The sequence below is a fragment of the Coregonus clupeaformis genome, unplaced genomic scaffold (assembly GCF_020615455.1).
Source record: "Coregonus clupeaformis isolate EN_2021a unplaced genomic scaffold, ASM2061545v1 scaf0137, whole genome shotgun sequence".
NCBI classification, from domain to species: domain Eukaryota; kingdom Metazoa; phylum Chordata; class Actinopteri; order Salmoniformes; family Salmonidae; genus Coregonus; species Coregonus clupeaformis.
Window position 1 is genome coordinate 586,791 of NW_025533592.1, and position 101,785 is coordinate 688,575.

The 101,785-nt window shown below is 43.3% G+C and overlaps 1 pseudogene; it reads left to right on the forward strand.

Moving 5' to 3' along the window:
• The first annotated feature begins 404 nt into the window (after positions 1-404).
• Positions 405-97,479, forward strand: LOC121539401 (annotated as a pseudogene).
• The last annotated feature ends 4,306 nt before the right edge of the window (positions 97,480-101,785 follow it).

Here is a 101,785-nt window from a genome sequence, read left to right on the forward strand (position 1 = left end):
TAAGAGCGTCGACTAAAATGTAAATGTGCTTTCAAGACAACCGTGAACTCCGAAAAGAACGAGGTCAAATCATGACAGTGATCTTCAGGTTGGATGATTGCTCAAAACATTTTTTTTCCCCCATGTTGTCATGAACGCACTAAAGTCGGAGATGTCAGAGTTCCGAGTTTTTCTGAACGCGGCATTTCTCTTCTCCAAATGGAATGCCACATATGTGCATGGGAGGAGTCCACGTGAGACACAGTCGACTTCAAATTTGATTCGTTTGAGAAAATGTACGTCATCGTTTCTGTGCCATCCACATACATATGATTGGTCACTTGAAATCACTTTCTCCATACGATAGGCCGAGAGATTTCATGGGGGGGGCTCGGAATATATCCCTCTGCCCACACTGTCTTTGTTGTGGTTGGTGCTGGCTGATAGGTACTGTAGATTTTGGTGGCGCTGTGACACGGATGACAAGCATCTAGCCTGGTAGCCCGTCGCAGCAGCAAATCAACGGAGGAGAGTGAATCTGCGACGGCGACGAGGAGTAAGGATTCACGGACTCAATCATGGCTACAGAAACGACATCGTCCTGCACTGGCTCCAATTTACTGCAGCCGATTAGCGAGATAATCAATCTTCCCCTAGACCAGGTAAAGATGGTGTATTTGAATGTATTATCTCCTTGGCTTTAGCTTGCTACTGTAGGGACACTGGTTTCATTAGTGATGCAGAGATTGTAGCGTGCAGGCTAAAATTACCTGATTGAATGCCATCTTAATCAGAAAGTCAGAGACGTCATTCACTAGATTGTTGCATTATTGTAAAACATTTCTTAGGCCTAGTATCTTACTAATATTTTTTTTACAATTTCGAAACGGTTGGAGAATTGTTTAACTTCACCTCGTGCATTACTGAATGGTTTGGATTGTCAACTGTAGAATGTATTAGGCCTAACGCTTGCTTATTGAAAGTTTCATTCATTCAACACTATTTCCACCTAGGCTGCGCCACTGTTGCAAAACTTATAGGCCTATATACCACCAATCCACCACTCGTTTTTTTTTCTCACGCAGACAAAGCGGTCTACAATGACATCTTCTCAAGCGAGTAATTCGTCATCCCTTTAATCAATTAAATTGATACCAGTGTCTCTCCTAGCTAATCGCTTATTTAATGCGATTAGACTAGTTTACCACCATCAGTGTCCTACTGTGCTGTGTGTGACGTAGCCCACCAGTTGTGTAACAAGGTGTGGTCCATTGATAACTATTGAATATAGTGAGGGGTTGTTTTGACGTTAGACTACTAATGATTTTATTCCAACCACATTTACTTTTTATCACACACACAAACAGCGGGCCTTGTTGATCCTCTGCTGTGTCACTGTGATGTCTCTTTTAATGGAGCCTGCTCATCACAGTGCACATTGAGGACGAGTCCCCTCTGCAATCATATCAAACTGTATCTTCCATAGATCCCCTGGGGTTGTTTACAGCAGCATCTGAAAAAAACACAGTTGGACCCTCCAAATATGGGATGGGGACAGTAACCAATACTGTTTCAAAGCTCAATATGGACACTCAACCTCGTGTCCTATTGCTATCACTGAATTGTCCCCTACAACATAGTAGGGCTGGGCGGTATACCGTATTTTACTATATACCAGTATTGGTGCATGGATTGGATTGGGTTTTTACTTGACCTTTTATAATGGTATTTCAATGTTTTGTTTCTTAAATGGGATACGCAACTCCGGCGCGTGTAATTACCGTTTTTATAGTTCACTCGTTTGCTACTTGAGTCGTCTTTCTCCCAACTGATGCCTCTTCCCTCACCAGGCCTGTCACTCAAGGAGATGGCAGTTGCTAGACCACGGAGTCACGAACACTTTCTTGCGGTTCACTGTGCTGTCTGCACGGTCAGATAGATACAGTACGGTGTTGGTGACAGCGATGCTGCTTTCAACAAGGGTTCTATAAATACTATTAGTTTGTGTATCATGCTGTCTGCAAACTTGCCTTTCTTAGCAAGTTGTGGCTAAAATAAATATTGTTAGCCGCTAATGCTAATCGCTAGCTAGCTTGCTAAATGTACCAAGAGTCGGAGCAAAAGTAGATGGCTGATGCAGCCTGGTACCAGTGCTGGTGTAGGCCTAGAAAAGCATGTTTGTGCAATGGTAGGCTATCTTAAATCATCGAGGAATAGGTGAAACATGACTATGTTACTACTTCGTTGAGGTTTAACGTTGGTTGGTAGCCAATAAATGTTGCATTTCTGCCACTTACTAGACTGGAGTATAACTCCCTTATACTTAGATTAAAAAATAACCCATCTATCCCTAGACTAACTAAAAACCCACCACCCTACTCCACTATTTAAATCTATCTAGTCCTACCTCAGGCCAACAGCCTGAAAGGACGGGACACAACCACTCAACACACCATGTAACTCTTCTGATGTCATGTCTCATACTCCCAAATACCTCTCTGCAGCTGCCACCACAACCTGACCAAGGCCCTTCTCCCCCGATTGCTCAGTTTGGCCGGGCGGCCAGCTCTAGGAAGAGTCTTGGTGGTTCCAAGCTTCTTCCATTTAAGAATGATGGAAGCCACTGTTTTTCCTCCCTCGTAAACTGGAGCAAATCTTTTCGCTTCTGTTTCATCCATATTGACACTGCTTGTTTGCGTTCTCCTTTTATACCACCAGACCTCTGATGGAAAGACCGATGGACGACGTATTTGCAACCACCTGCAATTCATGCCTGTCTTTTCTTAACGTCTCCTTGTTTTACATTTTAGTCATTTAGCAGACACTCTTATCCAGAGCGATTTACAGGAGCAATTAGGGTTAAGTGCATTGCTCAAGGGCACATCAACCAGCTTTTTCACCTAGTTGGCTCTGGGATTCGAACCAGCGACCTTTCGGTTACTGACCCAACGCTCTTAACTGCTAAGATACATGCCGCCCCCTCTTATCTCTCTGAGATTGCATATTTACAAAATGGGGAAGAGTATTCTACTCAACACCACTTTAATCTCAGTCCCACTCAGCAGAGAGAAAAAGGCTACCTGAGTGTGTCATTTTAACCTTCCCTATGGAACTACAGGGAGCTTTGTCCTGGCCTACTTAAAATCCTTCAGGTCGTGGGAGTTTACCTGTAAATAGCATGGGCAGGGATCTGCCATCAGATTGTCAACATCAGGTGAAGTGTTTGGCCATTGCGGTTTAAACCAAAACGCAAGACATCATGAAATTGAATACATGTAGCAACATAGTGTCCAGCTCTACAGTTGGCCACTCTTTCCATAACCAATGGCTGGTGGTCTATGTTACCTCAGCTGTCTGTGGCCCAAGTAGCCTTCATCTCTAAACTAAATTAAATGCAGTCACCTCCAAATGTATTGGCACCATTGATAAAGATGAGCAAAAAAGCCATATTGAGCAATATTGTATGCTCCCCAAAAATGCAAATTATATTATTTTATAGTGATACAATTACTCAGAGAAAGACATTGGGGTCATTGTCTTGCTGGAAGATCCACTTGTAGCCAAGTTTCAGCCTCCTGGCAGAGGGAACCAGGTTCTTGGCTAAAATGTCATGGTACTTAGTAGAGTTCATGATGCCGTTGTCCTTAACAAGAGCCCTAGCAAAACAACCCCATAATATCAAATATCCACCACCATATTTTACAGTCGGTATGAGGTAATTTTCTGTACATGTATCCATCTGGAGTGTGTGGCCAAAGACAACTATTTTCTTCTCATATCGCCATAGCACCTGGTTCCAATCCAAGTGCAAATGCCGTTTAGCAAACTCCAGGTGTTTACATATGTTGGTTACTCTCAAAGTTATTTTTTCTTGCTACCCCTCCCAAGAGCCCATTTAGTATGGAGGGGGCGTCTAATTGTAGATTGAGAAGACTTGGTGATCCAAAGTTCTGTGGCCCTTGGACTTCACTTTGCCTCCAGAACCATCTTCCTCGCTGTGCGTTGGGACAAGATACACATGCGTCCTCTACCAGGCAAGTTTACCACTGTTTCAGTGGTTTTAAACTTCTTAATTATTTCCCTAATAGTGGTAAGTGGTATATTTTGTTTTTAGCTATTGCTTTGTGCCCATTGGCTGATTTTGTGAAGGTCAACAACCATTTGTCTCTCTTCATTTGAGTTATTTGCTGTTACCCATGGTAATGCATAACAAATGGATTTTACACGCTTTACCTCATTCTTATACCCCAGTGGCACAGGAAGCCATGAAAGACCACAAAACGGTTTCTTAAACTGAGATTAATTTAAGTAGAATGTTAATGAGAATCTTTAGGGGAGACAATCGTTTTGACACCTATCTTTTTGAGAGAAAATAAATGTTAAACAAAACCTATTTCTCTGAGATTGTATTAGTATAAAATAATAATTTCCTACATTTTTGGAGCATACAATATAGCTCAGTATTTATTTTGTACAGTTTTCACTTTCTCATTATGTATTGTGTGTAGATGGGTGAGGAACACATATATCTAGGCTAATCCATTTTGATTTCAGGCTGTAACAACAATGTGGAATAAGTCAAGGGGTATGAATACTTTCTGAAGGCACAATGTGGAATAAGTCAAGGGGTATGAATACTTTCTGAAGGCACAATGTGGAATAAGTCAAGGGGTATGAATACTTTCTGAAGGCACAATGTGGAATAAGTCAAGGGGTATGAAGTTTCTGCCGTTTATTGATGGCATGTTTCAGAATGCCCTATACAGCAAACACAGGAAGTACAGGAAATGAGAATTACGTGGGTTGCGCTTTACCCTTTTATTTGTGCATGATAATATGGAGGGGCCAGTCGTTTGAAGTTTACGAGTGCCTTTTGCTTCGCCAACTGAACTTCATCGCTCAATAAACGGGATGGTAAAATGTTTTCATTGTAAACTTAAACGACTAAAACCAGATATAAAGTATGTAGAAAAGTTTAATGGAGCAATATGTTTTTAAATAAGATCATCTTTGAGAACTGACAATCACCTAAATAAAAACTAGACAGTCAGGGAGAATCAAAAATTCAAAAATTGTCATTGCATGGGGGCCCCCATTGATTTTGTTATGTTTGAGTCACTCCGATGTGTATCATTGTAGGAAATTGACTTGAAACCTGTAAAATGTTCTCTGTCCCATGGCAAAATTAGTAGAATTGCAGGAAACTAGCTTTAAAACAGTAAAATGTTGTCTCTGCGGCTAAGATGCCTTGTCATTGGCCACGCCCACTACCCCCCCTCCCTCCCCCTCTTTGCCACCAATGTGTTAGTTTTATAATGGGAGCAGTGTAATCTGAGCAGGCCCTAGCCAGCTCCCCGCCTTGCTTTCTTGGTGTAGACCTACAGTGCTTTGGCCCCTTCTATACTTCCATACCACACCCCTTTTACCCACATTGAGGCAAGCTTGTGTGGGTGGGATTGTTATAGCATGCGTGCAGGTTGACACACTCTTGGGAATGTTATCACCTGTCTGGCTTTAAAGGAAGTCTTTGGTCTAGCTTGTCATGCTGAAAAGTTCTCATTAGGATAAATTGTTCAACATAATTAGCCTAGTTTTATGGTTAGTCACACTAATAGCCTAGGGGATTCTCGTAGGCCCATTGGCATTAGTATCATTAGTCACTGCACAAGTGTTCATCCTGTGTAACATAGCATTGACCATTGCCTGGGGGCCAGGAGTGGCCCATGAGTGTCAATGGAATTCCAGATTTGCAACCAGGAATTGCTGCTATATAATGACATGTTCTGGCAACACTGTCATTTGACCACATGCCTAATCCCGTGCTGTGACTTAAATAGCGTTTATAATCCAAACCCTGCATTCCTTAATAGGGTCATTATAGTTGTGGTTTCAGGTTTTTCCATATTAGCCCATCTGCAGTAATAACTGGTGCAAATAGCATTAGTGTGGAATTGGTTTTTAAAATGAAAGCTGTGTCTTATTGGTCGTGAATGCACTGTCTTTAGAATGTTGTGTCTGCAGTGTATGTTAAATTAAAGTACACTTCATGGCTTGGCTGAGTCGGGCCTCTCGCTCCTTCATCTTTGTCAAACATCAGCATGACTACGTTCCAATTAGAGAGGGAGAGAAGGAAACACTCCCAGTGAATATTTTGTTTTTTGTTTGAAAATCAGTGGTGTCATGACACATTCAGTTCAGCTGTTGCTTAGAAAAGTGCCTGTTGAATGTCATACAGCAAAGTACATTGATCTGCCATATTTGGTAACTCGACAGCATTTCTTATAATAAATTCTAGTAATAGTAAATTACAAAATTATACTTATCCTCTTCTTCATTAACTCTTCCATGTCCCTCCCTGAGAAAGTGTAGTTTTAACATGATAGGGGAAAGTAGTGGACACAGGTCCTTAACCACACTACAAGGCCAGACTTAAAGGCTTTTGCCAACTCTCAAATTACGCTGCCCAGCCTGTTGTTGTTACAATAAAGTCCTAAGCCTCAGCAGAAGGCCAAGGCTCTAAGGCAGTGGTTTACTCTGAGCGCTTCATAACATCTCACTGCTCAGCCTGAATTTGTTGCAGCGATGGTACTTTTCCTCTGGAGAAAAGCACACGATGTACCAATGACGCTTCACATGTTATGTTCACATAGCATTCACTGATGAATAACTGCTCTGCGATTTATTGGAATACAGTTTGTTAGTGAGCACAGTTACATGCACATAATAATGTAATAATGAGATTATTGTGGATAGTCAGGTTAATATAATAGTTCGTTTAAAACGTTTACATGCTTTGCAAGAAGTACGATTTCCCTAATAATCCTGTTTACATGGACATTTGATTTGATAAATGCAGAAATTTGCCAATCAAAATAAACATTCTACCACGGTGACCATGTTATTTCTGCGAATACTTTTTGATTCTGAGTTCGGACATATAACGTTTGTATGTGAAAACTTTCAAATGCGTACTTACATTTTTCCCGAACTCACTTCACTTGCGCAAAAGAGGGAGGCTTGCGCTACCCGAACCTGGCACATGGCAGGTCATAATACCTATTAAGCTGTTTACATGTCCTAATAATTGGAAAGATTGCTCAGAAAACCATGTTTTAATTGGTGTATGCTTACTTCAATTATGACTTCGATTTTAAGATCAGCAGAGCAAGGTGTTGACATGACTAATGCCATACTTGGCCTTCTGCCATAATCAGTTTAATATCAAATTATTAGTGTGCATGTAAAAGTACTCAGTATGTGGTTTTATTTCTTCACTTCTGTAAGACAATCCCTCTCTTGTTGCTGCTGCGCTTGTCATGGGCCTGCTGTGTTGTCACCTCCCTCTGTGGTTTATAATAGCTGAAGGCTGGTTGCTAGTCCCTAGCCCCCTAGTGATGTGCTCAGTAATAGAGGAAGGCTGGTTGCTAGCCCCCTAGTGATAGCTCAGTAATGGATGAAGGCTTGTTGTGTTTGCTAGTCGCTAGATCCGTAGTAATAGCTCCGGGACTAAAAGCCTAAACCCTGATTTCTCAGCGGAGGCTCATTCCCTTCTCTGCTCTCTCTGATTGGTGCACCTCAGGGGAGTGTATTTGTTCCAATATATTTTTTTGCTGCTTGCTTATGTGTAGTGCTGCAGACTGATGAACAATGATGAGCCAGTATGATTTCTCCAGGGATATGGGTAGTGCTGGTCATAATAGAAGAGCATTACAGAGTCCTAAGGAGCTTGACAAGCAAACTAATAGCCCAAACCTTAACATGGTGTAACTATTGCCCTAGGACCTGCATTCATTTGGCTACAGTTCTCATATTGAATTAGTACTCACCAGAACACTATCAACTGTTCAATTGATTTATTGAATTCTCAATATGTTGATGCAAACTTTGTAAAACTACAAAAAGGACCAGGCACCCCCCTCTTAGTATTTCAGGTCATTACTCCAAACCCTATCTACCTTTGAAAGGTCAGCCTGACCACAAAACGTAACTGCCTGTTCTCTAGCTAACCTTTAAAAACCTTTGCATTCAGGCTGAGGTTTAGAATGTAGCCTAGGCTTAGAAAGTGCCTTCTTAGTCATGACTCATCAGCAAAGAAAATGGAATTCAATATGCCTGACATATGCTGTGACATGTTTATAATCCAAACCCTGCATTCCTTAATAGGGTCATTATAGCGCAGTTCAGCTCTCCAGGAATCGCTTGACTGCTTCACTTACGGCGAGCAGATAGTGGCTAAATTTAGCTTAGCATAGTTTTAGCGTTCTAGTCGAAGACTGTGCAATTGAACCCCTCCCCAACCCACTCTCATGGGATTGTACAGCGCATTCGGAAAGTATTCAGAACCCTTAACTTTTTCCACATTTTGTAACGTTACAGCCTTATTCAAAATGGATTATTGTTTTTATTTTTTTTCATCAAACTACACACAATACCCCATAATGACTAAGAAAAAACAGGTTTTTAGACATTTTTGTAAATGTATAAAAAAAAAAAAGAAACTAAAATATTACATTTACATAAGTATTCAGACCCTTTACTCAGTACTTTGTTAAAGCACTTATGGCAGCGATTACAGCCTCAGGTCTTCTTGGGCATGACGATATAAGCTTGGCACACCTGTATTTGGGGAATTTCTCCCATTCTTCTCTGCAGATCCTCTCAAGCTCTGTCAGGTTGGATGGGGAGCGTCGCTGCACAGCTATTTTCAGGTCTCTCCAGATGTTCGATCGGGTTCAAGTCCGGGCTCTGGCTGGGCCACTCAAGGACATTCAGAGACTTGTCCCAAAGCAACTCCTGCATTGTCTTGGCTGTGTGCTTAGGGTCGTTGTCCTGTTGGAAGGTGAACCTTGCCCCAGTCTGAGGTCCTGAGCACTTTGGAGCAGGTTTTCATCAAGGATCTCTCTGTACCGTTTATCTTTCCCTCGATCCTGACTAGTCTCCCAGACCCTGCCGCTGAAAAACATCCCCACAGCATGATGCTGACACCACCGTCCTTTACCGTAGGGATGGTGCCAGGTTTCCTCCAGACGTGACGCTTGGCATTCAGGCCAAAGAGTTCAATCTAGGTTTCATCAGACCAGATAATCTTGTTTCTCATAGTCTGAGAGTCCTTTAGGTGCCTTTTGGAAAACTCCAAGCAGGCTGTCGTGCCTTTTTTACTGAGGAGTGGCTTCCGTCTGACCACTCTACCATAAAGGCCTGATTGGTGGAGGGCTGCAGAGAGGGTTGTCCTTCTGGAAGGTTCTCCCATCTCCACAGAGGAACTCTGGATCTCTGTCAGAGTGTCCCTCGGGTTCTTGGTCACCACCCTGACCAAGGCCCTTCTCCCTTGATTGCTCAGTTTGGCCGGGCTGCCAGCTCCAGGAAGAGTCGTGGTGGTTACAAACTTCTTCCATTTAAGAATGATGGAGGCCGCTGTGTTCTTGGGGACCTTCAATGCTGCAGAAATGTTTTGGTAGCCTTCTCCAGATCTGTGCCTCGACATAATCCTGTCTCGGAGCTCTTCGGACAATTCCTTTGACCTCATGGCTTGGGTTTTGCTCTGACATGCACTGTCAACTGTGGGACCTTACATAGACCGGTGCGTGCCTTTCCAAATCATGTCCAATCAATTGAATTTACCACAGGTGGACTCCAATCAAGTTGTAGAAACATCTCAAGGATGATAAATGGAAACAGGATGCACCTGAGCTCAATTTCGAGTCTTATAGCAAAGGGTCTGAATACTTATGTAAATGAGGTATTTCTGTGTTTATTTTTTAATACATTTTCAAAAATGTCTGAACCTGTTTTCGCTTTGTCATTATGGGGTATTGTGTGTAGATTGATGACATGTTTTTATTTAATCCAATTTAGAATACGTTTGTAAAGTAACAAAATGCGGAAGAAGTGAAGGGGTCTGAATACTTTCCGAATGCACTGTATTGCAATCCACTGTTAGATTCTCTAATAGAGACAGTTGATATGGAAAACATTATATTCCATCTCAACTTCTGTGATTTATTTATTTGTTGAGAAACACCTGCCACAATTTTGTCATTTTAAGGAACTCCAAACTATGCTAAATCCATATTAATATTCATGGTGCTGTGACTGTGTTGTCATCCAAAACACAATTCCATCGGGGTAAATAGGCGACAACTATGGTTTAAGATTTAGCAGACAGGCACGGCGAGGGTTTCTGCCATCTCTTCCAGGCTTTGGGTTTCCCTCTATGCACCAATAAAAAGTCAATCTTTGTATTGATGCAGCATGGCCTCAAAACCTTAAGAAGTAGCCTACAACTTGCATTGTCATCAAAATACTTAGATTTTTGCATGCTGTGTAGAATCAATATGAGGTGCTTGTACTGCTGTAGTGTCTATTGATTCCATTCAACTTGATCACCGCTGTAGTAAAGGGGAACATTTTCGTTCCTTAAGGCGATAGAGAAATAAAATGCCAGAGCTAAATGTTATGGCCCAGGAGAAGACATGGGGGACTCTGAGGTGATGGCAGATCTTTGGATAAACCATAAAGCACTAACTCTAGAGCAAATGTCAGTTACTTAACAGGCTTATGTAACATTAGCATATCCTTTAATACTATTAGCCCTATATTAGACCTAGTTTTTATGTTCTAGTATACCATTTCTAGCAATTATCAAAGATGGTAATTTAAACACTATTGTTAACCAGTTCAAATTATGGATATTAATGTGAATACACTGTAGCCTTGAAAGGAACTAGCCTGCTTCTCGATGAGTGGTGTTGTGTGGACCTCTCAGATATGAATGGTTTAATGTTTGTTCTCAACAGCCCCTGGCCCTGTGATGAGGGCTAGTGCTGAACGTTTCTGTCCCATTTCTATACCCTTCAGCCAGGGGTATCCTAGCAACCGGCTGTATTCTTTTCTGGATTAGGAGTGTTACCCGGGCGACCAAGGTTGTGCAGTTTTAGAATGTTTATTCCTCTAATTATATTTCCATTTTTTGCAGGAAACCTGAGAGTTGGGTTATGTATGTTAACTCTATTGTGGTGTTGAAACCATCGGACCCCTGACCTGTCGACCTGCACGCTACGAAATACAAAAGCTCTGCTTACTGGTCCAGAGTGAGCTAATTGGGCTACACTAGTACTTAGAGGGAATCCAGTGAAACACTCACAAATTGGTTGAATTTAAGTGACCTGTATGCTTTACAGTAAAATATCCTCCCATGCATGACTTGCTTCCCTAGCATAATTTTGCAACTTTCAGCCCAACTATAAAAAAGCCCAAATCTTCTCATGACTAACGGTAGTCATCAGACCACTGTGACTCATGAATGTTGCAACTGTGGAAACTAAAAGCAAATGTTGCCAAGAGGTCGAATCTATGGAGTTACAGTAGCCTATTTTAGCCCACTAGTTTGAGTGTTAAAAGCAATATGGGTTAACTGTGGCAATGAAGTCATATTGCTTGCACAGCATTCTGGGAACCTTTCCCCTCAAACATGCCATTAACACTAGAACCACCAACGGCCACTGATGTTTGATTTTGTAAATAAATAAAAATGTCCTGCACCTTCCCTGACTTTTCCTAAATGTTTGTATTTTACACTGCTCATTTGTCAGAATTTTGAAATCACAAAGTATTTAGAGCCTTTTTACCTGTTTTTCACACCTATTCCTAACTTAACCTGCCAAGGCAATGTGCTGTAGGACGTTGGTACCCAGCCAGGCGCTAATGCGTCTCTCTCTCCTCACTGAATGAATGACAAATGGATGAATGGGTGATACTTGCGCACCTTACTTCACAATTGAATTGAAATTAGGCCTAACTGAATGATAAGGAGGGTGAAGAGGGTGATTTAATTTAGAAAGACAATTAGTGTAATGATGAGTTTGTAATGCCTATTTATCAGGATAAAATAATTTGACGCACGCCTTGGGGGTTGATCCCATTCTCTTATGTTTTACTTTGTAAAAATAAGCTGTTATTGGACGGTTTTATTTACTGTAACTCTATTACTAATCAAATGTATTGTAAGGGAAACAAAAACATGCCACATGTTGCAGTAGGCCTGTAGAATAATGCATAACATATCCTTGACTCTATCCAGCAAAGCAAACGATGCTAGCCTACTGAATGAATGACAAATGGAATAGGTGATAATAATGCACCTTCACAATTGAATTGAAATTAGGCCTAACTGAATGATAAGGAGGGTGAAGAGGGTGATTTAATTTAGAAAGACAATAGTGTAATGATGAGTTTGTTATGCCTATTTATCAGCAACAAATCATTTGACTGCGCCTTGGGGGTTGATCCCATTCTCTTATGTTTTACTTTACGAAAATAAGCTGTTACAGGACTCTTTTATTTGCAGTAACTATTACTAATCAAATTAATTGTAAGGGCAAACGAAAACATGCCACGTGTTGCAGTAGGCCTGTAGAATAATGCATAACATATCCTTCACTCTATCCAACTTGATGATCGGGAAACAAACGATGTCAGTCAGCCTGCACAGCTGGGCCATCGAAACTATACCGAAACTAATTTCACACATAATAAGAGTTAGCCTATAGACAAGATTAAATTGACAATATTTGGCCTATCAGTTGTCAAATTGTACATGAAGAGATGGGCGCATCTTGTAATTTACAGATCCAGGGGAAGGATCATCACTTTATCAAATCCTCCTTCAGTCACATGCAGGTAAAATATTTTGATTTCTATATAGTATCAGAAAGAGCATATTCTGCCATTTCTATTACACTTACCGTACCTTTGTCAAATAACTCTCATAAGTCAAGAGGTGCAGCTCTATTTCCAAATATAACTTTTTCCAACAATATCCGTGCTGTCCATGCATTCAGCACATTACCACTCGCGCGGCAGCATTGCTCTGGCTAAAAAGAACTAGTAACATAATAAACTTAAAATTAAAGTATACTATTTGTTTATGCAATTCATCCTTTACAATTGTTCATGTACTGGTGCTTTTGTTTAGGAATACAGCAAATCCTTTCACTTGTGCACCTGGCTGGTTATGTTATCTTTTTAGTTTCTACTTTGTCAAAAGAAGCCGTAACTGGACTTTATTAATTGTTATAACACTATTACTAATCGAATCTACAAATAAAGTTGATCAAATGGATTACACTAATGTTTTTATTGTAAGGGAAAATAAAATAGGCTATAGGCCTCTGTTTTTTTTCTAGGACTTTGTAGAATTATACAAAACATTATCCTTGACTATCTAAACAAATAACTATAGTTTTTTTGGTTATTTTTCCACTAATATTTCTTCATGCAATTAATCCTTTATAATAGTTTCTGCACTATTTATCAAGTGTTGGTGCTTAGGTTTGCTGCACCTTGGGGGTTGATATGGATCTGATGTGTATGATAAAGAGGACGCCCGGCTACGTATAAGCTGAAAGGACAGGCAGTTCTACTATTAAACAGCCACTCAGTGGAATTGCGCTCTCCTCCATTGATGAACAAGACAACACTTAAACAATCACTGCCGTTTCTCCTGAGGTTTAATTTTACGCACTGAAGGGTTTAATTTGTCAGCTGACTGGGGATAGACTCCCTGTCTGTGGAATAACCTTCAGCAAACATCAATAGTTGCCCAGCGCTTAGCAGTCAAGGCCTACACCTTGTTTATGATGTCAGTGGTTTCTCTGCAGTGCTTCCTATGACGAAGGTAGCCAACTTTGGTGCAAAACACTCTTCTGGAGGAGTGTCAATGTTTCTCAATGGGCTTTTCCTGGTTAAATTAAAATAAATAAAATCACTGCATTAGGTTAATCATAGCATATCTCTTTCTTTGTAAAGGATGACTGTAATGCGTGTTTGTTTGGCTTGCTTGTGTACCTGTTCCATTTCGGCTATAATTGTGTTGCATTGGAGACAAGTCATCTGAAGGCTAGCGTGACGTGGATGCTATTGACTGGGTTTACCACTAGTGATGTTGCCGATTTTCCCAACCTCACATTCTCACTCTAATTGAGGGAACAGCTGACATAGGGGTGCTGCTGTGTCCACATTAGAGGTCTTCACAGGTCCAGAAGGTTGGACCCGTTCCGAAAAGGACCTGGGGCTTTCCCACCCGGACCCGATATGCATAAATAAAAAATTTTAATATAGAGACCCATTCCCAACGGACCCGATGACATCTAGACCCGTTCCATATAGACCTGGTTGGATCCAGACCCGGTCCGAACCAAGTGAGGGAAGCAGCAGAAAATAATTGTTCTATAGCTACTTTATTAACCAAAGCTGATAAAGCGCGAGAGGAGGGAGAGGAGGTACAAGTCAGTTAAAATGACACATACCTGACAATCATATGAGAGCTGACCCAGACTCGTGACATTATTTAGAATTATGCATCCGTACCCACTCGGATCCCGGATCGGTTTCGGGTACAGTTGCATCCATGAAGACCTCTAGTCCATACACTATCCCAATGGACAGATAGACAAGGCGTTCACTCTGGCCAGTAACATCAAGGCTTCTTTGGAGGTGGTCCAGGGTAATTGATCCCAGTGTGTGGCCGAGGCTAATAGCTGTTAATTTGGGATGCTTAAAATGTCAGTCATGGTGCTCGTTTGTTGTTACCACAAACCGAAATTAAACCCCTGCAGAGACAATGCACACCGATTTTATAGGGTCATTTATCCTAGGAGAGGTAGGAAAAACAAGTGGCTCGCTGCTTAGAAAAGCCCTCTTCTAGACGGAGTCCTTTCAACCCAACAAAGTCACCCTATGGAAATTCCCCGACCTATGTCCCTTCACAGACGGGGTTTTCAAATCCCCACACCGCTTTAGACAAGGGATATTTGCATACCCTGATACAAGCAAATAGTTTCAAAGGTACAAACGGAATATCTATCATCATGACGATAGCCAAAAGCAGGCTAGTGGTCTGAATTGGTTGCCTGCAAGGTCACAGAACGAGTAAAAGAAAGCTGTTAACTAGAAGCACCAAGGAGCATGAATTAAAGAAGAGAGGAAGGACTTTGGTTTCTGTATCTTAAGAGAACATGAGGAAGAAAGGTGGTAGGTTCTTTTTTAGGGCGTAAACGTTGCACTAGACCATCAGTGGTGACTGATTTCAAAGCCATTTTACAGGTCTCCTGCTGAGCTAGTGTTGCGAAACGCACACCTTTACTGTAGGCAGTGACTTGGGTTCAAACCCAGGCATTGATGGTGGCTGTCACCCAGGCACAGCTGAGGTGAGTCAGACTCCAGGGTCTCTCCGAATGCCAGAGGGGTGGATTCTAGACTATTCCTGGACAAACTTGTCCTCACCCAGGATAAATTGAGCTCTCAGGGAAACATATATTTTAAGTGTGTAAACAGTCCTGGAAAGACCCAACCAGTCACTCCACTAGAAGCACACCACTCAAAATGGGATGTAGAGTTACATGTAGCCTACTGTACCTAGCCTGTAGGACATTTCCAGAGGCCATTTACCACTGCACTTCAGTTAAAACCGCACTTCAACTTCTCCCTGACCTCTGGCTATGAGAGCTTCCATTGCCAATTTACATGACATGTAAATTAAACCTTTGTTTACATTGTCATTACAATGTACACAATGACATCATTGTACTGGCACAACAGTTGTAAGTAGTATTATGTAACGATATGTACTCACTCACACTGTAGTTAGAGGTTTCTGAACTGCTTGGGTTGGGACTGCTGCAGCACACTCCAATATTAAACTATTGGCTATTTGGACTGATGCCAGAGCCATCCATGATCCTATTAGGCGGAGTCACAGGCCTCCTAACAGAATATAACACCTCAGTCTCACTCCTGCGTTACCTGACAGCCAGTGAGAGAGGACTGCTGTTACTTGACAGCCAGTGAGAGAGGACTGCTGTTACTTGACAGCCAGTGAGAGAGGACTGCTGTTACTTGACAGCCAGGGGGGAGGACTGCTGTTACTTGACATCCAGTGAGAGAGGACCGCTCGTAGCTCACAGCCAGTGCGAGGACAGCTCGTAGCTGACCGCCAGTGAGAGGACTGCTGTTAGCTGACAGCCAGTGAGAGGACTGCTGACAGCCATTGAGAGAGGACTGCATCGATGTCAACATGTCATATTAGCTACATAAGTAAGCCAGCGGAGCTGAGAATTAGGCTCATAACTTTGGAGGCGTCAAACAATGCCCCTCGAGAAAGGAAAATGGTATGGAGGGCACAGAGAGGAGAAAAACAAAGGGACATTCACTGAGGACATAAAAACACTACAGCTGTGGCTTTAGACGATGCTTATCAATGTACAGTGAGCCTACACAAACACACACACACACATTGTCCATTTGTGGAACAACCCACACAGGCGTTCTCTCCCTGTCTCTCTCCTGCCTTTCTCTTTCTGTCAGATGCTATGCTTACTCTCCGTTGACATGGTTACATAGCTACTGCATGGAAACGCTTGTGACTTCAAGTCACACATTTATCGGTCCAAAATGGATGACATGGTTAAACCACCGTTACCTGCCCTAGCAGCCTTACTTAACCCTCACCTTTTCCGCATTCCAGACCTCCACACAAAAACTCTGTGTAAGGCACATATGACGTGTCAGAAACCAAAATAAGTCCCTATACTGTTTTGTCTGAGTTAATGTGTTAGCCTGTATTTGGGTAGCTCGCCACACAAATTATGACAGTTTAGTGGGAACAGATTGTTTTGAATGTGGTCGCTTTCAGTATAGAACGCTGCCTTTTGGTAAGAGGAAGGATATGGTGAGAGATTTTATGGGCGATTGCAGGTGAATTTTTATTAGGCCTCAGGCCATTTCAATACCCAAAATTCCAGGTACACACACACTGGCTATGAACTGGCACATCTTTGTGTACTTGCATGGGCTTGTATGTGTGTAGTTGACTGTGCAGGGCAGGGTGGATGGCAGGACGTACACTAAGGTAGTATTTCCGGTGTGGCTGTGTGCTGGCCTCCCTGTGGGGAATGCCTGATGATCCTCCGGCTATTAATAGCCTGGTCCGGCCACGGAGCCTGCCCGTGATCAGTAGATCAGGACAGAGATGAGAGCGCCGCTGGCAGCGTGTGTGTGTCCCAGTGGTCCTTGCTTTGTACTGGAGAGAGCTCACTTTAAAAGAAAGGATTTGAGCTCTGTGCTACATGGCATATTTCTCATCTCCATTCAGCTTTACACTACCTCCAGCTATCACTTTCTTCAGGAGTACATGCATGGCAAACTGTGAATGAATCCAAATGAAGGCTGTTCACCTGACATTTGCTTTACATTTTGCCAGTCCTTTTCTACATCTATCTGGTCAGTGCCTCAGCAAGCTTTTTAGCATTTAAACTGAAAAATGATTTATATTGGATAGGATTACATTGTACCCAGGGTTGAGTGTGCATATTTACTGTCTTTATCATTGGGCCAGTGCCACTTGTTTGTTTTTGGACAATAATGTCCTCCTCCAGGTTAGATGGACGTCATGTTGTATTTGTGTCTCCCCTGTTTGCAGGCCGATTTATATGGATCAGACAACGTCGTTTTTATTGATCTGTTTGTCAGCAGAGTAGGCTACCCTCACATTTTTGTCGTATTAAAAAGGATTCTGATAATGTCTCCAGTCATATAAAGTGTGGTAGAATTGCATATCTGCTCTCTGATATAGCCTAGTTCTACTCTACACCACTACAAGCCGCATTGAACAGCCTTTTCTGCTAACAGTCATTTGAGTTATATTATTAGCCTAAATTATGGCTATCCAATCTAGTGTTGCACTGTATACCGGTACCACGATAATATCACGGTACCAAAACGTCATGCTACTTAGGATACCAACATTTTAGAATACAGTAGTACCGTTTTGTATGATACTACCGACTTATTCTGCCCTACCGATCTAAAGAACCTGCTGGCGCCTGTTATAAAATGTTTATAAAGTCAGTTTTGTTTATAAATTCAGTTGAATTTAAGCATCAGCCGCTAGTCTCTTGTATGAGCAGGTCCAGTAATATTCACTTCACTTTCATGTGCACATCACATGGCAGCTGTAATCAACCAGCCACATCCCCTACCATTTACATTTTAGTAATTTAGCAGACGCTCTTATCCAGAGCGGCTTACAGTTACAGTGAGTGCATACATTTTCATACTGGCCCCCCGTGGGAAACGAACCCACAACCCTGGCGTTGCAAGCGCCATGCTCTACCAACTGAGATACAGGGGACTACAGCCCTCACTACCAGCCCTCACTCACCTACTTCTCTCCGTCCGCTCTTCATGCGTCAGTTTTTATATATAATTTAGCCGTTTTGGCTAGCGGGATCCAGACCCTGATGAGTCTTCTGTTGTTAGATTTGTACATTTGTTACATTGTATCATTTCATTGCCTGTTATAACTGAGAGCACATACCAGTCTGAGTACACTTTGCAAGTTCAGTGTCATGCAGCCTCTGAGTATCAGAGAGGGAAAATGGAGCACCGCTTTATGACAGGCATGCTTGCAGCTTTACAGCTAAGTAAACGGCTTGTCTCTAGCCTAAACGGTAAAAAAACCATGACCCATATTACCAGAGGTGCCGTTTTTTCTTTCTATCTGGATTTGCATGCATTTTACAGACCGGGCAGTCAAAGTGTTTGCCCCCTGTCTTATTTTCTCTAGTTTTGCATATTTCTTTATACTGAATGTTATCAGATCTTCAACCAAAACCTAATATTAGATAAAGGGAACCTGAGTTTACAAATAACAAAAAAATATATACTTATTTTATTTATTTAACAAAGTTATGCAACACCCAATACCCCTGTGTGAAAAAGAATTGCCCCCTTACTCTCAATAACTGGTTGTGCCACCTTTTAGCTGCATGACTGCAACCAAATGCTTCCTGTAGTTGTTGATCAGTCTCTCAAATCGCTGTGGAGGAATTTTGGCACACTTTTGCATGCAGAACTGCTTTAACTCAGCAACATTTGTGGGTTTTCAAGCATGAACTGCTAATTTCAAGTCCTGCCACAATATCTCAATTGGGATTAGATCTGGACTTGATTGTGTGTTTTGGATCATTGTCTTGCTGCATGACCCAGCTATCACCACCATGCTTGACCGTTGGTATGAGGCTCAGACTGTGAAAGGCAGTGTTTGGTTTTAGGCAGGCATAATGGGACCCATGTCGTCTGCAAATGCGAGGATGCATGTAATGCTTTATTATAAAGGTGTATTTTTATGCTGAAAATTTCCTTCCCCAAATTTAAATTAATCTACTATCCCCCGTAAGTAGAAAAGTTGACCTGTTCTGTTGGTCAGATTGTTGTTCTGTGTGAGAAAGAAAGCCTATTCCAAACAGACTCTGGGTCAGTTGTGGGATAGATTCATACAACCAGTAGGTCTAGGCTACATCCCCCAAAAATGAAAATAAAGCAATGAGGGTCATGCAACAGATTTTTATTTTATTTTTTTTATTTCACCTTTATTTAACCAGGTAAGCCAGTTGAGAACAGGTTCTCATTTACAACTGCGACCTGGCCAAGATAAAGCAAAGTAGTGCAATAAAAACAACACAGAGTTACATATGGGGTAAAGAAAAAAAACATAAAGTCAGAAAATACAACAGAAAATATATATACAGTGTGTGCAAATGTAGCAAGTTATGGAGGTAAGGCGTTTAACATCAAATGTTGATAAACTATTTATTGACATTTTAAGCGCAGCAGTTGGAGGTAGGCTACGCACGAATGTTCATTCCATAATGCAATTAGCAGGAATACACCATTGTGAGCGGTTTCATGTGACAGAGATGAAAACATACATTAGAAATGTAGAAAGAGGGGAGATCTAAATATGCAACATCTAGCATGGGCTGCTAATATGACTAGGATTGTGCCTTTGGCTACTGGACAATGAAAGAAAGTTGAATTGAAAAGCATTAAAACATGAGAGAAAAAGGCTACTGGTTTCAATGGCAAATATATGCTTGCACGTTTGGTTGGATTTTGGCTAGGCTACTTTGAAGCAAGGTAAGACATGCCTCATATGTAGTAAAACTTCCAGGTTTCAAACAATTAAATATATGTTTTCAAAATGCGTACTGCCTCCAGCTCATTGCAAAGTGGTATGTGACGTACTGAAGCCTGCCTAGTTCCCTATGCACTTGAATGGGAAGCACGCTTCAATTACCAATTGGGAAATACAAATATGAGCTATTTTTAATCGTGGCAATGATTGGGCTTATTAAAGCAGTTTGAGCTGTATCAGCAGCTCTCTGGCTATATCGACTGGTATTTTAATCAATAAATAGGCTAAAATGCATTATTTCGCAATGGGATTTTTTTGTTGTTGGGACAATTGGCAGCTGGCAATTCTATAGTATTTTTTTAAATGTATTTTTGCCAGAAGCCTGCTATTACTGGCTAACGGAAACCCTGATTGTACCCTCACAGAAAATACATTTGTGTTGCATTGACAGACTGGGGCTGTACCTATCTCATTGCTGATGAAATCCTGATTGTCAGGGGCTGTCTTGAGGAGGCAGACTGATGAAATCCTCAAAGACGCAACAGACTTTGGTTCTCTCTGCTCTTACCCAGACTCAAAGCAGAGCAATGGCATAGGCCAAGCCCCTGTCTCGCTGCAGAGCTGTGTGTGCACGGTATGCTGTTTGATGTTTAACCGGAGCAGACATGCCACCCCCGCCTCCCCTCTCTTTTCTGTGTCGGTCTCTCTTTTCCCGCTGCTTTGGGGGGGGGGGGAGAAGAGTAGAAGTGTGGATGGGGAGATTAAAGTTGAAGGCATGCTGTCTTGCAGTGGGGGGGGCAGGGGTGTTGGCCTTGAATGAGGCTGTTATAAGATTTGAGAGTTGGATTGCTTAGTTTCTAATACATTTGAATGGGCAATAGAATGTGGAAAGGAGTGGCCTATCCTTGTCTTCTGACACTAAAATAAGAATTCAGGGCTTTCAGCTTCGTCACAGCACCAGTCCCTCATCTTGTAGGCCTAATGTACAGTACTACTGTGGCTCCTGCTGATTCCAACACGGCCTTGTTGGCTTCGTCCAAAGACTATAGTAAAAGAGATATTTATGCATTGTATTTTGGTAGATTTTTCTCCCTCAATAAGCACGTTTCCATCCACAGTTTTAATGCGAGTAAAGTCATACCGTATAAAAAAGAATCACGACAGCTGTGATGGAAACAGGAAGTTTCGGTAAAATTTTGTAAATGCCAAAATATGTTAGTTCTGAACTTCACAGGGTGGTGAAAGTGCACGGTGATGAGCTAGGTTCGCCTCTTCAATAAATATCGAGTGTCTAAAAATATTCTTGCTCTTATCCATAATCTCATCATTTCGACTAGCCTACCTGCACAGTTGGCCAGAGTAGGCACATTTGCTATTTAACGCAACAGTTTTTGTGACAAAACTATCGGTAGAGTTGAAAATGCGATGGAAACACATTTAACCTTTTTTTTTTAGAGTTTTATTCGGTACATGAAAACTTAAGTGAAAAAGTACATTTTGGTGCACTACGTCATCACACTGGTTTTTATCCACAGCAAGTCAGTTTGGTGGAAACACCACTGGTGGGAAAATGTGCATATTTTCTTAATGTGGATTTTTGAATATTCACATGAAAATCTGTCGCCAATTGGATGGAAACCTAGCGACTGGCTCTTACAGGGCGATTTCCATAATGTCATTTTATAATGTGCTTTGTTTTCAATTAAATGTTTACACTGTCAAGGTTGGTTCTGCTTCAGTGATTAGGTAGCCTATGTCCTTGGCCTCAGTGTTACAATTAAACAGGTCTCCTGTTCATGTCAGTGACTTTAATATAGGCATCCCATACTACATTGTGACAAAATATCTTTGTTATTTTTTTTAATGCTGATGCTCAAGGAGATGTATGAAGATTAGTATTCAAACCTGTCCTCTCCTCTCAACTCACCTCCTTTATTCCTCCCTCTCCATCTCATAACCTTAATTTATTCACTCTCCCATTCATCAGCTGTTGTCCTTCTAGATTTGGATCTATGGACCAGCCAACTTTGCTTTTTTCGCAGCCGTTCGCCAATGTACAGGACTCATCCTGTACCAGAGCAGATGCAAATAAGATGACAGTGGGGAATATGGTGTAACGATATTCCACGGAAAAATAGCAAAATGCTAATGAGTGATGAGGCTATACTTATCATCCCCCGACTCTTGCTGAAGGGAGTTAGGCCTGAATAAAAGTAGTGCTCCTTCAAATAGATTATTGCTGGGCCGGGGGATTTCTAATCTTGGATTGTGTGTGAAGGCAGCACTATTTAAGGTTTGATTTAACATTAATTTAACATAAGAGTGTGTTTCTAAAAATATACTACGGGAAGTGATGTCATGGTTAGGTTTAATTTAACCACATAGGAGTGTGTTTCTAAAGATAGACTGCAGGAAGAGTGGCAGGTAGCCTTGCAGTTAGAGCGTTGGGCCAGTAACCGAAAGGTCGCTGGTTCGAATAGCCAAGCCGAGAAGGTGGCGTAATACTATGGCTGACCCTTTAAAAAAAAAAAAAACATTTCACTGCACCTATCCGGTGTGTGACAATAAATGATTATATATTTTTGGTGATGTCATAATTAGGTGAGGAGAATGCAGGCATTCAGTCAGATGGTTCAGATGGTAAGTGGTTCAGTACTAGACTTTTTGTTACGTTCGGTACTTCTGTCAAATGTGTCTCACGTGATTGAGAGGATCAAGTCTGTCTGTTAGCGCAGACCCTTTTTATAGCGCGAAGAGCAAAGTGCGTGCCCGCTCCACTTCGTCATTCATTTCTAGAGCTGTGTGGGCTACATTGTTAGCTCCCCACTCATGCTTGAATAATGCCACAATGCATGTTGAAATGTTGAAACTCTTCATTACTGTTCGCAAAACAATGTCCTTACAACACTTTTACAATGCAAGACGATACTGGTAGCTTCTATAGCCGCGGGAAGATGTTTTTAGTAGGGGCTACAGAGTATAAAATCACCTTTATTATAAAGTATTTGCAGGCTAACAATAAAATACAATTCCTAATGTGATGAGTAGCCTGAGCATAGGACAAGATTCGGTAACAGGAGTCAGCCTAAAGTAAATGTAAAATACATTTGTCAAAATTATATAATTACTCCTGTCTATACAGAAATACATTTAATTATTCAAAGTACTTCACCAGAAAGCATTGCTTAGCCACAAAGGATCATTAGGTTATTTTTAAACAATAGCTGTAGATTGTTTCAAATCTCAAGTGTATAGGCCAATGCCTAGTTGGGAAGCACGCAGTTTGGGCAGAGCATGTGGCAACCGGCCTAGCTGATTATTGAGATGCGGCTGTCAGTGAAAAGCAATGCATCTCAAATATGTGTGAAGATAATGTCTTGATTATTATTTGAAATGTTCAGACAAGAAGGGGGAGGGGTTTGCGGCGAATATATTGTCTGTCTCCAGAATGCGCTAAGCTGTGTCCCCCCAATTCTTGCGCATTACACGCATTATACACGTGTTTAGCAGATGTTATTCCGGGTGTAGCGAAATGCTTTTGCTTCTAGCTCCGACAGTGCAGTAATATCTAACAATTTCACAACATATACCCAATACACACAAATCTAGTAAGGAATGGAATTTAAGAATATATACATATATGGACAAGCAATGACAGAGCAGCATGGACTAAGATACATTTACATTTTAGTCATTTAGCAGACGCTCTTATCCAGAGCGACTTACAGTTAGTGAGTGCATACATTATGATTATTTAAAAATTCATACTGGCCCCCCGTGGGAATCGAACCCACAACCCTGGCGTTGCAAACGCCATGCTCTACCAACTGAGCTATATCCCTGCCGGCCATTCCCTCCCATAACCTGGACGACGCTGGGCCAATTGTGCGCCGCCCCATGGGTCTCCCAGTCGCGGCCGGCTACTACAGAGCCTGGATTCGAACCAGGATCTCTAGTGGCACAGCTAGCACCGTGAGGCAGTGCCTTAGACCACTGCGCCACTCGGGAGACCTGTAGTAGATACAGTAGAATATTATAGAATACTGTATATACATATGAGATGAGTAGTGCAAGATATGTAAACATTATTAAAGTGACTAGTGTTCCATTTCTTAAAGTGGCCAGTGATTTCAATAGGCAGCAGCAGCCTATAATGTGCTAGTGATGGCTATTTAACAGTCTGATGGCCTTGAGATAGAAGCTGTTTTTTTTCTCTCGGTCCCAGCTTTGATGCACCTGTAGTGACCTCGCCTTCTGGATGATAGTGGGATGAACAGGCAGTGGCTCGGGTGGTTGATGTCCTTGATTATCTTTTTGGCCTTCCTGTGACATCGGGTGCTGTATGTGTCTTGGAGGGCTGGTAGTTTGCCCCTGGTAATGCGTTCGGCAGTCCGCACCACCCTCTGGAGAGCTCTGCGGTTGCGGGCGGTGCAGTTGCCGTACCAGGCGGTGATACAGCCCGACAGGATTCTCTCAATTGTGCATCTGTAAAAGTTTGAGGGTTTTAGGTGCCAAGCCACATTTCTTCAGCCTCCTGAGGTTGAAGAGGCTCTGTTGCACCTTCTTCACCACACTGTCTGCGTGGGTGGACCATTTCAGTTTGTCAGTGATGTGTACGCCAAGGAACTTGAAGCTTTCCACCTTCTCCACTGCGGTCCCGTCGATGTGGATAGGGGGGTGCACCTGCTGCTGTTTCCTGAAGTCCACGATCATCTCCTTTGTTTTGTTGATGTTGAGTGAGAGGTTATTTTCCTGGCACCACACTCCCAGAGCCCTCACCTCCTCCCTGTAGGCGGTCTCTTCATTGTTGGTAATCAAGCCTACTACTGTTGTGTCGTCTGCAAACTTGATTGAGTTGGAGGCGTGCTTGGCCACGCAGTCATGGGTGAACAGGGAGTACAGGAGGGGGCTGAGCACGCACACTTGTGGGGCCCCAGTGTTGAGGATCAGCGAAGTGGAGATGTTGTTTCCTACCTTCACCACCTGGGGGCGGCCCGTCAGGAAGTCCAGGACCCAGTTGCACAGGGCGGGGTTCAGACCCAGTGCCTCGCGCTTAATGATGAGCTTGGAGGGTACTATGGTGTTGAATGCTGAGCTATAGTCAATGAACAGCATTATTACATAGGTATTCCTCTTGTCCAGATGGGATACGGCAGTGTGATGGCGATTGCATCGTCTGTGGATCTATTGGGGCGGTAAGCAAATTGAAGTGGTTCTAGGGTAACAGGTATGGTAGAGGTGATATGATCATTGACTAGTCTCTCAAAGCACTTCATGATGACAGGTGAGTGCTACGGGGCAATAGTCATTTAGTTCAGTTACCTTTGCTTTCTTGGGTACAGGAACAATGGTGGCCATCTTGAAGCATGTGGGAACAGCAGACTGGGAAAGGGAGAGATTGAATATGTCCGTAAACACACCAGCCAGCTGGTCTGCGCATGCTCTGAGGACGCAGCTAGGGATGCCGTCTGGGCGGGCAGCCTTGCGGGGATTAACATGCTTAAATGTCTTACTCACGTCGGCCACGGAGAAGGAAAGGCCACAGTCCTTGGTAGTGGGCCTCGTTGGTGGTACTGTGTTATCCTCAAAGCAAGCGAAGAAGGTCTTTAGCTTGTCTGGAAGCGAGACGTCGGTGTCGGCGATGTGGCTGGATTTCCTTTTGTAGTCCGTGATAGTCTGTAGACCCTGCCACATACGTCTCGTGTCTGAGCTGTTGAATTGCGACTCCATTTTGTCTCTATACTGATGTTTTGCCAGTTTAATTGCCTTGCGGAGTGAGTAGCTACACTGTTTGTATTCTGCCATATTCCCAGTCACCTTGCCATGGTTAAATGCGGTGGTTCGCGCTTTCAGTTTTGCCTGAATGCTGCCATCTATCCACGGTTTCTGGTTATGGTAGGTTTTAATAGTCACAGTTGGCACAACATCACCTATAAACTTCCTGATAAACTCAGTCACCGTTTCAGTGTATCCATCTAAATTATTTTCGCAAGCTACCCGGAACATATCCCAGTCCGCGTGATCAAAACATTCTTGAAGTGTGGATTCCGATTGGTCAGACCAGTGTTGAATAGTCCTTAGCACGGGTACTTCCTGTTTGAGTTTCTGCCTATAGGAAGGGAGGAGCGAAATGGAGTCGTGGTCAGATTTGCCGAAAGGAGGGCGGAGGAGGGCCTTATAACCATCCCGGAAGTTTGAGTAGCAATGGTCGAGGATTTTAGCAGCGCGAGTACAACAGTCGATATGTTGATAGAACTTCGGCAGCCTAGTCCTCAAATTTGCTTTGTTAAAATCCCCGGCTACAATAAATGCAGCCTCAGGATATGTGGTTTCCAGTTTGCATAAAGTCCAGTGAAGTTCTTTGAGGGCCGTCTTGGTATCGGCTTGAGGGGGGATATACACGGCCGTGAGTATAACCTAAGAAAATTATCTTGGGAGATAATAACGTTTGGCATTTGATTGTGAGAAATTCTAGGTCGGGTGAACAGAAGGACTTGAGTTCCTGTATGTTACTACAATTACACCATGAGTCGTTAATCATGAAACACACACCTCCGCCCTTCTGCTTCCCGGAGAGATATTTATTCCTGTCTGCGCGATGAACTGAGAACCCATCTGGCTGGACCGATTTCGCCAGAATATCCCCAGAGAGCCACGTTTCCGTGAAACAAAGTATGTTACAGGCCTTGATGTCTCTCTGGAAAGAAATCCTTGCACGGAGCTCGTCAAACTTTATTTTGCTGGTCGGAACAGTTGAACAAAACAAATATTATTATTTTTCTGTTCAAAACTAAACGATTGAAAAAAATAAAAAGTTGGTTCCAAGGGAGCACTCAGCACTCCTCTCTTGTCACCACCATATTGCGCTGTCAGCTCTTTCTTAGTGTGTCTGCTTCTTTCCCTGCTGGTTGATTAGATGCAAGTTGCCATGAGAGCTCCTCCCTTGCACAATTAAAATCCACATAGGCCTACACTGAGCGGTGGGCAAAGAAAGCTTGGATTGTTTGCTATTCCTAACAAGAAGGGAAGCTGCTGCCAAGTCATAAAAGCATGCCCTAGAAGGCATCGGTGGAGGCATGGACCACCGAATGACTTACGAATGCAGAATGTGGGTGAAGCTGTGTGGCGGCCATTGTTTGCTATTATACTTTCTGGCATTTCGACAGCGCCAGGTCTTTCCTGGACCTTTCTGTTTATGGGGCTAATTACGATGGAAGTCTTTATAACAAAGACAAAACAGATTTGTAGAAGACTGTTTTGATGATAGTATATTTCTGGTTCCAGAATAAGTTATTTACTTTGACCCTGCTTGGCTGAAAATGACTGTTTTCCAGGGTTGCAGGCCTCAGTGTCTGTTTTTGATCAGGTTTGACTGGCAGCCTGTCAGGCTCACCCTGCATAGTACACATTGTTTCCTCATAGAGAAGAATTCTGTCTTGCTGACTGTAATGCGATCGGGGAGATGTGTTCTTCTCACTATTGTTCAAGGTTCAGTGAACAGAGAGATTTCGTAATAGCAGAGGATGCAAAGTTAAACGCTTCAGTCCCCCCTGTATAAATCCTTTGTACACCAAGCTTTGTCATTCATCACAATGAACTATTTAATCTGTTGCCAAAGCTTTTCTTTGATGGAATTCACCTGACATCGAGATAGTGTTGTGAATGTGCTTCCACTTGACACTTGTTTGCAGTAAAGTGAAAGTACTGACACATAAATGCATAGAAACAGAGATGGGATATGTCTGTCAAGTAGTGAATTGACAGTGAACTCCAAGTGATCGAAGACTCTGCTTGGCACCTTGCTTGTTGTGCCCAAAAACTAGAGCTTCTGAGAACCTTACATAAGAACCTTATAGTGAGACCTCTGACTATCCTCGCCATCTTTCTTCTCTACTGCCCAGACCAGCTAGATCTATCCTAACTGGTCATTCGTCACTCTAATCTGCATTCCTTCCTGGCATGCTGGTTAATTGAGAAATAGCCTTGAATAGGCTAATTATCTTGGTTCCAAAGGTTATCTTTAGCATGACAACCGTGAAATGACTTTGTCTTAATGCGCTGTGATTGCCAAGATGACAGTTAAGCCTACAACATATCAGATAAAAAGGCCATACAGGAGATCCAGATGAGGTTGACGTGAATAAACACTGCCATAGTTATCTTTGGCTTTTTTTCAGGCTTAAATCATTCTGCCTCTTGTTTAGCCGCATGCGTAGGATGTTAGCACGTGGCTAGTTGTGGGGAAAGGCCTTATGTGTCCCACCCCCGACATGACAAGCTTCTCTAAGTGCAGCTTGACCTTGTAGTGCTTAGTAGGACACCGCTTAGCATAACGTGTGCTTTGAAAAAAACAACTTCAATCGCTATAAGTCATAGTTTCAGCACCATTAACTTAATATCCTATTATGTTTTGTCAAATTCATCTAGGCTATGTTTTGCGGAAGTTTGAAGCAGCCAGAGCTTTGTACTGTACGTAGTAGTTACAGACGCCTTTTCAGGCAGAGTAACCAGGGCTATTGACATTCATGGCAAATCTAAATGTCTCTGCAGAAGGACAGACCGGTTGTATTTGCTTAGCAGACTGTCCATCCCGTGTCCCAAAATAAACTTAACAATATTCAAAGAAGCATTCCATAAGATTATCTAAGCCTTCCTTCAAAGAGCTCTTCTCCATTCATGAGATGCATGGAAATTATTCTCTCAGCACAACATTTCAAATCTGTTGTCCTTTCGGTGGTGTTGTAATTATACCTGTTGATTACAGGGTAATTCTCAATCATGGCTGCCCAGAAAGTAAGAATGGCAAGTGATTAATGGAATGTGACATATATGAACACCAGTAATTGAGGCAGTTCTCACCTGTTCCTGAGAACCAAAAATAGCTGTGTAAAAGAAATATACACACACACACACGACTTCTATAGGCATCTTTCACTACCTCTGTAAATGCGTCACTTGAACAAATCAAATTTTATTTGCCACATGCGCCGAAAACAACAGGTGTAGGCCATACAGTGAAATGCTTACTTACAAGCCCTTAACCAACAATGCAGTTTTAAGAAAAAAAGTGTTAAGTAAAAAATAACATAATTAAAGAGCAGCAGTAAAATAAATAAAATAACAGTAGGGAGGCTATATACAGGGAGTACCGTTACAAAGTCAATGTGCGGGGGCACCGGTTAGTCGAGGTAATTGAGGGAATATGTATATGTAGGAGTTAAAGTGACTATGCATAGATAATTAACAGAGAAGCAACAGTGTAAAGGAGGGGGTGGGGGGACAATGCAAATAGTCTGGGTAGCCATGATTTAGCTGTTCAGGAGTCTTATGGCTTGGGGGTAGAAGCTGTTAAGAAGCCTTTTGGACGTAGACTCGGCGCTCCGGTACCGCTTGCCGTGCGGTAGCAGAGAGAACAGTCTATGACTAGGGTGGCTGGAGTCTTTGACAATTTTTAGGGCCTTTCTCTGACACTGCCTAGTATAGAGGCGGCAGTACTGCAGATGATTGCTTTGGTATAAGTGACAAGTCATTGGATTTATTACAGCCTGGATGCTATGTTCAAGTGGCCACCAGAAGGCCACTTGAGAAGTTTGCGTTGATAGCAACACCCTTGTGCCTGCCTTCCCTAGCTCAGCAGTCACCCAGAGGTTGTTTGGTAATTGTTCCTGTACGTGGTTAGCATTAGCAAACATGCAGCGGAAGCTCTCTTCAGCCACCACAGTGGCCCACATGTACTTCGTTTAAATGCCCTAAAAGAGAGGATGCAGGTTTTAAGAGAAGCGATAATAATAATAATATGCCATTTAGCAGACGCTTTTATCCAAAGCAACTTAGTCATGTGTGCATACATTTTTACGTATGGGTGGTCCCGGGGATCGAACCCACTACCCTGGCGTTACAAGCGCCATGCTCTACCAATTGAGCTACAGAGGACCACATGATAATGTCTTCAGTGTTAACGATGCTCCCTTTGCGCAGACACCCTCTCACCTACAGGACAAAGAGTTTTCCTTTAATCTATACTGAACAAAAATATTAATGCAACATGTAAAGTGAGCTGAAATAAAAGATTCCAGAAATGTGTTTACATCCCTGTTATTGAGCATTTCTCCTTTGCCAAGATAATCCATCCACCTGACAGGTATGGCATATCAAGAAGTTTATTAAACAGCATGATCATTACACAGGTGCACCTTGTGCTGGGGACAACAAAAGGCCACTCTAAAATGTGCACAACACAATGCCACAGATGTTTTAAGGAAGTGTGCAATTGGCATGCTGACTACAGGAATGTCTACCAGAGCTGTTGCATTTATATTTTTGTTCACTATAGTTTCAATTGACTGATTTCCTTATATGAGTCAGTAAAATGTTTGAAATTGTTGCATTTGTATTTTTGTTCAGTGTAGTTGAAAGCATTTGTAGAGGTTGTGTTTTATCTCAGTCTAGTCTGGATGGGGAAAACTCAATAAGCCATAAGTTTGGAGGACTGTGCTCTGTATGTCAATGTTGGCACTGTCCATACTTGGTGGTATAATTAGGCTTACAATACATGACCAAAGGTATGTGGACACCTTCTCGTCGAACATCTCATTCCAAAATCATGGGCATTAATATGAAGTTGGTCCCCCCTTTGCTGCGTTTCCACTGCTCCAGAGTCCACTCCAGCCGATGCTTGGCATTGCGCATGGTGATCTTAGGCTTGTGTTCGGCTGCTCGGCCATGGAGCGCTACACGCTTCAGCACTTGGCAGTCCCGTTCTGTGAGCTTGTGTGGCCTACCACTTCGCGGCTGAGCCGTTGTTGCTCCTAGACGTTTCCACTTCACAATAACAGCACTTACAGTTGACCGTGGCAGCTTTAGCAGGGCAGAAATTTGACAAACTGTCTTGTTGGAAAGGTGGCATCTTATGGCAGTGCCACGTTGAAAGTCACTGAGCTCTTCAGTAAGGCCATTCTACTGCCAATGTTTGTCTATGGCGATTGCATGGCTTTGTGCTCGATTTTATACACCTGTCAGCAACGGATGTGGCTGATATAGCCAAATCCACTAATTTGAAGGGGTGTCCACATACTGCTGTGTATGTGTTTTTGTATAGACCTATAAGTGTCAGTTTGTATGTGCTCTTGCAAGTCTTGGCATGCTAGCAAATGGTTGGGAGGCTGTGCATTTTTGCGACATTCTAAAGGAGCCGACACCATTCCTTGCCCTCTACTCTCTCTCTCCAAGGCCTGGGTTCAGCCTGATCCACCCAGACTGGGGATTGACTCCATTCACCCTCCTCTCACTTTAGGTGTCTGTTAGAAAAGGCTCCATCAGGGCCCTAGCTAACCCTTCTCAGTGGAAACAGACGGAGGCTATGGAATACAGATGTTGGCCTACAGTAGGAAGCGGTAGTTAGCGATTAGCACTGACTGGCGTTAAGCTGAGGAACTCCTGTGTCATTCTGTTTTTCCTGGAGTAGTGCGAAGCTTTAAAAAGCCACCGAGGAGGAGCTGAGTGAGGAGAGAGTCTGGATGGAGTGGAAGGCTCAGATAAGCAGCCTTCCTGAAACTCATTATGGAAACCACAGGAGAGGAGACACTGTCAGTCAGTTCAGTCTCTCTGCCAACCGCTTAGGGCTAGAACTAATGTACATGTTCCACTGTCACTCCATTTTTACATCATTTAAAAAATATAAACAATTATCGCTACCCAGCAAACTTTTTATTTCTGGGAAGTTGTGTTTCACTTCATGACTCTGCATCCTCGGTGCTTTTCCAGTCTACCTTTCATCAACACTTTAGCTTTTTTCCAACCCGCTTGTTTCTGCCTCCCTGTATTGTACTCACTCTTATCTCACACTTCCTTGTCTATTTTATTTCTCTGTCTTTCTTCGCTTCCCTCTTTCACAGCAGTTATCGGTCTCTCTCTTCCTACTTTCTCTTTACTCTCCTCCCTTTTCTCTCAGGTTTAATTTCGCTATTCAGCTGGAGTTGTCGTGTAGGAGAGAAGGGAGCCAGATGGCTCTGGGTGGCGGAGGGATGGGTGGAGGGCTGGCAGCGGGAAGAGAGCAGAGAGCAGTCATCTCTCCTCTGGACACATGGCTCTCCTCCTTTCTCTCACTTCTATCTCTCCATTAGCTCTAAACCAAGCATCATGTCAGGACACTATAAATAATAAACCTTCATGTCCAGCAGCTACAAGCCGGTCCTCATTTGTATGCAGTCGTTGCTCAGCAGCTTTGCATTGGTATGATTTTATTGGTTTTATTATGATTAGAGGGTAGTGTAATCTAATATAGGTCACTTAAATCCTCTACTGCCTTTGGAGAGCAGTCTGTGCACCTTTGACCCGTAGTGAGAGGAATCGATGCAGAGGAGTCATGTATTTATGCTAGCTTTAGACGTGTGGTTTCCATTTGCAATATGGTGTTGTGGTGTGGTACACAGTGATGTAGTGGTAAAATAGGTGGGTGAACTCTGATCGCCGGTCGCTGTGAAAAAAGTAAATCATACTTTTTTTGTCACACCAAAAAAAAGGGGGGGGGGGGTTAAACTGCATTTACTTGCATTTACCCTCCACTACACCACTGATTGTACAGCGTAAATGTTTATTGGTAATGACTTGAAGATGTGGCTGTTTCTTGGCGTGATGGAGCGCTAGATCACTGTTCCTATGACAACACACACACACACACGTGTCAGTAGTGACGTGTAGTCTGTTCCATTCAGCAGGTACCACTTGTAAAAGGACACCATTCAATCCACCGATCAATAACTACTTTCTGCTTAATGATGAAACAGGGCTCCATAGCAACAAGCTGCTCAATAGAGGAAGGAAATAGAGGCAAACATGGATTGCGAAAGATCAGGGGAACACATAGGCCAACACTGTGTCCTCAACACTATAACCACAACTTAGATCATTTTTGAGGCAAAAATGTGATGTTTTCTGACAACACCAGTGTGTGCGGTCAAACAAGCATTGGATGTCACCAAAATGTGAAGTGTAGGCTAACATTCAACATATCAGGGATTCTTTTGAATAAGTGTCTTAATTTAGGCTATCCCATGTAAGTTTAGATAGGATGACATTTGTATTGCTTATTCTCTGTTGAGTGGTCATTTGTGTGTTCTCCAACTCTGCAATTTTCTGGACCGTGCAGCTTGCTGGGTTGCTATTTTTGCCACTGAGGGGCCAAGATTAGTCAATGATAAATGTAAGCATGTTGTGTCGCCGGCCAGCCAGCATTAGCCACTCCACTAAGAGAACAGCTTATAGTAATCAAAGCGTGAAACGACATCTAAAGCCATAAGTCATGTAAACACTATTTGAAGTTGGCTGGCATGGGAAGCCATTTATTCTCTATTTACTTTTGATTCATTGTTACGTATGAGCAAGCATTGAGTGGGGATTGAGGACAGCCTTGCCTCGAGTATTGGTTTCATTTTCTGAAATCGTTAATTAGCTGACACTCGTCTTCTCCAGAGAATGACTTGTAATAAATGTAGCCCATATATAAAGCCGAACGGTTGTTTTTACATTTTTTTATTTTATTTATTTTTATTTCACCTTTATTTAACCAGGTAAACCAGTTGAGAACAAGTTCTCATTTACAACTGCGACCTGGCCAAGATAAAGCAAAGCAGTGCGATAAAAAACAACAACACAGAGTTACATATGGGGTAAAACAAAACAAAGTCAAAAATACAACAGAAATACATATAATATACAGTGTGCAAATTTAGCAAGTTATGGAGGTAAGGCAATAAAATAGGCTATAGTGCAAAATAATTACAATTTAGTATTAACACTGGAATGATGTGCAAGAGATGATGTGCAAATAGAGATACTGGGGTACAAATGAGCAAAATAAATAACAATATAGGGATGAGGTAGTTGGGCGGGCTAATTTCAGATGGGCTGTGTACAGGTGCAGTGATCGGTAAGGTGCTCTGACAACTGATGCTTGAAGTTAGTGAGGGAGATAAGTGTCTCCAGCTTCAGAGATTTTTGCAATTTGTTCCAGTCATTGGCAGCAGAGAACTGGAAGGAATTGCGGCCAAAGGAGGTGTTGGCTTTGGGGATGACCAGTGAGATATACCCGCTGGAGCGCAGACTACGGGTGGGTGTTGCTATGGTGACCAATGAGCTAAGATAAGGCGGGGATTTGCCTAGCAGTGATTTATAGATGGCCTGGAGCCAGTGGGTTTGGCGACGAATATGTAGTGAGGACCAGCCAACAAGAGCGTACAGGTCACAGTGGTGGGTATTATATGGGGCTTTGGAGACAAAACGGATGGCACTGTGATAGACAACATCCAATTTGCTGAGTAGAGTGTTGGAGGCTATTTTGTAAATGACATCGCCGAAGTCAAGGATCGGTAGGATAGTCAGTTTTACGAGGGCATGTTTGGCAGCATGAGTGAAGGAGGCTTTGTTGCGAAATAGGAAACCGATTCTAGATTTAACTTTGGATTGGAGATTCTTAATGTGAGTCTGGAAGGAGAGTTTACAGTCTAACCAGACACCTAGATATTTGTAGTTGTCCACATACTCTAGGTCAGACCCGTCTAGAGTAGTGATTCTAGTCGGGTGGGCGGGTGCAAGCAGCGTTCGGTTGAAGAGCATGCATTTAGTTTTACTAGTGTTTAAGAGCAGTTGGAGGCTACTGAAGGAGTGTTGTATGGAATTGAAGCTCGTTTGGAGGTTTGTTAACACAGTGTCCAATGAAGGGCCAGATGTATACAAAATGGTGTCGTCTGCGTAGAGGTGGATCTGAGAGTCACCAGCAGCAAGAGCGACGTCATTGATATACACAGAGAAAAGAGTTGGCCCAAGAATTGAACCCTGTGGCACCCCATAGAGACTGCCATAGGTCCAGACAACAGGCCCTCCGATTTGACACATTGAACTCTATCTGAGAAGTAGTTGGTGAACCAGGCGAGGCAGTCATTTGAGAAACCAAGGCTATTTAGTCTGCCAATAAGAATGCGGTGGTTGACAGAGTCGAAAGCCTTGGCCAGGTCAATGAAAACGGCTGCACAGTACTGTCTATTATCGATCGCGGTTATAATATCGTTTAGGACCTTGAGCGTGGCTGAAGTGCACCCATGACCAGCTCGGAAACCGGATTGCATAGCGGAGAAGGTACGGTGGGATTCGAAATGGTCGGTGATCTGTTTGTTGACTTGGCTTTCAAAAACTTTTGAAAGGCAGGGCAGGATGGATATGGGTCTGTAACAGTTTGGGTCTAGAGTGTCACCCCCTTTGAAGAGGGGGATGACCGCGGCAGCTTTCCAGTCTCTGGGGATCTCAGACGTTACGAAAGAGAGGTTGAACAGGCTAGTAATAGGGGTTGCGACAATTTCGGCGGCTAGTTTTAGAAAGAAAGGGTCCAGATTGTCTAGCCCAGATGATTTGTAGGGGGTCCAGATTTTGCAGCTCTTTTAGAACATCAGCTGTCTGGATTTGTGTGAAGGAGAAGCGGGGGGGCATGGGCAAGTTGCAGTGGAGGGTGCAGAGCTGGTGGCCGGGGTAGTGGTAGCCAGGTGGAAAGCATGGCCAGCCGTAGCAAAATGCTTGTTGAAATTCTCGATTATTGTAGATTTATCGGTGGTGATAGTGTTTCCTAGCCTCAGTGCAGTGGGCAGCTGGGAGGAAGTGCTCTTATTTTCCATGGACTTTACAGTGTCCCAAAACTTTTTGGAGTTAGTGCTACAGGATGCAAATTTCTGTTTGAAAAAGTTAGCCTTTGCTTTCCTAACTGCTTGTGTGTATTGGTTCCTAACTTCCCTGAAAAGTTGCATATCGCGGGGGCTATTTGATGCTAATGCAGTACGCCACAGGATGTTTTTGTGCTGGTCAAGGGCAGTCAAGTCTGAGGAGAACCAGGGGCTATATCTGTTCTTAGTTCTGTATTTTTTGAATGGGGCATGTCTATTTAAGATTGAGAGGAAATTACTTTTAAAGAACAACCAGGCATCCTCTACTGACGGAATGAGATCTATATCCATCCAGGATACCTGGGCCAGGTCAATTAGGAAGGCCTGCTCGCTGAAGTGTTTTTGGGAGCGTTTGACAGTGATGAGGGGTGGTCGTTTGACCGCGGACCCGTTACGGACGCAGGCAATAAGGCAGTGATCGCTGAGATCCTGGTTGAAGACAGCGGAGGTGTATTTAGAGGGTAAGTTAGTCAGGATGATATCTATGAGGGTACCCATGTTTACGGATTTAGGGTTGTACCTGGTAGGTTCGTTGATAATTTGTGTGAGATTGAGGGCATCTAGTTTAGATTGTAGGATGGCCGGGGTGTTAAGCATATCCCAATTTAGGTCACCAAGCAGTACGAACTCTGAGGATAGATGGGGGCAATCAATTCACATATGGTGTCCAGGGCACAGCTGGGGGCTGAGGGGGGTCTGTAGCAAGCGGCAACAGTGAGAGATTTATTTCTGGAAAGGTGGATTTTTAGAAGTAGAAGCTCAAACTGTTTGGGCACAGACCTGGATAGTATGATGGAGCTCTGCCGGCTATCTCTACAGTAGATTGCAACTCCACCCCCTTTGGCAGTTCTATCTAGACGGAAAATGTTATAGTTGGGGATGGAAATTTCAGAATTTTTGGTGGCCTTCCTAAGCCAGGATTCAGACACTGCTAGAACATCAGGGTTGGCGGAGTGTGCTAACGCAGTGAATAACTCAAACTTAGGAAGGAGGCTTCTGATATTTATGTGCAGAAAACCAAGACTTTTACGGTTACAGAAGTCAACAAATTATAGCTCCTGGGGAGTAGGAGTGATACTGGGGGCTGCAGGGCCTGGGTTAGCCTCTACATCACCAGAGGAACAGAGGAGGACTAGAATAAGGATACGACTAAAGGCTTTAAGAACTGGTCTTCTAGTGCGTTGGGTACATAGAATAAAGGGGGCAGTTCTCCGGGCGTTGTAGAAAAGATTCAGGGCATTATGTACAGAAAAGGATATGGAAGGATATGAGTACAGTTCAGGTAACCCTAAGCGTTGGGTAACAATGAAAGAGATAGCGTCATTGGAGGCATCGATGGAGCCGGTCTCGGCGTGTATGGGGGGAGGAACAAAGGAACTATATGAGGCAGTTTGAGAGGGACTAGGGGTTCTACATTGAAATTGTATAATAAGAACTAACCCAAACAGCAATAGGCAAGGCATAATTGACATGGGAGAGAGGCATAAAGCAGTCACGTGTTATTAGAGAGAGCTAAGACACAACTGGAAATAGCGATAACGTTTGGGCTAAGACTAAACAGAATAAACAGGACAGGGTACCGTGTAAAGGAACAGTCCAGCAGGCATCAGCTGTGCAGCTGAGTGATCATAAGGTCCAGTGAACAGCAATATGTGAGTCCGAGAGCAGTTCAAATTGGTGCTTCAGCACAGCTAGCAGGGTGCTAGCGGGCCGGGGGAGGCAGATGGATCTTCGTGGTCGTCGCAACGGGAAGCCTGTTGAAACCACATCAGACTATTACGTCGGCAAACCAATCGTGTTGGATCGGCGGGGCTCAGTGTCAACACTAGGAGGTCCCGTCCGGTTGACAGAGAGGTAGATAGCCGGGAGATGGGCCTGAGGCTAGCTCAAGGCTAACTGGTGCTTGCTATAGGGTAATGGTAATCAGCCAACAACAGGTTGCAGCTAGCTAGCTGGTTGTGATGATCCGGCGCTAGGGTCCAGTGATTCCGGCAGAAAGTCCAATAAGCTCTGGGTCGATAGCACGCTGGGTCGATAGCACGCTGTGCAGACTGGCCGACCAATTGTCCAGGCTAGAGCTAGAGCTGGCTGGTGGATAGTGTAGGCCACGGACAATGGTGACGACGCTAACGGTGACTAATAACAGGTAGCCACTATTTTCAGCTTACGGTTCTTGATGAAAGTTATAAAGAAATAATAGAATCCTTTCCACGTTGGGTGAGGCGGGTTGCAGGAAAGTATATTTTGTTAAAGAATGAAAGTAAAAAATTGAGAAATATAGACAAAAAAACAAGAAACGGGATATTTACACAGGACGAAAAATATAAGCGACCGCACTGCTACGCCATCTTGGAATAAGATGCATTCGGAAATACATTGCATTCGGAAAGTATTCAGACCCCTTGACCTTTATCACATTTTGTTACGTTACAGTCTTATTCTAAAAAGGATTAAATAGTTTTCCCCCCCTCATCAGTCTACACACAATACCCCGTAATGACATAGCAAAAACAGGTTTTTAGAAATTTTAGCAAATGTATTAAAAATAAAAAACTATTACATTTACATAAGTATTCAGACCCTTTACTGAGTATTGTGGCCTCCCGAGTGGCGCAGTGGTCTAAGGCACTGCATCGCAGTGCTAGCTGTGCCACTAGAGATCCTGGTTCGAATCCAGGCTCTGTCGTAGCCGGCCGCGACTGGGAGACCCATGGGGCGGCGCACAATTGGCCCAGCATCGTCCATGGTAGGGGAGGGAATGGCCGGCAGGGATGTAGCTCAGTTGGTAGAGCATGGCGTTTGCAACGCCAGGGTTGTGGGTTCGATTCCCACGGGGGGCCGGTATGAAAAATAAAAAATAATGTATGCACTAACTGTAAGTCGCTCTGGATAAGAGCGTCTGCTAAATGACTAAAATGTAAATGTAAATGTACTTTGTTGAAGCACCTTTGACAGCGATTACAGCCTCGAGTCTTCTTGGGTATGACGCTACAAGCTTGGCACACCTGTATTTGGGGAGTTTCTCCCATTCTTCTCTGCAGATCCTCTCAAGCTCTATCAGTTTGGATAGGGAACGTTGCTGCACAGCTATTTTCAGTTCTCTCCAGAGATGTCCGATCGGGTTCAAGTCCGGGCTCTGGCTGGGTCACTCAAGGACATTCAGAGACTTGTCCCGAAGCCACTCCTGCGTTGTCTTGGCTGTGTGCTTAGGGTCGTTGTCCTGTTGGAAGGTGAACCTTCACCCCTGTCTGAGGTCCTGAGCGCTCTGGAGCAGGTTTTCGTAAAGGATCTGTCAATCAATCATTCAATCAAATTTTATTTATAAAGCCCTTTTTACATCAGCAGATGTCACAAAGTGCTATACAGAAACCCAGCCTAAAACCCCAAACAGCAAGCAATGCAGATGTAGAAGCACAGTGGCTAGGAAAAACTCTGAGGGGTGGCCAGTCCCCTTCTGGCTGTGCCGGGTGGAGATTATAACAGTACATGGCTATTAAGGCCATATTTTTCTCCAAGATGTTCAAACGTTCATAGATGACCAGCAGGGTCAAATAATAATCACAGTGGTTGTAGAGGTTGCAACAGGTCAGTACATCAGGAGTAAATGTCACTTGGCTTTTCATAGCCGGGCATTTCGAGGTTGTGGTCATGTATCTTATTTATCCAACACAACTATCCCACGCCACTTTAGTCTCTCAGGTGGGCCGGTAATACACGCTCTCTCACACATCACAGACAAACTCTTCCCTGGCTTTTTCATTCGTGGTCATGTCAAACAACACTTTATTCAAAGTGCCCACTATTATATTCTAACTATAGAATTAGAATAATCATTCTATTTCCATGATTCCAACAGTTCACCCAAGTGTTTTGATCGAAATCACAAGTCAAATCGCAACTGCAATATTTGGTTAAAAATAAGGCCTCGATTTTTTTTGGGCCATATTGCCCAGCCCTACATCCACCCTATCCATACATCCCTCCCCTCCACCCTATCCATATATCCCTCCCCTCCACCCTATCCATACATCCCTCCCCTCCACCCTATCCATATATCCCTCCCCTCCACCCTATCCATATATCCCTCCCCTCCACCCTATCCATACATCCCTCCCCTCCACCCTATCCATACATCCCTCCCCTCCACCCTATCCATACATCCCTCATTTTGCGTTATAAGCTTACGCTCACTGTATCGCAAATTAATTCATTATCGTCTCGTTAGCCCCTGGGAGCATTCGTTCCCTAAACAATGACATTGATGACAATAGAAGTGGGAGGAACACGAGGTCAGCGCCACCATTTTGTTTCTCTTCTTCCTACTGTTTGTGCGTGAAGAGAAACAAAAGGACCTCTGTGTAAAACCTCCTGATATGATACACAGGCTTATGCTAAGAGTGATTAGCGCCAGTAGCCGCCAACTGTCGCTACATCTGTAAGCCAGACAGAAGCTGACTCTAGGTTTGGTCGGTATCCAGATGTTCATACTGTCATACCGTTTCTGTACCATACCGGGGTATATGGTATTACCGGAAGTGCACACAAGGGACGCTATTTTAAAAAATATATATACATTGAGTGTACAAAACATTAGGAACACCTTCCTGATATTGAGTTGCACCCCGTTTTGCCATTTGCCCTCAGAACCGCCTCAATTCGACGGAGCATGGACTCTACAAGGGGTCGAAAGCGCTCCACAGGGATGCTGGCCCATGTTGACTCCAATGCGTCCCACAATTGTGTCAAGTTGGCTGGATATCCTTGGGGTGGTGGTCCATTCTTGATACACATGGGAAACTGTTGAGCGTGAAACCCAGCAGCGTTGCAGTTCTCACATACCCTGGTCAAAGGCACTTAAATATTTTGGCACACATACACAATCCATGTCTCAAGGCTTGAAAATCATTTTTTAACCTGTCTCCTCCCCTTCATCTGCCAGATGGGTCCCAAATGAGGGCCCTGATTAAGGAACACACTTTGTCTGTGATGTGTGAGAGAGCGTATAGTACCGGCCGACCTGAGAGACTAAAGTGGCAGAGAGCGACTTGTTTTAGCGAACCGTGTTGTGTTCTCTCAGATCAGGGACCTCACTTTCTTTGCTGAGAGGTCAGCTGTTGTCATGACTGCCTGAGCATGAGTAGAAGTACCTGGCCTGCTGAGGGGCAGCAGGAGAAATCCCGCTCAAAATAGGTTCTGTGTGCGTGGGATAGTTGTGTTGGATAAATAACATACATGACCACTAAAGAAAATACACACACGCCAATTTAATTCCACTAAATTATGCAAATTAACCTATAGACTGATAAGCATTATGGTTCAATATATTTCCATCAATGAATAAAAAGCATTAGTTTGCTATGGGATTTTTCTCCTGGTCATTTTGGCCAACAACAGTTTTATTTATCGGCTTTTCTATTTTTTTTTATTGGTAACGGAAACCCTGAGAGACACACACACACACACACACACACACACACACAGTGTAGCAGGTGGATAGGCATGTGGATGAATGCCATTGTTATTGGAAAACATACGTACATTTTATATAAATATGTTCTCCATAGTGGTTTTCTATCAAATCTACCGTATGTTGTTCATCGTGGTGCGTTATGGCAATGTGATGATACAACACTCATATCATTTTCACTGAAACAGTCACATGATTAGTCTCACGCTACTCTGAAAGTGTCTGAGGGGTCTAGTGACTGGCCATGGGGTCTAGTGACTGGCCATGGGGTCTAGTGACTGGCCATGGGGTCTAGTGACTGGCCATGGGGTCTAGTGACTGGCCATGGGGTTTAGTGACTGGCCATGGGGTCTAGTGACTGGCCATGGGGTCTAGTGACTGGCCATGGGGTCTAGTGACTGGCCATGGGGTCTAGTGACTGGCCATGGGGTCTAGTGACTGGCCATGGGGGTCTAGTGACTGGCCATGGGGTCTAGTGACTGGCCATGGGGTCTAGTGACTGGCCATGGGGTCTAGTGACTGGCCATGGGGTCTAGTGACTGGCCATGGGGTCTAGTGACTGGCCATGGGGTCTAGTGACTGGCCATGGGGTCTAGTGACTGGCCATGGGGTCTAGTGACTGGCCATGGGGTCTAGTGACTGGCCATGGGGTCTAGTGACTGGCCATGGGGTCTAGTGACTGGCCATGGGGTCTAGTGACTGGCCATGGGGGTCTAGTGACTGGCCATGGGGTCTAGTGACTGGCCATGGGGGTCTAGTGACTGGCCATGGGGTCTAGTGACTGGCCATGGAGTCTAGTGACTGGCCATGGGGTCTAGTGACTGGCCATGGGGTCTAGTGACTGGCCATGGGGTCTAGTGACTGGCCATGGGGTCTAGTGACTGGCCATGGGGTCTAGTGACTGGCCATGGGGTCTAGTGACTGGCCATGGGGTCTAGTGACTGGCCATGGGGTCTAGTGACTGGCCATGGGGTCTAGTGACTGGCCATGGAGTCTAGTGACTGGACTACAGTAGTACTAGTAAAAGAGATGGGTAGGAGATGCTCTGCTCTCTAGATTCCAGTCTATTTCCTCTCCGTCTTGCTTCAGAATCCCCCCCTGAGCTCTGTGCACACAGCGAAGCACCGTACTTAGAGGGGGGAACAAACAATCAAACGTAGAGGCTCAGGCTCCTGGGAGCAGGTGGTGATGGGAAAGTGCAGACCTTAGCTGAAGTCAATCTGAAAAGCGTTCCAAATGTAATTCGGGCCTTGCCTTCCAAATGGAGGCGCGTGTTAATCTGCTCCCGTAATGAATGAGATTCACTATGGCACCACTGTGGAGGATGAGAGGAACCAATGGATGAGGCAAAGAAACACACATGCATTCACACACGCACACACACTCCCCACCCACCACATTAGCTTAAATAGCTTAGTGAGAGTCCTAGTGGGGTTTTCTCTGAGTGATTGTGCTCCACTATAGCAGCCCTTTGGTATACTCTGCTGTATGTGGGAGGGAGGGAGAATGGTACAGTGAAATACCTTTGGGAATAGAAAGGGTGTGGTACTCACAATACAACTAGTATTTGTCATTGTAGATTGGATGTGTGACTAGGGCAGTTATGGTGACCGTATTACCGCCACACCGTCAGTCAGGAGTCATGATGGCAGTCAAGTTCCATGTGACCGTTTAGTCACGGTAATTAGGCTCTGATGCTGCTGATGGTCATTAGTAGCCTACCAAACTTACTAACTGCCTGGTACTCAGAACTCTATTGTCCCTCTAATCACTCTGACGTCAATGCAAATGTAATTGAAAATCTAATCAAACACTTCATGAGAGCCCACGATGTCATGTTGCGCAACATTTCTATAGGCTATGCAATTGTGTGAGAAAGCGTAGTGATGGCCTCTATTAAAAGAGGAGGATCCCATCAGCTTTCAATAGGCTTACTATATTTATTTATCAACTTTCCTAATACAACTTTCCTTTACAACAGGAGTATAGCCTACCTGGCTGGCATGAAAATGAACCACAGGAAAAGCATCCTCCTATTTAAGTGCGTAGATTACATGTATTTTTCCCCCCTCCCCCTGTTTCGAGACAGGTGCTTGATAATGGTCCATTCTGAATCAAAACAAATTTCACACATATTATTTAGTATACAGTGCCTTGCAAAAGTATTCATCCCCCTTGGCATTTTTTTCCTATTTTGTTGCATTTCAACCTGTAATTTAAATGGATTTTTATTTGGATTTCATGTGATGGACATACACAAAATAGTCCAAATTGGTGAAGTGAAATTAAAAAAATTACTTATTTCAAAAAATTCAAAAAAATAAATAACGGAAAAGTGGTGCGTGCATATGTATTCACCCCCTTTGCTATGAAGCCCCTAAATAAGATCTGGTGCAACCAATTACCTTCAGAAGTCACATAATTAGTTAAATAAAGTCCACCTGTGTGCAATCTAAGTGTCACATGATCTGTCACATGATCTCAGTGTGTATATATATACACTGCTCAAAAAAATAAAGGGAACACTTAAACAACACATCCTAGATCTGAATGAATGAAATAATCTTATTAAATACTTTTTTCTTTACATAGTTGAATGTGCTGACAACACAATTACACAAAAATTTTCAATGGAAATCAAATGTATCAACCCATGGAGATCTGGATTTGGAGTCACCCTCAAAATTAAAGTGGAAAACCACACTACAGGCTGATCCAACATTGATGTAATGTCCTTAAAACAAGTCAAAATGAGTCTCAGTAGTGTGTGTGTGGCCTCCACGTGCCTGTATGACCTCCCTACAACGCCTGGGCATGCTCCTGATGAGGTGGCGGATGGTCTCCTGAGGGATCTCCTCCCAGACCTGGACTAAAGCATCCGCCAACTCCTGGACAGTCTGTGGTGCAACGAGGCTTGGTGGATGGAGCGAGACATGATGTCCCAGATGTGCTCAATTGGATTCAGGTCTGGGGAACGGGCGGGCCAGTCCATAGCATCAATGCCTTCCTCTTGCAGGAACTGCTGACACACTCCAGCCACATGAGGTCTAGCATTGTCTTGCATTAGGAGGAACCCAGGGCCAACCGCACCAGCATATGGTCTCACAAGGGGTCTGAGGATCTCATCTCGGTACCTAATGGCAGTCAGGCTACCTCTGGCGAGCACATGGAGGGCTGTGCGGCCCCCCAAAGAAATGCCACCCCACACCATGACTGACCCACCGCCAAACCGGTCATGCTGGAGGATGTTGCAGGCAGCAGAACGTTCTCCACGGCGTCTCCAGACTCTGTCACGTGCTCAGTGTGAACCTGCTTTCATCTGTGAAGAGCACAGGGCGCCAGTGGCGAATTTGCCAATCTTGGTGTTCTCTGGCAAATGCCAAATGTCCTGCACGGTGTTGGGCTGTAAGCACAACCCCCACCTGTGGACGTTGGGCCCTCATACCACCCTCATGGAGTCTGTTTCTGACCGTTTGAGCAGACACATGCACATTTGTGGCCTGCTGGAGGTCATTTTGCAGGGCTCTGGCAGTGCTCCTCCTGCTCCTCCTTGCACAAAGGCGGAGGTAGCGGTCCTGCTGCTGGGTTGTTGCCCTCCTACGGCCTCCTCCACGTCTCTTGATGTATTGGCCTGTCTCCTGGTAGCGCCTCCATGCACTGGACACTATGCTGACAGACACAGCAAACCTTCTTGCCACAGCTCGCATTGATGTGCCATCCTGGATGAGCTGCACTACCTGAGCCACTTGTGTGGGTTGTAGACTCCGTCTCATGCTACCACTAGAGTGAAAGCACCGCCAGCATTCAAAAGTGACCAAAACATCAGTCAGGATGCATAGGAACTGAGAAGTGGTCTGTGGTCACCATCTGCAGAACCACTTCTTTATTGGGGGTGTCTTGCTAATTGCCTATAATTTCCACCTGTTGTCTATTCCATTTGCACAACAGCATGTGACATTTATTGTCAATCAGTGTTGCTTCCTAAGTGGACAGTTTGATTTCATATAAGTGTGATTGACTTGGAGTGACATTGTGTTGTTTAAGTGTTCCCTTTATTTTTTTGAGCAGTGTATATATATATATATATATACACCTGTTCTGAAAGACCCCAGAGTCTGCAACTCCACTAAGCAAGGGGCACCAACAAGCAAGCGGCACCATGAAGACCAAGGAGCTCTCCAAACAGGTCAGGGACAAAGTTGTGGAGAAGTACAGATCAGGGTTGGGTTATAAAAAAATATCAGAAACTTTGAACATCCCACGGAGCACCATTAAATCCATTATTAAAAAATTCAAAGAATATGGCACCACAACAAACCTGCCAAGAGAGGACCGCCCACCAAAACTCACGGACCAGGCAAGGAGGGTATTAATCAGAGAGACCAAAGATAACCCTAAAGGAGCTGCAAAGCTCCACATCGGAGATTGGAGTATCTGTCCATAGGACCACTTTAAGCCATACACTCCACAGAGCTGGGCTTTACAGAAGAGTGGCCAGAAAAAAGCCATTGCTTAAAGAAAAAATTAAGCAAACATGTTTGGTGTTCGCCAAAAGGCATGTGGGACACTCCCCAAACATATGGAAGAAGGTACTCTGGTCAGATGAGACTAAAATTGAGCTTTTTGGCCATCAAGGTATACGCTATGTCTGGCGCAAACCCAACACCGCTCATCACCCTGACAACACCATCCCCAAAGTGAAGCATGGTGCTGGCAGCATCATACTGTGGGGATGTTTTTCATCGGCAGGGACTGGGAAACAGGTCAGAATTGAAGGAATGATGGATGGCGCTAAATACAGGGAAATTCTAGAGGGGAAACCTGTTTCAGTCTTCCAGAGATTTGAGACTAGGACGGAGGTTCACCTTCCAGCAGGACAATGAGCCTAAGCATACTGCTAAAGCAACACTCAAGTGGTTTAAGGGGAAACATTTAAATGTCTTGGAATGGCCTATTCAAAGCCCAGACCTCAATCCAATTGAGAATCTGTGGTATGACTTAAAGATTGCTGTACACCAGCGGAACCCATCCAATTTGAAGGCGCTGGAGCAGTTTTGCCTTGAAGAATGGGCAAAAATCCCAGTGGCTAGATGTGCCAAGCTTATAGAGACATACCCCAAGAGACTTGCAGCTGTAATTGCTGCAAAAGGTGGCTCTACAAAGTCAATACTTTGGGGGGTGAATAGTTATGCACGCTCAAGTTTTCTGTTTTTTTTCTCTTATTACTTGTTTGTTCACAGTAAAAAATATTTTGCGTCTTCAAAGTGGTGGCATGTTGTGTAAATCAAATGATACAACCTGGATTAAAATGGATTTGTGGGGGGTTTGTAAGGCAAAAAAATAGAAAAAATGCCAAGGGGGGTGTGAATACTTTCGCAAGCCACTGTATGTAAAGACAAGAGAAATCAAGAATAGTCTGATGGGTGACAATATTAGCCTATCACTTGTGAATTATACATTGTCACTTGTGAATGATGCCCAGCTTTTGTGCAGTAAGACAAGAAACACATGCTTTTTTTGCGAGTTTTTCAAATCATAGTCTCACACCTCATGTAGCCTAGCCCATAGGCCTATATGTTTTGATAAGGTTTGTATTACAACTAAAATGGCCAAATAAATTCTTTAAATGAAGTACATTAATCCGCTTTACAACGAGTGTAGAGCCTAACTGGCATACATACACAGCACGTGAGTTTAAAGTTTGGGGAAGATAATTTTCACAATAAAAATGCGCCTTTATAATAAAAGCATTACATGCAGAATAGAATAGGTCAACTTTTGTACTATGGGGGATAGTAGATCGACATAGGCTAGTGCATTTGCTGTTCATTAGGCCTACTCATCTTATTGGCTGACGAAAAGTAAATGTGGAAAGTTCTTCCAATATCTTCAATATGCACCTCGGAATTGGATAAGGACGTGCACAGTTGCGTCCCCGACGTGTCTGTCTTCACTTGTAGCCTGTGAGAAAGACCCGATCATGTGATGGAAAGCCATTTGAGTGAGAGGTGCTTCGGATCAAGCAGCCGGGAGAAGGGAATTATAATTATTATATTCAGCCCAAGGGCACAACGGCCACTGGCCGCAAAAGGCATAGCTTTTTTTAGGGGGCATTACGGTCGCACAAAGGGGATGCCACCGGGAAATTCGAGGCATTATCAAGTGCTTTTCAAATTGTGAATGAGAGACTGATTAAGTGTGTACAGCCTGCGCAAAAAACAAAGCAGAGCTCATGCCTTTCATGCTATTTTTTTCAAATCGTCATTAAGTTGCATCTTGCAGCCTTAGAATGTATTAAAAATCAAAATATATAGCCCAACGTTTGTATCACAACTGAAATTACATAAATAACTCTAAATTAAGCATATAGGAGTACATGTTTCTTTGTTAACCACTCAACACAGAATAGCCGCATGTACGCACTCCCTTGAATGTTTGGAGAAAATATCCTTTCTATTTTATTCAGCTATGTTCAATTGTGGTCTTCATACTATACAATAATGCCATGGAATTCTAAGGAAATCTTGTCTGCTAAATGAACTAGTGTAGCCCACAGCCATATGGCATAGCCAGATCAGGGCCTAACATAAGGACAACTCAGAGTATGCTATTCTGAAATAGACTACGTTTTCTTCATATCACGTTTCTTTAGACCTGTCTACAAATGGATTTATTGTGATGGTGTAGGCTATATTACATGGATTTATTAAACTTTTTTAAATGTAGATGTTCCAAAGGTCTGCATCAGTGACTTGTAGGCTATGCGTGGAAGCCAGGAGATGCTAAATGTGTTTATGTTAAGGTCAATTACCGTGAGACCGGCAGTTATTTGCTTGACAATCACCGGCTGACAAAATGTGACCGCCACAGCCCTATGTGTGACCACAGTTACTGTGCACACTGTTATTGTCTCTGTGCTTTTGCAACTCCAGGGTGCCATGAATCACGGAAAGGCAAAGGTGAAAGGAGACTAGGTGTAACCGATAGTTGCTGTCCTATTGTTGACTTTAGCAGCACGCCGGCTTCTGAAATAATCGTGCCTACTACAGTTGATAAGATGGGATATACTGTGTGTGACAAGTCTTGAGTTGAATTGATCATTGACATCGGTAGCTTTTATACAGGAGGAAAGCAAACAGTTTCCACAAAGAACAAAAAAGGTGTCCTCTATGCCTGCTTTATCCAGTTATCATGCAAACAGCCTTATCAAAGAGCTTGTGTTCTATCAACAAAGTGTATTCTCCTGTGTAGTAGTGCCAGCTGTCATGGTGCTCTAATAGTGTGTCTCTCTGTCGCTTCTGGAAAAAGGCACTGCTCTGTTCCAGTTAAAATATGATTTATTGGTCGCGTACACAGTTTAGCAGATGTTATTGCAGGTGCAGTGAAATGCTTATGTTACTAGCTCCTAACAATGCATTAAAAAAGTCAAAATAAAAACAAGGAATCAAGAATGTCGGGACGAATCCGAATAACAACCCAAATAGCACTTTTAACAGTAATCAAAATGCAATCTATACATATATACACCGGAATAATTTACACAAGATCTACTCAGTGCAGGCATGCAATATTTTTATTTTTTTGCTGTGCGACCAGTATTTTCATTTTGGGAGCACCGTGCAACAAAACAATTATCCAACAAACTCAATGCGTAACAATATTTAGCTGCAACACACTTCTCTTCACTGCTCAAACAACACAGGCTGATAATTGTAAATCATAACCAATCTTTATGCTAGAAATGTTAAAATATAGCTAATTAAATGAATCATGCGCCAGGCACACGACAGGCACAACAATCCCTTTTCACACAAACTTTCCCTCAGAACTGTGCCGCCCGTTTTTCTCAGCTAAGTAATGGCATTCGATAGCTAGCAAGCTAGCTAGCAAGAACTTCAACAATGAAACTATCAACCAGAAGAAGATGATGAGGACAATGTCGGAGATGCTGCTACCGATCCACCACATCCAGAAAAAAACAAATATCTACACCTTTCAAGAGGGGTTGCTTTGCGAATTCAAGTGGCTAGGGAGGAACAAATCTAGCATCACAATGTTCTGCGAGTACTGTCGAAAGTGTGGAGTAATAGCAGCAGGGAAGGCTTATTTGCCACTGGGTCCTGCAACCTAAAACACGAGTCGTTGCTAAAACATAACTTAAGTTATGTACATCAAATGACAGGACAAGTGCATCGGGACAGGGGCTGGAGCAACATCATACGTCTACCACCAGGCAGCCATATTTGGCAGACAACAGGTGGCTGCCCAATCTGGTCAACAGGCAGAGCTAACTGAGCTAGAGATTAAATTGAACACTGCTTACTGCATTGCCAAAGAGGAGATGGCTTTTACCAAATTCGGAACCATGTTACTCACCCAGAAAATGAATGGATTACAAATCAACCCAACATATTATTGGCACCATCCCGGACACTATCCAGGAAGAGGGTTAGTGCTATCGGGGTTCTTTGGGACGTCCCTACCCTAAACCCTAACCCTAAAAGCAAGTTGATTTATTAGTGAGATTCTAGATCAAATAAATTGATTATTTATTGTGAGAGGAGGCTAAACATTTATTTCATTATCCAAGTATCAGTTCATAGTCAGCATGTTGCCTTACATAGTTTTGTATTTATTATTATTATTATTATTATTATTATTATTATCTGTTAGCTGAATGCAGTAATAGATAACAGTTTAGTTTGCAGTTGCACTTTTAAATACAATCAGTGTTCTGTTTTGTATGTTACATTTCTTTGTCCAAAACTAGTTACCTATGTAACAAGTGTCTTCACTGACATTTTCAACCTCTCCCTGACCCAGTCTGTAATACCTACATGTTTCAAGCAGCCCACCATAGTCCCTGTGCCCAAGAACACTAAGGTAAATAACTATCGCCCCGTAGCACTCACATCTGTAGCCATGAAGTGCTTTGAAAGGCTGGTCATGGCTCACATCAACACCATCATCCCAGACACCCTGGACCCACTCCAATTTGCATACTGCCCCAACAGATCCACAGATGACGCAATCTCTATTGCACTCCACACTGCCCTTTCCCTCCTGGACAAAAGCAACACCTATGTGAGAATGCTGTTCATTGTCTACAGCTCAGTGTTCACCACCATAGTGCCCACAAAGCTCATCACTAAGCTAAGGACCCTGGGACTGAACACCTGCCTCTGCAACTGGATCCTGGACTTCCTGACGGGCCGCCCCCAGGTGGGGAGGGTTGGTAACAACACATCCGCCACACTGAACCTTGAACACGGGGGCCCCTGAGAGATGCGTGTTTAGTCCCCTCCTGTACTCCCTGTTCACCCACGACTGCGTGGCTACGCACGACTCCAATACCATCATTGGACGACAACGCCTCTTCCCCCTCAGGAGGCTGAAAAGATTTGTCATGGGTCCTCGGATCCTCAAACAGTTATACAGCTGCACCATTGAGAGCATCTTGACTGGCTGCATCACCGCTTGTAATGGCAACTGCTTTGCATCCGACTGTAATGCACTACAGAGGGTAGTGCGTACGGCTCAGTACATTACTGGGGCCGAGCTCCCTGCCATCCAGGACCTCTATACCAGAGGAAAGCCAGAAAGCCCCAAAAATGTTCAGACTTCAGCCATCCAAGTCATAGACTGTTCTCTCTGCTACCTCATGACAAGCGGTACCGGAGCGCCAAGTCTGGGCCCAAAAGGCTTCTGAACAGCTTCTACCCCAAAGCCATAAGACTGCTGAACAGTTGATCAAATGGCTACCCCGACTATTTGCGTTGACCCCCTTTTTATTTGCACTGACTCTCTTGCACCGGCTACCTCACTGAACTCTACCCACATACTCACACATACTACACTGACACTCCAACACAGATACACACTACATACACTCACACGCGCAAAACACACATGCATATTGACGCCACACACACACAGACCCTCTTTCACATTCTTCACATACGCTGCTGCTACTGTTTATTATCTATCCTGATTGTCTAGTCACTTTTACCCCTACCTACATGTACATATTACCTCAAACACCTTGTACCCCTGCACGTTGACTCTGTACTGGTACTCCGTGTATATAGCCTCGTTATTGTTATTTTATTGTGTTACAATTTCATTTTTCAAGTTTTTTTTTACTTTGCATTGTTGGGAAAGGGCTCGTAAGTAAGCATTTCACGTGACTGCAAAATTTGATTTGAAATAGGTTTGCTGTTGCACTTTTGAATACAATCCATGTTCTGTTTTGTATATTACATTTGTTTGCCCAAAACAAATCACATACAGTGGGGAAAAAAAGTATTTAGTCAGCCACCAATTGTGCAAGTTCTCCCACTTAAAAAGATGAGAGAGGCCTGTAATTTTCATCATAGGTACATGTCAACTATGACAGACAAAATGAGAAAAAAAAATCCAGAAAATCACATTGTAGGATTTTTTATGAATTTATTTGCAAATTATGGTGGAAAATAAGTATTTGGTCAATAACAAAAGTTTCTCAATACTTTGTTATATACCCCTTGTTGGCAATGACACAGGTCAAACGTTTTCTGTAAGTCTTCACAAGGTTTTCACACACTGTTGCTGGTATTTTGGCCCATTCCTCCATGCAGATCTCCTCTAGAGCAGTGATGTTTTGGGGCTGTCGCTGGGCAACACGGACTTTCAACTCCCCTCCAAAGATTTTCTATGGGGTTGAGATCTGGAGACTGGCTAGGCCACTCAGGACCTTGAAATGCTTCTTACGAAGTCACTCCTTCGTTGCCCGGGAGGTGTGTTTGGGATCATTGTCATGCTAAAAGACCCAGCCACGTTTCATCTTCAATGCCCTTGCTGATGGAAGGAGGTTTTCACTCAAAATCTCACGATACATGGCCCCATTCATTCTTTCCTTTACACGGATCAGTCGTCCTGGTCCCTTTGCAGAAAAACAGCCCCAAAGCATGAAGTTTCCACCCCCATGCTTCACAGTAGGTATGGTGTTCTTTGGATGCAACTCAGCATTCTTTGTCCTCCAAACACGATGAGTTGAGTTTTTACCAAAAAGTTATATTTTGGTTTCATCTGACCATATGACATTCTCCCAATCCTCTTCTGGATCATCCAAATGCACTCTAGCAAACTTCAGACGGGCCTGGACTTAAGCAGGGGGACACGTCTGGCAATGCAGGATTTGAGTCCCTGGCGGAGTAGTGTGTTACTGATGGTAGGCTTTGTTACTTTGGTCCCAGCTCTCTGCAGGTCATTCACTAGGTCCCCCCGTGTGGTTCTGGGATTTTTGCTCACCGTTCTTGTGATCATTTTGACCCCACGGGATGAGATCTTGCGTGGAGCCCCAGATCGAGGGAGATTATCAGTGGTCTTGTATGTCTTCCATTTCCTAATAATTGCTCCCACAGTTGATTTCTTCAAACCAAGCTGCTTACCTATTGCAGATTCAGTCTTCCCAGCCTGGTGCAGGTCTACAATTTTGTTTCTGGTGTCCTTTGACAGCTCTTTGGTCTTGGCCATAGTGGAGTTTGGAGTGTGATTGTTTGAGGTTGTGGACAGGTGTCTTTTATACTGATAACAAGTTCAAACAGGTGCCATTAATACAGGTAATGAGTGGAGGACAGAGGAGCCTCTTAAAGAAGAAGTTACAGGTCTGTGAGAGCCATACATCTTGCTTGTTTGTAGGTGACCAAATACTTATTTTCCACCATAATTAGCTAATAAATTCATGAAAAAATCCTACAATGTGATTTTCTGGATTTTTTTTCTTCTCATTTTGTCTGTCATAGTTGACGTGTACCTATGATGAAAATGACAGGCCTCTCTCATCTTTTTAAGTGGGAGAACTTGCACAATTGGTGGCTGACTAAATACTTTTTTTCCCCACTGTATGTAAATATGTTTGCAGTTGCACTTTTGAATACAATTATTAAAAGTTGTATTCGAATGTCTTGCCCTTTCAGTTGGTAGAGCATGGCGCTTGCAACACAAGGGTTGTGGGTTCGATTCCCACGGGGGACCAGTACAGAAACATGTATGAAAATGTATGCCCTCACTACTGTAAGTCGCTCTGGATAAGAGCGTCTGCCAAGTGACTTCAATGTAAATGTACATCTTCAAGGAAACACCTGATGACAGTTGCAGTTTGCAGTAAAAAAGATCTCTCTTTTCTGGTGCTCCTAAATTTTGTCTGGTGCTACTTACTTTTTGAAGTTAGGAGCACCAGCGCTACCAATGATTTCATGAATGTATTTAGAGCCCTGGCTATACTAGTAAAAATGATGTGTACAGTAGTAGGAATATTAGAATGAGCTATGTCGGGAATACAGTATTTAAATACTCTGTGTGAAACGGGAAGTGTCTAGTGGTTTAATGTCTGTATGACATGGGACAGCAGCGTTGGCTGTGTGTGTGTGTGTACAGTGGGGGAAAAAAGTATTTAGTCAGCCACCAATTGTGCAAGTTCTCCCACTTAAAAAGATGAGAGAGGCCTGTAATTTTCATCATAGGTACACGTCAACTATGACAGACAAAATGAGAAGAAAAAAAATCCAGAAAATCACATTGTAGGATTTTTTCATGAATTTATTAGCTAATTATGGTGGAAAATAAGTATTTGGTCACCTACAAACAAGCAAGATGTATGGCTCTCACAGACCTGTAACTTCTTCTTTAAGAGGCTCCTCTGTCCTCCACTCATTACCTGTATTAATGGCACCTGTTTGAACTTGTTATCAGTATAAAAGACACCTGTCCACAACCTCAAACAATCACACTCCAAACTCCACTATGGCCAAGACCAAAGAGCTGTCAAAGGACACCAGAAACAAAATTGTAGACCTGCACCAGGCTGGGAAGACTGAATCTGCAATAGGTAAGCAGCTTGGTTTGAAGAAATCAACTGTGGGAGCAATTATTAGGAAATGGAAGACATACAAGACCACTGATAATCTCCCTCGATCTGGGGCTCCACGCAAGATCTCATCCCGTGGGGTCAAAATGATCACAAGAACGGTGAGCAAAAATCCCAGAACCACACGGGGGGACCTAGTGAATGACCTGCAGAGAGCTGGGACCAAAGTAACAAAGCCTACCATCAGTAACACACTACTCCGCCAGGGACTCAAATCCTGCATTGCCAGACGTGTCCCCCTGCTTAAGTCCAGGCCCGTCTGAAGTTTGCTAGAGTGCATTTGGATGATCCAGAAGAGGATTGGGAGAATGTCATATGGTCAGATGAAACCAAAATATAACTTTTTGGTAAAAACTCAACTCGTCGTGTTTGGAGGACAAAGAATGCTGAGTTGCATCCAAAGAACACCATACCTACTGTGAAGCATGGGGGTGGAAACATCATGCTTTGGGGCTGTTTTTCTGCAAAGGGACCAGGACGACTGATCCGTGTAAAGGAAAGAATGAATGGGGCCATGTATCGTAAGATTTTGAGTGAAAACCTTCTTCAATCAGCAAGGGCATTGAAGATGAAACGTGGCTGGGTCTTTCAGCATGACAATGATCCCAAACACACCGCCCGGGCAACGAAGGAGTGGCTTCGTAAGAAGCATTTCAAGGTCCTGGAGTGGCCTAGCCAGTCTCCAGATCTCAACCCCATAGAAAATCTTTGGAGGGAGTTGAAAGTCCGTGTTGCCCAGCGACAGCCCCAAAACATCACTGCTCTAGAGGAGATCTGCATGGAGGAATGGGCCAAAATACCAGCAACAGTGTGTGAAAACCTTGTGAAGACTTACAGAAAACATTTGACCTGTGTCATTGCCAACAAAGGGTATATAACAAAGTATTGAGAAACTTTTGTTATTGACCAAATACTTATTTTCCACCATAATTTGCAAATAAATTCATTAAAAATCCTACAATGTGATTTTCTGGAGAGAAAAAATTCTCATTTTGTCTGTCATAGTTGACGTGTACCTATGATGAAAATTACAGGCCTCTCTCATCTTTTTAAGTGGGAGAACTTGCACAATTGGTGGCTGACTAAATACTTTTTTTCCCCACTGTATGTGCGTCTGTTTGAGTATGAGTTGTGTGTGTGTGTGATAGCTTGTGTATGTGCGTGTGTTTTGTGAGTGTGTGTGCATCACCTGATACACAGCTAGTGATGGTTGTTACACAGTCTGATGGCCTGGTAATAGAAGCTGTTTTTTAGACTCAGTTTTAGTTTTTACAAAACTCACTAAAGTTTTGATTATGTCCCTTGTGTGTCTCCTCTCCCAGGTGAACTTTGTGGTGTGCCAGCTGTTTGCCCTGCTCACAGCCTTCTGGTTCCGTCTGTATCTCCACCCCAGTAAGACCAGTCCCTTCATCAGACATGTGGTGGCTACTCTGCTTGGCTTCTACCTGGCTCTCTTCTGCTTCGGCTGGTGAGTGCTGTTACCGTCACACATCTTTTCACCCTCACCTTTCTTCCCTAAATTCTGTCTCTCATCCCTGGTTCCCTCCTTCCTATCTCCCTTCCTCACCCCTTCCTGCTTCTCGCACTCTTCCCTCTCACAGTCTTCCCTCTCTCACCCTCCTCCCTCTCTCGCACTCTTCCCTCTCTCACAGTCTTGCCTCTCTCACCCTCCTCCCTCCTTCACACCTTTCTGCTTCACCCCTATCCTCCCCTGTCTATCTCTGAGCCTCACCCCTCTCCTCCCTCCACCTATCTCTACTGCCTCTGGCCTTCCTCCCTCCCCCCCTCTCAGCCACCCTCCCTCCATCCTTTACGGGCCAAGGCAAACTGGTCGATGCAGGGGCAATTGATATCCAATTAGGAAGCCGTTGGGCCCGTTATAAACGACCTGCCGTCCCTTGGCAGTGTGCCCCTCAGGGTTTTCTCTGTGTGTGTGTGTGTGTACGGGAAAATGTTTGGAACGCTAACTGCGTCATTCCACCATGGCAGTGGCTCTGAGCATGTTTGATCATGTGATGCCACCATCAGCACATAATATTGATGGTAAGGTGATACTGTTGTGGTCTGATCATATTATGTGTGGTGGCTTTTAGTGTAATTGATGCATGTCTTGTTGTTAGTCAGCTTTGAAACACACCTTAACGGCTTTAGAACGTAGAATACATAGAAGACAGTAGTACCATAAACTGCATTAATTCCTATCGCTTTAGTTTGACAATCACTGACAAGCCATTTCCTTTTTTGTAATATTTTATTTTACTTTTTTTTAATTTTATAAACAAAAACATACATCGACAAAAACAATAGACAACTTAACATTTACATACATTTCAACAAACATTAATGACGACATACTTGCTCAGACCCACATGTTCCCACCGTATCCACACCAATGTTTCCAATGCTTGTAAGACTCTGCCCCATATGACTTCAGGTTGTGTTGTTGTTTCTGTCTGTAGGCAGATTTATTTTTCTGTATTTAAATAATAAAGCATTAGATTTTTCCATTCTCTTAACGTTGGAGTATCATTTGACTTCCAGTATTTAAGTAATAGCTTCTTCAATATAAGTGACGAAAATAATATTGTCCAACCCATTGGGTATCTCACTGCACCCTCATATGCCATGTCTTGAGATATGCAGATAGACGGATTAAAAGTAAACGTACGTTGTAAAACTTCTGACTGCCAGCTTTCTAACTCTGCCCATAGCACTCCCAGAAGGCATGAACTGACTAACTTTATAACTCAGTCCTCCTCTTCCCACAGTCCTGTTACCACTCAATTCTGTATGACATATTGACTCTGAATGACGCACGCACACTAACTCCACTCCTCTACTGTACCTCAGACTCTGAGGACACACAACGCCCTAGGGGACTTACCAAGAAGTTGCCACATTATACTACTGTGTACTGTAGATATATTTGGATCTTTGTCCATCATCACCATTATACTACTGTGTACTGTAGATATATTTGGATCTTTGTCCATCATCACCATTATACTACTGTGTACTGTAGATATATTTGGATCTTTGTCCATCATCACCATTATACTACTGTGTACTAGGGCCGGGACGATACCAGTATCGCGATACTCGTTAGTAACGTGGCAAGGAAACAAACATCGAAGCGGGTTTAACTTCTTTAGGAAAACAGCCCTAATGTTGGAAATTAACATAATTATGTTGTTATCCAGAGTCACATGTATTTATTTTCCAAGCTATAGCACACAACAGGTTTTTAAAGGACCAAAGAGTTTGGTCTGCTTTGTGTTTTCATTTTTGCCATGGAAAGAATATTGCGATACTGGTATCGTCCCAGCTCTACTGTGTACACTATCATATGAACAGACCAGTATATTATTAGTAATAACCACCACAGGAGGTCAAAATGTACTCCCATCTTTCTTTGGGACTACCAGCCCTCTTAAATGCCCATGTGGCCTGACCATCCATACTACAGTTCAGTGAGGGGAAAAAAGTATTTGATCCCCTGCTGATTTTGTAAGTTTGCCCACTGACAGACATGATCAGTCTATAATTTTAATGGTAGGTTTATTTGAACAGTGAGAGACAGAATAACAACAAAAAAATCCAGAAAGATGCATGTCAAAAAAGTTATAAATTGATTTGCATTTTAATGAGGGAAATAAGTATTTGACCCCCTCTGCAAAACATTACTTAGTACTTGGTGGCAAAAGCAAGTAAAAAAAAATAAAAAATACGTTTCTTGTAGTTGGCCACCAGGTTTGCACACATCTCAGGAGGGATTTTGTTCCACTCCTCTCTGCAGATCTTCTCCAAGTCATTAAGGTTTCGAGGCTGACGTTTGGCAACTCGAACCTTCAGCTCCCTCCACAGATTTTCTATGGGATTATGGTCTGGAGACTGGCTAGGCCACTCCAGGACCTTAATGTGTTTCTTCTTGAGCCACTCCTTTGTTGCCTTGGCCGTGTGTTTTGGGTCATTGTCATGCTGGAATACCCATCCACGACCCATTTTCAATGCCCTGGCTGAGGGAAGGAGGTTCTCACCCAAGATTTGACGGTACATGGCCCCGTTCATCGTCCCTTTAATGCGGTGAAGTTGTCCTGTTCCCTTAGCAGAAAAACACCCCCAGCATTCCTCCTCCTCCAAACACGGCGATTTGATGCCAAAGAGCTTGATTTTGGTCTCATCTGACCACAACACTTTCACCCAGTTCTCCTCTGAATCATTCAGATGTTCATTGGCAAACTTCAGACGGCCCTGTATATGTGCTTTCTTGAGCAGGGGGGACCTTGCGGGCGCTGCAGGATTTCAGTCCTTCACGGCGTAGTGTGTTACCAATTGTTTTCTTGGTGACTATGGTCCCAGCTGCCTTGAGATCATTGACAAGATCCTCCCGTGTAGTTTTTTTTTTATTTTTTATTTTTATTTCACCTTTATTTAACCAGGTAAGCCAGTTGAGAACAGGTTCTCATTTACAACTGCGACCTGGCCAAGATGAAGCAAAGTAGTGCAATAAAAACAACACAGAGTTACATATGGGGTAAAGAAAAAAACATAAAGTCAGAAAATACAACAGAAAATATATATACAGTGTGTGCAAATGTAGCAAGTTATGGAGGTAAGGCAATAAATGGGCTATAGTGCAGAATAATTACAATAGTATTAACACTGGAATGCTAGATGTGCAAGAGATTATGTGCAAATAGAGATACTGGGGTGCAAAAGAGCAAATTAAATAACAATATAGGGATGAGGTAGTTGGGTGGGCTAATTTCAGATGGGCTGTGTACAGGTGCAGTGATCGGTAAGGTGCTCTGACAACTGATGCTTAAAGTTATTGGGGGAGATAAGAGTCTCCAGCTTCAGAGATTTTTGCAATTCGTTCCAGTCATTGGCAGCAGAGAACTGGAAGGAATGGCGGCCAAAGGAGGTGTTGGCTTTGGGAATGACCAGTGAGATATACCTGCTGGAGCGCAGACTACGGGTGGGTGCTGCTATGGTGACCAATGAGCTAAGATAGGGCGGGGATTTGCCTAGCAGTGATTTATAGATGGCCTGGAGCCAGTGGGTTTGACGACGAACATGTAGTGAAGACCAGCCAACAAGAGCGTACAGGTCACAGTGGTGGGTAGTGTATGGGGCTTTGGAGACAAAACGGATGGCACTGTGATAGACTACATCCAATTTGCTGAGTAGAGTGTTGGAGGCTATTTTGTAAATGACATCGCCGAAGTCAAGGATCGGTAGGATAGTCAGTTTTACGAGGGCATGTTTGGCAGCATGAGTGAAGGAGGCTTTGTTGCGAAATAGGAAGCCGATTCTAGATTTAACTTTGGATTGGAGATTCTTTATGTGAGTCTGGAAGTTGAGTTTACAGTCTAACCAGACACCTAGATATTTGTAGTTGTCCACATACTCTAGGTCAGACCCGTCGAGAGTGGTGATTCTAGTCGGGTGGGCGGGTGCTAGCAGCGTTCGATTGAAAAGCATGCATTTAGTTTTACTAGTGTTTAAGAGCAGTTGAAGGCTACTGAAGGATTGTTGTATGGCATTGAAGCTCGTTTGGAGGTTTGTTAACACAGTGTCCAATGAAGGGCCAGATGTATACAAAATGGTGTCGTCTGCGTAGAGGTGGATCTGAGAGTCACCAGCAGCAAGAGCGACATCATTGATATACACGGAGAAAAGTGTCGGCCCAAGAATTGAACCCTGTGGCACCCCATAGAGACTGCCATAGGTCCAGACAACAGGCCCTCCGATTTGACACACTGAACTCTATCTGAGAAGTAGTTGGTGAACCAGGCGAGGCAGTCATTTGAGAAACCAAGGCTATTTAGTCTGCCAATAAGAATGCGGTGGTTGACAGAGTCGAAAGCCTTGGCCAGGTCGATGAAGACGGCTGCACAGTACTGTCTATTATCAATCGCGGTTATAATATCGTTTAGGACCTTGAGCGTGGCTGAAGTGCACCCGTGACCAGCTCGGAAACCGGATTGCATAGCGGAGAAGGTACGGTGGTATTCGAAATGGTCGATGATCTGTTTGTTAACTTGGCTTTCGAATACTTTCGAAAGGCAGGGCAGGATGGATATAGGTCTGTAGCAGTTTGGATCTAGAGTGTCACCCCCTTTGAAGAGGGGGGATGACCGCGGCAGCTTTCCAATCTCTGGGGATCTCAGACGTTATGAAAGAGAGGTTGAACAGACTAGTAATAGGGGTTGCGACAATTTCGGCGGCTAGTTTTAGGAAGAAAGGGTCCAGATTGTCTAGCCCAGCTGATTTGTAGGGGTCCAGATTTTTGCAGCGCTTTCAAAACATCAACTGTCTGAATTTGTGTGAAGGAGAAGCGGGGGGCATGGGCAAGTTGCAGCAGAGGGTGCAGAGTTGGTGGCCGGGTTAGTGGTAGCCAGATGGAAAGCATGGCCAGCTGTAGCAAAATGCTTGTTGAAATTCTCGATTATTGTAGATTTATCGGTGGTGATAGTGTTTCCTAGCCTCAGTGCAGTGGGCAGCTGGGAGGAAGTGCTCTTATTCTCCATGGACTTTACAGTGTCCCAAAACTTTTGGAGTTAGTGCTACAGGATGCAAATTTCTGTTTGAAAAAGTTAGCCTTTGCTTTCCTGACTGCTTGTGTATATTGGTTCCTAACTTCCCTGAAAAGTTGCATATCGCGGGGGCTATTTGATGCTAATGCTGTACGCCACAGGATGTTTTTGTGCTGGTCAAGGGCAGTCAAGTCTGAGGAGAACCAGGGGCTATATCGGTTCTTAGTTCTGTATTTTTTGAATGGGGCATGTTTATTTAAGATTGAGAGGAAATTACTTTTAAGGAACAACCAGGCATCCTCTACTGACGGAATGAGATCTATATCCATCCAGGATACCTGGGCCAGGTCAATTAGGAAGGCCTCCTCGCTAAAGTGTTTTAGGGAGCGTTTGACAGTGATGAGGGGTGGTCGTTTGACCGCGGACCCGTTACGGACGCAGGCAATAAGGCAGTGATCGCTGAGATCCTGGTTGAAGACAGCTGAGGTGTATTTAGAGGGTATATTAGTCAGGATGATATCTATGAGGGTACCCATGTTTAAGGATTTAGGGTTGTACCTGGTAGGTTCGTTGATAATTTGCGTGAGGTTGAGGGCATCTAGCTTGGATTGTAGGATGGCTGGGGTATTAAGCATATCCCAATTTAGGTCACCAAGCAGTACAAACTCAGAGGATAAATGGGGGGCAATCAATTCACATATGGTGTCCAGGGCACAGCTGGGCTGATACCTCACCGTTCTCATGATCATTGCAACTCCACGAGGTGAGATCTTGCATGGAGCCCCAGGCCAAGGGAGATTGACAGTTCTTTTGTGTTTCTTCCATTTGCGAATAATCGCACCAACTGTTGTCACCTTCTCACCAAGCTGCTTGGCGATGGTCTTGTAGCCCATTCCAGACTTGTGTAGGTCTACAATCTTGTCCCTGACATCCTTGGAGAGCTCTTTGGTCTTGGCCATGGTGGAGAGTTTGGAATCTGATTAATTGATTGCTTCTGTGGACAGGTGTCTTATATACAGGTAACAAACTGAGATTAGGAGCACTCCCTTTAAGAGTGTGCTCCTAATCTCAGCTCGTTACCTGTATAAAAGACACCTGGGAGCCAAAAATCTTTCTGATTGAGATGGGGTCAAATACTTATTTCCCTCATTAAAATGCAAATCAATTTATAACATTTTTGACATGCGTTTTTCTGGATTTTGTTGTTGTTATTCTATCTCTCACTGTTCAAATAAAACTACCATTAAAATTATAGACTGATAATTTCTTTGTCAGTGGGCAAACGTACAAAATCAGCAGGGGATCATACTTTTTTCCCTCACTGTATATACATGGTAGTTGGTGCTATCCAATGGCAGTACACCTTGGATTAATTGACAGTCCCCATGATAGTTCGGAGTTGCCCCCTGCTGTTGTGTTGGTAACACACTAACATAATGTGTCATCTCACCTTCAGGAACGTGTTGGTTCATCACGCCCTTGAAAGTGCACAGTCTGTCTGTGTGGTGGTGTTGATGATGATGTGTCTGACAGTGTCTGAGAGCCCACACTCGGTCATGATGGACACACACACACACACACACACACACACACACACACACACAGATTGACAGTCCTCAGAGATGGAGACATAACATGGTACTGAGATGTCAGGGCTGCGGCTATAGACGGGTTAGCTGAAACGTCATGAAAACAATGTGCATGCTTCAATGGGGCAGAAGTCTCTTAGTTGTTGTGATTTTGGATGGCCAGATAGCTAGCAATAATGACAAGAAGCTGCCATGTGGGGAATCTTGGTGGCTCATTTCAGCAAGTTTTATCTTGTTCTTGAAACCGTATCTTGTTTTGAGGGGTTTTGACTGATGTCATGTCTATGCTAATATGGCTAAAATTTGATAGCTAGCTAACATACAACTGTAACCATGTATTTGAGACAAGTGCTCATTGTGCAAATGTATTCATGTTTTCAATGAACATTGGAGACTAAATATAGTTTGCATGTTGTCAACAATCTAAGCCAACCCCATCTGTTTTGCCCCATAGTTGTGCACGCATTGCTTTTGTTGCTAAACAACCAACCCTTCTATAGGGAGTAACTGTCCACTATCTGTAGTCATAGTCACGCTAGACTTTCTTATTCATGTATGGCCCTGGTGCTGGTGAAACTGTCCCAGAATTCTGCTCTGCCTGGCTGCATGCCAAAACACTCTGTACTTTTCCTCTCCATGTCACTAGAGATTTATTCACCTTCTTCAGGAATGTGTTTTTCCTCAGTATTGGATGAAAGAGGAAGGGAGAGCGAAAGAGTGTCTGAAAAAGGAGGGAGCAGGACTGAGCAGATAGGAGAGAGACAGGAGAGAGACAGTGTTGATCCATGTGGTGAATGTTAAGTTCTGACCCCTTGTCGTTTATTTTTCCCAACAGGTACGCCTTACATTTCCTGGTCCAGAGTGGCCTGACCTACAGTATCATGATGTTTGCTGGGCTGGAGCACATGCACAAGTGAGTAATGTTTCTATTTAATGTGAAATAAACTGGCAGTATGCTGTATTAACAAGTCCAAGATTGGCCGACTCAAGTCTCCAGTGAACACGTGATGCCAACACATGACGTCGTCGCTTTTCATAAAGCATCGCTTCCAGACAACAAATCAATAACATCTTTCTATACTGACGTAGTCGATCTTTTCACAAGGCTGATGACTTGAATAGAACTGCGTTTGGAAGAAGGTTATTGGCCTTTATTTAGAGTGGTGTTCTACCCAGCAACAGAAAGGCCTTGGCCTTGTGCCCAGCTGTTGCAATTAATCTTTAATGTAGGATTTTGATTAAAAAGTGTAATATAAATATATATGAAGGAGGAGACTGGCCTTCCTTGGTTCACCATGATAAGATTGTTTTAGTTCAGGTTGCAGAGCGTTGTTCTGTTGGCGCTGACGAGCCTAGACTCCTGGATGGGGATGGCACTATCCCTCAGGCGCCCATCTGTGTCCATGCCCCTGCCTCCACCCCTCCACCCCAAACAGTCTGAGCCATGCAGCCAGCTATCACTCCCCCCAGCCACCTTCTGTGGTTATTTTTACTGAGGGACAAGGCTGTGGGGTCAGGTGTGGAAAGAAGTGAAATCTCTCTCCTAAGGGAAGGTTTTAAAAAATACCCCAGCTCAATATCCATCACAATGACCATAACAGTACAATGGAGGAGGGGCCTGATGGTAATACGCTCAATAAGTGTCCACTCCGTAACCGTCCACTCGAATCGTATTCGGAGGTGACATTTCAAAACAAATAAACCCCTCAATTTAACAGCAACGGAGGTGTTTTTCATGGAAACGTTTGCTTCCTCTTTAATTTCCTGGTGTTCCAGGTCAGTTCTCAGCCCAGTAGATGAGGTCAGTGTTGATGTTAGCTGTGAAGTACTAGGAAGCAGATGAATGTGGCGGTCATCCAAGCTGAGCTGACATTGATTGGACCACACCTCAAAGCAGGGCCTGATAGGAACTTCAGCCTCTGAGTTTGCCTTACTCAACCTTTTGTGGAGCGGGTTGAGCTTTAACTTGGTCATGTGGGTGCTGAGCTTGCAGATGCTTTTGATGTCTATTGGAAACCCCAAATCTGACCATTTGAATTGACTTAGCCTGTCATTAACATAACAGGTCTTTTAGAGGTCCGTGAAATAGCTTTCCATATGTGTACAGTTTAATGTAGACAAGCTCTACATTTTCAGCTTTAAGTCTGCCCTACTTAGAGTGAAAGTGGTTGTGGGGAGTAAATGGCTCAGTGGAGACCACCTATGTGAATGAAATTATAATGATTTTTATAAAAAAAATTGACAGCGTGCCGGAGAACATTTTTAGCTTCTTATGGCTGAATAAACTGGTGGAATGGAAGGATATCTTATCATTGATCTATTATGAGGCAGTTTGGCAATGGCACTATGGCTATAAGAGACAATGACGATGATCAGACTGTAGTTGTTGCAATCAATCAAATGTAGTTTATAAAGCCCTTTGTACATCAGCAGATGTCACAAAGTGCTATACAGAAACCCAGCCTAAAACCCCAAACAGCAAGCAATGCAGATGTAGAAGCACGGTGGCTAGGAAAAACTCCCTAGAAAGGCAGGAACCTAGGAAGAAACCTAGAGAGGAACCAGGCTCTGAGGGGTGGCCAGTCTGTGCCGGGTGAAGGTTATAAGAGTTCATGGCCATTAAGGCTAGATCGTTCTTCAAGATGTTCAAACATTCATAGATGACCAGCAGGGTCAAATAATAATCACAGTGGTTATAGAGCGTGCAACAGGCCAGCACCTCAGGAGTAAATGTTAGTTGGCTTTTCATAGCCGAGCATTCAGAGGTCGAGACAGCAGGTGCGGTAGAGGGAGGGAGAGGAGGTCGAAACAGCAGGTCCAGGATAAGGTAGCAGGTCCGTTGAACAGGTAAGGGATCCATAGCCGCAGGCAGATCAGCAGCATGACCAGGTGGGCTGGGGACAGGGACAGCCAGGAGTCGCCAGGCCAGGTAGTCCTGAGGCATGGTCTAAGGGCTCACGTCCTCCGGGAGGAGAGAGAGATGGGAGAATTAGAGGGAGCATATTTAAGATAACACAGGGCACCAGATAAGACAGGACAAATACAACAGATAGGACAGGCTGACCCTAGCCCCCCGGCACATAGACTATTGCAGCATATATACTGGAGACTGAGAGGGGGGGTCGGGGGACACTGTGGCCCCGTCCGACGATACCCCCGGATAGGGCCAACCAGGCAGTATATAACCCCTCCCACTTTTCCAAAGCACAGCTCCCACACCCCCAGAGGGATATCAACAGAGTACATGGCCAACTTACTACCCTGAGACAAGGCTGAGTATAGCCCATGAAGATCACCCCCACCACACGAGCCCGAGGGGGCGCAAGACCGGACAGGAAGATAACGTCAGTGACTCAACCCACTCAAGTCGAGTATAGCGAACAAAGCCTGGCAAGACGTGATGCACCCTTCCTAGGGACGGCATTTCTCTCTACTCTTCTCTTTTTTATCAACATCTTAAGTGTTTGCTTCAGGGCTGAGAGGAGTGGTAACGTAAAGTCTGGTTGACTAAAATAGGGTCAAAATTGGAAGTAGCTAAAGACTGAGGGTGTGAGAGAAAAGAAGACTGAGTTCAGAAGACTGAGTTCAGAAGGATAGACAAGGAAGTTACAGTTTTTCTAATAAAGTATATAGAGAGAAAATAGACTACATTATTTACAATATCAAGTCTCTCTCCTTCTCAATCTCTCCTCAGTCATCCCTCCCTCCTCCTTCATCTCTCTATCCCCCTTTATATCAGTCTCCCTCTCCACCTCCGTCCTGCTGCCTTTGTCCAGACACCTCACCAGGCAGATTATAATGGAATTTCCTGGGAAGCATTAAACCCAGTGGAGGCTGGTGCTAGGAACGCTAGCAAGTCCCACGAGAGCAAATCCATCTCCTATAGACGTTAAATTGAGCAGAACAAACATGCATATACAGTTGTCCCCAATCCCCTGACTGCACTTAATCTGAAAACCACCTAGCTAATGGAGGAATCAAGCTCCGCAATGTGCAAAATACAACACTATATTTTCAACTATTGTCATATACATATACAGTGGATATAAAAAGTCTACACACCCCTGTTAAAATGGCAGGTCTTTCTGATGTAAAAGAATGACACAAAGATAAATCATGTCAGAACTTTTTCCACTGTTAATGTGACCTATAATGTGAACAATTCAATTGAAAAACAAACTGAAATCTTCAAGGGGGAAAAATGAAAAATAAAAACCTTACCTGGTTGCATAAGTGTGCACACCCTCTTATAACTGGGGATGTGGCTGTGTTCAGAATTAACCAATCACATTCAAACTCATGTTAAATAGAAGTCATTACACACCTGCCATCATTTAAAGTGACTGATTAATCACAAATAAAGTTCAGCTGTTCTAGTAGGATTTTCCTGACATTTTCTTAGTTGCATCTCAGAGCAAAAGCCATGGTCCGCAGAGAGCTTCCAAAGCATCAGAGGGATCTCATTGTTGAAAGATATCAGTCAGGAGAAGGGTACAAAATAATTTCCAAAGCATTACATATACCATGGAACACAGTGAAGACAGTCATCATCAAGTGGAGAAAATATGGCACAACAGAGACATTACCAAGAACTGGATGTCCCTCCAAAATGTATGAAAAGACGAGAAGAAAACTGGTCAGGGAGGCTTCCAAGAGGCCTACAGCAACATTAAAGGAACTGTAGGAATTTCTGGCAAGTACTGGCTGTGTGCCATGTGACAACAATCTCCCGTATTCTTCATATGAATGGGCTATGGGGTAGGGTGGCAAGATGGAAGCCTTTTCTTACAAAGAAAAACATCCAAGCCCGGCTGAAGTTTGCAAAAAACAAACGTCAAGTCCCCCAAAAGCACGTGGGAAAATGTGTTATGGTCTGATGAAACCAAGGTTGAACTTTTTTGGCCATAATTCCAAAAGGTATGTTTGGCGCAAAAACAACACTGCACCATACCCACAGTGAAGCATGGTGGTGGCAGCATCATGCTTTGGGGCTGTTTTTCTTCAGCTGGAACCGGGGCCTTAGTCAGGGTGGAGGGAATTATGAACAGTTCCAAATACCAGGCAATTTTGGCACAAAACCTTCAGGCGTCCGTTAGAAAGCTGAAGATGAAGAGGAAGTTCACCTTTCAGCACGACAACGACCCAAAGCACACATCCAAATCCACAAAAGCATGGCTTCACCAGAAGAAGATTAACGTTTTGGAATGGCCCAGCCAGAGCCCAGACCTGAATCCAATTGAACATCTCTGGGGTGATCTAAAGAGGGCTGTGCACAGGAGATATCCTCGCAATCTGACAGATTTGGAGCGCTTTTGCAAAGAAGAGTGGGCAAATGTTGCCACGTCAAGATGTGCCATGCTAAAAGACTGAGTGCTGTAATAAAATCAAAAGGTACTTCAACAAAGTATTAGGTTAAGGGTGTGCACACTTATGCAACCAGGTTATTGAGTTATTTTTTATTTATAATTTTTTTCTCAAAGATTTCAGTTTGGTTTTTCAATTGAATTGTTCATGTTATAGGTCACATTTAAAGGTGGAAAAAGTTCTGACATGATTTATCTTTGTCTCATTCTTTTACATCACAAAAACCTGGCATTTTAACAGGGGTGTGTAGACCTTTATAGCCACTGTAGTTGTGGCCATTGTTTTACAAGCATTTCGCTACACCCGCAATAACATCTGCTAAATATGTGTGTGACCAATCAAATTTGATTTGATATAAATGCCATGGTGTCAGTGATAGCTGTTTTGGTGATGGAAGAAGTCAGGACAACTGCATGTGGGTATTGTTATTCACACAAAGACTCTGTTTAGTGGTAGGCTACACACATAGACTTGTTATTCAGTTGCTGTTGTGACAGCAGCTCTATTTTCTCCTCGGTAATGTTAAACTTATCTGTTCTTTCACCTGTTGGACGTGACCGGACAAAGGTCGGGGAATGTTCTAGAGGTGTCCTCGGCTCGCTCTACCTGCAGTGCAAACAGCGCCACCTGCCTGATGGATGAGAAGACCTCATTTCTATCCACAACACACTTGAGAAATACTGGACTAGCGCAGTTAGCAGTCAATCAGTTATAACACGCTGACTTGTAGAAGGGGTTGTGGCATACAGTTTGTATGAATGTACTTTTAATTCTTTTAGGTCTGGATTGACATGTATTTAATGAATCCCAAAAACTGTTTTGCAGATAATGCTATAACAGTCTATACAGTATGGGAAAAAAGTATTTGATCCCCTGCTGATTTTGTACGTTGCCCACTGACAAAGAAATGATCAGTCTATAATTTTAATGGTAGGTTTATTTGAACAGTGAGAGACAGAATAACAACAACAAAATCCAGAAAAAGCATGTCAAAAAATGTTATAAATTGATTTGCATTTTAATGAGGGAAATAAGTATTTGACCCCCTCTCAATCAGAAAGATTTCTGGCTCCCAGGTGTCTTTCATACAGGTAACGAGCTGAGATTAGGAGCACACTCTTAAAGGGAGTGCTCCTAATCTCAGTTTGTTACCTGTATAAAAGACACCTGTCCACAGAAGCAATCAATTAATCAGATTCCAAACTCTCCACCATGGCCAAGACCAAAGAGCTCTCCAAGGATGTCAGGGACAAGATTGTAGACCTACACAAGGCTGGAATGGGCTACAAGACCATCGTCAAGCAGCTTGGTGAGAAGGTGACAACAGTTGATGCGATTATTCGCAAATGGAAGAAACACAAAATAACTGTCAATCTCCCTCGGCCTGGGGCTCCATGCAAGATCTCACCTCGTGGAGTTGCAATGATCATGAGAATGGTGAGGAATCAGCCCAGAACTACACAGGAGGATCTTGTCAATGATCTCAAGGCAGCTGGGACCATAGTCACCAAGAAAACAATTGGTAACACACTACGCCGTGAAGGACTGAAATCCTGCAGCGCCCGCAAGGTCCCTCTGCTCAAGAAAGCACATATACAGGCCCGTCTGAAGTTTGCCAATGAACATCTGAATGATTCAGAGGAGAACTGGGTGAAAGTGTTGTGGTCAGATGAGACCAAAATCGAGCTCTTTGGCATCAACTCAACTCGCTGTGTTTGGAGGAGGTGGAATGCTGCCTATGACCCCAAGAACACCATCCCCACCGTCAAACATGGAGGTGGAAACATTATGCTTTGGGGGTGTTTTTCTGCTAAGGGGACAGGACAACTTCACCGCATTAAAGGGACGATGGACGGGCCATGTACCGTCAAATCTTGGGTGAGAACCTCCTTCCCTCAGCCAGGGCATTGAAAATGGGTCGTGGATGGGTATTCCAGCCTGACAATGACCCAACACACGGCCAAGGAAACAAAGGAGTGGCTCAAGAAGAAGCACATTAAGGTCCTGGAGTGGCCTAGCCAGTCTCCAGACCATAATCCCATAGAAAATCTGTGGAGGGAGCTGAAGGTTTGAGTTGCCAAACGTCAGCCTCGAAACCTTAATGACTTGGAGAAGATCTGCAAAGAGGAGTGGGACAAAATCCCTCCTGAGATGTGTGCAAACCTGGTGGCCAACTACAAGAAACGTCTGACCTCTGTGATTGCCAACAAGGGTTTTGCCACCAAGTACTAAGTCATGTTTTGCAGAGGGGTCAAATACTTATTTCCCTCATTAAAATGCAAATCATTTTTTTTTTGTTATTTTTTGTTGTTATTCTGTCTCTCACTGTTCAAATAAACCTACCATTAAAATTATAGACTGATTATGTCTTTGTCAGTGGGCAAACATACAAAATCAGCAGGGGATCAAATACTTTTTTCCCTCACTGTAAATCATAACACCAATAGAAACGTCTTATATGCAACAAGTTTGGAGAGCTACTGATTCAAACCTCCATTCAGATAACAATAGAGAGAGTAGGAGAGAGGGAGAGGTGACAAAACGAGTGAAGGAATGCTCAAATGAAAGGCTGATCTGTTATTCATTCTGTGTTGCTATTGAAGCTCGAACCACCGTCCCTTTATGTGGCAAGGCCTGTGAAAGAAATTACATAACCAACCTACCTGCTGCCTGGCAGGCAACAGAAAAAGGCATATTTTCACACACATGGGTATATTATGCACTCTGAGCCTTTGCAGCAAATTGCCCTGATTTCTGTCCTATTATATTAGGGTAATTGGAGGGTTTATGAGGCGTGATTAATCGTGGGTTGGGGCATCGGGAGGCGGCGGAGGTCCAGGCAAGGTACCGCACTGCTCCGGAATGCTAAGTGCTTTGGGCCGAGGCTCACTGCCAGCTCATTGGCTGGAAATACGAGCGACGGGTTGGCCTTTCATTCCCGCCGGTTGAAATGGCACTAATAAAAGCATCACCTCCTAGACATGTCTGCCCCGTGACGGAGTGGATAGTTGGCTGGTTCTGCGGTTGGACACGTCGCATGGCAATTGGACTATGACTCTGGTCTTGCAATTGTTCCTCAGGAGAGCAACACTCAGGAGAGCAACACAAACAGTGGTAATGGGAGTGGAATTGGTCATTGCAGATGGGTGGGGTTTTTGTATTCAGTGATGATTCAGTTTGAAGTACATAGGCCTAGACTTTTAGGCAAATACAGTAAATGCTAAATAAGCCCAATAGTCTTTAGAAACCCCCATCTTGGAGCTGCTGGAATGAAGTAAACCCATTGATTCAGCATTGATTTGTTCCTCTCACTCTCTTAGGGCCGTGGGCCACTTCAATCTGGCCTGGAGATGCTTAATGCTGCGCTCGGCTGGCAAGGAGCCCTGCATTCCCCCTTGGACCTGAACCTTAACAACAAACCTGAATGCTAATATGATAACACTGACCCCTACAACACAAAACCTAAACAACATGCAATGGTATCCGCCATTAGCCTAACCATAAACGGACTAAACCTGAGCACAGCACTGATATATAATGACAGTTCCCATGACATAACCTCAACACCTAACCTTAAAATTATCCCAAATCTGACCATAAAACACCAATCCTTAATACTCCACCTGTCCATACAACGCCACACCTTAACACCAAACATGTAACAAACAATATAACTGATCTAACTCTCAAACTCCGCTGTCAATGGTTGAAGGTCCCAGCCTGGTCCCAGCCAGGTCCCAGCCAGGCTATCTGTCAGAGTATGATTGAGTTATGACGTGAGGAGGAGGGGTCACACCGTCCTCAGCTGACACATCCAATCAGTCACCGTCTCAAGTACCCAGTCCTATGTGTCACAGTGTAGCACGATTCAGACCAGAGTTTTGTTTTAAGAATCAACTTTGATTTGTTTTTTGTTTTTATCCAAGATGCGTGTGTCCGTACGTGTGTACGAATTTCAAATCAAAATTTAATTGGTCACATACACATATTTAGCATATGATATTGCGGGTGTAGCGAAATGCTTGTGTTCCTAGCTCCAACAGTGCAGTAGTATTTAACAATTCACAAAATACACACAAATCTAAAAGTAAAATAATGTAATTAAGAGATATATAAATATTAGGACGAGCAATGTCGGAGTGGTATTGACTAAAATACAGTAGAATAGAATACAGTATATACATATGAAATGAGTAAATCAGTATGTAAACATTATTAAAGTGACCAGTGATTCCATGTCTATGTATATAGGGCAGCAGCCTCTAAGGTGCAGGGTTGAGTAACCGGGTGGTAGCCAGCTAGTGATGGCTATTTAACAGTCTGATGGCCTTGAGATAGAAGCTGTTTTTCCAGTCTCTCGGTCCCAGCTTTGATGCACCTGTACTGTCTCCTCCCTTCTGGCTGATTGCGGGGTGAACAGGCAGTGGCTCGGGTGGTTGATGTCCTTGATGATCTTTTTGGCCTTCCTGCGACATCGGGTGCTGTAGGTGTCCTGGAGGGCAGGCAGTGTGCCCCCGGTGATGCATTAGGCACACCGCACCACCCACTGGAGAGCCCTGCGGTTGCGGGCGGTGCAGTTGCCGTACCAGGCGGTGATACAGCCCGACAGGATGCTCTCAATTGTGTATCTCTAAAAGTTTGTGAGGGTCTTAGGGGCCAAGCCACACGCTGTTGCGCTTCTTCACCACACTGTCTGTGTGGGTGGACCATTTCAGATTGTCAGTGATATGTACGCCGAGGAACTTGAAGCTTTTCACCTTCTCCACTGCGGTCCCGTTGATGTGAATAGGGGCGTGCTCTCTCTGTCTCCTGAAGTCCACGATCAGCTCCTTCGTTTGTTGACGTTGAGGGAGAGGTTATTTTCCTGGCACCACTCCGCAAGGGCCATCACCACCTCCCTGTAGGCTGTCTCGTCATTGTTGGTAATCAGGCCTACTACTGTTGTGTTGTCTGCAAACTTGATGATTTGAGTTGAGGCGTGCATGGCCACGCAGTCATGGGTGAACAGGGAGTACAGGAGGGGGCTGAGCACGCACCGTTGTTGGGCCCCTGTGTTGAGGATCAGCGAAGTGAAGGTGTTGTTTCCTACATTCACCACCTGAGGGGTGGCCCGTCAGGAAGTCCAGGATCCAGTTGCACAGGTTGGGGTTCAGACCCAGGGCCCAGAGCTTAATGATGAGCTTGGAGGGTACTATGGTATTGAAGGATGTAGTCAATGAACAACATTATTACATAGGTATTCCTCCTGTCCAGATGTTATAGGACAGTGTGCAGATGGGATAGGGTAGCGGGATTTCTTATAAGCGTCCGGATTAGTGTCCCGCTCCTTGAAAGTGGCAGCTCTAGCCTTTAGCTCGATGCAGATGTTGCCTGTAATCCTTGGCTTCTGGTTGGGATATGTACGTACGGTCACTGTGGGGATGACGTCGTCGATGCACTTATTGATGAAGCCGATGACTGAGGTGGTATACTCCTCAAAGCCATTGGATGAATTCATGAACATATTCCAGTCTTTGCTAGCAAAACAGTCCTGTAGCGTAGCATCCACGTCATCTGACCACTTCTGTATTGACCGAGACACTGGTACTTCCTGCTTTACTTTTTGCTTGTAAGTTGGATTCAGGAGGGGATAGAATTATGATCAGATTTGCCAAATGGAGGTGAGGGAGAGCTTTGTATTCGTCTCTGTGTGTGTGGAGTAAAGGTGGTCTATAGTTTTTTTCCCTCTGGTTGCACATGTGACATGCTGGTAGAAATGAGGTAAAACGGATTTAAGTTTGCCTGCATTAAAGTCCCTGGCCACTAGGAGCGCCACTTCTGGATGAGCATTTTCTTGTTTGCTTATGGCCTTATACAGGCCATTGGTTTGTGGTGGTATATAGACGGCTACAAATAATATAGATGAGAACTCTCTTGGTTTATGTGAGCGCATGTGTGTATGTAGTCAGAATTCCTGTATTTATTCACCTCTTACATTTATTTTCTTGCTGCGTGCTTGTCTTTTGAAGCTGACCTGGGCCTTGCAGGGGGCTAAGTCTTCACGTTGCCCCGTCTGAGGCCCTCCCTCAGTGGGGAGGCAGTCTACTTTAGACCCACGCTTCAGTGACTGCAGATTACACCAACACAAATTAAATCAGGAAGAGAGAGGGTCCCGTACGGGCCTACTGTAAATACACTGTGCTATATCCTGCTACATGTTGCTAACTTCCTGTTAGTGTAATACTGCCGCTACTGTGTCAGTAATAAAACATCCCATTCATTATAAAAGTAGGGCTACTGCAAATAGAAATTGACAAATAGGATATATAGTTTTGTCAGAACAGAAAATGGTTGGATGGTTTGATAGGACAGTAAAGGATGCTTAATGGTGATATCAGTTTCAGGTGTTAGTCATGTCTGCCTGTCTCTGAGGGCTAATTTAGGGAGTGACGGTAGACTGGCTTTAACGTCATCTGGGGGTGTTTCCGACTGACTGCCTTTGATATTAAGGGAGCTCGGAGGATTCAAACTTCTGTGAAGACAATGGTATTGTCCTCAACTTCTCACTCTCCCATGCAAGAAAATACATTTGTGTCCACTGTTCAGACCTGCCACCCTCTCACCATGCCAAGTGTGGGCACACAGCACTGAGATGCCCATTGTGCCCACTGCCTGTTCTTGCCCCTCCCCCTCTTCTAATACCAATAACCACGGGCCTTGCTTCGAATCTCAATATATTGCTAACCTTTGGGGTAGACTGTAGACCCAAACATGCAAGCAAACAAGCGCACACACGTGCACACACACACACACACACACACACACACACACACACACACGCAGCTGTTTGCTGTCCTCTGGGAGACAGGCAAAGGGTTTATCTTCACTAAGTAGCTCAACACTTGCATTTGTTGCTTTTTCGCAGAAAATGTTTATAACCCCTTCAGCTCATTGTTTTATTTGGTTGATCTGAAACATGTCGATAAATAAGTGCCTCTAATAGATCATAGATTTTGATTTCTTATCTACAATACATACACTACAGTTCAAAAGTTTGGGGTCACTTAGATACAGTGGGGAAAAAAAGTATTTAGTCAGCAACCAATTGTGCAAGTTCTCCCACTTAAAAAGATGAGAGAGGCCTGTAATTTTCATCATAGGTACATGTCAACTATGACAGACAAAATGAGAAAAGAAATTCCAGAAAATCACATTGTAGGATTTTTTATGAATTTATTTGCAAATTATGGTGGAAAATAAGTATTTGGTCAATAACAAAAGTTTCTCAATACTTTGTTATATACCCCTTGTTGGCAATGACACAGGTCAAACGTTTTCTGTAAGTCTTCACAAGGTTCACACACTGTTGCTGGTATTTTGGCCCATTCCTCCATGCAGATCTCCTCTAGAGCAGTGATGTTTTGGGGCTGTCGCTGGGCAACATGGACTTTCAACTCCCTCCAACGATTTTCTATGGGGTTGAGATCTGGAGACTGTCTAGGCCACTCCAGGACCTTGAAATGCTTCTTACGAAGCCACTCCTTCGTTGCCCGGGAGGTGTGTTTGGGATCATTGTCATGCTGAAAGACCCAGCCACGTTTCATCTTCAATGCCCTTGCTGATGGAAGGAGGTTTTCACTCAAAATCTCACGATACATGGCCCCATTCATTCTTTCCTTTACACGGATCAGTCGTCCTGGTCCCTTTGCAGAAAAACAGCCCCAAAGCATGACGTTTCCACCCCCATGCTTCACAGTAGGTATGGTGTTCTTTGGATGCAACTCAGCATTCTTTGTCCTCCAAACACGATGAGTTGAGTTTATACCAAAAAGTTATATTTTGGTTTCATCTGACCATATGACATTCTCCCAATCCTCTTCTGGATCATCCAAATGCACTCTAGCAAACTTCAGACGGGCCTGGATATGTACTGGCTTAAGCAGGGGGACACGTCTGGCAATGCAGGATTTGAGTCCCTGGCGGAGTAGTGTGTTACTGATGGTAGGCTTTGTTACTTTGGTCCCAGCTCTCTGCAGGTCATTCACTAGGTCCCCCCGTGTGGTTCTGGGATTTTTGCTCACCGTTCTTGTGATCATTTTGACCCCACGGGGTGAGATCTTGCGTGGAGCCCCAGATCGAGGGAGATTATCAGTGGTCTTGTATGTCTTCCATTTCCTAATAATTGCTCCCACAGTTGATTTCTTCAAACCAAGCTGCTTACCTATTGCAGATTCAGTCTTCCCAGCCTGGTGCAGGTCTACAATTTTGTTTCTGGTGTCCTTTGACAGCTCTTTGGTCTTGACCATAGTGGAGTTTGGAGTGTGATTGTTTGAGGTTGTGGACAGGTGTCTTTCATACTGATAACAAGTTCAAACAGGTGCCATTAATACAGGTAACGAGTGGAGGACAGAGGAGCCTCTTAAAGAATAAGTTACAGGTCTGTGAGAGCCAGAAATCTTGCTTGTTTGTAGGTGACCAAATACTTATTTTCCACCATAATTTGCAAATAAATTCATTACAAATCCTACAATGTGATTTTCTGGATTTTTTTTCCTCAATTTGTCTGTCATAGTTGACGTGTACCTATGATGAAAATGACAGGCCTCTCTCATCTTTTTAAGTGGGAGAACTTGCACAATTGGTGGCTGACTAAATACTTGTTTTCCCCACTGTATGTCCTTGTTTTCGAAAGAAAAGCAATTTTCTTTGTCCATTAAAATAACATCAAATTGATCAGATATACAGTGTAGACGGCTGATTTGTTGTAAATGGCTATTTATAGCTGGAAACGGCTGATCTTTTTATGGAATATCTACGTAGGCATACGGGGGGCCCATTATCAGCAACCATCGGTCCTGTGTTCCAATGGCACGTTGTGTTTGCTAATCCAAGTTTATCATTTTAAAAGGCTAATTGATCATTAGAAAACCCTTTTGCAATTATGTTAGCACAGCTGAAAACTGTTTTGCTGATTTAAAGAAGCAATAAAACTGGCCTTTTGAGACTAGTTGAGTATCTGGAGCATCAGCAATTGTGGGTTTGATTACAGGCTCAAAATGGCCAGAAACAAGGATATTTCTTCTGAAACTCGTCAGTCTATTCTTGTTCTGAGAAATGAAGGCTATTCCATGCGAGAAATTGCCAAGAAACTGAAGCTCTCGTACAATGCTGTGTACTACTCCCTTCACAGAACAGCGCAAACAGGCTCTAACCAGAATAGAAAGAGGAGTGGGAGGCCCCGGTGCATAACTGAGCAAGAGGACAAATACATTAGTGTCTAGTTTGAGAAACAGTCGCCTCACAGTTCCTCAACTGGCAGCTTCATTAAATAGTACCCGCAAAATACCAGTCTCAACTTCAACTTTGAAGAGGCGACTACGGGATGCTGACCTTCTAGGCAGAGTTGCAAAGAAAAAGTCATCTCAGACTGGCCAATAAAAATAAAAGATTAAGATGGGCAAAATAACAGAGGAAGATTGGAAAAAAGTGTTATGGACAAACAAATGGAAGTTTGAGGTGTTCGGATCACAAAGAAGAACATTTGTGAGACTCAGACCAAATGAAAAGATGCTGGAGGAGTGCTTGATGCCATCTGTCAAGCATGGTGGAGGCAATGTGATGGTCTGGGGGTGCTTTGGTGGTCGTAATGTGGGAGATTTGTACAGGATAAAAGGGATCTTGAAGAAGGAAGGCTATCACTCCATTTTGCAACACCATGCCATACCCTGTGGACGGCGCTTGATTGGAGCCAATTTCCTCCAACAACAGGACAATGACCCAAAGCACAGCTCCAAACTATGCAATAACTATTTAGGGAAGAAGCAGTCAGCTGGTATTCTGTCTATAATGGAGTGGCCAGCACAGTCAACTGATCTCAACCCTATTGAGCAGTTGTGGGAGCAGCTTGACCGTATTACATTTACATTACATTTATATTTACGTCATTTAGCAGACGCTCTTATCCAGAGCGACCTACAGTTAGTGAGTGCATACATTATTTATTTTTATACTGGCCCCCCGTGGGAATCGAACCCACAACCCTGGTGTTGCAAACGCCATGCTCTACCAACTGAGCTACATCCCTGCCGGCCATTCCCTCCCCTATCCTGGACGACGCCAATACGTACCGTATGGTACGTAAGAAGTGCCCATCAAGCCAATCCAATTTATGGGAGGTGCTTCAGGAAGCATGGGGTGAAATCTCTTCAGATTACCTAAACAAATTGACAACTAGAAAGGTCTGCAAGGCTGTAATTGCTGCAAATGGAGGATTATTTGATGAAAGCAAAGTTTGAAAGACACAATTATTATTTCAATTAAAAATCATTATTTCTAACCTTGTCAATGACTACATTTCCTATTCATTTTGCTATATTTCCTATTCATACTCATTTCATGTATGTTTTCATGGAAAACAAGGAAATTTCAATGTGACCCCAAACTTTTGAACGGTAGTGTACATGGCATGGAAGCACTGCATTTGACTTGGCGTAGCTGGTCGACGATTTAAACTAGTTCTGATCTGAAAAATGATCTCAACTGCAATGGCAGGCTGGTTTCCTTCTGCATAAGGGAGAAGCAAAAGGTGTAATGCGAGCTCAACATAAAAAATTCATTGTAATATTTAAGCAAATTTAAAAAGCTTGACGTTTCGGCCACCATTGCCCATCATCATGAAATGCATTCAGTTCATATAGACTCTTAGGCTTAATCCTATTCCAAAGCACCTTGGCGATGTAACCATGGATGACCATCTTACTGAATCTAAGATGCAAACAAACCACCAGCATTCTTCCTCATCCCCAACAAAGACTTGTCTGATTGCCTTTCTGATGTCCACTATCCCTTCCATTGAGGTGAACAAGATGTATGCTACAGCTAGCTGAATCAGCGTCCACTTTGGACCGGCAGCCCTCAGTTTTTTTCTCTCGCTCTCTCTCGCTCTCTCTCGCTCTCTCTCTTCCTCTCCTTCCTCTCTGTCTGTCTGTCCTGTCTGTCCGGTCGGTCTGTCCTGTCCTGTCTGTCTGTCTTGTCTGTCCTGTCTGTCTGTCCTGTCTGTCCGCCCGCAGTGACGGGCAATGGCTCTTTGAGAGGAGTATACAGAGGTTTGAAGCTGAGGAGGAACAGAGTGTATTGTCACTGTCTGGAACTCTGTAGGTTTGCGAAGTGGAATTCATATGTACTGATGACCTCATCCTGGTTCCAGATTGGGCTGATCAACACACAGTGCCTCTTTCAATATCCACACAATGAACTTTGATTTGACTAGAATACCACTTACAATGAGACAATGTCTTGGATGCATTCAACATGATAGTTAGCTAGTGTGGATATTTAAAAAATGACCAGTGATTACCTGACTCTGTTCTGATGTATATCCACACTAGCATACTACCTAGTATGAAACAATATATTGGGAATATATTCTATGTGATACGCTACTATAGACATTGGAACGTGGCTGACCTTAGATTGACCTTGTCTCTCCTCCTCTCTTCTCTCTCTACAGGTTGTGCTTCATAGTGGCTCTGGGCTACCTCAGTTTCTGCCAGATCACCCGGGTCTACGTGTTCGACTATGGCATGTACTCTGCAGACTTCACTGGGTATGTTCTGGGTGTTGTGTTGACTATCAATGACATTAATTTGCATGTATCAATCAATCAGAGACAAGGGAGCTGAGAATTCCAGGAGACATGGCAGTCCTCGAGAATTGGAGTCGAATGCCCCTGCACTATGGGTGTCCAAATATTGTTAGTACCACATAACCAGCTGTGGAGTAAATCGAAAAGTCCAGCAACTACAATGCACTTAACTGTAATGTACATTGGGGTGCATTGATCAAGACTTCAGTTCCACCTCCTCCCTGGTTTCTGGTGAACCAGAAAACCAAACGAGTGCTAGGGCAGGGGTGGCCAGTTGCTAAGCAACCCCAGTAGGAGACCCACAGCATCACAAGTGCAGACCTCCCTCTTTGCCTCTTTGATTTCTTCTTTCTTCCTCTCCATTCCTTTCTTCTCTCGTTCCTTCCTTTCTTCTCTTCCTTATTCATGAAATGCCGATGACTAAAAGCTTGGAAATGGCACAGAATATCATCAAGTCATACTTAATAGGCTCTTTGTAGTTTCTCCCTGGGTTAGACGGTCAGGGCACAATCTATTCCATGCAACATAGTCATCTGCTACCAGTTTTAACTTGCTACTAACTTTAACTTGGGGTGTTGTATCATTTTGAACGACTGATTTTCTGTGCAACCTACAGCTAATGAATACTCCCATTAATAAGGATAGTCTTTAAGATTTCACCCCACAGTTCTTCAGTCATATGGTATTACATACGTGACACTGTGTCTTGTTGTCTTCAGGGCATATAGAAAAGCATACACAGACTTAATAGACATTGCTGATAGCAGCAAGAAGTAAGTCTTCCATTACAAAGAGTGAGGATATGGTAATGCATGTTAGCTACAGTAGTGTTCCCAGTGCTTTCAGTGAATGATGGTCAATTAAGCAATAAGGTACATTAAGGTACCTCGTAATTAGAGCAGTAAAAATAAATGTTTTGTCATACCCGTGGTATACGGTCTGATATATCGCTGCTGTCAGCCATTCAGCATTCAGGGCTCGAACCACCCAGTGTGTAATTAATAATATATCCCTGATGGAGATGGGATGTTAATATATTATGTAATGAGAAGAAGTTAGCTACAGTGTAGGTGAGCAGTTGCAGTCAGGGGTGATATAAGTTGATGTGATTGGTTACTCTCCTCTCCTGTGTTCTCTCCTATAGACCAATGATGGTCATCACTCAGAAGATAACCAGCCTTGCGTTTGAGATACATGACGGTGAGACACCTGTGTGTGTGTGTGTGTGTAAACAAGCGTGTGTATTTGTGTGCGTAATATGATTCTTATCGTCTGTGTGTGTCTCTATATCTAAGGAAGTCAGTCGTGGTGGTGATGGAACACGCCATTTGTCATTGATAAGGCTGTCATGACAGTTGCCTGGGAGATAAAAGTAGCAGCAGAGAGGGAGGCAATAACAGTGGTTTTATGAACTGCTCTCAGTTTCCTCTCTCCAAGCCAGCTAAAGCTACAACTAGCAGGGGAAGTCAGGAACTCTACCACGTTCTATGCATAGTGAGAGAGATCTGGCTAAAGCTACAACTAGCAGGGGAAGTCAGGAAGTCTATGCATAGTGAGAGAGATCTGTGTCCCCTTTTTAATAGAAAAATAAGCAAGACATCAGAGGGGATATGAACGTCAAATTGTATTATATTGGTTTCAGCTGCTAGGACTTTTCGTAGGCAAGTTTCCATTATGTGTTTGTTTTAGGCAGGGTTTCTGTATAAGCACTTTGAGACATCTGCTGATGTAAAAAGGGCTTTATAAATACATTTGATTGATTGATGCGTTTGGCACCTTTCAGACAATAAATAGTCCCCTTTATATCCCGTTCATCTGGTTTTATTCCTTTTGAATTGAAAAACAAACAACGTATACCATTTCAACTAGTAGTTTTAATTTTCTAAATATCTCTTTGTCGACAGAATGCATAATACAGTAATTGATACTGTAGTGCTTGTATGGTGAGGAATTTTGACCGTGGACTCAGTTGAGGGGGCAGGGGTGGCATTGTAAACAAGTGTATGTAACGAGAAACGTTCTCCATCCCTCTCCAAGTTCCTGTCACGTTCGTTGTGTAATCGGACCAAGGTGCAGCGTGGTATGCGACATAGTCGTTATTTTAATAAACACCGACAAAATAACAAAATCCAACAGAATGTGAAGTTCAAGAGGCTAAACATCAAACAAGCCAAACAGAAACATGATCCCCAATCAGAGACAACGACCGACAGCTGCCTCTGATTGGGAACCACACCCGCCAACATAGAAAAATATAAATTAGATTTCACACCCTGACCAACCCAACTAGAGATCTCAATGTCAGGGCGTGACAGTTCCTCTGTAAGCCTTTTCCTTTCCTCTACACCAAATCATCCATAACGTCAGATACAGTATGCAGAGTGAAGTGTGTGTGTCAAATCAAATCCACGTTTATTTGTCACATACACAGTTTACAGCAGGTATAAATGCTGCAGCGAAATGCTTACTTGCGAGCTCCCTCAGCAGTGCAGTACAACGTGTGTGTGTGTGTGGTGAATGGGGATTACATAGCTGTAGTCCTTTTGAAGTATTGTAAAGTAGAACGCCAGTGTTAGAAGTCCAGAAGCAGTCAAAAGGCCACAGTAACTCATTAAGGGATTAGTTGGGATGTCACATTGAGAACTACATGTTCTTCTGTAGAGGGAAACATGTCATATATTACGTGACCATAGTGTAATCACTTGGGTGCACTGGAAAAAGTGTACACCCAAGTAAAATGGAAAGATAAGCAACATTTAAAATGATCAATAAGACAGTGCCCATTTTTCCCCATTCATTTGGGATTGGCTGGATCTAGATATGGCTGGATCTACACAACATATGTCGTGTGATATGAGCTCATCTCCACATTTGACCTCTTTTGAGGTCTGAAAACGTCTGACAGTTATATTTTGGAGGGAAATATCCCTTTAATGTTTGCTGGAATTCCCATGGCGCTCAACAGATGGTAAACAGTGTTTAAATATGCATGGTAATGAGGTTATGTAATAATCCCCTCCTTCTCCCTGTCCTCCGCTGACTCCAGGCTTCATTATCACTGGGTCTCTCACCCACGACCCCTGACCTTGCCTATCACCACGGGGATGGCCTTTGACCTCTGTTTTGACTGGCCATTAGGCCACACAGCCCTTGGGGCCACTGGGCAAGTGGCAGTTATTTCTGTCGAATAGTATGTTTGTTCCTGTCTGCAGGCTTCATATGAAAAGGAATAGTTTATGGCTGCTTTTCTGTATCTTATGAAGCAGACAACATACTGGAAGCATAACCTTTTATGGTGTAACACGTCATTATGCAATGACATGTTGATTAAACTGTAACTGTCACTTCTAGAGCCTACTGACATGGAAGAGGATGGCTGCTGAGACTAGGCCTAGTTGTCCACTGCTGTGTAGGCCTGTGTGATAGTGTCCTAGTGTGTGCTCGTACAGGCCTTAACAGATGCGTGTGTGTGTTTGTGGTGTGTGCAGCTGTGTGGTCGGCATGATTTACTTTGGTTGTGTGTTCGGTGCATTAGGTGAAATGGAGGTTGATAAGGAGTTTAATCTGGTGAATGGCAGTGTGGTAAACGGAGCATTACTCCCATCTCTTCCCCTGCCTTTCACTACTGCTAGTAGCTCTGACTGAAGTAGACTGAGATAGACTTAGGCCACAGCTGATTTAGGCCCTGTACATTCGGGGAAGACAACACTACCGCTAGCAGGTCTGACTGAGGTAGATGGCGTCAACTCAATATTAGGAAGGTGTCTTAATGTTTTGTACACTCAGTGTATATCCATACTACAAAAGTAGTGCATGCAGTGTATAGGGAGTAGGGTGCCATTTGGGACTAAGACAATGTTAAGCGTTGAGCCATAATGAGTCTGACTCTGCAGACCAGACCAGTGGGAATCACTGAGTATGTAATTCTAGGAGTGATTCTGATAACAGCCCGGCTTCACCCCTAAAACATCATCAGCCTGAGACTATAGTCTTTAGCTGGATGAATCACTAGCTTAGCTCTCGTTTTCCTGACCTAATATCTGGGATTTGATTTAATGTTCCGCTTCTTTAGTTGTTTTCCCTGCAACTCTATTGTATTACAGTTAACACCTGATAATCATATTTCTCGGCACATTTTCTTAGAATTCAAATGCACACACTTCTTACTTACTCTGGATATCTGCATGCATTCATGACAGTCCCAGGTCATTGCATAATGTATTAGGAGTTGAATGTATGTGACCAGACTCTGTGTTCCCATAGGCTTGGCGAGGAAGGAGGAGCAGCTGACCCCCAGTCAGAGATGCCTAGCTGTAAGGTATGTGACCCAGGTATGTTTTTATTCTCCCAGCTGGACTAGAGACAGTTCTACTGCCATACTAAAGGTATTACTGTGGGATGTGGTCACTGGGAAAACCTCCATAGCAGCCGCTTAGCTAGTACTCATGTCACGTGTATAGTTTCTGTTGTTCAGTGACATTCTTTGGTTCTCTCGCTCTCAATCTATCTCCTCCTCTCTCTCTCTTTCTTTCCCTCTCTTTCCCATTGTATCAAACATGTTTTTTTTTTTCTACTTCTACTCAGATTTGATAACAATATGGACACAAATAAAGATCATGTAGGTACCATGTAAAATGTAGCTCACAACAGGACATTTGCTTCTAAAGAGGACGAGAGGATGGAAATTATTGCCTCTGGAGGAATCTTATATTATTCAATTTTCTTCCCATTAAATTACTGAGAACAGAATGTTCCTGGTATCAACAACAATTAGAGTGATTCATTATGACTTAACTACCCCAGCACTCCTCTCACAGTCTCTGAAAGCCTTTGCATGGCAACTGCACGTACGTCCTGCGTCATGTGACCAGGGTAGTCAGAAAGAAGCTGGTAGTGACCAAGGAGTGGAGCGCCAACCTACCGTGTGAAAGGAATTTAATCAATGAGTAATTTTGGCAGTACTTTAACGATGTTTGTGCAAGTTTAGTAGGACATTGAACAAAATTGTGCAAGTCATCCTTGAGAAAATAACATCCAGAAAATTACACATCGATGTCAAATCAGTCTTGACATTGTGAGAAAATAAATTGAGAATTGCCACAGTTACAAATATATGTTATAATATTGTAATCTGCTGATATGATACCTATAACAGCTCAACTACAGTTTAGCCTAGCCAACCCCTTGGCCAAAGGACAGAAATGTGACATGAGCTGCTCATTGTGACTTAGCTGCTCACTCTGAGACAAACTCCAGGGAAGCGAGAAATTAGCAATCAAAGTGTGTTCCCCTGACCTTGCAGTACCTCTACCACCACCACACTCAACAGATTGCACTTGGCAGGGAAAGGCTGCACTCACTCCCTCCAAAGTGCCACACAGATGTAAATGCTGCCAGTGCAACAAAGCCTCTTTACTAATCGGCTCCTAGAACCAAAAGCACCGCAACCATCCATTTTACAAAAGTTTAGGAATGCTCTGATCTTCATCGTGTCCTCACAAGTCACCATCCCGGACATTTTCGTAAACTTTTTTTGCATCTGCCTGAGTTCACGATAATTTGTCTGCTGAGTCACCTACGAGGGAAGACCTAGAGTTGTGTTCGAATACCCATACTAACATTTTACATTTACATTTTAGTCATTTAGCAGACGCTCTTATCCAGAGCGACTTAGTTAGTGAGTGCATACATTTTCATACTGGCCCCCCGTGGGAAACGAACCCACAACCCTGGCGTTGCAAGTGCCATGCTCTACCAACTGAGCTACAGGGGACTAACATACTGTATACTACATACTTAATGAGTATATACTACAAACTATTAGTTCATTTTAGTATACAGTAAACGAATGGTATCCTTTCAGTTGAGTGTGCTAGCGCTTTGCCTGTCTACCGGAAGTTGATGCTGTTGCTATGCAACTTCTTGCTAGCTTGTTAGCATAACAAATTACTAGTAGTACGACATCCGGGAACTTTTGGCATACTAACTATATCCATACTATGACCAATAAGCATACTACATACTCAATTTACGTCACAAATAGTATGGTTAGTGCGTATTGGAACACAGCTTAGGTCTCTACTCTTGTCGCTCTACTTGGGTGGGCATTCAGTATGGCCATGCTAGAATTCCACGTATCCCTAATCTAGGGTCAAGGCAGGGTAGGGGTAATGTTAGCCCTAATTACCGTACTAATAGACACATGGATAGGAACGAGACCAGGGTGAAGTTATATGTAAGGTATGTTAAGGTTTTTTGTTAAATCTCCTTTGTGATCAGAGAACAGGATACAGTGCGTCCATGTTTTCTAGCATGACTCGATAGAGACAATCCTCGGCTTGACCCGCTTGTTGCTAACAGCTGCATCTCTGTCTGACATCTCATTCTGGTCTTGTCCTCTTCCCCCAGGAGGATGCCCAGTCTGCTGGAGTACCTGAGCTACAACTGTAACTTCATGGGCATCCTGGCCGGGCCCACCTGCTCCTACAACGACTACATGGCTTTCATCGAGGGCACGGCCTACCAGCCTCGCCACCTGGAGGCCAACGGAAAGGAGAACGGGAAGTACAAGCACACAGAGCCCTCGCCCAAGGTACCACACTGCCTGTCTCTCATTGTTAGAGCTCCCCCTACTGGTCAGGAGTAACTTGGTAGAATAAAATATAATTATTGGGTGATTCCTACGAAACTAGAACAAAGAAATACCATGATTTTGGGGGATCTCTGCTACGTTTAGTGTTATGATAGAATTTGTAAGCATTACCAACAGAGTGAATGTGAAAATGGATTTTAAAAAATGAGTCGAGAGCTTGGGACTATAAGGTTCTATCTCCAAAAATATGATTCTGAGATAATTGGCTTTAAAGTTCATTGGTTTGAATGATGTCAGCAATTTTTAAAAAATTGTATTCCAGGTTTCTTTCTGGATGAAAATGGTACTTAGGGGGTGGACGTAGCAGGGGCATGGCCATGGGCGTGGCCAATGGTGCAGTCACCGACCCAACATTTTAGAGGCCCTCCTGTTGGCTGCAGTGATAAAATGTAGCTGTTTTAAAGCTAATTTCTTGCATTTCTACACATTTTGCCATCAGGCTGAGAGAAAAATGTGCAGTTTCAAAGCAAATTTCCTGCAAATCTACACATCTTGCCATGGATTTGAGTGACTCAAACATTATTAAAAAATAAATGGGGGCCCCATCCCATGACAAAAATACTCCTGAATGCATCATTTGTGGAATTTTATTTTCTGCATACTTTATATCTGAAAAAGTTTTTCCATCCCCCCCAATGAGTTTATGTACTGCATACAAAATATTCAAACCCTTGACGTTTTCCACATTTTGTTACAGCCTTATTCTAAAATGGATTCAATAGTTTTTCCCCCTCATCAATCTACACAATACCCGATAATGACAAAGCAAAAACAGGTTTTTAGTAATGTTGGCAAAATATAAAACAACTGGAATATCACATTTACATAAGTATTCAGACCCTTTACTGAGTACTTTGTTGAAGCACCTTTGGCACCTTTGGCAGCGATTACAGCCTCAAGTTTTCTTGGGTATGATGCTACAAGGTTGGCACATCTGTATTTGGGGAGTTTCTCCCATTCTTCTCTGCAGATCCTCTCAAGCTCGGTCAGGTTGGATGGGGAGCACGCTCCGCAGCTATTTTCAGGTCTTTCCAGAGATTTTAGATCGGTTTCAAGTCCGGCTCTGGCTGGGCAACTCAAGGACATTCAGAGACTTGTCCCGAAGCCACTCCTGCGTTGTCTTGGCTGTGTGCTTAGGGTGGTTGTCCTGTTGGAAGGTGAACCTTCGCCCCAGTCTGAGGTCCTGACCGCTCTGGAGCAGGTTTTCAGATTTCTCTGTACTTTGCTCCGTTCATCTTTCCCTCGATCCTGACTAGTCTCACCAGTCCCTGAAAAACATCCCCACAGCATGATGCTGCCACCATCATGCTTCACCGTAGGGATGGTGCCAGGTTTCCTCCAGACGTAACGCTTGGCATTCAGGCCAACTAGTTCAATCTTGGTTTCATCAGACCAGAGAATCTTGTTTCTCATGGTCTGAAAGTCATTTAGGTGTCTTTTGGCACATAAAGGCCTGATTGGTGGAGTTCTGCAGAGATGGTTGTCCTTCTGGAAGGTTCTCCCATCTCCACAGAGTAACTTTGGAGCTCTGTCAGAGTGACCATCGGGTTCTTGGTCACCTCCCTGACCAATGCCCTTCTCCCCCGATTGCTCAGTTTGGCCGGGCGGCCAGCTCTAGGAAGAGTCTTGGTGGTTCCAAACTTCTTCCATTTAAGAATGATGGAGGCCACTGTGTTCTTGGGGACCTTCAATGCTGCAGACATTTTTTGGTACCCTTCCCCAGATATGTGCCTCGACACAATCCTGTCTCGGAGCTCTACGGACAATTCCTTTGACCTCATGGCTTGGGTTTTGCTCTGAAATGCACTGTCAACTGTGGGACATTATATAGACAAGTGTGGGCCTTATCAAATCATGTCCAATCAATTGAATTTACCACAGGTGGACTCCAATCAAGTTGTAGAAACATCTCAAGGATGGTCAACGGAAACAGGATGCACCTGAGCTCAGTTTCGAGTCTCATTGCAAAGGGTCTGAATACTTATGTAAATAAGGTATTTCTGTTTTTTATTATGGGGGTATTAATGAGAGAATTTAAAAATATATACAGTGGGGAGAACAAGTATTTGATACACTGCCAATTTTGCAGGTTTTCCTACTTACAAGGCATGTAGAGGTCTGTAATTTTTATCATAGGTACACTTCAACTGTGAGAGACAAAATGAGAAAAAAAAATCCAGAAAATCACATTGTATGATTTTTAAGTAATTAATTTGCATTTTATTGCATGACATACAGTGGGGGGGGGGAAAAAAGTATTTAGTCAGCCACCAATTGTGCAAGTTTTCCCACTTAAAAAGATGAGAGAGGCCTGTAATTTTCATCATAGGTACACGTCAACTATGACAGACAAAATGAGAAAAAAATTTCCAGAAAATCACATTGTAGGATTTTTTATGAATTTATTTGCAAATTATGGTGGAAAATAAGTATTTGGTCAATAACAAAAGTTTCTCAATACTTTGTTATATACCCTTTGTTGGCAATGACACAGGTCAAACGTTTTCTGTAAGTCTTCACAAGGTTTTCACACACTGTTGCTGGTATTTTGGCCCATTCCTCCATGCAGATCTCCTCTAGAGCAGTGATGTTTTGGGGCTGTCGCTGGGCAACACGGACTTTCAACTCCCTCCAAAGATTTTCTATGGGGTTGAGATCTGGAGACTGGCTAGGCCACTCCAGGACCTTGGAAATGCTTCTTACGAAGCCACTCCTTCGTTGCCCGGGCGGTGTGTTTGGGATCATTGTCATGCTGAAAGACCCAGCCACGTTTCATCTTCAATGCCCTTGCTGATGGAAGGAGGTTTTCACTCAAAATCTCACGATACATGGCCCCATTCATTCTTTCCTTTACACGGATCAGTCGTCCTGGTCCCTTTGCAGAAAAACAGCCCCAAAGCATGATGTTTCCACCCCCATGCTTCACAGTAGGTATGGTGTTCTTTGGATGCAACTCAGCATTCTTTGTCCTCCAAACACGACGAGTTGAGTTTTTACCAAAAAGTTATATTTTGGTTTCATCTGACCATATGACATTCTCCCAATCCTCTTCTGGATCATCCAAATGCACTCCAGCAAACTTCAGACGGGCCTGAACATGTACTGGCTTAAGCAGGGGGACACGTCTGGCACTGCAGGATTTGAGTCCCTGGTGGCGTAGTGTGTTACTGATGGTAGGCTTTGTTACTTTGGTCCCAGCTCTCTGCAGGTCATTCACTAGGTCCCCCGTGTGGTTCTGGGATTTTGCTCACCGTTCTTGTGATCATTTTGACCCCACGGGGTGAGATCTTGCGTGGAGCCCCAGATCGAGGGAGATTATCAGTGGTCTTAGATGTCTTCCATTTCCTAATAATTGCTCCCACACTTGATTTCTTCAAACCAAGCTGCTTACCTATTGCAGATTCAGTCTTCCCAGCCTGGTGCAGGTCTACAATTTTGTTTCTGGTGTCCTTTGACAGCTCTTTGGTCTTGGCCATAGTGGAGTTTGGAGTGTGACTGTTTGAGGTTGTGGACAGGTGTCTTTTATACTGATAACAAGTTCAAACAGGTGCCATTAATACAGGTAACGAGTGGAGGACAGAGGAGCCTCTTAAAGAAGAAGTTACAGGTCTGTGAGAGCCAGAAATCTTGCTTGTTTGTAGGTGACCAAATACTTATTTTCCACCATAATTTGCAAATAAATTCATAAAAAATCCTACAATATGATTTTCTGGATTTTTTTTCCTCAATTTGTCTGTCATAGTTGACGTGTACCTATGATGAAAATTACAGGCCTCTCTCATCTTTTTAAGTGGGAGAACTTGCACAATTGGTGGCTGACTAAATACTTTTTTTCCCCCACTGTAAGTATTTGATCACCTACCAACCAGTAAGATTTCCGGCTCTCACAGACCTGTTAGTTTTTCTTTAAGAAGCCCTCCTGTTCTCCACTCATTACCTGTATTAACTGCACCTGTTTGAACTCGTTACCTGTATAAAAGACACCTGTCCACACACTCAATCAAACAGACTCCAACCTCTCCACAATGGCCAAGACCAGAGAGCTGTGTAAGGACATCAGGGATAAAATTGTAGACCTGCACAAGGCTGGGATGGGCTACAGGCCAATAGGCAAGCAGCTTGTTGAGAAGGCAACAACTGTTGGCGCAAATATTAGAAAATGGAAGAAGTTCAAGATGACGGTCAATCACCTTCGGTCTGGGGCTCCATGCAAGATCTCACCTTGTGGGGCATCAATGATCATGAGGAAGGTGAGGGATCAGCCCAGAACTACACGGCAGGACCTGGTCAATGACCTGAAGAGAGCTGGGACCACAGTCTCAAAGAAAACCATTAGTAACACACTACGCCGTCATAGATTAAAATCCTGCAGCGCACGCAAGGTCCCCCTGCTCAAGCCAGCGCATGTCCAGGCCCATCTGAAGTTTGCCAATGACCATCTGGATGATCCAGAGGAGGAATATGAGAAGGTCATGTGGTCTGATGAGACAAAAATAGAGCTTTTTTGGTCTAAACTCCACTCGCCGTGTTTGGAGGAAGAAGAAGGATGAGTACAACCCCAAGAACACCATCCCAACCGTGAAGCATGGAGGTGGAAACATCATTCTTTGGGGATGCTTTTCTGCAAAGGGGACAGGACGACTGCACCGTATTGAGGGGAGGATGGATGGGGCCATGTATCGCGAGATCTTGGCCAACAACCTCCTTCCCTCAGTAAGAGCATTGAAGATGGGTCGGGCTGGGTCTTCCAGCATGACAACGACCCGAAACACACAGCCAGGGGCAACTAAGGAGTGGGTCCGTAAGAAGCATCTCAAAGTCCTGCAGTGGCCTAGCCAGTCTCCAGACCTGAACCCAATAGAAAATCTTTGGAGGGAGCTGAAAGTCCTTATTGCCCAGCGACAGTCCCGAAACCTGAAGGATATGGAGAAGGTCTGTATGGAGGAGGGCCAAAATCCCTGCTGCAGTGTGTGCAAACCTGGTCAAGACCTACAGGAAATTTATGATCTCTGTAATTGCAAACAAAGGTTTCTGTACCAAATATTAAGTTCTGCTTTTCTGATGTATCAAATACTTATGTCATGCAATAAAATGCAAATTAATTACTTAAAAATCATACAATGTGATTTTCTGGATTTTTGATTCTGTCTCTCACAGTTGAAGTGTACCTATGATAAAAATTACAGACCTCTACATGCTTTGTAAGTAGGAAAACCTGCAAAATCGGCAGTGTATCAAATACTTGTTCTCCCCACTGTATATTTTAGAATAAGGGTGAAAAAGTCAAGGGGTCTGAATACTTTCCGAATGCACTGTATGTGTATGTATATATGTGTGTGTGTGTGTGTGTGTATATGCATGTATGTGTGTGTATATATGCATGTAAAGTACCAGTCAAACGTTTGGACACACCTACTCATTCAAGGGTTTTTCTTTATTTTTTACTATTTTCTACATTGTAGAATAATAGTGAAGACATCAAAACTATGTAATAACACATATAGAATCATGTAGTAACCAAAAAAGTGTTAAACAAACGAAAATTATTTTCTATTTTAGATTCTTCAAATTAGCCACCCTTTGCCTTGATGATGGCTTTGCACACTCTTGGCATTCTCTCAACCAGCTTCACCTGGAATGCTTTTCCAACAGTCTTGAAGGAGTTCTCACATATGCTGAGCACTTGTTGGCTGCTTTTCCTTCACTCTGCTGTCCAACTCATCCCAAACCATCTCAATTGGGTTGAGGTCGGGTGATTGTGGAGGCCAGGTCATCTGATGCAGCACTCCATTACTCTCCTTGGTCAAATAGCCATTACACAGCCTGGAGGTATGTTGGGTCATTGTCCTGTTGAAAAAACAAATGATAGTCCCACTAACCACAAACCAGATGGGATGTCGTATCGCTGCAGAATGCTTTGGTAGCCATGCTGGTTAATTGTGCTTTGAATTCTAAATAAATCACCAACAGTGTCACCAGCGAAGCATCCCCACACCATCACACCTCCTCCTCCATACTTCACGGTGGGAACCACACATGCGGAGATCATCCGTTCACCTACTCTGCGTCTCACAAAGACACAGCGGTTGTAACCAAATATCTCAAATTTGGACTCATCAGACCAAAGAACAGATTTCCACCGGTCTAATGATTCACCCAGTCTCCTCTGAAAAGTTGATGTTGAGATGGGTCAGTTACTTGAACTCTGTGACGCATTTATTTCGGCTGCAATCTGAGCTGCAGTTAACTCTAATTAACTTATCCTCTGCAGCAGAGGTAACTCTGGGTCTTCCTTTCCTGTGGCGGTTCTCATGAGAGCGAGTTTCATCATAGCGCTTGATGGTTTTTGAGTCTGCACTTGAAGAAACTTTCAAAGTTCTTGAAATGTTCTGTATTGACTGACCTTCATGTCTTAAAGTAATGATGGACTGTCATTTCTCTTTGCTTATTTGAGCTGTTCTTGCCATAATATGGACTTGGTCTTTTACCAAATACGGCTATCTTCTGTATACCACCCCTACCTTGTCACAACACAACTGATTGGCTTAAACGCATTAAGAAGGAAATAAATTCCACAAATTAACTTTTAACAAGGCACACCTGTTAATTGAAATGCATTCCAGGTGACTACCTCATGAAGCTGGTTGAGAGAATGCCAAGAGTGTGCAAAGCTGTCATCAAGGCAAAGGGTGGCTACTTTGAAGAATCTCAAATAAAATATATTTTGATTTGTTTAAAACTTTTTTATTTACTACATGATTCCATATGTGTTATTTCATAGTTTTGATGTCTTCACTATTATTCTACAATGTAAAAAATAGTACAAATAAAGGAAAAACCCTGGAATGAGTAGGTGTGTCCAAACCTTTGACTGGTGTGTGTGTGTGTGTGTGTGTGTGTGTGTGTGTGTGTACTGTATAATTTATATCCCACTCCAGAGTTTGAGTGTGGAGTTGTTCTTGTGAGATACTGTTATGGCGAAAGTATTCAGTAAAGGGAAGGGACACAATACAAGCCCTGTTAAATATGGAGAGTGTTCTCAGACAGCCTAGCCTCACTAAAGAGTAATTTAAGGGAGTTGTAGGTTACTCTTTAACAGAGCTGCAGCCATGCTGTTTTTTTTGTCTCATCAAAACACAAAAGCTGCAACACAACACGTCCAATATTTACTGCTGTCAAAGATCTCCTGCTGTTGTACAAAAGGGCATAGGCCTATACATGTTTTTGAAGTTTCTTGCAAAACACAAAGCTAATATTTCTGACGCTAACTTGTCAAGCTCATGTAGTGGGTGAACCCGGTCATAAAAATCGGTTAACTTTTTTTGTTCTATCGACTTCAAGAGTTCACATCTTCACATATTGAACAAATTTGCAAAACTACAAACAGACTTTAGTCAATTAACTTTTGGTAACCCTAGCCTGCAGGTATAATGCATTATCTGGTGATAATGCTTCGTAAGACTCATAAACATGTACGACCTCCTTATAATGTATTTTAATCATCTCATATCTGTTTTGCCCCCTCACAGAATGACATTATCTCCAAACTGTGTACCTGTGCCGTCTCCCTGGCCATCTTCCTGTCCGTGTCTAAGTTCTGTCCTGTGGAGCGCTCCATCGACGACAAGTTCATCGCCTCTACCCCTTCATCCTCCAGGTCCTCTACCTGTACCTCTCCATGCTGGCCACCCGGCCCAAGTACTACTTCATTTGGACCCTGTGTGAGTGCACTTTAGTATTATTCATGTGACTAAATCTGAAGTTAAAAAAAAAAAAAACGTGAAGTATTTGGGATTTTTGAAGGCTGCTGTGGGAGAATAATGTGGGTGTTAGCCACTCCTTATAACAAATCAGGGTGATATTGGCTCTTCTAAACTCACATATAACAGTTGGGCTACTTGCAATGTGTTACACTGCCCTCTAGTGTCAAGGGGGAGAACTCACTATACCAGAGCCTCTGTTCATTCAGTTGTAGACCTACTATAGTCAAACAGAATGGTCTTGACAGTAATGGATGTTGTTATTCTGTCTTGGCCACTGACATTCTGCCTGGTAACCTTTGTTGTGTTTTCCCATTGGACAGCTGATGCCATAAACAACGCTGCAGGCTTTGGCTTCAATGGCTACAACAAAGATGGCACCCCAAGATGGGACTTGATATCCAACTTGAGAATACTGGACATTGAGGTTAGGCTCTGCCTTTTTTAAATTATTCACATTTTCACTAGTACTGTAGTAGTAGTGTATGCTATTATTATCTAGTTTGGCTACATTCACTACTAGAACAGCACCATCTCTCTCTTTCTAGTTTGCCACCAGTTTCAAGATGTTCCTCGACAACTGGAATATCCAGACAGCACTTTGGCTCAAAAGGTAAAATGCATCATAAACCAGATTACGCTGTACTATCTCACGACAGTAGTCGTGTAGATAGTACAATCTACATATAGATAAACTGTAGATATTATATCACAGATAGTAGGCCTATATATCAGTAGTCATGCTGATAGTATACTGAAAGTCTGCACTGGTCTGCCATTATCTCTGTACGGATAACACATAATCATCACAAGTTGGGATGCTAATGCTTTAGTTAGCATTAGCTAGTGTGCTAATGCTGCATCTGCGTCATGTGCACTCAGGCTGAGATGCTACTATTGTGATTAGCATTAGCGGGTATGCTAATACTTTAACTGTACCATGTCTGTTCTCTACAGGGTTTGCTATGAGCGCTGTCCCATCAACCCCACGGCGGCCACCTTCCTACTGTCGGCCATGTGGCACGGAGTGTACCCTGGGTACTACCTCACCTTCCTCACCGGCATCAGCATGACCATGGCAGCACGGGCAGTGAGTACACAGTCAACACAGCTGGTGTTACCGACCGGGAATCAAACCCGGGTTGTCTGCACACCTCAAAACTGCATTAGCCTTTTGCGCTAAAGCCTAGGTGTTTACTCTGCCAGCTAATGCAAGTCCTCAAGTTTCAGGCAAGGTTACAAAAGCACATCATTGATGTCTTTAGCTGGTGTTGCCCCATCTCATTCGTCAATGCATTTGTCACAGTCACCATTAGCTCTGGAGCAGACCTTACCTCTGATATAATAGAAGTGAGTTGGTGGACTAGGATGATATTTATGTGAAGACCGCAGAGAGCTGACATGGGGAGACTGAGCTGTGACCCTGTTCTGATTTAAACAGGAGGCTATAAAAAAACAGGGCTTGGGCACTGGCCGCTAGGATTTAAAGCACATACCCCTTGGCACAGCGGATGAGTGCGTGTGGGTTTGTGTGTGTGTGTGTGTGTGTGTGGGAGGGCGCAGTCTGCTTACACATGAACAATAGTGAGCAATGGTGTGTGTAGCAGTATGATAGAGACAGGGTAATGGACAGGGTGTGTAGCAGTATGATAGAGACAGGGTAATGGACAGGGTGTGTAGCAGTATGATAGAGACAGGGTAATGGACAGGGTGTGTAGCAGTATGATAGATACAGAGAGAGACAGGGCAATGGACAGGGGATCATCATTGTGACAGTAGGAGAGTCAGAGGACAGAGAGGCCCGTGGTAGACAGACGTTGTCCCTAGATGACCTCCACATCTCCTCGACACTCAGCTCCATTCTCCTCTCCATCACATCTAGGAATAACATAGTCATAAGCTGTCATGATAAAATATAACTAGATCGGGACTAGATGTTACGATTCCCTATCCGGAAGTATGCACTTTGCACTTGCACACTTTCCCTCATGGATTAATGAAAGCATTGGATTGGTGTCAGCACAGGCTGGTATGGGAGTTTCCATTTGTCATGTTTGTTAGACCAGTGCATTATTTTATAAACCACAAGGGGGAGTGAATGAGTGCAAACCTGGGTGAGAACGGTAGCAAATTGCACCGCAGCCATGATATCCTGAAAAGGAATTTCAGAAAGACAAAGCTCTATATTCATATTGATACTCTAAATGCATTCTAAATACAGGTCATGGGTGAGTTATGCAGTAATGATGGCCATCCAAGTTGATTGCTTCTGTTATTGTAGTATAAAGAACTGGGTCAGTCAACTTCTTGTAAGGAGTTAGTTTATAATGGATACAAGAGGCCATTTAAGTCTGAAAGCTGATTTTTGTTGACTTGTTAATGGGGTCGTAACTCTGATGGGCCCATCTTATATTCTCTAACCTCCATTGCATCTTCTCTGATTATTCAATACTTATTTTTACTTTCTGTATCTTAAAGTCAATGCAACATAATGTTTGTTATGTGATTTATTCACAATTTCTTCCTGTGGCTCACTTCCAGCTAAGACACAACATCAGACCCTATTTCCTGGGTTCAACGACACACAAGAGCATCTACGATGTCATCACGTGGGCGGGGACTCAGATCGTCATCTGCTACACGGTGGTGCCATTCGTCCTATTGGCCGTTGGGCCGTCCCTCAAGTTCTACAGGTGAGTGGCATTGCTGATATTCCACATGCTCTACCAGCTCTTTTGAAATGTAATACATATGTAAGAAGTTATGTTATATGTAACAATGTATATTCAAAACAGTGTAACTTTATTGATACTTGTGTAGACTACCAATGTGCGTGACTCATAATGTGTTGGGTCCTAGGAAACGTGGGAAGCACCACCATGTTCAAAACCCCTGTCATTCTTATTGTGATTTTTTTCTCCAAATGCCAGTTCAACAATGCAGGCCAATGATATGCCAATGAGTACGGCACAGACAGGGACACGGCAAATACAGGGACACGGCACAGAGAATAACCTCCGTTCCACGGCACAGAGAATAACCTCCGTTCCACTTTCTTTGTGGCCCCCCTCAGTGCCAAACTGTTAATGAGACCACTTAACGACTAGAAGACAGGGACGATTGATGGGGAGAAATAAAACGGGGCTATATGTGATCAGGGCACTCCAGTGAAATCGAAACAAATCTACAGTGTAATTTGGTGGAAGGTTGTTGTTATTTCTGCCAGGCTGAGAGGCGTATAAACCCCAGTCATTAAACAGGAGAGTTAGGGGCTGGCTGGCTGGCTGCTTGAATGGAAGGAGGGAGGGAGTGAGACCTAGTCCGAAACCATGAGGTGCCTTGAGGACATGGTCTTCTGTTTTAGGATTTAATGGTCCACTGTGCTGCTGACCTGTGTGGACTTTAATAATCCCATAATCACAAATACACTGACTGTAGGTACATAGCGGGCAGGATTTTCTTTCCCATTAGGATTAGGTAGAATAACTTGTCAGGACTAGTTCACCCATAATGAGTCCAAATAATTTGTATTCACAGTGACATTTTGTGAACTCTTCTGGAATCTTTATGCCACATAGAAAACTCTCCTTGGCATGCTCATTCGGGGGCTTAGGCCTGGATGGCGGTTATGTGACAAATGCATTTGTGAACATTGCTATACAGAGCAGATGACATCTTGATTGATTGATTGATTGATTGACTGATTGATTGATCCTCTCTCTCCAGGTCATGGCACTACTGTATCCACATAGCCTGCCTGCTGCTGGTGTTAGCCCCTTCCAGTGAAGCCCCGGCACCTCCGCATCAAGGAGGAGCAACAGCAGCAGAACACTCTACAGGTTGACCACAACAGCCACTCCATCACAGACAACAACTGCAACCAGAAACACAAAGCCACATGAGACCTGGGAGGAAGCCCCCCCCCCACACACACACACACACACCTCAGCGCTCAAACAACCGGCACAGAGAGAACAGAACTCTGCTCGAACACTGAGACAAAGTGTGGCGATTCTTTGAGACCACAAAGAACCAAAAAAAACTGACAGGAACACCGGCATAACAGACAATAACAAACACAGTTAAACAACAACAACCAACAACAACAACCCGTCAAACCTTCCAGTAGCAAGGAAAGACCGCCAAATCATGCTTTGGAGAAATGAGAAGAAACGTGAGGAATGGATAGAGAGAGTGGTATCCAAGGGTTACCAAATGGCTAGGATCTAATGAGCGATAATAATGACATTAGTGATGATGCAAACGGTGCAATGCTAATCGACAGAATACCGAAGACTCTGAAGTTGCCTTAAACCCTCTATGTACTGCTAGCAGGTTAGCGGCCAGGCTAGGTGCATATTCTGCAGGGTGAGAATGGTTGTGTTGAGGGGAGATCTTGTTGCATTGGGAAATGAAGCAGTTGTAGTAGGACCTCCGCCATGTAGAGGGCGCTATACAGGCTAGTCAGACATGTATCTAGAGGGTTTTTGTCCGAAAGGATGTAACCTCTACTAGAAAAAGAGGCGTGGTAGAAAAAGTGAGAGAAATATATGAAAGAAATATAACTTTTGTCTGATGCCAACTCCAAGCAGGCTGCCTTGTTTGATTACTGTCACTTTTGTTTGGTTTTTTTACCTGTTTTGTTTTTTTCATATCTGCTGCTTTTTTGGAATGATACTCCTTCTATAGAAATAAGGGTGCATTACAAAATGAGTGTATTCACGGTGACTGTTGATTTAGATTAATTGTTTTTAAGGGCTTTTTTGACATGGGGCTAATTTCCCTACTGTAACTGATTCCAAACTGTAGGTTTCCTCTAGGTTCAAATGTCTTGCCTTCCTCTGTAGCATCAGTTACAAGTTCAGTACTGTTAAAGTGGTTTGAAATCTACAACTATGCTTCTAGATTTACTTTATGAAAAGTTACTTAAATAAAAATCTCCCTCGATTAGTTTTTGAATCCATAGCCTCTAAATGAAATGCAACAAACTGTATTGTTACCATACTGTATGAGTAATCAGATATAGGATGTGATGATTAATATCACACTAACTGAAGCTAACTGTAAAGTAAATGATGTTTCTAGAGCTACACTGTAGTCCAAATGAAGCTGATTTAGATGTCTGAATTACCTTTCAGTAACACTAAAGGTTGGGCAATATGTGTTTGACGTTTAGGAAACCTACTGTATGTAATATTATTTGTACGTGTTTAACATAATTGGAATAATGGGAAACATAACATATTTCTTATGTTTCAAGTTTTGTTAGTCGTATGTACAGGATACACATGGTATACACCATCCAACGAAATGCTTACTTGCTTAATGCTTACTTAATTCTTATGCTCTAATCATGAAGCATAACTTCGTATGCTGCCTTGTTTTGTGACCCTCTTAATAAACAAAATAATATTTCAAGCCATATCCCAGACATAAGCCACAACCCAAGAGGTTCCATCATTACTGTAATGTGGGAACCACTGGTGTAGAGATACATCTGGTGGGCGAACCAACTCTTCCATGAGGGGTTGATAATTGTGGTCCAGAGGACAGCCCATGAGCATAGTCTACAAATGTTCTGGTTAAGGTTCCACAGTGCCTTGTTTCTGCAGAGGTATGGACAAGGGGTGTACTGGGGACGAGAAATCGGCCATGGAATTTCTAACACTCTTTGAGGCCCCCACATGGCCCATTTCTTTCCTTGAAACCCCCATTATTATCAAGATAATTATAATGTTGTGCAAGAAAAGCAAGTTAGACAGGCCCACTGGGCTAAAAATGGACCAGCCCGTCTGGCATTTGCCGGAAATGCCAGATGGCCAGTCGCCCCTGGGTCATGGAACATTCCATCTCATACAGTGCAGGCAGCCATTTAACATCTTTTTGACCATACAACATTTATTAGATGGTAAGGCTTGGCTTAGTGCCTTGTAGTACAGCCAAGATGGCAGCCAATGTGAACCAGTTTGGGGACTTTCTTTTGTGATAATGAGTAAACAACAATGCAGCAGATTCGGGTTTTCCAATGTAATCTTTCTTCATCTTGTTTTTTCTATCATGTGCATACTCCTGCCATAAATGTGAGTATTTATGTAATTTTTAGATGTTCCGCGTGGTCTATAAGTGTATTTGTAGCCAAGGTGTAATGCCTGATGAAAGGAAAGGGATGCTACCTTTACCAACATAGTTGATAATTGCTCTGCATGGCCACCCCAAACCTAGCTCTGGTCAACTAGACTGAACACTATACACGCAATTGTTTGTGCTAGCATTGTTGGTTTAACCAGGCTACCCCAAATCAACAATCAATGCAAACTGCTCCATATGTCCAAGTGCCAAGTCATAACTGGCCCATATACTGTATGTTGTCGCGTATGTGAAAACATAATGGTTATTTTTGTGTCAAGAAAGAAGAAACTTAATGAAAGATTTGTATAAGTCCTTTGAAAAAAGCGGATTTATGTTGTCAAATAACGAAATTATTTTTCAAACACTAATGCAGAGATTTACAACCAGAAGTCTTCTCCTCGCCTTCTTTTGCACTTTTGATATGAATGTTGAGTGTGCAAGTGCTAACTGCACGGGGAAGTTGCCAGGAAGAAGGCAAAAAAGGGATGGGGATTCACAGCGAGGATAGAAATATTTTATCCACATGGGATCATTGGATAGAGATGTGTTAGGGTGCATCCCAATAGTCCTCGTGGCTTCCATTCCTTGCCTCGGTCCCTTCAGCCTCACCTAGTCTGAAAATATAGGCCTGGCGAAATCTATGGTAGATCACTACCATGGCTACCAGCCAAGCTTTCACAAATCCAGTTATTTTTAAATGGAGAAGAAAGAACATGAAGCCACTTTGGACTATTGGGCGACACCATAAAGTGTGTGTATCTGACTCTGACCCTCTAGGTTTCTGAAAGAAGCGCTTGGAAAAGGACCAGGTTCACGAGCATTAAGTCACTGGCCTGCACCTAATCACAAGCACAGTGGAAATGAAAAAGCATCTGGGTCTAAGAGATCCCTCTCATTTCCCAACCTAAAACAAAGAAAGAATCCTCGCTATATTTCTTGTGTGAAAGGGAAGTTCTGTATATCACTTTATTAAACATTAAGCATTTGTTTTGAAAGTCATGTATATGGTAAAATGCAGAGTATTGAAATGCATAGGGAAGGCGATTAAGCCTTATCCCTCCATTTGCCATCATCATCAGTGGACAGGGCCACAGGACTGCTAATAATACTAATGTATCCCTGTCAGTCAACATGGCTACTGGAGTGCTATATCAGTTTTTGATCATGTTTGGAATGTTTCCACCAAGTCCTCTCCCAGGCATTAGCTATTATTATTCAGTAGATTGTATAATGCAAATGACTCTTATTTTAAGAATCCAGACATTGGGATATGTTGATCAAATCAAATTGTATTTGTCACATGCTTCATAGACAACAGGTGTAGATTAACAGTGAAATGCTTACTTACCAGGTCCTTTTCCAACAATGCGGAGTTAAAGATTTAGAAAAATATATATAATAATAGATAGTGACACAAAGGAATAAATAAATGCCCATTGAATAATTAATTGTATTATTATTTTTTACAATAATGCCTTTCTGTGCATCTTTTTACTGTGAGTGACCTTTCAACCCTTGCGTTTACACTGCTTGCTTTCCAGTTTGTGCTAGCGTCCTTAAAGTTACAGTTTATTTGGATTAAGTTTATTGATAAGTGGAGGATCTTTCCTAATCTACTGTACACTGACCTGGTTTTGAATAGGTTGAGGAATATTCAGTCTTGTATTCTGCCATTTATGCTTGTTTTTTTTGTTGCTTTAGTTCACTTTCAATGCCAGAATTTGCCTTCCCTGAATTCAACTGAGTGTTCTTTAGGCTATCTATGTTTAAATAAAGTATCATTTTTAATAAGTGGCTGTTTTTATTTATGTATTATTCATGAAAACGTGGGAGGTGTCAAGTTGGTCACTTTGTCAACACTGTGAAGCTTTCTTGTAAGAAATGCTTTTTTTGTAACAGTCTGTGGCTGTTGGGACATAGGCCTATGTATTTTTGTTTCATCTAAATGTTTCAGTTATATTCTTGACTGTGTTGGTGGTGTATGTTTCTTGGCAGTAGCCTACTGATTAAAGCAAATGATTATATACGTTTCGTGGTCACTTTTTTTAGTGGTTCATAGTGGTTATGCAATGTAATGTAGGGATTTCAATTAACTAC